Source organism: Jaculus jaculus, chromosome 9, assembly GCF_020740685.1.
Source record: "Jaculus jaculus isolate mJacJac1 chromosome 9, mJacJac1.mat.Y.cur, whole genome shotgun sequence".
NCBI lineage: Eukaryota > Metazoa > Chordata > Mammalia > Rodentia > Dipodidae > Jaculus > Jaculus jaculus.
Window position 1 is genome coordinate 30398483 of NC_059110.1, and position 126430 is coordinate 30524912.

General features: G+C 39.1%; 1 protein-coding gene across 3 annotated transcripts; it reads left to right on the forward strand.

Moving 5' to 3' along the window:
- Nucleotides 1–43050: 43050 nt before the first annotated feature.
- On the forward strand, nucleotides 43051–120720 carry Hbs1l (HBS1 like translational GTPase). 3 transcript variants are annotated; one of them, XM_045158471.1, is made up of 18 exons: nucleotides 43051–43206; nucleotides 46232–46297; nucleotides 51661–51774; nucleotides 54571–54765; nucleotides 87325–87433; nucleotides 89549–89811; nucleotides 90195–90360; nucleotides 94261–94378; nucleotides 96417–96563; nucleotides 98515–98589; nucleotides 99924–100041; nucleotides 100490–100558; nucleotides 102314–102418; nucleotides 107447–107537; nucleotides 107863–107971; nucleotides 115463–115563; nucleotides 118194–118338; nucleotides 120109–120720. In XM_045158471.1, the coding sequence occupies exons 1-18, from the start codon at nucleotides 43164–43166 to the stop codon at nucleotides 120118–120120; spliced, it is 2046 nt and encodes a 681-aa protein (XP_045014406.1). In that variant the 5' UTR covers nucleotides 43051–43163; the 3' UTR covers nucleotides 120121–120720. The 3 variants fall into 3 exon arrangements, with proteins under 3 accessions (XP_045014406.1, XP_045014407.1, XP_045014408.1); XM_045158472.1 differs by having other exon boundaries at nucleotides 87337–87433; XM_045158473.1 differs by lacking the exons at nucleotides 87325–87433; nucleotides 89549–89811; nucleotides 90195–90360; ... (9 more) ...; nucleotides 118194–118338; nucleotides 120109–120720 and adding an exon at nucleotides 56346–60965.
- Nucleotides 120721–126430: the final 5710 nt, after the last annotated feature.

The following is a 126430-nucleotide window of genomic DNA, read 5'->3' on the forward strand; positions in this document are numbered from 1 at the left end:
TAAATCACACACTTGGAGTTTAATTGCCACATGAGGCATCTTTTAAAAAAATGTGCAAACAATATATAAAAGAAAAAGTAAAGTGATTATAAAGAATGGCATGTAGGGCTGGAGCGGTGGCTTAGCAATTAAGGCGCTTGCCTGTGAAGCCTAAGGACCCAGGTTCTATTCCCCAGTACCCATGTAAAACCAGATGGTGCATATGTCTGGAGATCATTTGTGGTGGTCAGAGGCCTTTCTCTCTTTCAAATAAATAAATGAATGAATAAATAATAAAATGTTAAAAGATTTGCATGTAAACAAAACAAAGGGGACTGTATTCAATATTAGCTACAATGGTTTTCTATGGCTTCCACAACTGATTCACGTAAATTTTGAGGTTGAAAACACGTGTTCATTATCTTGCAGTTTTATAGGTCAGACATCTGACATTTTTTGCTAAGCTGAAATTAAGATATTTTTAGGGCTGTGTACCTTTCTGGAAGACTTGGGGGAGAATCTGTTTCCTTACCATTTCTAGCTAGTATCTACTTACATTCCTTGGCTCAAGTCCCCTTGTCCATCTTGAAATCAATCAATTGTAAACTAACTTCTCAATCCACATCTTCCTAACCCTTCTGCTGTATGCTCCCTCTGATTCTGACATTATCCTTGGAAAGTCCTCTGCTTTTTAGGACTCATGTAATTGGATTGGAACCACCTGGAAAGCCCAAGACACTTTTTGCACCCCAAAGTTCCTGACTTCCATCACATTGACAAAGTCCCCATTTCCACATAAATTAACATATTCTTAGGTTCAGAGATTAGAATTGAATATGTAGGGGGGACCATTACACCACTCAACATATTATAACCTTCCTTTGAGAAATAATCACAGCTGCATATTTTCTTACAAAGCAATGACCAATATTTTATGGAATCTCAAGAAAGAAGTTACCACAATGTGGAGGCAACTGTGTTAGATTTTATCAGAGACCTACATGAGAGACTTTGTGGTGGTAGGACTAGGTGAAGCCAAAATGGCAAAATCCCTGTGAAAAAAGACGAGGCATGTCACAATCAGGAGGCTCTTCTGACCAAGATACAGCACATCACGAGGCTAATGACTTCTGTCCTACTTTAAATCTGAGCCATATGCCTGGCCTTCATGCCCAAATGAGTCTGTTTTGCCCTCTTCATCATTAATGCATTTCATTTAGGCGCTCATGGATCTATATGTTGTCTTCTCTTTGCTTCTTGACCTCTTTTTATTATAAGACTACAAGAACATGACAGACTTTACAAGTGAGAGTGTGGGTTATTCCTGGGTAGGGGTATATTAGTGACACTTTCCAGTGTGGGTGGATCTGAGGTTGTGAAGGATGAATGAATATTTTCCAGTTCGCTTTTCTAGCAACATCAAAGACTGTCTTTTTTTTTTCACCTGCCTTATTCACTGCTGCAGCCTCGTGCCTGTTGTATATTAAGTTCTAAACACTCAGATCTTTCACGGAGGTTTTCTCTCATATATTTGTGTTATATATAGTTAATTAAAGGAAGGCTTTTTCAGTAACTTCCCATGCCAGAAGTGCACAAGAGGCTTCAATGTGTGCTGGCATAGTTCATGTAACACTCAGAGTGTTTCCGGGGGTGGGGGGGAATGATTCCCACTGCTGGGAGCTGGGCCTCATTTGTTCCAGTCATTCCCCCAGGGTATCACTCATCCACATTATAGTCAAAATTTGGCTCAACTCTTCACATGTTAAAGATTTTCCAACATGAAAGCACCAAGGGTGATGGTACACATAAGAAACATTAAAATGTTTATCGAGCCTTCCAAGGGCACTGTTTTTAAGTCAATAGGAATCATTTACATAATTGAGTTTTGTTACTTTTACTTAGCAAAATAAATAGTTATTTTTTAGTTCTACTTATGTAGAAATTATGACTAAAGTTAATCACTCTTTATGCCTAATTCTCTAGCCCTTTAAATTTCTCAAGAAATGTAAATGCTTCCTAAAGGGGCTATAAACACAGGACCTCAAAATAAGCTACAAAATACAACAGGCATTGAGAAAACCTAAAATAACTTGTTTTGTGGCACATAAAGCATATGATAGTAGTGGTGATTGTGTGTGTGTGCGCGCGTGCGTTTGGTATATGCATGCATGTGCTGAAGTCAAAAGAAAACATCAGATGTCCTTCCTCTATTGCTCTTCATCTGTGTATTTTTTGAAATGGAGCCTCTGTCTGAAGAAGGACCTAGCCAACGATTTCATAAGACCCAGTGATTCCCCTGTTTCTGTTCCCCATAGGAGTAAGGTTACAGATGTGCACGGTTATGCCCAGTTGTTTCCATGGTTTCTGGGGAATGGAACTCAGGTACCCTCAGGTCCTCATGCTCAAGGGAAGTGCTCTTACCTTCTGCACAAATGTGTATACCTATATGAACACACACACTACATACACATACATACTCACACATACATACATACAAACAAATACACACATCCCTACACAATACACACATATATACACATACACACATACATATGTACATACACACATAAACACACAAGCACACACACAGGCACACATGTATGCATACACACATACATACATGCACACACATCAGTAAAGAGATAAAATGAGTTCCTGAGGATGATACCTGCTGAAGTCCCCCCCTGGTCTCCACACACACACACATACATGTGTACCCACACATACGCAAATGCACATACACATCCATTTAAAAAAAAATCTAATTTTAATCCAAGGTAGATTTAAAAACTTAACATCCCAGTCCCGCAAAATCCTGTTGGGATCCCTAGTGACCTGCTGGCACGTGTCAGACAGAGGCACTGCAGGCTGCTCTGCGCCTGTGGTAATGACTGACGATGGCGGGGGTGCCATGTTGAAGAAAAGCCATGGGCATAACGCACTATCATGCCAGTGCCCGTCCAGGCTGGCTGGAGAGCTCTGATTCGGGGCCTTTCTTCACCATTCTTGGTCTGAGAGTTTGTGCTGGTCATTTGGAGTTGGACATCATAGGAGTATTTATACCGTGGAATTTGGCAAACAATACAAATCACCTTTACGAATTTAACTGCTCCCTCCCAAGGAAGAAACGCACAGTTTACTCCTCAATATTCACTCATTATCTCAGCAAACTCAGATGAGTTGCACTGTTACCTCCAGAAAATGTAAGACTAGAGGCAAAATCAGGACCAATGTTTGTAAACCAATACCCGAGCCCATTCCCATGCACTGGGGACAATGGAGAACCAAAGATGGGACACAGTTCTTGAATTTATGGAGCTTATAGATTAAAGCAGGAGACAGATGTTAATAAAAGAATCACATGAGGACTGGAGAGATGGCTTAGTGGTTAAAGTGCTTGCCTGAAGAGCCAAAGGACCCAGGTTTGATTCCTCAGGAACCATATAAGCCAGATGCACAAGGTGGCACATGCAGCTGGAGTTTGTTTGCAGCGGCTGAAGTCTCTGGTGGGCCCATTCTCTCTCTCTCTCTCTCTCAGCATCTCTCTTTCTTTCTCTCAAATAAATAAAATAAATTACAATTTAAAAAAGGAGTAACATGAATAGTATAAATCCAGCCCTGGTCAGGGGACAATGAAGGAGAGACATATAGTACCTGAATCTGTAAAAGGATTTGGCTTAGGCAAAGAAGGAAATATTCAAGAAAGTGACCCTTGCCTGAGATTGACAGGAGCAGTAAGATTTCAACAACAAAAACGTGGAGGTGCACTGTGTTTGGCACCCAGCAGGTGCTCCACGAAGATACACAGCAGGTAAATTCTGTTCTGCTTGCATACTGGAATCTCTATTGATGTTTGATGATAATTTCCTGGAAAACACAGAGTTCTTTTTCTTTCAAAAGCCTGTCAGTCTGGGATGACAGCTGGAGATGTCTCTCTGGCTCTTCCACGCTCTCTTTTAAGAGCTGGTTTCAGGGACCGTTAGCACCTGCTCACTGGAAGAGCTCCAACTCTGTGTGAGATCATGTGATAGCTACATACCAACCACACAAGTAGCTGCGGTTTGTCTAGTTCAGGAGGTTAAAAAAAAAATTATTCTACTTTAGCTGCCCAGAAACTGGCAGGCTCTGGAGTTGTGACACTGCTTTCATCTAGGTGTTTGTTCCCATGTGCTCTGTGACTCATGTTCCATCTTGTCCCTTTGACATAGGGTTTGCAAAGGTAAAATTTTCTTAATGAAAAAGAGACATAACAGAACTCATGCTCATGTTTAAAGTAGTAGAACTTGGGTTTTGAATGCAATGTTGGCACAATTTGTTTAGAACTATGAAACATAATCTTAATGTATATTAAGGGTGACTCTTTGGAAGGTGCTGAAGGTGCAGGGGGAGTGGCAAGGGAGGAAGGACAGAAATGTGCTTCTAGAGAGCTGTTCGGAGTGTACCAGCAGGGACCTGGAGTGAGACTATCAAGTGCCCTCTAACAGTTCTAGGATATATCTGTTGGAAAGGGGCAGGGACGGCTCTTCTTAATTATCTGGTACAATATAATCCAGCTGAGTGAATTCAGCCATCACTGCCCTCTTAAGTCTCTGCTTCCTTAGCTCTTCTTTATTCACTTTCACAAAGGGGTAGGATGTCTTGCTTTATTCAACAGATGGGGCTGGTAAAACTAGATAGCCACCTGACAAAGAATGACATTAGACCCACATCTTTCATCTTGCACAAAGATCAGTGTAAAATGTATCAAATACCTTAATGCAAAGCCAGAAATGCTAAAAACATAGGCAATATACTAGACATGATAGGTGTAGGTAAGGAGTCAATAGCATAAGAAATATTTCCAAGAATCAACAAATGGGACTAAATGAAATTGAAAGCTTTCTTCACATCAAAAGAATCTATTGGTTGAGTGAACAGGAAGCTTACCGATTGGGAGAAGATCTTTGCAAGCTATTCCTTAGACAGGAGAGTAATATTTAGAATGTATAAAGAACTATAAAAATTAAACATCAAAAATACTTCCAATTGGGCTGGTGAGATGGCTTAGCAGTTAAGGTGTTTGCCTGCAAAGCCAAAGGACCCATATTTGACTCTCCAGATCCCAAATAAGCTTGACACAGAAAGGTGAGGCAAGCACAAGGTCGCACATGCCCACTAGGTGGTGTAAGCATCTGGAGCTCGATTTCAGTGGCTGAGGTCTTGGCATGCCAATTCTCTCCCCCTTTCTCTTCCACTCTCTAAAAAATAAAAAATTTACTTCCAATCAATAAATAGGCTAATAAAATGAACAGAGTTCTCAAAAAAAAAGGAAACATAAATGGTTAAAAGGCATTTTTAGAATTGTTCAAATTTCTTAACCATCAGGGAAATGCAAATTAAAACCACTGAGAGCTCCTCTTTCCCCTGTCAGAATGGCTATAATCAAGAAAACCAATGGTGAGAAAAAAAAAAAAAATACTAGTGAGGTTGCGAAGAGAGGGGAACTCTTACTGTTGGTGGGAGTGTAAACTTGTATAGTCACTATGGAAATTAGTATGGAGATTTCTATAAAAGCTAAAAATTGAAATAGCATATGACCCAGCTCTACCACTCCTGAATGTATACCCAAGGGACTGTATGCCCTACCACAGAAATACTCACACATTCATGATCATTGATGTTATATTCACAATAGCTAGGAAATAGAATCAACTTAAATGTCCATCAACTGATGTGTAGATAATAAAAATGTTATACATATACACAATGAAGTTTTACTCAGCTGTAGAAAAAAATAGTTAGATAAAATGTGCAGAAAAAATTGGTAGAATTAGAACAAATTATACTGAGTGAGGTGTCCCAAGTCTATAAAGGCAAAACTCCACATATTCTCATGCATATGTGGATCCTAACCCTTAATGTTTTTATGTATGTAAAGGGATTTTTAGATTGAGTATGGACTTGCTGGAGATGACAGACTACAAGAAGGGAAGAAGCAGTGATGATAAAGGAGGGAAGGACAAAAGAAATCTTGTGGTATAAAAGCAGAAAGAAAGCTAAATTGAGGGAGGGCACAAGTAGAAAGGGGATTGAAAAATAAAAAGAAATTTACATGTCTTAATTATTATGACCATACCCTAGACACTAAAATATCTTTATGTAGTCATTGGCTGTATTCTGTATCATGACTGGCCCTCAAAGATTCATATGTTGAAGGCTTGGTCTCTGCCTCTGGAGCTACTGAGTGGTGGCAGAACATTTAGTGGGTGGAGCCTAGTGGAAGGGGATTAAGCCATTGGGGTGTGAGCTTCAAGGGATTATTGGGATCTCTGCTCTTTGCTGTGTCTGTCTGCTTCCTGGCTATCATGAGGTTAACAGCCTTCCTCTCTGAATGCTCCCACATGAGGTACTGGGCTACCACAGGTGCATATCAAAAACACCAAGCAACATGGACTAAGATCCCTAAACTGTAAATCAGAATAAACCTTTTTCATCTAAAGTTGGGTAGTTTGTCACAGCGACAGGAAGTTGACTTAGCAGATGATCAAAATACCCTGGCCTGATACCTAACCTCTCTACGTGAGCAGAAAAGTGCCTTCCTAGTGGTCCCTTTTACAAGTCATATGACTGGCCCAACATGTTGTAATCATCATGGCAATGTCATGAAGAAGATATATCTATTATATAGCTAAAGAAATGGAAGTGGGGCTGGAGAGATGGCTTAGTTGTTCAGGCACATGCCTGCGAAGCCTAAGGACCCAGGTTCGATTCCCCGGTACCCATGTAAGCCAGATGAACAAGATGGCACATGTGTCTAGAGTTCATTTTCAGTGGCTAGAGGCCCTGGCATGCCAATTCTCACTCTATATCTCTCTCACTCTCTCTGTCTCTAATAAAATAAAATAAAATAAAATAAAATAAAATAAAATAAAATAAAATAAAATAAAATAAAATAAAAGGAAGTAGAGCAGTATTAAGTAACTTCACACAATTCACTTACCAAATGGCAAGCCTGGAATTTATGTTGATGCCTCACTGCATTCTTTCTACTATACTAAAATAGTTTTATTCTTATTAGTTTTTGTTGTTTCATTGCATTCTTCTGTTCATAGTGTAGTCACTCTGGATAGGAATTTAGAAACAATATTATTTTGTTCCTGTTTTGTGTTTTAAAATGTTTTATTTATTTTATTTATTTGAGAGAGACAGTGAGAGAGACAAAGAGGTAGAGAGGGAGAGAGAGAGAGAATGGGCATGCCAGAGCCTTCAGCCACTGTAAATGAACTCCAGACACATGTGTCATCTTGTGCATTGGGCTTACATGGGTCATGGGAAATCGAACCTGGGTCCTTGGGATTCACAAGCAAATGCCTTCATAGCTAAGCCATCTCTCCAGCTCAGGAACAATATTATTTACTTGTGCCTTTCAAGTCTCAGACTAATTTATCCCAGTTTCAACAATGAATTAAACTCATTAATGAGATTCAGAATAAATATCTTTATCTTCCAAATGTAGTAAAAATGAAGCAAAAAGAAGTGCTATATTATTTTTTTAAATGAATTGCTTAAATATGAGGGTGTTTTTCATTTTGCAGATGACAGTGACTACTGGGGAGAACAAAAACTTGTCAAAATGTCTGTTATGGGGGACACCAACTGCTCTCTGGACTTGAGGCCCCACTCCATAGGAAGGAATCCATGATTTGTACTGAAAACCCCATCACAAACCTATGGCTGGGGGCTGGAAAGATGGCTTAGCAGTTAAGGACTTTGCCTACAAAGCCAAAGGATCCCGATTCAACTCTCCAGGACCCACGCAAGGCAGATGCACAAGTGGGTACATGCATCTGGAGTTCTTTTGCAGTGGTTGGAGGCCCTGGTGCACCCATTCTCTCTCTTTCTTAAGTAAATAAATAAATAAAATATTTTTTTAAAAAAAGCCTATGGGTGGTAAAGTCATAAGCCCTGTAGGAGAAACTAGTACAGTTGTCTGGACAAAATGGATGTATTATGCCCACCAAAGTGCACTCTAAATACTTATGTTTGTGTCCATAAGTTAATGATATTTTCACTTTTGGTTAGAGATGTTTCTCTTTTTGGATCATGGGAACCATTAGAGAGATTCAAAACTCACTAAAGTGCTGGGAAGAAATATAGTGGTTGGTTTAGCACTAAATGAGACATTTCTACCACACCCTCCAAGGTTCAAGGACAATTCTGGAAGAGGTGGAGGAAAGAATATAAGAGACGAAGGATGAAAAGAAGTACTTGGCAATATTGTCTTCCATACACAAAGTGGCCATGGTATTCATGACTTCACAGTGGCTGATGCTGCCTACACAAGATCTGCACAACAGGAGGAAAACAAATAACAGGAAGAAAACAAATGATGACATAAAAATGGAAGCAAGGGCTGGAGAAATGGCTGAGCCTAAGGACCCATGTTCCACTCTCCAGATCCCATGTAAGCCAAACACACAACAGTGAGTCAAGCGCAAGGTCACACATGCCCACTAGGTGGCAAAAGTGTCTGGAGTTTGAATTCAGTGGCTGAGGTCCTGACACACCAATTCTCTCTCTCTGTCTCAATCTCTTTCTCTAAAATAAAAATAAATGAAAGTGAGACTAGTTAGAAAGAAGGCATTTGGTGAAGGAGAGATTCAGGAGGAGGGAAAGGGAGATTGGGGAGGAGATTATGATCATGTTATATTGTCTATATGTATGGAATTTATCAACAGAATGTTTTAAAAAAAAAGCTGTCAAAATGTTGAGAATAAGCAACTATTGAGTAGTCAGCACTGAATAAGACATCTGTAACCCATTCTCCAAGATTCACGAATCAATGCAGAAGAAGGGATGGACAATGTAAGAGCCAGAGGATGGGGAAGCATGCTTGGTAACAAGCACTGTAAGTGACCACTACATTGATTGGCATCAACTAATTTACTTGCCCAAGACCTGCACAATATTTTGTCCATCAACATTCTGTCAAAGATGGTGGATGAGGGAGAAAGCATAAATAAATCAAAGTAGGAGACCAGTTAGAAAGAAGGAGTTCATTAGAAGGGGGTATGGAGGATGGGAGGGGATAACTGGTGGGGATTATGATGAAAATACATTATATACACATATGAAAATTTTCAATAAAAGAGCTTCTAAAAGACTGAGGAGATGGCTCAGTGGTTAAAGTTGACTGCTTACAAAGTCTGCAAGGCAGTGTTCAATTCTCCAGGCACCTACATAAAGCCAGATAAGTGTTCATCTGCAGCAGCAAAAGACCATGGCGCAGGGCTGGAGAGATGGCTCAGCCATTGAAGGTGCTGCTTGCAAAGGCCCAAGGGCTGGGTTTGATCCCTCAGTGCCCATGTAAAGCCAGATGCACAAAGTAACATATGTGTCGAGTTTGTTTGCAGTGGCAAGATGCTCTGTAATGTCCATACTAACTCACTGTCTCTCTGTCTCCATCTCAAATAAATAAAAATAGTTTTTAAATCTTATGGTATATACATGCATACACACAAATATATATAAAGCTGTAACTTTAGAAAAGCTTAATGAAGCCAGGTGTGGTGGCTCATGACTTTAATCCCAGCATTCAGGAGGCAGAGATAGGAGGATCACTGTGAGTTCAAGGCCACCTTGAGACTACTTACTGAATTCTGGGTCAGTCTAAGTAGGGTGAGACCCTACCTCGAAAAACTGAAAAGAAAAAAAAAAAGCTTAATGAATAAACTGTCTTTAGGGCACATGCTCTAAATTTGTATCATATGTAATTCCATTTTTAACAGGATTGACTTTCATAAAATGCCTACTTGTCTAACAATCACCTTTCTATGTATTTATCTTTCTACCTATCATCTATCTGTTTCTGCATCATCTGTCTGTGTATTTATCTGTCTTGTACATATCAGATCTCTACACTTTGTCTTTGTTTCCTGTGTGTTGCTAGTGCTATAGACAACACTTAGTTGTTTTCATGGCTGTTGTACTATTGACAAGATACAGTGATTTTCAGCAAATACTTATTGGGAGATTTCTTTTGAACCAACAAAGGATTTAGCAGTTCTAATAAAACCTATAATATATTTAAAGAAGTATTTATTTTTTTAAGAAATATTTATTTTTAAGCTATCACTCGTGTTGAAATTATCTGGCTGTATTAATGAAATAAAATACATGGGAAGAATCAGTAAAATTATTGATTTACTTCAGACTAGGAAACACATTTGTGTATATACAAATGCACACACTCTGAAGCTGAGCTGTTTCCTCAAGAGTATTTATTTGTTGATTTGTGTGTGTGAGAGAGAAAAAGATACGTAGAGAGGTAGAGAGAATGGGGACCCCAGGGCCTCCAGCCAGTGCAAATGACCTCTGGATGGATGCATGCACCACCATGTGTGTCTGGCTTATGTGGGTCCTGGGGAAATGAGCCTTGGTCCTTTGGCTTTGCAGGTAAGCACCTTAACAACTAAGCCATCTCTCCTCCAGCCCATCAGCAGTACTTTTGATGGTGGGTATTATCCCAGTAGGCATTTCTAAGAATTTTGAGCACTCGTAAGAGTACATTGTGGGCTGGGATGGCTGATGGATTAAAGTACCTGCATGAACTCTTACAGTTAAGGGGAAAGGAGTGGGGAACATAGAAGAAAACACTTCTGACAACCTAGTTCAACTGCGAAAGTCCAGGACACCAGCATGATAAGGACACTCTTGGGCAACTGAGTAATAGGTTCAAAAGTAAGCAAAAAGGCATTTTAATTATAGATTTGTTTAAAAAAAAGAAGAAAAAGAAATAAGTGACCAGCCTTCTCTCCGTGAGCAGTGTGATCCTCCCTCAGAGCCTGAAGATGTCAGCAGCAGCACCCTCTGATACTCCCTTCTCTTGGGGTTCCTTCTCTTCTGACTTGAGTAATTCCTTATGAGAACACAAGCCATGTTCTCTGCAGCTAGTGACTTTGCAAACTGGTTTTTAATTTATTTACTAAGGACACACTTAGTATGAATACATCATGTGTTTGTACCATCCTTTTCCTCATCCCTGCCCCCACTCCGTTGGGGTCCTCCGTTGGGGTTGCAGGTATTCTTCATGCATTTTCATGCATTGTGGGAGAAGCAGTCAGTTATGGGGGTGGGGGAGGCAATGCCTCTGGGCATGATGTCCCAACCTGTGGCTCTTACAATCTTCTGCAAAATTCCCTGAGCCCTGGTGGGTGAGTTTTAAGTCTACTTCAGTGACTTCTCTTAGGAGAGCCTGGATCTCTGCTTTGGTAGGTGTTGAGTATCCTCAGTGGCGAAGTGGTCTTTCTTTATAGTTTTCTTTCTCTAGTTCTCTCCTCAGTCCTCCACCAAGTATTTCTTCCAAGACCCCTCTGTAAATCATTCCTCTCATGTGCCAGGCTGTAGGATGATCACCATGGTACATGTCTGGGATGGCCTTGTACAAGACATAATCATAGCATCCCTTTACTCTTATTTTACTTTTTCTTTAAAGACAAAAGGATTCGTCCTTTTCTTTTAAATGCAATAAAGTTTAACTGAATACCAGCAAAATATGCATTTGTTATAATACAATGATAAAATAAATATTTTAGATGGTACCATCACTAAAAGTATACATAACATAAAAGAATGTGGGACAAGCCAAGCTGTAGAAATCATGGTAATCTTATCACCTCCCTCATAATAATAATGTTTTCCTTGTTTGGTGTGGGTGTTTTGTTTTTAAGGAAGTAATTATGAAGGAGAGATAAACATCATAATTTAATTTTTAAGTTACCAGAGTTAGGTGAATATATTATGGTATTTGTGTGGGTTTTGTTTAAGTAATAAATATCTCCATCAATTGAAAAAATTAAGTTACTATGGTTTTAAAGAACAAATGGACTGTGCATACCTTTTAATTCTCTTTAGTTTGTAAGAGTAGATACTTAAAATGAGATTAAGTATAAGAAAGAATAGAGGAGGTTCCACTGAGCAGACATAACTCTAAACTTCTACAGTTTTCAGCAGCTACATAATGAGTTCTGGAAATAAATATTATTGATATACCTCTCATTCCTTTTCTTTTTTCTTTTTAAGTTTTTATTAACATTTGCCATGATTATAAAAAAAATCCCATGGTAATTTCCTCCCTTCTCCCTCACACTTTCCCCTTTGAAATTCCATTCTCTATCATATCCCCTCCCCATCTCAATCATTGTACAATATCAGCCTATTAAGTACCCTCCTCCCTTCCTTTCTCTTCCCTTTATATCTTCTTTTTAACTTACTGGCCTCTGCTTCTCATGCAGAAGCCCAATCATCTGTAGCTAGGATCCACATATGAGGGAGAACATGTGGCGCTTGGCTTTCTGGGCCTGGGTTACCTCACTTAGTATAATCCTTTCCAGATCCATCCATTTTTCTGCAAATTTCATAACTTCATTTTTCTTTACCACTGAGTAGAACTCCATTGTATAAATGTGCCACATCTTTATTATCCACTCATCAGTTGAGGGACATCTAGGCTGGTTCCATTTCCCACCTATTATAAATTGAGCAGCAATAAACATGGTTGAGCACGTACTTCTAAGAAAATGAGATGATTCCTTTGGATATATGCCTAGGAGTGCTATAGCTGGATCATATGGTAGATCAATCTTTAGCTATTTTAGGAACCTCCATACTGATTTCCACAATGGCTGGAGCAGATTGCATTCCCACCAGCAGTGTAGAAGGGTTCCTCTTTATCCACATCCCTGCCAACATTTATGATCATTTGTTTTCATGATGGTGGCCAATCTGACAGGAGTGAGATGGAATCTCAACGTAGTTTTAATCTGCATTTCCCTGATGACTAGTGACGTAGAACATTTTTTTAGATGTTTATATGCCATTCGTATTTCTTCCTTTGAGAATGCTCTATTTAGCTCCATAGCCCATTTTTTGATTGGCTTGTTTGATTCCTTATTATTTAACTTTTTGAGTTCTTTGTATATCCTAGATATTAGTCCTCTATCAGATATATAGCTGGCGAAGATTTTTTTCCCATTCTGTAGGTTGCCTCTTTGCTTTTTTCACTGTGTCCTTTGCAGTGCAAAATCTTTGTAATTTCATGAGGTCCCAGTGATTAATCTGTGGCTTTATTGCCTGAGCAATTGGGGTTGTATTCAGAAAGTCTTTGCCAAGACCAGTATGTTGAAGGGTTTCCCCTACTTTTTCCTCTAGCAGTTTCAGAGTTTCAGGTCTGATGTGAAGGTCTTTAATCCATTTGGACTTAATTCTTGTGCATGGCAAGAGAGAAGAATCTATTTTCATCCTTCTGCAGATATATATCCAGTTTTCCCAACACCATTTGCTGAAGAGGCTGTCATTTCTCCAATGAGTATTTTTGGCATTTTTACCAAATATCAGGTGGCTATAGCTACTTGGGCGTACATCTGGGTCCTCTATTCTGTTCCACTGATCTACATGTCTGTTTTTGTGCCAGTACCACGCTGCTTTTGTTACTATGGCTCTGTAGTATAGGTTAAAATCAGGTATGGTGATACCACCAGCCTTATTTTTGTTGCTCAGTATTATTTTAGATATTCGAGGTTTTTTGTGATTCCAAATGAATTTGTGGATTGTTTTTTCTATTTCCATGAAGAATGCCTTTGGAATTTTGATAGGGTTTGCATTAAATATGTAGATTGCTTTTGGTAAGATTGCCATTTTCACAATATTGATTCTTCCAATCCAGGAACAAGGGATGTTTCTCCACTTTCTAGTGTCTTCTGCAATTTCTCACTTGAGTGTTTTAAAGTTCTCATTGTAGAGATTTTTTACTTCTTTTGTTAGGTTTATTCCAAGGTACTTTATTTTTTTTGATGCAATTGTGAATGGGACTGATTCTCTGATTTCATACTCTGTGTGTTTGTTGTTAGCATATATGAAGGCTACTGATTTCTGTGTATTTATTTCGTATCCTGATATATGGCTGTAGGTTTTGATCAGCTCTAACAGTTTGCTAGTAGAGTCTTTAGGGTCCTTTATGTATAGAATCATGTCATCTGCAAATAATGATAACTTGATCTCTTCCTTTCCAATTTGTATCCCTTTTATGTGTGTCTCTTGCCTTATTGCTATGGCTAAGACTTCCAAAACTATATTAAATAAAAGTGGGGACAGTGGACACCCTTGTCTTGTTCCTGATTTTAGTGGAAAAGCTTCCACTTTCTCCCCATTTAGTAATATGTTGGCTGTAGGCTTGTCATAAATAGCTTTTATTATATTGAGATATGTTCCTTCTATTCCCAGTCTCTGTAGGACTTTTATCATGAAGGTTCTCATTCCTTTTCTGAAATGAATTTTTCCTACTCATTTGAGAAATCCATTAAAGCTGACTTAAACAACAGTTATCACTTAACTGCTCAACTATTAGTGATCTTCCACTTTATTTTCAGGTTACTGCCATTGCAAATGAGGACTGTGTAGTCTACATCTTAACAAAAACGTTCTAAAAGTCTGGCTCTCAGAGTCCCAGAAGTGATATGTTGAGTCAGATGATAGGTAGGTAGGTAGGTAGGAAGATAGATAGATAGTTAGATAGATAGATAGATAGATAGATAGATAGATAGATAGATAGATAGATAGATAGATGTAGAGTGGATCATATAAATTTTATGCCACAAATCTTCTGTGTGTCAAACTAAAACTAAAATAAAATACCCTCTAAAACCATCTTAAACAAAATTTGAATATTGCTTCTCCCTAGTGTTGACATAATCTTTTATTTTTTCAATTGAAAAAAAGACTCTTATGATGCACAGACATGCAGAGTACCACATGGCAATGCTGACAAACAAACACCTCCTCTCTGCAGAACAACACTGCTGTTCACAGAGTAAATATTTCAGGCATACATTAGATGAGAGTGTAAATAATCGAGCTAGCAGAAATCATGAACAGATGGGCTGCTTAAATACCATGTCAGTGTAGAAAGATTACAGTGAAAGCACACTTCTAACAACTGACTACAAGATTGCAGGATGCCCTCCACTATATGAAGTGGCAGTCAATACTTCAGAGCATTTAAAAACATTCTGTTGCTTTCAATGTCATCTTGTATGTACCCCAAGGCATGATCAAACAATTAATTTTCTTCAGTATTAACCAACAAAACTTCTAAAGAAGACATATAACATGACCTTTAAGGCTCGGGGAGTATTGCAGAGGTGGGAGCAGGAAGTTTATAAAAGCCACATGGTAGGATGGCATTTTCTGAGACATCGTCCCTTCGTCACACACAGAGACTTATTGGTGTGTTCATGACCCCCACAGTGGGCCCTCGATGGATGGGGTGGGGGAAGGAAAGATACAAGTATAAGCCAATGGGAATGTGATCATTAGGCAATGTTTTCATACAATAAAGTTCTCAATTTTTTTTTTTTAAAAAAGGACTTCTAAAGATAGTAATTCAATGGAATGTCCATGAGGAATTTTTAATCTAATTAATTTAGAAGGTTTTTTTCTGCATATTTAGCATGGGTACATGCATATGCAGATGTGCACACCTGGAGATCAGAGGAGAATTTCCAATGTCCTTCCAATTTCTCATCCATAAATTTTCTTGAGAAGGCATCTCCCTGACTGTGGAGCACAGTTTTGGCATGCTCCAGCAACTCTCTGGTCTGTGCTATCTATGAAACTAGGGTTATAGGTGCCTATGGCTACACTTGGCTGTTTACATGGGTCCTGGAGAATTGAGCTCAAGTGGTCAGGTCCTCTCAGGCCCTCATGCTTATAGCAAGTGCCTTTACCTGCTGAGCCATCTCCCCAGCCTAGATAAATGGTTTTAAGGAAAACTCATGGGTACAATTTGGTGCCATGCTTTCTAACTTTCTCTTCAGACATCTCAGCATGTCTTGCTGACTTGCATAGTTCCCAGCCTGAGAGACTGAATGGGGGAACCATCTCCATGAAAGTAAGAGATTCTGTGAATATTTGTCTTCATTTTTGTGTTGTGTTTCCCATATTCACATCACAATGTCTAATTCAGTCAACACATTGTAATGAAACCAAAATTTCATACCAGGGGTATGTATTATTAATAAATACTTTCAAAGGCTTCTGAACCCTATTCAAAAGTTTATATTATAAACTGAAAGTATCAACAGCTAATTACTGCATATGTCATGGAGAAATCAAAATGCAACATTAAGGGCTAAGGATATAGCCTTGCCTAATATACACAAGGCCCTAGGTTCACACTCCTTAGTCCTGCCAAAAAATGAAACTTTGGAATCCATTTGTCCATTTGTAAAGAGTAATGAGACAGAGCCTAATGTCTGTGAAAGAATTTTTCTCCTAAGATATCTTTCACCTTGTTCCCTAGGTGACCCTTGCTTTATCTGAGGGTGGTTACTACACATTCACTTTATCTCCTTGTGTGTTGAGTATCAAGGCATGCAACTACGCAATTTAGCCTGGGGTACTTAGTCCTGCAGCTTGTCAGATGGGATCAAGAAATATCCCCAGTGCCTTAGGTTGTACAAAAAGCCTGTTTATACACTCTACTTCCTTCCTAAAAGGATTGGGATTTGTCAAAGAGACCAAGCTGGCAACTAAATGCCATGCAGTGTCCTTTACTCTCCATTCTTTCTCCTTCCCCAGGTATTTAGTCAACTCTTTCCATGTATTTTGAGCTAAAAGCAAAGAAAAACGAATAGACCAACAAGCAAACAACCAATGCAACAAATAAATGCATTAGATGCTGACTGTTCTTGGATCAAACACACAGGCCAGTCCTGGGCCACATTAGTGGGCACAGGTTAGGATGAAGCTGGCAGCCTTCTGGCCTTAAGGTCTGAATCCCAGCTCCATGAACCTGGGTTTTGAGCACAGTGGATCTGTACTTGTCAGGCAGGGCCCCTCCTCCAGGACTGAGTACCAACCATGCGAGGCAACGAGGTTCTAACAAGACCCATGTTTTACTTTCCTTTTTGCCTTTAGTTGGTAGATACTTCCTGGGGCTACTCGTCTCGTCTCTCTCATATGGGATCAATCTCTCATTCGTTGTATTAAGTGGTCCTCACTGCTGTACCTGCTAACACTCCTGTTGCCTGTCCTGGGTCCTCATGGTGCCAATGTGGAGCCACACCATGAAACTGACTGAGTTGGAGATGTGTGGAAAGGGCAGGAACAATTGTTTCAGCCAGTCTGAAAGAAGTTGCTGAAACCAACAATAAAATAAAATAAAATAAAATAAAATAAAATAAAATAAAATAAAATAAAATAAAATAAAATAAAATAAAATAAGTAGGTCCTTTATTCAGCCCTACCCTTCCTACCTCCCTCAGCTGTATTCCATTAGCTGAGCTTGCCAGGAATGGCATAGGAGAGCTGGGTTTTACAGTGTCAGCCCACCCCACAAAGGCTGGCTGTGGATCCGAAAGTGCATGTGTCAGCCAAGCTACCTCACTGTAGTCATGATGTAATCACAGTCTTATCTTTGTTACTATTTATTCATTTACAAAGAACTTACTGAACCATTGCAGAAGACGTGGCAGAAAGCAACAGCCCAAGGAAGTGGAGGAGGGCTTTGCCATATTGTTTTTCAGACACAAAGTGGCCTTGGTATTTGTGACCTCACAGTGGTTGACACTACTTATGCGATACCTACATAATAGAAGGGAAAAGAAGATGAAATCAAAACAGAAGACAGGCATTGGAAAGAAGGGATTCAGTGGAGAGGGGATTCAGGAAGGAGGAATGGGAGAGTGCCGGGAGGGAACCACGAGTATGGCAGATTGCCTATATGTGCAGAGGTTATCAGTGAAAAATTAAAAACATACAGTATACACTATGCCCTACTTCAAAAATGTATTAAGGATACAGTAGCAAATAAAATAAAATCAAGATGCTTCCTGCTTTTGAATCCCCAAAGATAGATAGTAAACAAGCAAGGTAGTAAAATTGTTGGGTGTTATTATATAGACAAGTTGCCAGATCTTGGCTAGTATATTCATACAAATCTCTGGAGTTGGAAAAGGTGCTCTTGAGTGAAGTTTAAGTAGAAACTTGAAAGAGGAACGGGAGTTAAGCAGCAGTGGGAAGTGGCCTGGGGGAGGAATGAGGATGGTGAGACAGTTGTGGGTGAGAACAAATTCAGAGGAAGTAGAGGGAAAATTATTCCATGTGGGGACCAATCATATACAAAGACAATCTTTCCTCTAAACTCCTATTGTACCATATATATATATATTTTTTTTACCATTTCTATATTCTTTTTCCTTTTGAAGCTTTGCATTTCTGATTTCTGAAAACAAGCATGTCATGCAATGGGTGTTCAGGAAATAGATTAAAAAATATGTTTTTTTTTCTTTTCCCAACTATCAAACCTTGTGGGAATTTTCCTGAAAATTGAGGTTCTAACTACTAAGTATCCATACACTTACTTAGGTGTAGACATTTTGGTTTCAGAAGTCTCAGCTTAAAATTCAAAGATTCTATTGGATTGAGATCCAGAGAAATATTGTAGTGAGTCATATGTGGTTAATATTTTAAAAGTTTGAGACATTAAGATTGTTAAGATTCATGAGGCATATGAAGTTCAGGACCTCCTCAGAAAAAATTAGATGTTATATTGTAGCTTTATGTAAGATACTCTGTGATAAAACTGCCCATATATATATATATATATATATATATATATATATATATATATTGGTTCTTTAAAGTGGAATGAAAAAATTTCATTGAATTTGTTTAATGCTTTAAAATACTTTATTTATTTATTTATTTGACAGAGAGAGAAAGAGGCAAATGGGGGGGGGGAGAGAATAGGTGTACTAGGGCCACTAGCCACCACAAATGATGTCCAGATGCATCCATCACTCTGGCTTTATGTGCACTGGGGAATCAAACCCAGGGCCTTAGGCTTTGCAGGTAAGTACCTTAACCAGTGAGCTATCTTTCTAGGTGCTGTTCAATACTTTTGTTCACCTGTTAACTGCTCAGAGAAATGGAAATCTATTTTTTAGAATATACATGAATTTTTCTAACAATTCTTGAAGAAGTAAGACAGGACATGCTATTCTTTGAAATAACAATATGGTAGCAAATAAAACAAGTATTTGGTCAAATTCCTAACATGATAGCCAATAAAATAAAAACTTTAAAAAAGCAAGTGTTTTAGATAAACTTCTAATTTTATTTACTAGTGTAAATGATGAGAAGGAAGGAAGACAGGATAAAAGAAAGGAGGGAGCGAAGGAGGAAAAGGATAAATTTATAAGCATTCATTTTTTTTTTCCCCTAAGCTTCTCTGCTGGGCATTAACAGACCTGACTAAAATAAGCACAGAGTTATTCAAGCTTAACTTCCACATCACCAACCTGTCCTTACAAGCTTCAGAGAAATCAGGATTAAAGATACAATAGGCAAAATTCCCAATCACCTATGAAACCCAGTATTTAGGTAGAGGAGACAAAAATCAAGTGTTCAAGATCAGCTGTAGCTGCATAGTAAGTTCAAAGACAGCCTCTGCTATGTAAAACACTGTTTCAAACAACAAAACCAAAATACCAAATAGTTGTAATAATGAGGTTCCCTGTATTTTAATCCTTATACAAAACAAGTAACCTAAAATTGACAAATCACTTATTTTCCTATTGTTTTCTCTCCTTTACCCGCTCTACAGTGTGTGTGTGTGTGTGTGTGTGTGTGTGTGTGTGTGTGTGTGTGTCTCTGATTTCTTTTGCTTGGCTCATTAGAAGACTTCTATCCTATAGAATAAAGTATTGCTTGTTCTGGGACTCAAGATAAAGCCAATGAAGATCCTCAAAGTACATTGTTATAATTCTGTTCTTTGACATCTTGGAGGAAGTGAGGCCTAGCTATTCTATCCCTACCAAGTGATATGAGGAGGGGGAAGTGAAGCCCAAGAGAGTAAGTAGATAAAGAAAAATTAACTGTCCAATTACAAAGTAAAAACAGAGACCCTAACTTAGTATAAGTAAAAATCATTTAAGTCCCATGAACCATCTATCAGATATGTTCCCAGGCCCGGATGGATTCACTGCTGAATTTTACCAGACTTTTAAGGAAGAGCTAACACCATTGCTTCTTAAGCTTTTCCAGGAAATAGAAAAAGAAGGAATTCTACCAAACTCCTTCTATGAGGCCAGCATCACCCTGATACCAAAACCAGGCAAAGATAGAACAAAAAAAGAAAATTACAGACCAATCTCCCTCATGAACATAGATGCAAAAATTCTCAACAAAATATTGGCAAACAGAATACAAGAGTATATCAAAAAGATCATTCACCCTGACCAAGTAGGCTTTATCCCAGAGATGCAGGGATGGTTCAACATACGCAAATCTATAAATGTAATACATTACATAAACAGGTTGAAGGACAAAAATCACATGATCATCTCATTAGATGCAGAGAAAGCATTTGACAAAATCCAACATCCCTTCATGATAAAAGTACTACAGAGACTGGGAATAGAAGGAACATATCTCAATATAATAAAGGCTATTTATGACAAGCCTACAGCCAACATATTACTAAATGGGAAAAAACTGGAAGCTTTTCCACTAAAATCAGGAACAAGACAAGGGTGTCCACTGTCCCCACTTTTATTTAATATAGTTTTGGAAGTCTTAGCCATAGCAATAAGGCAAGAGACACACATAAAAGGGATACAAATTGGAAAGGAAGAAATCAAGTTATCATTATTTGCAGATGACATGATTCTATACATAAAGGACCCTAGAGACTCTACTAGCAAGCTGTTAGAGCTGATCAAAACCTACAGCAATGTAGCAGGATACAAAATAAATACACAGAAATCAGTAGCCTTCATATATGCTAACAACAAATACACAGAGTATGAAATCAGAGAATCACTCCCATTCAAAATTGCATCAAAAAAAATAAAATACCTTGGAATAAACCTAACCAAGGAAGTAAAGAATCTATACAATGAGAACTTTAAAACACTCAAGCGAGAAATTGCAGAAGACACTAGAAAGTGGAGAAACATCCCTTGTTCCTGGATTGGAAGAATCAATATTGTGAAAATGGCAATCTTACCTAAAGCAATCTACACATTTAATGCAATCCCTATCAAAATTCCAAAGGCTTTCTTCATGGAAATAGAAAAAACAATCCAAAAATTCATTTGGAATCACAAAAAACCTCGAATATCTAAAATAATACTGAGCAACAAAACAGAGGCTGGTGGTATCACCATACCTGATTTTAACCTATACTACAGAGCCATAGTACAAAAACAGCATGGTACTGGCACAAAAACAGACATGTAGATCAGTGGAACAGAATAGAGGACCCAGATGTAAGCCCAAGTAGCTATAGCCACCTGATATTCGATAAAAATGCCAAAAATACTCATTGGAGAAGAGACAGCCTCTTCAGCAAATGGTGTTTTGAAAACTGGATAAATATCTGCAGAAGGATGAAAATAGATTCTTCTCTCTCGCCATGCACAAGAATTAAGTCCAAATGGATTAAAGACCTTAACATCAGACCGGAAACTTTGAAACTGCTAGAGGAAAAAGTAGGGGAAACCCTTCAACATATTGGTCTTGGCAAAGACTTTCTGAATACAACCCCAATTGCTCAGGCAATAAAACCACAGATTAACCACTGGGACCTAATGAAATTACAAAGATTTTGCACCGCAAAGGACACAGTGAAAAAAGCAAAGAGGCAACCTACAGAATGGGAAAAAATCTTCGCCAGCTATATATCTGATAGAGGATTAATATCTAGGATATACAAAGAACTCAAAAAGTTAAATAATAAGGAATCAAACAAGCCAATCAAAAAATGGGCTATGGAGCTAAATAGAGAGTTCTCAAAGGAAGAAATACGAATGGCATATAAACATCTAAAAAAATGTTCTACGTCACTAGTCATCAGGGAAATGCAGATTAAAACTACATTGAGATTCCATCTCACTCCTGTCAGATTGGCCACCATCATGAAAACAAATGATCATAAATGTTGGCGGGGATGTGGAAAAAAAGGAACCCTTCTTCACTGCTGGTGGGAATGCAATCTGGTCCAGCCATTGTGGAAAACAGTGTGGAGGTTCCTAAAACAGCTAGAGATTGATTTACCATATGACCCAGCTATAGCGCTCCTAGGCATATATCCAAAGGACTCATCTCATTTCCTTAGAAGTACATGCTCAACCATGTTTATTGCTGCTCAATTTATAATAGCTGGGAAATGGAACCAGCCTAGATGTCCCTCAACAGATGAGTGGATAATGAAGATGTGGTACATTTATACAATGGAGTTCTACTCAGCGGTAAAGAAAAATGAAGTTATGAAATTTGCAGAAAAATGGATGGACCTGGAAAGTATTATACTAAGTCAGGTAACCCAGGCCCAGAAAGCCAAGTGCCACATGTTCTCTCTCATATGTGGATCCTAGCTACAGATGACTGGGCTTCTGAGTGAGAATGAAAATACTTAGTAGCAGAGGCCAGTAAGTTGAAAAGGAGACATAAAGTGTGGAGAAAACTTTTCTGTTTGACTCTGAATACCTGGATCTGGATTCCGACACAGGTTAATTAATTAATTAGTTAGTTAATAGAGCCAGAGTCTCCAGACTATCCGTGGAACGGGAACTCTCCTGCTTTGGCTTCTTGGATGCTAGAATTACAGGCAGGTGCACTATGTCCACTTGAGGGATGGGCTAATTTTCTTTTAATGTGTTTTTTTTTTTTTTTTTTGTTGTTGTTTGTGTTTTGAGGTAGGGTCTCACTCTAGCCCAGGCTGACCTGGAATTCACTATGGAGTCTCAGGGTGGCCTTGAACTCATGGCAATCCTCCTACCTCTGCCTCCTGAGTGCTGGGATTAAAGGCGTGTGCCACCACGCCCGGGGTTAATGTGGCTTTTTAAAGACAGGACTTTTCACATTATTTAAATGTCCCTACTTTGGCATTGCTTGATTAGATTTCAGTGGAATGGTCTCATTTAAAATTGGACACAGTTTAAATACCTTCATAAAGTATTCAAGAATGTGTAAAAAAAATTACCTTCGGGCTGGAGAGATGGCTTAGCAGTTAAGCGCTTGCCTGTGAGCCCTAAGGACCCCGGTTCGAGGCTCAATTCCCCGGGACCCATGTTAGACAGATGCACAAGGGGCCACACGCATCTGGAATTCATTTGCAGTGGCTGGAGGCCCTGGCGTGCCCATTCTCTCTCTCTCTCTCTCTCTCTCTCTCTCTCTCTCTCTCTCTCTCTCTCTCTCTGCCTCTTTCTCTCTCTGTCACTCTCAAATAAATAAAAAATAAACAAAACTTTAAAAAAAATTACCTTCATTTTTGGTTAGAGACTAATTGAACTTGTCCAGTGGTTTCTACACTAAGGTCACATTACATATGTATCATATTCACCTATAATAGAAAGTTCTGGGACAATAGAAAAAAGGGGAGGTGGGAAACAGTGAGTAGATTGAATATAATTTCTGAAATGACACTGAAGAGCCAGCCCTCAGTTCTCATTACATGAAGCGAATACAATGCTAGAGCAAGGAAGAGCTTTATTTCCATTTTAGAAAGTTACATTACCAGCACCATTTGAGAATGTATCAGGACAATATGTTTAACCTCAATTTAGAAATAATGAGCATGAGCTGGGCGTGGTGGCGCACACCTTTAATCCCAGCACTCAGGAGGCAGAGGTAAGAGGATCATTGTGAGTTCGAGGCCACCCTGAGACTACATAGTGAATTCCAGGTCAGCTTGAGCTACAGTGAGACCCTACCTCAAAAATAAAAAAAAGCAAAATGATAATAATAATAATAATAATAATAAGAAGAAGAAGAAGAAGAAGAAGAAGAAGCAGCAGCAGCAGCAGCAGCAGCAGCAGCAGCAGCATGGCCAAAATAAATAAAAGCTTTCTTAAGATTCGCTAATTTTTTCAGGCAAGTTGCTAGCTTGTTTCTTTGTATTCATGTCAAAAGTCTAAACTAAATAACTCTATAGACATTTTTCTTTTTTAGCCTGGGCTCTTAGAAAGGTTTCTTTTTCTCTCTCTTTCTCTCTCTCTCTTCTTTTTTTTTTTTTTTTGTGGCTAATGTTTTTCTATTATCAAGACTATGCATGCTTTTAACACCCACCCACCCTGAGCACATTATTTATTTTCCTGGTTGAGGTCTGAGTGACAAGTACATTGATACAACTGAATCATCCTTCTGCAGGCCTGTCTTTGTTATCAGATTGGTTTTCAAGTAGATTCATACATTGTAAAAGAGTATCCGTTGGACAAGATTAGTCTTTGTGTGATATGACATTCATCCTAGCAAGGGGAGACAGAACTCGAGACTTTCAACATGGAAACTCAACTAGATAGTAAACTGACATGTTGCTAAGCAGTTCTTTTCTTCTTGCTTATCAGATTAAGCTGTCAGAATGAAGCTGAGTGTTATCATGAGAGGTCATTGGAGTAGAGCCAAGTTTCTACCTTTCTATGATAGTAGGATTTTCTAACAACCAAGCCAAGTTAGGTCTTGTCTCAATATAAAGCGAATATAGAAAAGCTGACACGTGAGAGGTGAAGTGAAGAAGTGAGCAGAAGCTAACATTCTCTCCCCACACTTTTTTTATTTTTTTGAGGCAGGGTATCATTATAGCCCAGGCTAATCTGGTACTTATTCTAGCCCAGGCTATCCTCAAACTGATGGCAATTTTCCTACCACAGCTTCCTGAATGCTGGGATTAAATGCATGTGCCACCATGCCCAGCTTTTCTTTTGTCTTTTTTTTTTTCTTTCCTCCTTCTTCCTCATCTTTTTCCTACCATTTCTCCACCTCTATTTGCCCCCACCTCTAAATATTTGAGTTAAGCATTATGTTGCCAAGGCTGGCCTGAGCCTTATTATATAATAACCTAGGACGTCCTTTAAACTAAAGGTCATCCTGCTTCCCCCTCCCAAGTACTGGGATTACAGGCATGTGTCACACTATACCCCATAGAGAACCACATAAAATATAATAAAAGTTGGAAAGATGCATTCCACTGATGTAACTTTATGAAAGATGCCGTATGTTATTCCCTAGTCATGACATCTCATAAATACTTTCAAAACTAAAGTAAATATACAAAGTGGTGTTGGTGGAGAAAAAAGCAGAGCCACAATTTTAAAAGTCTTTATTTAAGTGATATAAAGAATTTCGTGACTATTTAAAAATCTAAGAATCACATCATGCCTCACAGTATCATTATATAAACAACTCTAGACATGTTTTATTAGCTTTTAAGGAAGTGGGGTATGAGCGTCCTCCATCGTACAGCAAAGGATTTAGGAAGGTACAATGCAATTGTTTGACTTGGAATTTAACTGGGATATAGAGATACTAGCAGGCCTTCTCTTTGAATGAATGTGTAATCTTTAATGTGTAGAGATGTGCAGGGAGCTTAGATTTTTCATATTTCTAAGAGAGGCATTCCCTTTTGATTGATACAAAAGAAGCCACAAGAAAAAAAAAACAAAAAAAAAAACGGTGATCATTGAGGTTCTTTGGCAAAGCATTCTCCTTCACCCTTACACCATTCCTCACGTGTCATTTTCTACTCGCTTCTCTCAATTTCTCTGCTTTCTCTTCCTTCTCTCCTACATATCACATGAGTATCACTTACAAAACAAAAACAATAACATAAAACACAAGAAATGATCAGTGGTTCAGTCCACCATGTTTCGTCTTCCCCCATCCAAGTTCCTATAATATATTTTTTTAAGTTAACCTATTAATTTCTTGTTATATTTTGGATCAAGACCTCAAATCTTGCCTTGAAAGTCCAAATGTTATCTTTGTGTCTGTCCAAATGTCTTCACTGGCCGGGCATGGTGGCGCATGCCTTTAATCCCAGCACTCAGGAGGCAGAGGTGGGAGGATTGTGAGTTCAAGGCCACTCTGAGACTCCATAGTGAATTCCAGGTCAGCCTGGGCTACAGTGAGACCCTACCTCAAAAAACCAAAAAAACAAAACAAAACAACAACAACAAAAAAACAAATGTCTTCACTGATCTTGTCTTTTCCTATTGCTTTTTTTTTTGTTTTGTTTTGATTTTTGAGGTAGGGTCTCACTCTAGCTCAGGCTGACCTGGAATTCACTATGGAGTCTCAGGGTGGCCTTGAACTCATGGCAAACCTCCTACCTCTGCCTCCCAAGTGCTGGGATTAAAGGCGTGCGCCACCACACCCAGTGTGCATTTTTGTTTGTTTGTTTGTTTTTTGTTTTTCAAGGTAAGGCCTCACTGTAGCTCAGACCTAGATTACACTATGTAGTCTCAGGGTGGCCTTGAACTCATGATGATCCTCCTACCTCTGTCTCCTGAGTGCTGGGATTAAAGGTGTGTGTCATCACACATCTTTATGTATTTTTTGCTTGCACAGTGTTTCTGTGTTAGCTTACCATATAAAGATTGAATCAAAGACCATCCAGACTGAAGGGAGCTTTTCAAAGGACATCTGGTTCAATCCTTATTCAAGTAAAAATCCTCTTATATTTTTCTTAACAGAATGATCTTCACAATGGAAAGTCCACTGTCTCTTGATGCTTCATTCCATTGCTAGAAAGCTTGCTTTACGTGGTACTCATATTTGATGGCAATTTTCTTATTTCAGAATCAACCCTTCTGAGGTTAACACAAAATAAATGGATTTTATAATCTATAGGGAAGTTCTTAAAATACTCAATCCTGCACTCTTTGGCTTGTTCTTCTCTAGGTGGACTGCCTTCAAGGAATTCAGCATCTTTCCTACATGGTACTCATCATCTTGTGTTATCCTGGTTCCTGCTTGAGTCTCCATGCTTCCATTTATAATTATCTGATTTCTATGGTTTCTCGCCTTAGTCCAGGCTGCTATAACAACAAGCATTTCTTTCTCACTGTTCATGAGGCTGGGAAGAGCTCCAGATCAAGGTGCCAGCAGAGTTGGTGTGTGGTGCAGTCCTATTTCTGAGTTCATAGATGATCATCTTCCTCCCCTGTGTGTTCCAGAAAGCTCCAGAGCTCTCTGGGGTCTCCGTTAACAAGGGTCCTACCATGATTAGGCACCAAACTCTCCACACCTGTAGTAGTTCCTTTGCCATTGCTGGGATAAAACACTCTACTAGAAACAGGTTCTGAAAGGGATGGGATTATTTCCAGTTTATAGTTTTGAGAGAAAATTTCATCACGATGGGGAAATCACAGCAGGAACAGATGGCTGGGCAGCAAATCATCTCATATCAGCAGGGAAAAAACAGCAAGAGTGAGCTGTGAACACCCAGTGGTGCTGGATGAATGAGCCTCAAGGTAACACACATTTCATGCAGCCAGGCTACAGCAGCCGGTGATTAAGTATGAAGCTTAATGCTTAATGATGGACACATGAGGCTATATATGGGGGGGGGGGAGGGAGTGTCACACTCAAACCACCACAACATCCTAATGAAATTGTACTGGAAATTAGAATGTCAACATACCAACTCAGTGGAGACACAGACATTTAATGCATATCATTTCCTCTCATGAGCTTCCTAGTAATGCAATGCTAACATTTATTTGGTTGTTTAATCTATTTATTTTTTTTATTTTTGTTTTTTCAAGGTAGGGTCTTACTCCAGCCCAGGCTGACCTGGAATTCACTATGGAGTCTCAGGGTGGCCTCGAACTCACGGCAATCCTCCTACCTCAGCCTCCCGAGTGCTGGGATTAAAGGCATGTGCCACCACGCCCGGCTGGTTGTTTAATTTTAGATGTTCAAATGTTTGTATATTGATTATTAATAATTTTGGAACAGGGATTATAGTGCCTTTATAATTCATAATATAGTATATTAAAAATTTAGAATATGAGGAAGTATTTAACTTTGAAATAATTATCAAGATGAGACATTTCAAACATTTTTCTATGTATGGAAATCAACATTTATAGCAGTTTTTTATATACTATAAACTACATAAGGATTTGTATTTAGAGTGATGACTCTGCAAGATTCCTTTAAGCAATGAAATGAGAAACTTGATTATATTTTCAGACTTAGTGAAGAGCTCTCTATATGCATGTGTTAGTCAGCTTGTTGTTGGTGTGAGAAAAATACCTAAGAGAAGTCAGCTTTAAAGGAGTAAGGTTTATTTTGAGTCATGGTTTCAGAAGTGTCAGTCCAGTGTCAGCTCATTCCATCGCTTTGGCCTGAGAAGAAGCAGAATTTGGCAGGAGGATGTGGTGTGGCTAACCAGAGATGTTCATGTTGCCTGCGCGGCAGAAGGGAGGAGGTAGAGGAGGGGGGAGGGGCCATGACACATCCTTCGAGGTCATTCTCCTAGTGACCTACTTCCTCTTACTAGCTCCCACCTCCCAATTGTGTATTCATTTAGCAAGTCCTCAATGGATTTATCAATTAGTAAAGTTAGAGCCCTAAGCAGTTTGTTCCTTCTGAATACTGCTGTAGGAACACCCAATACATGGGCCTCAGGCTTTTCCTATCCAAACCATAAAGATGTCCTTCCTGCTTTACATGGTAGAAGCCAGTGACACCAATGTATGTGTACTGTTACGATCTGTGTATGGAGACGAAGTGATCTCAACTTTTGCTTATTCTTACACACCTGTAAGGGGATAATTCACTCTTTCATATTCTCCCCATGAGTTTGAAAACATTCTATCTGAGAATGCTCTGGGTTTATTCAATATGATCAGGACTATCACAGTGACATGACTAATCACATACTGTTTAATTTCCTGTGCCTTTTCTCAATCACTAATCAAAAAGTGGCTTAAGGAACAAACAGTACTTAGAATAAGCCTGAATCAATTATCAGAACAATTGAAATGCAGTACCCTTATAGTAATTTTTATTTTTTAAAATATTTTTGTTTTATTTTTATTTATTCATTTGAGAGTGACAGGCAGAGAGAGACAGAGAGAGAGAGAGAGACAGAGAGAGAGAGAGAGAGAGAGAAAAAGAGAGAGAGAGAGAGAGAGAGAGAAAGAGAGAGAGAGAGAGAGAGAGAGAGAGAGAATGGGTGTGCCAGGGCCTCTAGCCGCTGCAAATGAACTCCAGATGCATGCATCACCTTGTGCATCTGGCTTACGTGGGTCCTGGGGAATACAGCCTCGAGCTGGGCTCCTCAGGCTTCATAGGCAAGCGATTAACCGCTAAGCCATCTCTCAAGCCCAGCCCCTACACTAATTTTTAAAAAGTCATTAATGATTCACATTATAACTTGGGAAGGTAGCATTTTATCAAAAGTTTCATTGTTGAGCTATGGTTTTTTAAAGCATAATTTTGTTTCTTAAAACTTGGAGGCAATTAATGTGTTGGGTAACATATGAAAGAGTGGGGACCACAGAATTTCATAACATGAGTTTTTCATTAGAAAATCAAGTCCTTGTTACACTAACCTTCTTGAGTCATTTTAGTATAATATTTCAATAGTATGGAATAAAAAGATCTTTTATGAATACTCATGATATACCTAGGAGGCAGTTTTGAGAACTATAGCATACAACAGAAGGAAATCCCACATAAATCAGACTCTATAAACTCCAATTCTTATATAAATGATCACAGCCAATTGTATTTAACATTAACCATTTAACTATGAACATCTTTATGAATTATGAGAGTCTGTAGGCAGGAAGCTCTTTATTAAAGCATGGAGGTATTTATTACCACTTCCCATATAAAATGCTTTCTGGGGTTGATAATTATTCTAGTTATACATGTTACCACATAGCAAATCGATGTCAAAGTTGGTGACTTAAAATAAAGAACATGTTTTCTTCCTAAGTCTTCAATGGTGTGGGTAAGATTTGTAAGGACAGATGTCTTTATTCCAGTCAGCAGCAGCTGGAGTGTTTAGAAGGCTGGTGTAGTGGTCATTTGAAGCCTGGTCATGGATATGTCTGGTCATGGATGCTGACTGCCATCTGGGACCTTGTGGAGGGACTGGTGATGTACATGGGGTTCACATGTTTAGTCCCCTCATAATGTGGTAGCTGGTTCTCCAGGGTGAGCATCCCGAGAAGACCTGCTAGTACCACCTTTTATGGCTTAGCCTCAGCAGATTACTGCCACTGTAGTCACAGGTATAACCAATTTTAAGAGAAAGAGATGTCTTTTGGTTCATTTTAAATGGGTTATATTTAGCATCTTAACAATATATAATCTACCACAATGGTGACAGGACATCCATAGGACTAATTACAGCTCAGTGTTCCATTGCAAAAGGACCAATGCTTATTCTATTTATTTTTATTTTTTTAATAAATATATTTTAAAGCTGGGCGTGGTGGCGCATGCCTTTAATCCCAGCACTCGGGAGGCAGAGGGAGGAGGATCATAGTGAGTTCAAGGCTACTCTGAGACTCCATAGTGAATTCCAGGTCAGTCTGGGCCAGAGTGAGACCCTACCTCGAAAAACCAATAAATAAATAGATAGATAGATAGATAGATAGATAGATAGATAGATAGATAGATAGATAAATATATTTTACTTTTTTGAGAGCCAGAGAGAAAGAGGAAGATAGAGAGTATCAGCATTCCATAGCATCCTGCCACTGAAAAGAAGCCTTAGCTGCATGTGCCACCTTATGCATCTGGCTTTATGTGGGTACTGGGGAATTGAAACCAGGATATCAGGCTTTGCAAGCAAGTTTAACAGCTGGGCCATCTCTCTAGCCCTATTCATTTAGATTCTAATTTGCCCATAAACCTTATAGTTATATTAATGTGATATATATATATATATATATATATATATATATATATCACATACACACACACACACACACACACACACACACACACACATATATATGGTTTTTTTGACAACTTCCATGATTGTAAACAATATCCCATGGTAATTCCCTCCTTCCCCCTGCTTTCCCTTTTGTAACTCCACTCTCCATCCTATTCCCTCCCCCTCTCAATCAGTCTCTGTTTTATTTATTTATTGATTGATTGATTGATTGATTGATTGAGGTAGGGTCTCACTCTAGCTCAGGCTGACCTGGAATTTGCTATGTAGTCTCAGGGTGGCCTCCAACTCATGGTGATCCTCCTACCTCTGCCTCCCGAGTGCTGGAATTAAAGATGTGTGCTACCATGCCCAGCTAGTCTCTGTTTTATTTTGATGTCATCATCTTTTCCTCCTATTATAATGGTCTTTGTAGGTAGTGTCAGACACGATGAGGTCATGGATATCCAGGCCATTTTGTCTCTGGAGGAGCATATTGTAAGGAGTCCTACCCTTCCTTTGGCTCTTACATTCTTTCCACCTTGTCTTCCACAATGGCCCCTGAGCTTTGGAAGGTGTGATAGAGATATTTCAGTGCTGAGCACTCCTCTGTCACTTCTTTTCAGCACCATAGTGCCTTCTGAGTCATCCCAAGGTCACTGCCATCTGAACAGAGAAACTCTCTAGCCAAAAGTGAGAGTAGCATTAATATATGGGTATGAACATTAAGAGCAGTGCTTACTTGGCAATTTGGTGAGCATTTAGACAGATAGCAGCAGATGTTACACCCCTAGGGCTCGTTACTAACTCTGCTGTAGGTTTACAGTATCAGGTATGTATTCCCTCCCATGGAGCAGGCCTCCAGACAAATTAGAGGGTGGTTGGTTTCCCCATAACAGATGTGCCACTATTACACCTGTTGGCTCATTTGGCCTGGCTGGCCACATTTAAGGCTTGCAGTGTCCACTGTTGAGTATCTTCACTGGTAATTTCTCTCTCCCACTGAACAGCATGCAGCATGACTTTTTCCAGCTTTCTAGCAGCTGGTCTACATGGAGGAGGTTTTCAGCTCAGCTCCAGCAGAATTTCTCAGTGATCTTGTAGCCCAAATATATAGAGTCTTCAGAAACAGGCTCTTACCATCTATTCCTGGTGGGAAACCAAGGGTCTCGACAGTGGCCTGTAATGTTTTGGGAGCATCAGGAACCTCCCTGGCCAACAACTCACTGGAAGGTATCCCATCCCTGGCACTGAAAAATTTCAAGTAACAATCTATGCTCCTGTGTATTCCATTGTCCAAAATAGTAGGTTTCCATATGACTTTTTTTATATCCTCTTGGATTGTGATTAGCCCTCCCTCCACCTTTCCTTTACTCAACCTCTTCCCCTGACCTCACTTCGGCCTTTTCACCCCCATTAATCTGTACTTCTACTTACATATACACAATACCATCCTATTAAGTGCCCCCTCCCTTTCTATTACCTTTATATCTCCTTTCTAGCTTTCTGGCCTCTACTACTGAGTTTTCTTCCTACTCACACAGAAGTCCAATCATTTGTAGCAAGTTCCACATATGAGAGAGATCATGTGTCATTTGGCTTTCTAGGTCTGAGTTACCTCACTTAGTATAATCCTTCCCAGCTCAATGTGATTATATTATAACCACAGTCAAAAATAATTCTTGAGGCTGAGAATATGGCTTGCAAGGCCTGGTTATCTGGGTTCAGTTTCCAAGTTTCCCAGGTAAGCCAGATGCAAAAGGTAGCACAGGCATCTACCAGCAAGAGGCATGCTCATATATACACACATGTGCACATGCACACACATGAAAATAAATAAATAATTCAAAAAGTAATTTCTGCCTGGCTAAGAGTCAAGTTCATGAAATAAGAAGTGAGTAAAAAGGAACAAAAATGATGTGTCTAATTTCATTGAACCCTGTCTTGAGAGATACAGACACTAGAAGTCAAAGTCTTCAAACTGGTTGATGGTCAAATGGATAAACATCAGTATCAGGTGGCCTATTTTCAGTTTGACTGTTTGGGGGTAGTTTGAAAAATCCTCGGTCAGAGTGCAGGCAGCACTGCTGTGTGACTGACCTATGTCCTATTTTTGACATGAGCAGTATCCCCAAACCCTCTACTCATACTGTGATGAGGAGGGAAGATATAGTCCCTTCTCATCTTTCCTTCTCCCAACTTGGCCCTGTTAAAGATCTACTAAGAACTAGTAGCTTAAGTGGCTTTGATTTAAGGTTTCTTTTCCTTGCCTTCCCAGAGTGTCTCTAGATTTGGGTTCCTAAACAATAGGCAGACATTATGCCTCATCTGCTTTTCAAAGTAACAGAGCATGACAGGGCAAGGGAGGGAAATTACTCTAGCAGCTCAGTATTACATGACTTCTAATGAGAGCCTCTTTTGCCTTTTTAAACCCTACCTTTTGTAGTTTAAATTCGATTTACAAATTTGATTTTTATTTATTTTTTTGCTTTGCTCTTTGATTTTTTTTTTCCTTCTTCATTAATGATGCCTTGGAGCAAGTTTCACTGTGATGTATCTTTTTCCTCCATGGCTAAAGGGTCACGTGGGTGCCTAAGTGATACGCACCCAGGAAGCTCTCAAGATGACACCCAGAGTAACAGATTATACATCTTTGTTCTGCCTACATAAACAAGGGATGTTCAGCAAGTGTGCATTCAGACCAAGTATTTCACTAAGGTATTTATTTCAAAGTAACTTTCTTTTCTAAGAGCCTCATGTTCATAAAGGACAGTTCTCTCCAGCCAGAGTGGCAGTTGTTAAAGCCTCCAGAGGACTTGGATACTGGGCTCTGATTTCCTGTGCAGAGTGTGGACAGGCTGAACGTCCTTCAGGAAAGCCCTTGTTTATAAGGGTGAAGAGGCTGATGTTAAGGGGTGGGGCAGGAAGGTAGTCTGGTGATTCTTGGCCAGGGGCTGGGAGCAATGAGGGAGCACAGGTCTCTTGTCACACATTGCCCATAGAGCTATCATCAGTAGTACATGGTTCAGGGGCCTCGGTGCAGATGTCCACACCAAGGCTCCGAACCAGAGTCCCCTCATCTCATTACACTCAAGGACCAGATGTGAGCCATGTCAATGCAGTGGAAATTATAGGGTGAGGGCTAGGGAGATGGCTTAGCGGTTAAGCACTTGCCTGTGAAGGCTGAGGACCCGGTTCGAGGCTCGATTCCCCAGGACCCACGTTAGCCAGATGCACAGGGGGCGCACACGTCTGGAGTTCGTTTGCAGTGGCTGGAAGCGCTGGCACGCCCATTCTTTCTCTTTCTCTATCTGCCTCTTTCTCTCTGTCTGTTGTTCTCAAATAATAAATAAAATAATAAATAACAACAAATAAGAAATTATGGGGTGGGAGGCTGGGGAGGACGACAAGGGACAACAGCATTGCTGAGACACTTTCAGTGTGTTGTGAGCTGCTTAGAGGCTACCATGGATCAAACCCTCATTCCTAAGGGTTTCCTTTCTGTTCATCCCCCAGTGAGAGGGATGATGATGGCTCTGAGCAGAGCAGCAACTGGCCCAAGACTATACTGTTGGGGAGAGCAGAGCTTTGGCTTAAGTTTCTTGGAACCACTGTTGTCAATGGCTACCATGCCATGGTCCCCTTCTGCCGCCAAGTTCCAGAAGGTTCTTATTGGACTCATGTAGGTGGCAGAAACTCTCTGCTTCAAATTGACTATCTATTAAGCAACCATTAAAATATTTTTTAAGAAAAATTGTTTTTGCATGTGTGTATGAGTGTGTGTATGTGTGCACATGCACCAGAGTCTCTTGCTGCTGCAAACAAATGCCAGGTGCCTTTTTCTTTTTGAAAAAAATCTTTTATTATTATTGACAACATATTTCATATGGATACATTATGTGTTGGTATCCTCTTTTCCCTCATCCCCCCCTCCATTCCATTGGGGACCCTCTTCAGTGGGGTTACAGGTATTCCCTATGGGGGTTGTGGTTTTTGTATTGTGTACCACTTTTTGAGTCTTGCTTGGGTGGCTTGGGATTGAACCCCAAAGCCTTTAATAGCTGAGCCATCTTCACAGCCAGTAAGGACTTTTTGTTTTACACACATACACATACTCATGGAACATTTCTTTTTTATTATTTATTTATTTTTATTTATTTAAGAGAAGGGGGGGAGAGAAAATGGGCACGCCAGGGCCTCCAGCCACTGAAAACGAACTTCAGACACAGGCGCCACCTTGTGCATCTGGCTTATGTGCGTCCTGGGGAATCGAACCTGGGTCCTTTGGCTTTGCAGGCATGTGCCTTAACTGCTAAGCCATCCCTCCAGCCCATCATGGAACATTTCTATCATCCTGCTGCCCATTAGCTGTCACTCTGCATTCCCCTCAGCCTCCTTGTCCCTAGGAAACCACTAGTTTTCTAACTTTACAGATTTATCCACATTGAACATTTTCTATATAAAAAAAAGTCCTGGGGCTGGAGATATGGCTTAGCAGTTAAGCGCTTGCCCATGAAGCCTAAGGACCCTGGTTTGAGGATCGCTTCCCTAGGACCTACGTAAGCCAGATGTACTAGGTGGCACATGCATCTGGAGTTCATTTGCAGGGGCTGGAGGCCCTGGTGCACCCATTCTCTCTCTCCCTGTCTCTTTCTGTCTGTTGCTCTGAAATAAATAAAAACAAACAAAAAATATATTTTAAAATCCTATAGTATGTTATATCTGGCTTCCTTTACTTAATATAATGTTTACTATATTTGTCAACATTGTAATTATCAGAACTTCATTCCTTTTCATTGCCTAATCATATTCTACTGTATGAATACTCCATATTTTAGTTGTCTATTCATCAGCTACTGGAGACTTCAGACCTACTTTTAAATTTAAATTTTATTGGAAAAACATTTTTAGATTCTCTCTCTCTCTCTCTCTCTCTGTGTGTGTGTGTGTGTGTGTGCATGGGTGTGCCAGGGTATCCTGGCTGTCAGTTATTTTGGTCACTTTTTGCATCTGGCTTTACATGGGTGCTGGGGAATCAAAGCCAGTCCAGCAGGCTTAGGAAGCAAGTGCCTTGAACTGCTGAGTCTTCCCCCCAGGACCAGGCCAACTTTGGGCTATTGTAATGCATATATGAATATCCAAGTACAATGTTTTATATAAACATACATGTCCATTACTTTGGGTTCTATTTAAAAGAATTTTTGATCAAGGGAGCAAGAGAGAGAGAGAGGGAGAAAATTGATGCACCAGGGCTTCTAGTCACTGCAATAGAACTCCAGAAATGTGTGCCCCCTTGTGAGCATGTGCAACCTTGCATGCTTGCATCACTATGTGTCTGGCTTATGTAGGACCTGGAGAGTCAAACATAAGTCTGTAGGTTTGTGGGCAAGCTCCTTAACAACTAAGCCATCTCTCCAGCATATGTAAAAGATTTTTTTAAAATTTTTATCTATTTATTTGAGAGCGACAGACACAGAGAGAAAGACAGATTGAGGGAGAGAGAGCGAATGGGCGCGCCAGGGCTTCCAGCCTCTGCAAACGAACTCCAGACGCGTGCGCCCCCTTGTGCATGTGGCTAACGTGGGACCTGGGAAACCGAGCCTCGAACCAGGGTCCTTAGGCTTCACAGGCAAGCGCTTAACTGCTACGCCATCTCTCCAGCCCTTAAAAGAATTTTAATCAAGAAATTTCTATCCAAAGCCTCTACTTCCATATTATTCACTTTCTCATTTCTTGCAATTTTTATATTATTATTTATTTATTTGAGAGAGAGATAATGGGTGGACCAGAATTTCTGGCTACTGCAATCTCCAGATGTATGCACCTTCATGTGCATCTGGCTTATATGGGTTCTGCAGAATTGAACTGGAGTCCTTAGGCTTCACAGGCAAGCCCTTTAACCTTTAGCCATCTCTCCAGCCCTCTTGCAACTTATTTTTCCAGAATCCTACTCGTATTGATGTCTCTGAGTCATAAGCCTTTTATATCTAGAAAGGGCATTTATTTTACACGTTACATATTTATTTGAGTCACTCAATAAAATTCATTTTATCTAGTTCAGTTTTGTGACAGCTCCTGTGCTGCTTGCTGAAGAGTCAAAAACCTATGCTACATCCTTGACTCTAAGGAACTCATCTCTATTTAGTGAGGTGGGTATGGGCAGACACAAACATAGACAATTAGAATATTATTTATAAGTGTCCTAGCAAAGACAAAGGGCTTTTGAGGGCACAGTGAAAGTGTCTTTATTTCCAAGGAACATGTCATAGCAAGAATGGTGCTAATGAGCCTGTCCCGAGCAAGCAGAGGACAGGGTGGCTGGACATTGTAGACTATAGGAATAGCATGGCCAAATGTCCCGAGGCAGGAAGAGCATGGCTGGCTTGAAAGCGTGAAAGTAGGAGCTAGGGCACAGAGTTCCACTGGAGAGGTGGCAGAGTGGTGGCAGGGGAGGTGAGAAACGGAGTGATGAAATCACCACAGAACTTCTGTCTTCCTAGGGGTTTGGACTTAGCAATCTCTCTATTGAAAGATTTTTAAAGCGGGGGATTAATTATTACTAAGGCATTCAGAACAACATGAACTTTTGAAAAAGTGGATCTTGCAAAGAAATAGCTTGATTATTATATTTCATGACAGCTAGAGAGCCTGGGCTTGAGGGCTGAAAGAACGACCTGGAGAGAAAGGTTTGGCCCAGGTGTCTTTGTTTGGCTGGCATTCCCCCTTTACTAGTTCAGAACTCAGAGTTCTGTTTTGTTCTTACCCGGATCACTCACTGTGCCTGATAAGTTCATGACCCACCATTACCTCTCCAAGGTTCTCATACATCACCGACGGCGTCTTCTTTGAAGCTCAATTTCGGCTTCCATCGACACCACCTTGTTTGTTTAGTGATGCTCTCAGCATTTCTGCCAAACATGAGTCTCTGGATGGTTGTGTGGGGAAGAACTTGGCCTTGGTAGAAAGACTTGTTCATAGAATCTTGACAATTTCTTAAGAGGGCAATTTGATACTTATTTACTTATTAGCAAGCAGAGAGAGAAAGAGAGAGAGTGTGTGAGAGAGGGAGAGAGACAGACAGAGAGAAAGAGAATGGGCACACCAGGGCCTCATGCCACTGCAAACAAATTCCACATGCATGTGCCACTTTGGGAAGTAGGGAATCAAACCTGGACCATCAGGCCTTGCAAGGAACTGCCTTTAACCATTGAGCCATCTCTCCAGTCCCCCAGCTAGATTTCTGTCTTTAAGAAAGAGTGAGGGAAAACAGAAAAACAGAAGAAGGACTACTTGGAAAAAGGAGAGAACCTACAATATGAGGGGAGACAGAGACAGGAGAGTTTCCCCAAAGCTGGTGAATGAGGGGGAAAGGTGAGGACCAACCTGAAACCAGCCCTCTGATCTCCCCACATACACACACATACACACAAAATGTTTCTACATTTTTCATCTACATCTTTAAAAGTGGACGTTATGGATCATAAGAAAACATTTCAAATTTATGTAACCTAATGTGGTGGCTAGGATCTATGTCCCCAAGTAGACTCAAGTGTCCTTAAAATTGAGTTTACAGACTCCCGGCTAAGGAGCTGGGGCGCCTGTCACTAGGGATGGATCTGAATTCCAGCCTGAGGTATGCAGAGTGTTTAGGCTCTGCCTGTGGTTACAGTGTACTTGCTTATTTGTGGTGCTGCTGGTGGTTTTCCTTTCTGTGTGGGCCTGTGAAAGGGGGCCAGCTTCTTGTACCATTACGGAACTTCCCCTAGATCTGTAAGCCTGAAATAAATCCCATTCCTCCCATAAACTATGTCTGGATTGGAGGTTCATCCCAGCAGAGTGGAGCTGACTACAATACCAAACTATATAACATACATGTGTATATTCATATCTAAGAAATGGAAATTGCACTTAAGGGGTTTAGATTTGCATTTTTCTCATTTTGAGGCAGAGGCTATATATTATACGATTCATAAATATTAAATGTATGTAATTATAAAATTTCATATCTGTATAAAGCCTCTTTAAACTCACTCAGATCAATATAGATATGGCATGTCCTGTACACCACATAACTACATATTTATGCTTTACTTATTTGGCTATGGTTTCTATGTAGCTCAGGTTGGCTTACAATTTGTGACCCTCCTTCTTCAGAGTCCCAAGGACTAGAGTTACAGAAATGTGTCACCAATTCTGCCCTCATAGAATTAGCTCCTTTTAGTTCTCTCTCAACCCTGCTAACATTCACCATGAAAGTCAGCAAAATCCTGTTTTCTGTCACCCCACAATGGTTTTGCTTGTTCTAGAATTTTCTCTAAATGGAACCTAACAGCACACACTCATTAGATGTGGCTCGTTTTGCTCTACTGTGCCTCCCCGGTTCTTTCAGAGTCGCTGTGGTTACTTATCTGCTAGATAATAAGTCCTTCAACCTGATTTTTTATCTAGATTGTCTTGGATGTTCTAGAAACTTTGCATCTAAATGTCATTTAATTTCCAATATTTAAGTTTAGACTTTGATTGCTTGGCTGGATATGTAGCTAAGAGGTAGAACACTTGTCTAGTATGTACTAGGCTGTGAGTTGAATCCCCAGGACTGTAAAATAAAGTGCAGAATCTGATGGTTAATTTTTACCACAAAACCTTGCTAAGATTTTGATTGGAATGACAGGGAATATAGCTAATTGTGGGGAAATATAGCTAATTGTGACATCTTTCTTGTTGAAAAAGATAATACTGACTTTTAAGCTATCAACACGGTATCTTTTCATTGAATGTAATTTATTTCTCTCAGTATTTTCTGTAAGTTTTAGTTTAATTCTTTTATAATTTTTATTTATCCAAGGGTTATATAATGTAGCTAATTTATTTTTAAATTTAAAATCCCCATTTGTCCTTACTATATATAAATGGTGAAATGTGTAAAGTATATAACTTTGGTATGTTGGTAGTTCAAATTAATTTATAAAGCTGAATTGTTTGCCTACTTTTATCTTGAAAAGTTCAAATATTACTTACAATTGTACTACACACACACACACACACACACACACACACATATGTGGACCACTTAGAATTAAATCAACAAAACTTTTGTAAAAGCAATCATTGAAAACTAGAAAACATTACTGAGAGAAATTAGTGGAAAATGTGATATGCATGTGTTGATTCCAAATTGATGTATAGAGGCGGTAAAATGTTAGCCAAAATCTCAGAATAAAACTTTGTAGTAGTAATCAAAACCTCTTTAAATATTAATCTGTAGGGCTGAAGATTGGCTCAGTGGCTAAAGGCACTTGCTGACAAAGCCTGCCAACCTGGGTTTAATTCCCTAATATACACAATAATCCAGATGCACAAAGTGGAGCATGCATCTGGAGTTTATTTACAGTGGCCAGAGGTCTTAGTGCACCCATACTCATACACCCCCTCTCTATTTCTGTCTTACAAGTAAATAAGCAAAAATATTTTTAAATAAAAAATTAATGTAGAAATGCATCAGCTCTGCCACAGCAGATGAAAAACAGCAACAAGAGAGTGAGCCATGTTCTGGCAAAGAGGAGCTGTCTATAATATCCCTTAAGTCCATCCCTAACAACACACCTCCTCCAGAAAGGATCCACCTCCCACACTGCCACCAGCTTGGGACCAAGCATTCAGAACCCATGAGTTTATGGGGGACATCTGATTCAAACCATTACAATGTTCATGCAAATATTTGTACAAAGGTGCTCCTAACAGTCTTATTCATAGTAGTTAATATTATAAACAACCCAAATTTTATACACACACATACACACACACACATATTTGATAGACTAATGTAAAAGCAAATAGTGGCGTATCCATATTATGGAATTCTTTTGGAAATAAAAAGAAATAAACTATTGATTCAAGTACCTACATGGTTGAAACTCAGAATAATTGCACTGAGTAAATGAAGACACACACACACACACAAAGAACACATACTTCCAGACAACACCTACATGAACTTTTAGAAAATGCAAAAGAATATATAATGACAGAAAAATGATCAGCTGCTACCATATGCCATGGTGAGGAGGTCATGAAGGCAGAAAGGATTCCTGGGTACTTGGGTATTTTCCTATGTTGGATATAAACTCTTGAGAATCTGGTATATTCATTGTCTTATCTGGGTTAATGGTTTTGTTGGTGTATACTTATGTCCAAGCATACAAGACTTCACACTTCAAATATGTAGTTTGTTTTCAATCCTACTTTGGTAACACTGTCAAAAGTTTCTCAGTAACATAGTTTTTCTAAGTTCATTTATGTTTTTTCACAAATCAATACAACATCAATTGTTTGTATACTTGTGATTTTTTTAAAAAAATTACCCATGAGAAAAGACATACATTTCTCTTCATTTACTCATTAATTCATTCAATAAACATTCAAAATGGCAGACATTAAGGTACTGGGGAAGCGAACGCAAAGCTCTCCAGCTACTAAAGTAGAGAAATAGCATTACTGAGTATCTAATATGTAAGCTACTGTTTATACACTTATCACTTCACTTACTATGATTAAACAGACACACACACACACATACACACACACACACATTTTCACATGTATTTTACAGGTGAAAAAATTAAGCCCAAAGAAGTTTCACAGAAAGCTATACAACTAGGGTGGAAATTCAAGTTTGTAAGAGTCAGTGATGGTATTTGACATCAAACCACATTGATACCTCAGTCAGTGGCTAAAATACCTAATGATTTCTGAGGAAGTTGTTATTGTGGCCTTGCCACTTTACATGCATTGAATCTCAAGTACTTAGTAGCTAGGGGAGTACATTATCAATGACACTGAGCCAAATTACATACCACCTCTTAAGCAGGAGCATTGTTTTCTTCTTTGGTGCTCCCGCACCATTTTATGTGATCAGTTTAAATTCATTTACTTCTGAAAGTTAAATCACTAAGATGTGTTCAACAGTAGGTGACAATTACAGTGAAGTGGAAGCTGCTATTTGTATTTAAATAACATTGATTTTTTTTTTTTCCCCAGACAATATGGGCTGTAGGGTAGGCTGGCCTGTAACTCACCTCCCAAATGCTGGGATTATAAAGTATGAGCCTTTGTTACTCTTGACACATTTAATATTTTAAAGCACATTTATGCTGTGTGCTAAATCTTCTTTCATATGGATAAATTATTGCTTTATGAGTTAGATAATAATACTATCTTCATTTACAAAGAGACAGGCTGCAATAGAAAAATTATTTAGGTGTAAAATAAAACACTTAAAAGGCATATAAAATTAGCATCGATATTTTTGCATAAAATTTTGTCTTGGAATCCTAGTAAACAACACTGATAGTTAAGAGCAACCCTTTGGTAGTCAGAATTCAAATGCATTCCAAGCCATTTACAAACACGAACTTAATTTGTCTTAGTCTCATTTGTGGATCATAAAGAGTAAGGGAATCCATTTTTGGAATTTGACATTTGCCTTTGATACTTCACAGTACCATCATTCAGAAAACAAGCTACAACAAAGTGGTTTGTTCAGTGTGATAATGAGGTTGGCGTTCTGTACATAACATTATTAAGCTTTATGTTTTAAGAAATGAAGGCATTTAATAATAGGCTGTAGATTTATGTATCCATAACATCCACCAGTACCACCTCAGGGCAGTGCTATGTTAAAAAGCTGTATTAACAGGCAAGCTACACATGTTTACCTATGCAATGACCCTCTAATGAGTACTTCTGTATGGTGTCCATGAGGATGGTTTACGGAGCAAAGCGCAGATAGTTAATGACCAGTTTATTAATGCTGGATGGAGACCATACCAGAAGCTGGGCATTACCGCAAAGCATGGCGAACTCTTGTAGCTCAATTCTAACTTTGATCCTAACATATTCAAAGCGTTCTTCTCCTCAAAATTATTATACTATGTTTTTTCTACTTATTACACAACATTTGTGCACTTTTGTTGACTGCCTGTTGTGAGCCTAATGTGGCCGAAACAAGAAAGACTAAAACAAGTCCCCACTCTTGTTGAGCAAAGGGACAGCATGTCCGACGATCAGAGACGGAATCTGCAAAACAGTGCGGAATGCTGGATGCAGGTCAAAGATTCCCCTCTTGTAATATTTATTTACTCCGAACCTAGACCTTGTACGTGGCGGAACTTCCGGGCTTGGAACTCCACGTCAGTCGACCCGCGTGTGCGCGCGGCCAGGCCTTCCCAGTGCCAGGCCCGGCGCGAGAGTGCGCATGCGTGCAGCCGGCAACAGTGACCCCAATCGCTTGCCGTAGCCGAGTAGTACGCATTACGACGTCGCGCATGCGCGGGACCTACGCGCAGCGCCGAGGGCTGCCGGAAGCCAAGATGGCGTGTGAGTGGTCTACGGGCCGCGCTTGGCGCCGTATCCGTGTGTGAGCCGAGTGTTGGGGACGGGGTCAGGGCGAAGGCCGAACCCTGCGGCCATGGCCCGACACCGCAATGTCCGAGGTTACAACTACGATGAAGGTAGGTGGCCGCGCCACGGCGCTGCGTCCTCGCGGCCGTGCCAGCTGGGATCCTCGCCGGTTGGCATCCCCTTCCACTGGAGCTCGTCATGGGCGCGCGCCCGCCAGGAGTGCCTTGTTTTTACTATTTACGTGTTTACTGCCTGCTGGCACTGAGCTTCTTTAGGGAGCGGAGATGGCCCTTAGCATCCCGTGAGAGGGGTACCCTGCTCGAGGTTGGGACCCTTTCGTTATAGGTACTGGGGCGCGGTGCTCCTCCCACTGTTTCCTCCCCTCCAGGCATTCACGTGCTGGCGTCTAACCTGTCTCCCAGCCCCCTCCCCCCTTCACGAGTGCCCACGAGACTGTTTACTTGTCAGCAGATGGTAGTGTTCACGTTCAGCCCTGTGTCAGATCCACACAGGGCGACTTTTGCGTATGCTCATCCGTTTTAAGGGTGCAGAACCTAGCTTGAGTCGATTCCTCCCCCCCCCCCCGACGAATTTCAAAATTAGGAACAAAAGAAAGAGTTGGAAAGATACCTATTTTCAAAGACGCAAGAGATGAGCCCGCCAGCTGTTCTTGAGGCAGAGAATCTCGGTTCTTGGCTGATAATAATGCTTGATCCAAATGTATTTTTGAAACGAAAACAGAAAGCACTAGAGGAAAAGCCAAAGAATAGGGCTGGTTTGTAAAAAAAAAAAAAATGTTCTCTAGGAGTTGAAAGTATTAGGAGGAGCACACCATATGGTGAGTGGATAGTGATCGCATCCTAAGTTTCATGCAAACTCAAAACAACTGTGAACTAATATGAAAGGAGTAATGGCGTATTGCTTTGGAAAATGGCAGAGCACGTAGGATTTAGTATGTTGGTGGTTATTCTTGGCATCTCCAGTATTGTTTCAGAACTTCAGTGTAATCTGATAGGGCAGGACAGCAAGCATCTTGAGCTCCGTTTGGAGACTTTGATCCAATCTGTGTTAATTTTTGAAGTCCTTCTAAATAAGTATTTAGTGGCTGAATGGACGACCAAGAGACAAGAAATAAAGAACAGCAATAGACTTTATTATTACTGATTTCTTTAGCAATAAGTTGTTTCCTGAACCAATGATAATTGGGTACTTTTAAGGTTGTGGAATTGAGGATGTTTAAAGGAAAAAAAAACCATAAAATAACAGGTGGTTGAAGCATGAGTGATGCTACAGAAAGGGATGAGAGTGCTACAGAGCTGTGGAAGAGAGGGAGGATCTTAAACAGTGGAATGGATATGTACCTGAAGGCTTCTGGAAGGAGAGCTGCTTGTCTTCTGGGAGTCGTTCCTTTTCGTCTTGGGCACCTGAGGTCAGGTTATCGGCTTTTTGGTAACAATTAGTGACATTATAACCAAGCTGTTCCTGTCTGTGGAGATTAATCCTTTTGTTTTATAAGTTAACTCATCTTCAGTGTGCACTTGTTTTTCTTTCCAGTTAAGCTGTGCTTTGGAGTCCTGGAATAATAATTTAAAAATTCTTAGAAGTAATCACACTTCAGTAGAGTCTGTGGTCTACAACCTACTGGTTTCTCTGTTTAAGTTCCTTTGTTTGTAGGTTAGGAATACTCTGCATGACCGCTTCCACTACTCCTATGAATAGTCCTCCTTTTAACTTGTCTAGTCCAGAAGCTGACTTAATGAGCTTAATGTAGTAAGAACCCCAACATTTTACTGAAGAAATGAACTACTTCACAAAGATTGCAAGCAAGAATTTTCTTTGTTGTTTTTAATACTGTAACACTTTAGGATCAATTGTATTAATCAGCTGACCTAGTAAAAACGATTCTTGTCTTAATAGGTAAGTATATGTTTTTGTGGTGAATGACTTTTTTGTTTGCCAATTGTTATTTATTGATTTGCGATTGCCATGTAGTAATTTGTTGATTGTTAAATATTGTTACCTAGTAGCATTCATGAAATTTTTCCTTGTCACAGCATTTGGTCTCAGACTTTTAAGCATTCTGTTCCTGCTGCATGAATATCCTAGGTGGCTGGCTAGCTCTATCCTTTGCAGTTGGTTTTCATACTAAATTCCTAGCTGTCTTTTCCTGGCCTCTGTACTGTTAAATCTAGTTTTGCTCATATGTGTGTTCCCAAATTGCTTATGGTTTTATCCTTATCTGGTTTTTTGGTGTAGAAAGAGAGGGGATTATGCTCATTTTTTTTTCTATGTCAAGTGCGGCATAGTGTTAACATTTGTTGAATCATTGAAGGGATATAGTTATGTAAATGTTTTTGTTTCTTGATTCACTAACTTACAATACAGCATATGACTAATGTAGTGCCACATGGATGCTAGTTCTGCTTTGACGATGCTGATACTCTCATGACGTGAAACAGGTCTGGTGCTTCAAAGATGAGGACTAGGGGACGACTCAGGTGGAAGTAGTAGAGGCTTGCTGCATTAGCTAAAAGATTCAAGGAATCTTCTGGAAAGACGTGGCATTTAAGCTGGAACCTTACCTAGGAGAAACAGCTTTAGGAAAATTTGGACAAAGAGCATATTCCAGGCCAGTTAAATCCCTACAAAAGAAACAAGGAGAGAGGGGGAAGGATCGATAGGTAACTGGCTCATGCAGGGGTTATCTGGCTCCATATGAGCTACTTTCATATTGATAGATACATTGGATGCATGGCATTTCAGATTTGGTCAGCAGTGGAAAGGCTATTCAGGTATATTGTCTGTATATCTCTTCCCAAGTTTACTTCATGTAGTACTTACATGAAAGTAAGTACTACATGAAGTAAACTTGGGAAGAGATATATAACTCAATTCGCTTAAAAACAAAAGAACTGTGTATGTCTGATCGATCTATACACACACACACACACACACACACACACACACCCCAGTCACCCACCCACCAGTGAATTCTCTGTGGGTAAAACTCTTTGTGAAAAAGTCATTCCAGGTTCTTTGAATTTTGACAAACTACCTTATTTTGAAAAGAATTCAGATATTTCCTTGTGAATTTGAAGAGAACTTGTATATGAATTTCTATATGTTTGTTTTTAGATTTTGAAGATGATGATCTCTATGGCCAGTCTGTAGAGGATGACTATTGTATTTCACCATCAACAGGTAAGTTTAGAAAATCATTTTATTTCTTGACTTGGATGTTCCAAAACGTCAAGTAAGTAGAATTGTCATTCTGGATCAGAGTGTTCTGTAAGCCTATAACATGTAATGTTTATGTGATGTATATGATATAGATCCATGTCATTATGTCATGTATAATATATGTTAAAGTGTTGTAAGTTTTTTTGTTTGAAGAGAAAACACACTAAAAAACTTACATTGTCCAGGCTGGCCTAGAACTCACGGTGATCTTGCTTTGGTCTCCTGTTTTCTGTCTGTTTTATTTTTATTTATTTATTTGCAAGGAGAGAGAGGGCGGGGAGAAGACAAACAGAGAATGGGCATACCAGGGCCTGTAGCCACTGCAAATGAACTGCAGATGCATGTGCCCCTTGTACATCTATCTGGTTTATGTGGGTCCTGGGGAATCGAACCTGGGTCCTTTGGCTTTGCAGGCAAATGCCTTAACTACTAAGGCATCTCTCCATCCCTGTTTTCTGTTTCTTTATGGATGGGTGCCACCAAGTTCAGCTATAATAACTTTTTAAAAAAATACCTATTTGTTATTATTTGAGAGAGAGGAGAATGAGAGAGTTGGGTGCACCAGGGTCTCCTGCCACTGCAAATGAATTCCAGATGCATACGTCATTTTTTAATGTTATAGATACTGAGGAATCAAACCCAAGCTTTGTAAGCACGTGCCTTTAACCATTGATCAGTCTCCCCAGCCATTACATTTTTGTTGTTATTATTTGGAGATGTATGTGTGTAGTGTGGGTTTGAATGAGTGTTGTTGCATGTGTATGTGCATATGTGTGGATGCCAGCCAGAGGACACTGTTGGATGCTGTTCTCTAGGTGTTCCGTCTACCTCTTTTTAGATAGGCCTCATGTGGGTTGGAGCTCATCAGTTAGGCTAGAACAGCTGGCCAGTGAGTCCCAGGGATTTGCCTGTCTCCACCTCTCTAGTGCTGGGATTATACAAGTGTATACCACCATGTTCAGCATTTTTATGTTTCTCAGGTAGGTACTGTGGGTGGAGCTCAGATCCCCAGTCATTGGTGTAGGCTTCTCTAGATAGATAACATTTAAACCTAAATGATGAGCTAATAGTACTAAAGTTATACTGCATAAAGTGATTGTTCAGATATTTACATTTATTGTCTTGTTTTCTTGCGGACTGGATCAGAATGTGTCCGCATGTCTCTCATAGCTTGGTGTGCAGCTGTCACATGTTGTATTCTGGATACCCTGACCGTAGAAGTTTCACATCAGGAAGTCAACTGAAGTTATCAAAGCATGACTTTGTTAATTATTTGGTAAACTGTTACTTTTAGCAAACATTTGTAAATTGGGATTAAAAAAAATTGCAGTGCTGAGGACGTAGCATAGTGGGCATGCAGTATGCATGAGGCTTTGAATTTGTTACCTAGCACCTTGCAGTAAGAAACAGCAGTAACAGCAGGGTTATTATTAAAAAGAAGCCAAAAACAAAATAATAATATAAGGCTAGGAACTTAGTTTCCTCTTTTACGAGAGAGAGTCCAGGTTTTTAGTGTGCTTCCTTGACATTTACCTTGTGGCATAGGCTTGCCTTAACCATTGCAGGCTTCCTGCTTCAGTTTTCTGAATGCTAGAATTAGAAGCTTGTGCCATCATGTCCATCGCTGAGGTTCCTCTTCAGTGGTATATTTTCTAATAATGTCTTCTTCTTTTTCTTTCTTTCTTTCATTTTTTTGAGGTAGGATCTTGCTCTGGCCTAGGCTGATCTGGAATTTACTATGTAGCCTCAGGCTGGCCTCAAACTCATGGCAATCCTCCTGCCTTTGCCTCTTGAGTACTGGGATTAAATCTAGCAGTTTCCAATCAAAAATAAATAAACAAATGAAGAGGCTGGAGAGATGGCTTAGTGGTTAAGGCACTTGCCTGCAGAGCCAAAGGACCCAGGTTTGATTCCCCAAGTCCACATAAACCAGAAGATGCACAAGGTGGCACATGCATCTGGAGTTCATTTGCAGTGGCGGGAGGCCCTCATCCATTCTCTTCTCCTCTGTCTCTTTCTGCCTCTTTCTGTATCACAAATAATTAAAAAATATATTAAAAAATTTTTTTAAATTAATATATTTTAGAATAATCTCTGTCCTTGAAGATGCATCTTACTATGGCAGTAGCAGTAGCAGTTGCTGTAATGGGTCCATATCCCTGCATCAGTGGGGTCATTGGTGGTGCTGAACACTTTTTGTAAGAGAGTTTTTCAACTTGGTGATAAATGAACAAGCTTGAAAAGTTCAGGAAGTGAAAATATGCCTTTATATATTTTTAAAAAATATTTAATTTAATTTTTTGATGTAGTGAGACAGAGAGAGAGAGAAAGAGAGAGAATGAATGGGTGCCCCAGGGCCTGTAGTCACTGCAGATGAACTGCATGTGCCATCTAGTACATCAGCTTTATTTGGGTACTGAGAAATCAAACCTGGGTTCTTTGGCCTTGCTGGCAAGTGCCTTAACTGCTAAGCCATCCCTCCTGCTCTTGTTCCTTTTCTTCTAAGATATTTTCTATTTCTAAATGAGTTTCAAAATTAAAGAGATAAATATACTCAAGGCCTAATTAATTCTGATAATTGTATTACTTTGCAAATTAATAAAATTTCCAAAATTTATTAATGTTTATATATTTTGACTTGTAAGCATCCTTTTTTTTTGATGGAAAGATGATTTTTTTTTAAGAGCAGCTTTTGATTTCCTTTAAAAAGATACATTTTGATTTTTATTGTTGGATATCAGAGTGGTGGTAGCAAGCAAGCTATGTATCAAGTAGCTTGAGTGGTATGTGTTGTGTTTCGACTCATGTGACTGGATGTACTCCTTACTTCAGAACTTTGTTGAGCATCGTTGTATGTGTGAGACAAATCCTATCCTGGTAAACTTGTGAATCAATGTGGAATAACTGCTCCAGTAATGGGTGGAGAGCATAAGCCTCGCTTGAGGGGTCCAGAAATATCTCTGGCATGTGGTGGGATTGGGACTTGGAATTTGGGAACGAGAATGATCTAGTTAGAGCCACTCTAGTCTTCAGTGATGAAATCCTGTGTTTTCACAGCTTTTTAATAGTTTTCTTCTTTATCTTTTCTGCTAATCTATATGGCCGTTGGCCTGTGGCCTTCTGATGTGTAAATATTAAACACAGTGCATAGCTTTGTATTCTGTGTATTATCTATATTTAGGAGGTATTTCCTTTTTCATCAGTAATACCTTACTGAAAATGTACAAAAATCAAATGTGTGGAGAATGGAATTTCAAATGGGAAAGTGTGGGGGTGGGGAGGGAGGGAATTACCATGGGGTATATTTTATAATCATGGAAAATGTTAATAAAAATTAAAAAATAAAATCAAATGTGTACAGCAGATTTAATGTGGTCTTACTTAAAGCTTTCAAATACTGTATTTATGTTTCTTTCCTTCCTGACATTGGCTTCAGTTGAACAGTCTTCAATGATCATCCAGTTGGTTATCCATACTTTGGGCTTTATGATCATTTTTCTCCTTTGTGCACTTGTATTTTATGTCTCTTGGGCGTATATTGGAATTTTAACAGTCTGTTGGTCTTCCTTTTTTTGGGGGCGGTGTTTTTCTTTTTCAAGGTAGGGTTTGCTCTAGCCCAGGCTGACCTGGAATTTACTATGTAGTCTCAGGTTGGTCTTGAACTCATGGCAATCCTCCTATCTCTGCCTTCCAGGTACTGGGATTAAAGGCGTGTGCCACCACTCTTTCTTCCTTTTACTTGTGATACCCAATTGTACTTTGAATGAGTACATGGCCAATATTTCAGAGTACTGCAGACTAGTTAGTGAAGTTAGATGTATGTCACTTTATATAGTGTCCATGATACGACTTCAAAATTTTTTTAATTTTATTTTAGAGAGAGAGAGAACAGTTCAAAATCTTAAGGCCTGTATTTTTGGTAAACTTTTAGATTCTGGAAAAGTTACTGTTTCTTAGGGAGTGAAAGTAAAACCAGTTTTTAATTAATTATGCAGATATATCTGAGTGTTTATTTATTTATTACATTTATTTGAGACAGGGAAAGAGAATGGATGGGCCAGGGCCGCTAGCCACTGCAAACGAACTCCAGATGTATGTTCTACCTTGTGCATCTAGCTTATGTGGGACCTGGAGAATGGAACCTGGGTCCTTAGGCTTTTTAGGCAAGTGCCTTAACTGCTAAGCCATCTCTCTAGCCTTCCAAGTGTTTACTTAAGCAAATAAGTAGGCTTATTTGCTTTAAAATATCTGTATCAGGTGTGGGTTATAGTTCATGTTCAGATTCTATCTCCTGTACCATGTGAGCCAGGGTTGTGGTGTTAGCCCATAATCCCAGTTCTTAGGAGATAGAGGTAGGAGGATCAGAAGTCAACCTTAGATTCCTGAGACTGTATCACCAAAAAAAAAACAAAACAAAAAAACAAACAAAAAAAACATGTACCAAAGAAGAAAATTTAAGGGAATACAATAGTAAGTGAGGATAAAACATTAGAAAGAGTGGATTTTGAAACCAGAGAGAAAATAGACCAGTGGAGTGGCAGAATGTCCTTGGAAAAAAGGAAGAATAAACATAAGAGATTAATAAATAGTTAAAGGACATTTGAGCAGGACTGGTGTATCTGTTTTGTCATGACATGGTTCTGTTTACATTCATTGCTACAGGTTGAAGGTGGTTGGCTGTTAAGTGGTGGATCAGAAGTTCTCATTTTTACCTTAACTTTTTTTTTTTTTTTTTTTCTGGTGGGGCCAGTGCTGAGGATTTAATTCAGGGCCTCATACATACTAGGGCAAGTGCTCTACCACTGAATTATACTCCCACTACTAGCTTTAGTTCTGTTAAAAAAAAAAAAGAAAAAAGAAAAGAGAAACTGGCTTTAGGGATTGTTCAGTGCTTAAGGGGCTTGCTTTCAAAGCTGGGTGCCTGGGTTGGATTCCTCAGTACAGTACAGTAAAGCAAAATGGCACAGGCATGTGGAGTTTGGTGGCAGTGGCAGTGGCAGGTGGCCCTGGCATGCCCAGTCTCTTTCTCCTGTCTCCCCCTTATCTCTCTTTGCAAATAAGTTAAAAAAAATTTTTTTTTAAAGACAAGGAACAAGCCAGGCATAGTGGTGTATGCCTTTAATCCCAGTACTCGGGAGGCAGAGGTAGGAGGATTGCCATGAGTTCAAGGCCACCCTGAGACATAGTGAATTCCAGGTCAGCCTGGGCTAGAGACCCTACCTAGAAAAACAAAACAAACAAAAAAGACAAAAAAAAAAAAAAAGCCAAACAAACCAGTTAATGGGAAATGACTACATTATAGCATTCTTCATTTTATATTCTAGCTGCTCAGTTTATTTACTCTCGACGAGACAGACCTGTAGAAGAATATGATTATGAAGAGCTGAAAGATTCTCCCAATTCTCTCTTGAATCATCAGCTAAGTGAAATTGATCAAGGTACGGCAAAAATTAAAATAAAATAAAATAAAATAAAAGCCTGTCTTTATTTCCTGGCTGAAAGGATCAATCAGATTTATCAGGATTTGTTAACTTCGTTGTGATTGTAGAAAAGCAGTTTTGTAAACTCAGTAGTACTTAGTTGTATCTTTAAAGCAAATGTTATAGTCAGCTTTGTGGGGTGAAAGGACAGATGGAGTAAGTCTTGTCCTTTTCCTGTTGTGTGCTTCAGTAGACAGGAAGGGATTATATTTGGAAAAGTTAATCTTCCATCCTGACATATGTAACTAACTATATGAAGGCAGTAATAGTTGTGACTCACCTTTACTACATGCTCTTCAGGTACCATTCTAAGTTTTGCTTGTGTGTTAGCATATCTAGTCTTCACAGTAATGAGATCGGGCCCAGGATGGTTACTGTCCTGATTGGGACAGTATAGGGACACGAATAAAATCTGGGTTAGGTCAGCCTAACTTGATATCCTCTATTTCTAATCCCTTCAATACACTTTCTCTATGTATCTGTAGAAAAGAGCTTCTGTAATTAAGTTTTGATTACCTCTGCTGAGTATTTCATTCCAATTTCAGTAATTATTGTGTTTGAATAGGTACTATTTTTCTAGTGTTGTCAATTAGCTTTTTAAATTTTTCCTTGAAGCAAAGCAGAATTGGTCATATATTTGATGAACTATTTTTTGTTAATAAATTAATAATGCAGCTAAACATCCAGTAACTGTTTTAAAGAAATGGAAGATGTTGCCAGTATATTCCTTGTTCAGCATGTGAAGTGTAACAGGAATTACATTTTGTGAAATGTTTCTAGCACACACTCAGGGGTTTTAGTAGGTATATCTTTGTCTATAAGCATTGTGAACATTGCCGAGTGCTGTATACTGACAGTGAGAGTATGCGTTCTGTCAAATGTTTCCAGTGCACACTCAGGTTACAGAAGGTGTGTCTTTGTTTATAAGTGTTACGAACATTGTCAAGTGCTCTATATAATGAGCGTTTGCATTTCTATTCATTAGCTTCTAGGTACCAGGTCCTGTTTTAGCTCCTAGGGTCTCATGGATTGCTACATTAATGTGTTACTAATAATGACTTTTCATAGTAATGCATAATGTAGTCATAAAAAAATTAGATTCCTAAATTAAAATGAAGTCAATTCCAGTTTAATTCTTTAAAAATTTTTAGTTATTTATGTGTGTGTGTTTATGTATGTGCACACACATGCTTGTATGACAGAACATGTGGAGGTCAGAAGACAGCCTCTAGTTGTCTGTGCTTCACCTTCTCTGGGACAGGGGTCTCTTGCCACTGCAAATGAGCTGCTGATTCTCCTGTTTTCCATTGCTGTAGGCATGCTGGGATCACAGACACATGGACTATTGTGTGTCCTGTGTATGTGGGTGCTAGGCCATGAAACCTGGGCCAGCAGGCTTTGCAAACAAGTGCCTCGGCCCACTGAGCGGTCTCCCCAGCCCAGGATTTAAATACTTAGAAGAGAGACAGAATGGTTGTACCAAGGGCCCCCAGCTGCTGTGGACGAACTCCATATGTATGCACCACTGTGCATCTCGCTTTACGTGGGTACTGGGGAATTGAAACCAGTCGTTAGACTTTTCAGGCAATCACATTAACCACTGAGCCATCTCTTGAGCCCACATTTTTAGTTTTCAAAATGAATGTTAATGTTCACTTCTTAACTTTTTGGACTTGTTTATTTTTGTTAGATTATTTTGCTCACTCTTTAGTTGATTTTATTTGGCTGGGAAAAATGAAGATAGCTTAAAAGAAAACTTAAAATGGAAATTAAAAAAATGTAAGATGAGTACTTAGTGGGGATGGAGAGATGACTTAGCAGTTAAGGAGCTTGCCTGTGAAGTCTAAGGGCCTAGGGTTTGATTCCCTAGTTATGCATGTGAGTCAGCTGTACATGGTCATGCATACATCTGGAGTTCTTTGCAGTTGCTAGAGGCCCTGGCATGTCCATATTCATTCATGTGTTCTCATTCTTTCTCCCTCCCTCCCCCCCGCCTCTTTTTCTCAAATAAGTGAAAATTATTTTTTAAAAAGGAAAAGAAATATACTTAGTGATTACCTGGGTTCACCCACAAGTTAGAAATAGTCCTCCACAGTCCTCTGTCTTTCTACACATGCTATGCATAGATTCTGTTGTTCTCACATGGTCTTGACAGTATACTCCATCTCTCTGTGTTTAAGCAATTGTCAATATTATTCTGGGAACGTTAATCCTCATGATGGACTGAAAATAGGTGCTACTGTAAACAATTTATGGTTTTTTCAAACATTCAGGAATATTTATCACATTGGTTTCATAACTAACAAAATTGTTTCTCTGACAAGGGAATATGACAGATAAAATATCATTATAAGTTATTTGGGGGGGCAAGCTCAACAGACTGTTCCCCCCTGTTTTTTGTTTTTGTTTTTTTACAAGAGATCAAGAGTGAAAGCAAGAGTGAGAGAGAGAATTGTCATACCAGGGCCTCCAGCCACTGCAGTCAAACTCCAGGCCCATTTTCCCCCTTGTGCACATGTATGGCCTTGTGCACTTGTGTCACTTTGTGCGTCTGGCTCATGTGGGATCTGGCTTCACAGGCAAGCGTCTTAACTACTAAGCCATCTCTCCAGCCCTCGTATAAGTAATTTTTGCCAGAAAAAAATGAGGCTTACATATCTTAGTATTGCTTTCAATACTTTCATCAATTCTGAAGACTCAGGGCTCATTCATGACTGCATGTTGTATATCTCTTTAATCACTTGTCTGCTCTAGCTCGTCTTCATTCCTGCCTTGACCACATGAGAGAGGTGCTGGGAGATGCTCTGTCAGACGAAGTCATGATTGAAGCCGTCCTGAAGAATAAGTTTGACGTGCAGAAGGCTTTGTCGGTGGTTCTGGAACAAGATAACGTGCAGAGTTTGAAGGGCAAGAGTGAAAGGGCAGCACCTGCAGGGAAGACAGTGAAAGGTATGCCTTTACTTCTTCTCTGAGGTTGTGCACTTGGTTGATGGAGATGATGCTGTCCATTCTAATTTGCTCAGGTGCTAAGGAATATTTAATTTGCTTGAACTGTTAAGATTTTTCACACTGCATTTAGCTTGGGTACTATAAGTTGGTTTTCTTCATTATAAAATTTCAAGCTGTGTATCATGTTCCCTTTTTGTTACTGCCTATTAACTCTTTGGCAAAACTAGCAACATGGGAAATCAAATCAGATAAAGGACTTTTTCTTGTTAGTTTCTTAGCAAACTTTCAAAAAAAATCCTTTGAGTTAATAACTGGATATCTCATGTTCAAATTTCTACTTCAGTTATAAATATTACTTTAGTTAAATATAAAATATTAGTATCAAAATTATACTAATGCTTCATCTCTTGATTAATGTTTCAGAAAAGCAAGAGTAGAGGTTTAGTCAGTTTCACATTGCTGAACAAACACCTGACCGAAAGCAGTTTACAGGAGAAAAGAGGTTTACTTTAGGCTTACAGATTCCAGGGAGCACCACCAGTGCTGGAAGAAGCTGGTTTTCTTTCATAGATCCAAGGAGAGAAACACCACCAACAGCTAGCATCACAGAACAGCCAGTTCCACCAGTTCTCCGTACACCTTAAGGCTGCACTCAGTGACATTCCTTTTCCCCAGTAGGGCTCTGCCCACTGGAGACTAAAGATTCAAGCCCCATGTCTATGAGGCCATACATTTAAACGCTATATGCCGATTTTTAAAATTTGTTGGATTTGCAGTTAACTTAAATTTGTTGGTCACAATAACTGGGGTACAGTTGTATTAGTTGGCATAATTTCTGTTAAGAGCATAATCATTTGTTAACTGGATTGCTCGGTTCTGTAATCTGTGGGCTAGACTTTTACAAAGTTGGACACAATCTGTTACCATGAAATAACTGTGTATATTTATAGGAAATGGGCTTTTAGTTGATAGATACAGGTCAATAATATGTCCTTTGTATTCATAACATATCCCTAGAAGAAATTGCGGGATTTTGTTTGCATTTGATGTGTTATAATAATGAACAGGAACCTAGCTCTTTATAGTATTTTTAAAGAAGTTTTGAATTTGAGGTAATCATGACTATAATTTTTCTTTTGGTTTTTCAAAGTAGGGTTTCACTCTAGCTCAGGCTGACCTGGAATTCACTAAGTAGTCTCAGGGTGGCCTTGATGATCCTCCTACTTCTGCCTCCCCAGTGCTGGGATTAAAGGCATGCACCACCACGCCCGGTGATTATAATTTAAGTATGGTAGAATTTCACTTTGTAATCCATGAAAACTAGAACATTGCTTACCTCTAGATGTACCTGTGAAAGTATGAAGGTAACTTTAGGTTGTTAGAGGAAGTTAATATCCCTTTATTAGTGTTTTTCATCATGTTTACATGTTATTAAATAATAACAAGTATTGCTTTATGTCATAATCAGAAGAAGCAGTTAGTAATTAATGCCTCATTTCATGTTTCCTTTTGGTTGCTGTGACTGTCTTCTGCAAATGTCTGCTTACTTATTTGAAAATGAATGGCTCTTGTAAGGTAAGGAGTCTTATTTTCTTCCTTTGACGTTTCAGATGATAGTGTTCAGAGTTCTGACCCTCAGTCCAATGATCATTTGTACTGCAGTGGCAAATCCTTTGACTTTTGTAGCTTGGTAGCAAAATGTGGATCACATAATTCTACACTTGTGCCAAGTCACTGTTTACATCATAGGAAAAAGAAACTTGACAGACCTAAAAGTGAAAAGAAACTAGAGTCATGTAAGTCCACCAAAGAGCTTTCACTAGCTGACCTGATTCATGATCTGCCCAGAGATTCTTGTTCCAGTCAACCTTCAGTCGGGTTACCACCCCCAGACAGTCTGGGAAGTCTACTCTCAAAGACTCAAAATGCTGAGTTTTTAAGTCCTCCTGCATTTGAAGGTGTTTCCAAAGATGATTTGGCTTTCAAAGGAATACCAGATTTAAAGTCTTTAATGAGAGAGAACACAGCATCAAATGATTCTTTATTTATTAAGAACAGTTCACTACCTGATTTCCAAAACATTCCAGTGCAAAGTACCTTGGGAAACTTAAGTAGTTTTTTGCACTTACCTAGCTCATTGGAAAATACATCTCTTGATAATTTAAATCCTAGTATAAACACTGAAGTTGGAAACATTTCTTTAGTTGAACAAAGTGCCAGGAATAACATCTTAAGAAGTGACAGGTTTCCACTTTCCCAGTGTGAGCATCCGTCCCTAACAGAACTGCTTCAGGAGCATAAAGGAAGCAGTCCAGGCCAACACACTGCTTCAGCTGACATGTGCATCCAGTCGTCTGCCAGCCTGGGGTCTGTTCCCCTATCACAACTATCCACTCGCTGCCAGTCTTCTAATGGAATATCAGAATTAACAGGGTCTCTGTCATCTCTGGCATTCTGTAAAACTTCTCCCACAAGAGACCTAGAAAATTTGTCACTGTCTGATTTAATTGGAGAAATGATTGATCTAGACCACTCCAAGATTGAGAAAGATTCTTTTGAGTCCAGTTTATCTGAAATGAGGAATCCTGGAATAGATTCAAATATTGATCTTAGTGTCCTGATAAGAACTCCAGCTTTCGATCCACAGCCTATAGTTAACTCATCAGTTGCTCCAACTCCAGGAACTAAAGTTCTGTGTTCAAAGTTAGGGAATAATGCTAACTCCACTAAGGATAGTAAGAAAAATAAGAAAGGCTCTCTTAGTAGGAAACCGCCTTTGTCTGTGTCATGGACCAAAGCCCTTGAAGCTAGGCCATCGGCTTTTGCTTCAACATTATGTCTTCGTTACCCACTGAAGAGCTGCAAGCGGCGTACCCTTGACCTCTACAAGACTTTCCTTTATAGTAGACAAGTTCAAGATGTGAAGGACAAAGAAATAAGTCCTCTTGTAACAATAACACCATTTGACTTCAAATCAGCATCCCCTGATGACATTGTAAAAGCAAATCAAAAGAAAGCATTTGCCAGAGAATAGTAACAAAGAAATTCAGTTACTAATGTAGAGCTTTTTATTTTAATATAAAGTCTTTTTAGTGTAATTTCTGTGTTATGGCATTCAAATTGTGATTTTTATTCAAAGTGTCCTAAGTCAGTGGATCGCAGCTTAGGTTAATAAGTATTTTTGCACTGAAATGGGTTTCTATCTTCTTATGGCAGTGCCTAGCTTTATTTGAGTTGGGTGCCCATAAGGAGCAGATGTTTACAAAGCATTCATGGGGACTTGATGTTGTGAAGCTGAACCTCAGATAGATGCAATAAGATGTTTTCTGGTATAAAATATTTTTGTGCTTTTTTTGTAAATGAAAATGTAATTGCTTGGGATTGTTGTGTAAGGATTATTCTTATGATATTTAGCATAGCTTAGACAAGGTTATATTTTAAAATAGTTTGGTAATCATTCCTAGTTTTATTATTTTTTTTAGGTGAATACTAACACTTTTCTAGAAAATCTTAAAATTCCTGACTTTTCAGAACACTGTGAATAGGTTGAGGTGCATTTTTGATGACAATAAAATGAAATTCTTTTAGGGGACCGTGTAAATATTGAAGTTGGATTAGTACATAATTATTTTTATACATTTTCAAAGCCATGTGCCCAAATTTAAAATAAACATACAGAAGTGTTTTGACCTGAGGCTGCATGTCATTTCAGTAGACAGCTTTATCAACTCTCTTCCCTTTTCCTTACAGTAAATAAAGAGGTGTGGAGCTTCCATTGTGCTCCTGCTGGCTGTGTGCCCAATAGTGACAAGGGGTCAGCAAAGGCAGGTCCAGGAGAACTCTCCTGGTCAGTAGGATGGTTTGCGAAATCCCATGCAGCAGCACCCAGAGCCACTGGGAGTGGTGCTGGTGATGGTGGGGGGAGTAGAGATCAGGATGCTGGTTTCACTCCTCACTTGCTGAGCCAGTCTTTGCGGGCCGGCCTTTGGGAATATGTGTTCCCAGTGACCTCCAGGTGATGATGATGCCTGCTTCTACTTGAGGGTCACAGTATAGCTCTCTGACCAACTTGATTTCTAAAAGTCAGGCATCCCAAGGAAAATTGCTAATTGGGAATCGTGGTCTTTTACATAAAATGAACAAGGTAGTCACTACTGGTTCTTGTATAAACAATGTAGTCGTATTTTCAGTCTTGTTTCTTAATGAAAATAATTGCCCTTTTCCTAGGAAAAATATTTTTCACTGGCAGCTGCTTCACTGTACCCTTGATAATTTTTTTTTGTTTTTGGTATTCTTGTTTATTTTGAGAATGACAATCCAACATTTTTAGCTTGGTGTGGGATAATATTCCAATATTTTAGGGCAGTGTGATGTCATGTCCAGTATTTTGGTGGGAAAAGTTAATAACGTTGTTGACCAAATGCTTCTTGAATTAGTGTGGTTCCTCCAAGTTTTTGTTTGCCCTGGGGATGGAGTCCATACCTTATGTATGGTAGAAAATGCTTTTTTTTTCAGTGATGCTTAGGAGATGATAAGATTCACAAGGTTGATGATTAGTATTAAAGTTAGAAGTACCTTAGGCTGATCTGGTCTCTAGTCTTGAGCCTTCCATTAGTTTGCAAGCGTCATCGTGTGACTTGCCAACTAGATTTGTGTGTAGGCCATGTCCAGCTTAGAATTCACATGGATTTTAAGAATTCATATCTGGTAAGCATTCCTGATAGATTAAGCCCTCCCTCTATGAGTGATTTGCTTTGCACACGTAGCCACACATTCTTTCTTAACCCACATTGAAGATAAATGGTGATACTGTTTTAATTCCATTCCAGACAAACTCATTTTCAAGTGGAAGTATGGGATTGATAAGCCATATAGCTGACTTTGTGAACTGTGTGCCTGTTGTTGACCGACTAGCATTGAAACTATCACTTAGGGAATACATTTTGTGGAGAAAAGTTCAGTACTCATGCACATGCAAGCACACATGTGTATACCACACACTTTTTTTTAGGTAAAGTCCCAGTCTTTCTATTTTTCTTGTCTTGGCTGCTGGCTGCTGGCAAGTACCTGACAAGCAGTGCCCTTTTGACTACGGGAATGTCATAATGTCTGCAATTCAGAGGGTAAACCTAGACATCTCCCTCCTGCCATCCTGGGCACTGGCCCTGATGAAGAGAGGAGTGAGTGCCTGCTTATTCTCGGATGAGCCCTTTGATGATGATTGCTTGCACTAAGTGCATGTTATTTGGGAGCTCAGGGTTGATTAGTGTGTAGGGTTTACTCTCATTTTTAGTTCATGTACCAATTTTGAGATGCAAAGCATTTTTTCCTGTATTAGATCAAATGCAGTAACTTATTTTAGGGGATGGAACTTTATAATTGTAGCCTGAAGAATATAAAAGACAGTCAAAGTGATCGTGTGCACTCCTCTTCTTTGCCCTTTGCCTTCTGAAGTCATGGTTCTTACAGGTAACTGACAAGATTCAGTGCTTCGTTGTTCTGCATAGCACACTTGACCTTCCTTTTGTTTTACTTTTTCTTTCTTTACTACTTAGGGGCCTTCTGGCCTGTTTCCCTCCACTTACCTTTGAATCCTTCTTTCTTGAATTTTGGCCCTTTTCTTCGCATAAAAATAGTGATAACTATCCTCATTGTTTTAGAATTCAGTGAGGTATCATGTAGCTGATTTTCATAGAAGAGATACAACTAGTCAGGTGCTCTGCATGTATAAGGCAGCTTTAAGGGAAAACAGTGAAGAGGAACTAATGAATTCTTAAATGACTATTTATGGTTTATAGTGACCTTGACTACATTTAAATTAAATTATATATTGAAAAAGAACTATGTCAGCAAGTTTTGTGTTTTATGATCATGAAAATATGTATTTGGTTATGAAATTAGTATTCTAGTAGTTTTGAGATTGTTCAATGCCATTTTTCAATAATGGAATGTTTATGAGCAAAGATGATAATTGTTAGAAAGGGAGGGGTAAATGCTTGTTTCTACACCATTTTTTGTCTTGTTTTGTTTTTTTAACTCTTTGTATATATAATTACATAAGACTCGTTGTAATTGTATATTTTTAGTTTTTAGACTGTGAAAGACTTGTCATATTTTGAGTCTGTGTACACACTTCTATAAAACTACTTTGAAAGAAATTATGATTTGGAGATTTTCTTAAATCAAGAGTGAAAACTATACTTACCCATTAGAGATTTCCATGTAAACTTGGAATTTCAGAATGTTATTTGGGAAATGTATGCAGAAGGTATTGCTTTGTTTCTATAAACAAACTGAAAAACAAGTCTAGTTGTGAAGACTTTCTTCTAAGATACTTGTCATTTAGAATTCTTATTTTCTATACTGTAAAATCCCCCCCCCCCCACACACACAGTGAATTACATGGAAACACTGCTCATTCTCACATAGGTTATGATAAATATTGGGAATGTGATTGCCAAGGTGACTGGTAGCTGAAAGAATGAGCATTGCCCATTTCTGATGTTCTCTTGCTAGGATTATATTAATCCACTTCAAGAACATTTTAGGTGCAGAAGACATACCAAGATGAAGAAAGTGAGGATTCTTTTCCCTCACAGGGGAGGGTGTTCAGTGTTGGAGCATATATAACATACTTTTCAAAGCTGCTTTCTTTGTATCTTCATCCAAACTGCCAACTCCTCTTTCCTGTCTTTATTATTAGTGTCACCATCTCCAGGTGCCCAGATCAGAAACTTAGTGTCATCCTTAGTTCCTTTCTCCCTTGCCTGTTCTAATTGATTACCACTCTTTTATTTTATTTCTAACTTGTAAATAAGTGTTTATTCATATACATGTATCTCTAAATGGTGTCAGTGTGTGTCATGTGCAGTAAATACATTTTACAGAGTTACTGTATATGCCGAACAGTAAATACTGAAACATTGTTCTTACTAAAAATAGACAGTTAGGTAGGTTTCTTTTGAGCCCCTGGTCACATCTCCATTACCCAGTCACTGTAGAACCTTGTGTTGAATGTGGCTCTGCTGAAGATATTACTCAGTATATATTACTATATCTTATTCATATTGAACTCACAGAAATGTGAGCTAGATGAGGCATTAAGTCATGTGCTATTTTTATTTGGAATGTACATCACAGCCTTCTTGTGCTTCAAGATACTGGCCAAGTATGTCAGTACAATTCTTGCAAGCCATTTTAAACAGCAGTTGTCAACAAAAAGCAAAGAAAAAGGAAACTGTGATTCTTAATCAGGTGTGTCCATGGGTCACACACATGGCTGTGTGAGGTCCATGGGCTGCATGCATCCCTGGACAGCTATGAATGTGGCCTTTCATGTTTGTAGATGACATCATATTGCAGTGGCAAAAGGTTGGATAGATATCCGTGCACCAAGTGAACCATGACAAGTACACCTGTATTTCAGAGCGGAACAGGAAAACATTGTCTCTGTAGTTGACCTCATCTCTAGTTAACTTTGTCTGGGAACTTGCATGATGGTGACTCAGGTTGTTCATGCTGTGCACATGTGTGCAGTTGATGGCCACAGTGCTGCACATAGTGATTTGGGGGTTACAAATATGTGTTAGTGGCCATGTGAATTGAGGGGTTTGGAATCCATAAATATTGAAGACTGTATATTGTTTTGCCTACCACTTTCCATTTTCTATTCTTTGAACATGTTTGTTTTTGAGAGAATTACTACTGAAGCATATTGACATTTCTTTTCAGTTTATTTCCTTCCAAAATACATTTCACACTATGGCTATAGTAGTTTCTCTTAGAGTAAGTTATTTTATTTCCAAACCCCTTTTATGAACTCACACCTCTTCGCTTATCTCGCTGGGCTTCCTCGTTCTCTTTTCCCTTTTCCCCCTTCCGCTTCTCTCCATTTGGAGTTCAGATGTCACTTCATTCCCAAGCTGGGGGAGGGGACTGTGTATGCACCTACTTGTACACTGTATTTGTCATCTTACCTTGTGAAATATCACTCCCTTCACCCTTGCATTTATGCAGACACTCTCTGCTGTAACTCTCTCTTCCTCACAGCACTCTGTCCTCTGACATCGTGTGTGCGCGCACACACACATTTCATACAGGTATCATATACATGTTGCATATTGTTCTCCCCAAAGTGTGCATGTGTATTGTACATACATGAATACAAATACACTTGTGCATATGGGTACTGTTAATGGTTCTCTCCAATCTGAACTTCTAATAAAGTATTTTCTGATAAACAGATTGATCTCAATCACTTAAAAAGCTGCACAGAGCCGGGTGTGGCAGCACATGCCTTTAATCCCAGCTATTGGGAGTTTGAGGCCATTCTGAGACCAAACAGTGAATTCCAGGTCAGCCTGGACTAGATGAGAGCCTACCTCAAAAACAAAACAAATAAATAAATAAGAAGCTGCCTAGAGTTCTATAATATGATTATGTCATAAACTGCCAGCCCTTGTTGAGCATTTTAAGTGTCTCCACTTCCTATTACTAATGATACCAATGTGAGCATCCTGCATTTCTTAACACTAAAGTTTTAAGCCAAAAAAGTATACTTTAAAATTTGATAAATATTGCCTAATTAATAAAGGTTCTACTAGTTTTCTTTTCACTAGATTATTAAATGTTTATGCCCCAATTTTTTTTTCTTTTTATTTTTTTGAGGTACGGTCTCACTTTAGCTCAGGCTGACTTGGAATTGACTGTGGAGGCTTAGGGTGGCCTTGAAGTCATGGTGATCCTCTGCTTTGCAAATGCTGGGATTAAAGGTGTGTGCCACCATACATGGCTTATGGTCCAGTTTTTACAGTTAGTGATATTACTTATTTGTAAGTAATTTGTAAGTAACCCAAGCTATTATCAGAACCTATTTTTGGTTTCTTTTTTCTTTCATTAATGAATGAGACTGCTTGTCTTTTTATATATTTAAAGCCATTTATATTTTTCTCAGCATTGTCAACTCTTGAACTTTACCCATTTTTTCTAGTTTCATTTTCATAAGTTTTAGGGATATATGTATAGATGTGTTTGTTACATGTATCTGTATGTACATATTCATATATTAACAAAATTAGTCTTTGGAATAATTGTTATTTCTGATTTCTATCTGTTGTTTTTTAGGATTTCTGCTTATTTTTTGGACAGTGTTCACTTTAGCACAAGATAGCTTAGAATTCATTCTGTAGCCCAGGTTACTTGTAATGAAGGCTTCAAAGCTCTGAGACAACAGAACAGCACCATCATGCTTATGCTTATACATTTTCAGGTTTTACATGTTCAGATTTACCTGCTAGGAGGCATTGTCTGGAAGTTCTGCTTATAATGCTTAGAACTAATAATGATAAATTAATTTAAAAGTAAAATCATTCATTGTTCTGATACCTTTGGCATATTCTTTATTTTTCATCTTTATAGAAAGGTAGGTTTATCATTAGATCTTATATTGAATTTTAAATTCTTTCTTTTGAAATACCAGCTGTGACTTACACTAACTTCTTTGTCTGTGTTGGGACTCTACTAATAAAATTTAAGTTATAGCTTTTTATTTTGTTTTCCATACTTTGTTCCTTTTTCATGATTTTCCTTAGTTATTTCAAATAGCTTTTTTACTTTTCCCATTTAAGCTTTAATGAGTGGATATTAATACTACAAAACATTAATTTTTATTTATTTATTTGAGTGTGGCAGAGAGAGAAAGAGGCACACACAGAGAGAAAATGGGCCTGCCAGGGCCTCCAGCCACTGTAAACTAACTCCTGATGTGTATACCTCTTGTGCATCTGGCTAACTTGGGTCCTGGGGAATTGAGCCTCGCACTGGGGTCCTTAGGCTTCACAGGCAAGTGCTTAACTGCTAAGTCATCTCTACAGCCCACAAAACATTTTTTTGAGAAACAAAAACACTGTAGCTATCAAAGACTCTCGATAATCTTAAGCATTACCTCCTGTTTCCCTTACGGATGTTCTCGTCTCTCTTTGTGATGGTAGGTTTCTCCTTAGAGTGTTGGAGTCTGTTTGCTACCATTTTATGTAAGGTGATACCATCTGTTGGTAAAGTTAGGTTACAGTTGTTGGTCAAGAATCCTTATGTAGCCCAGTCTCGTTCCAACCCACAATCCTTCCTCAGTATTCTGAATACTAGATTTATAAGTGTCTGCCTCCACACCCAGCTCCCATAGTTATTTTCAAATTCATTGGCTTGTCATACATTATTAGGCCTCTATTTGTGTGATTTTGATTGAATTCTGTTCTTTTCCTTCTAAAATATACATGTCAAAATATTTCTTGAGTTATTAAGAATTTGAAAGTGCTTTAGATTTTCATGACGAATAATAATAAATAGATTGGGTTCTCTTCTTAGAGTCTTCCTTTCATGTCAGTCTACTAATGCCGTGTGTGACTAGTGTGTTGCTTTCTAATGGCTATGGCCAAATAACCTGGCAAAAAGCAACATAAGGGAGGGTTTTTTGAGGGTATAGCCCATTACTGTGGGGAAAGTATGGCCCACTTCAAGGTGGAAGCAGTGTGTAGCTGGGGCTCCTTATATCCGGTAGGCCAGGAAGCAGAGAGAGAGATGGATTAGGCCAAAAGTAGGGCTGGACAAATACCCCCAAGACTTGCTCCGCAGTGACCCACTTCCTAAGCCCCACCTCCTGCATATAGCTTCTCAAAACAGTGCTTCCTGCTGGGAACCAAGTGTTCCAACACGCAAACCTATGGGGGCATTTCATACCTAGCATAATTAGCTAGCTTGATTCGGTTTTTTGTGTCTAGAGTGACTTATTTCAGCAGCAGTTTTTTACTCCTATTTCCGTGTTTAGTGCTGGCTTTCTTTCCAGCTCTTACTCTTATTTTTATCAGTTTTTTCATCCTTTGTATCTTTGTTTAAGTTCCTCTCAGAGATAGTAACTTTGCTATATTTCATGTAATAGAATGTAAAACTGCTTGTTTTCCTCATTCATATATTGTGCATTTCTTATCTTTTAACTTATTTTTATTGTTTAGAGGCCTAGAGTAACTTCCTATACCTTTATGTCCATCTTGTTGGAATATTTCTCATATTTGAGAGAGATTTTTTTTTTTTTTTTTGACAGTGTCACAGTACGTTTGAAGGATAATGTGGGGAGGATGAGCCTGGGCTGTCTTTCACTCTTGAACTAGTTGCATTCTTTTCAACATTTCTTTTTCTTCCTTAGAGGCAAGGCATGAACCCGAAAAGGTTTTTATGACCTCCTTGTTTGTCCTTGTTGATAGTCTTGTCACCTGAAACCTATGAAAGTGAGAAGAAAACATCCCCTGAAGTATAAAACTAACCCTACTTTTTTTCCCCCCTTGGGAAACCTAGAAGTTGCATACAAACAGTATTATCGATTCAAAGGAAGTTTTTGGCAGAATAGCCTTCCTTTTTATAGATTAAAATTTTGTAAACTGTGGGCTAACTCCACAATGCACGACCCATTTACATCAACAAGGAGGGTCCATTGGTAGGGGGTAGATCATGGATGAGCCTAAACAATGGTACCAAACTGCCTGTATTTGCTGAAAAGAAAACTAATAAAATAAATTTAAAAAAATTTTTGTAAACAAACTAACTAGAAGATGAATACTTTACCAGAATGGATATAATTTGCATTGTGTAAACTTAGGCTTACCCTTTTATGCATGTTTTTCTAACTGGGCTTATTTTGAATCTTTTGTAAAAGAACGTGACATTAAGAAAAATGTATTGATAAAAAGAAAAAATAAAAAATAAAAAATAAAGGGGCTGGAGAGATGGTTTAGTGGTTAAGCGCTTGCCTGTGAAGCCTAAGGACCCCGGTTCAAGGCTCGGTTCCCCAGGTCCCACGTTAGCCAGATGCACATGGAGTTCGTTTGCAGAGGCTGGAAGCCCTGGCGCGCCCATTCTCTCTCTCTCCCTCTATCTGTCTTTCTCTCTGTGTCTGTCGCTCTCAAACAAATAAATAAAAAATGAACAAAAAATTAAAAAAACAGAAAAATGTATTGAGGGAAAGTGGGGGGTGTCTATAAATCTGGAAGAAGAAGAGTCAGATATAGTTTAAATTTTACATTTTTTATAGTAAGCATCTGGCATTATATGGGTATTGAGGAATCAGATGCAGGCCAGTAGGCTTTGCAAGTAAGCACCTTTAACTGCTGAGCCATCTTCCCAGCCCATTCTTTTTTTTTTTTTTTTTGGTCCCCAGCCCATTCTTAAAAAATATTTTTAACATTTATTTCAGAGAGAGACAGACAGACTGGTTGTTCCTTTGAAATCAGATAGATAATTAAGACAGTTTGTTGTTTAAAAGTGTTGCAGACTTTGGAGAGACAGACTTCAGGGTATTTCGGTTATTATTTTAAAACAAAGCTACTAGTTTTTGTTAAATTTTCTTTACATAAATACTTGCTTGCCCATATTGGTTGGTCTCTTATACATCATTTCCCTTTCCTTTTGAATTTCATCTAGTTTTCTCCTCAAAAGCATTCAGTTTAAAATGAAGGCCTAAATTTATGATAAGGACAGGATTATTCTTTTGTAGTAGTAGTAGTATTTTTCAAAATATTTTATTCCCTATTTATTTATTTGAGAGAGTGAGAATGAGCATGCCAGGCTTCTAGGCAGTGCTGACATACTCCAGACATGTGCCCCGCCATGTATGTGTATGTGGCTTATGTGGGTACTGGAGAATCAAGCCTGAGTCCATAGGCTTTGCAGGCAAGTGCCTTAACTGCTAAGCCATCTCTCCAGCCCAGCAGTATTATTTTTGTAGTAACGATCTATTAAACATCTCTGTTTCTTGGTTAGTGGTTTTTTTACTTATGTGGTGTGCACAAGTGTGTATTTCTGTGTGTGCAGGTGTTGTGCATGTGGGTGTGGGGGCCAGAGGACAACCCTCCACTAACATTCCTTAGGTACTGCTCACTGTTTTTGAGACAAGGTCTCTCACTGGCCTGGAACTCCTAGAGTAAGCTAGACTAGACCTGCTGCCAGTGAGCCCCAGGAGTCCACCACTCTGTACCCAGTGCTGGGATTAGAAGCGTGCACCACCTTTGCTGGCCTTTTTTATATGGGTTCTGGGGCTTGAACTAATGTAATATCCTTATCTTGCAAGGCACACAGTTTATTGACTGAGCTATCACCTTACTGCTTAAACAAACCTTATATATAGCCTGTGCTTTGAATATGTTTACCGTGTTATTTGTAATTATACTGAGGTCATGACTACCAGATCTTTGAGGTCTTTACAGCAGATTCTCCTCAGATCATTAAGAGAAGACAACCATAAGCATTTGCACTGAGATCCTTTTATCCTGCCGTGTTCACTGATCTGCGCTTGTCTTCAGACATCACCAGAATGAATGGGAAAGATGGTCAGAATTTTATGAGGAGGTGCAGTTTGTTCCCTTCTCAGGTCAAATATATCCATTTTATAAAACTCATTTTTATTTTTATTTATTTATTTGAGAGAGAAGGACAGAGAGAGAATGGGTGTGCCAGGGCCTCCATCTGCTGCAATCGAACTTGATGCATGTTGCGTCACCTTATGCATCTGACTTACATGGGTCCTAGAGTATCGAACATGGGTCATTTGGCTTTGCAGGCAAGCGCCTTAACCACTAAGCCATCTTTCCAGACTGTGTCCATCATTAATTTTTTATAAATTTATGTGTGAGAGAGAGCAGACATGGGTATGCTAGGGCCTCTTGCCACTACAAATGAACTTCAGCTCTATGCATCACATCATGCATCTGGCATTATGTGGGTATTGAGGAATCAAATCCAGGCCAGCAGGCTTTGCAAGTACATGCCTTTAACTGCTGAGCCATCTTCCCAGCCTTTTTTTTTTTTTTTTTTTTTTCTGAGGTAAGGTCTCACTCCAGCTCAGGCTGACCTGGAATTCACTATGTAGTCTCAGGGTGGCCTCAAACTCTCACCAATCCTCCTACCTCTGCTTCCCGAGTACTGGGATTAAAGGCATTGCGCCACCATGCTCGGCTTTCCAGCCCATTTTTTAAAAATATTTTAACAATTTATTTCAGAGAGAGATGGACAGACTGGCTGTTCCTTTGAAATATATTTTCTTTGAAAAGTTATTATCTATTACTGAGTATTTTAATTCAGTCAATAAGAGGAGTTTCATATACTTTTGTACAGATAACTTCAAAAATTAATTGGCTTTCTACTTAAAATTATGTAGGCATTTTGAAAGGAAGTGGTTGATTTCAGTGAAGAAACATAATAAGTTCGTAGTGTTCTGAGATGTTAAGATTCTTGCTGTGTACACACCTACACTGGAAGAACTGAAACACTAATTCCTTAATGTGAAAAGAATTTTGCTTCTTAGAGCAGTTTTCTTCATGAATGTTTAGTAAAATATATGAATTGTGTGAATGGTACATAGTATTTTTTAATCCTAATTACTTTGCTTTATAAAGCTATAAAGCTTACAGATTATTTATATATCCTTATATCTATGTGTTGGTCATGTGCCTTGTAATAATTTTTCTAAGTTTATCTTTTAGTTTTCTTTACTTAGGATCTTTTTTTTTTTCCCAAGTAAGATAATTTAAAGCTCTGTTTTCATTATGCTTGTCTTGTAATACTCAAGTTTCCTGCATGAATTAAAAAAAAATCCTCATCTGTTAGGTTAACATATTCTAAATTTTCTTGAGGGAATTGCTGTTTTAATTTTTTGTGCAAAAAAAGTAGAACTTTAGTTTTGTTCAGATTTTCATTATGCTCTTAATGCATCACCTTGTATGCTGGTGGCTGGTGTTGTGAAGTAAAGGGGGGGGGCTAGCTCTGGAACGGTGTCAGTAAGAATGCCGGCTCTGTAGGAACCCATGTGCTGCTGCGTTTCTCTGAGGGGTGGTCTCTTCTTTAAATGGTGACAATTATTATCTGGGTAACATATAATCATACTTAGAGTATAAATAATATTATCTAATATTAGATTAATTTATCCTTTAACCCAACAGGACCTACTACATAATAGTTCCTGAAAACAATTTTATTTTCTCTTTCCTTACTAATTGCTTTAAAATCCTTAGAGAGTTTATTCTGGATATTGGCGCCATTACCAAATCTTCTCAAGCCATCTAGGAATGAGTCTTGGCTCCACAGATTTCAGCCATGTGCACTGTAAGATTTTTATTTCTCCATACTTTATTCAAATGTTAATATTTTTTCTGAATTTATTTTGTAACCCAAAATTATTGATTCTCATTGCTCATTTTCATAGTGCACAATTAGGTTAGATTACTTGGATTTAGATTCTTGCTGAACAAAATATCTGCTGTGACATTTAGCAAATTACTTACTAAGTCACAGTTCCCTTATATGGAGTTGTGGGGTTAAATTTCCTAACTTTGAAGCCATTATAGCATTTTTTAAAAACTTTTTTTGTTCATTATTTATTTATTTATTTGAGAGTGACAGACACAGGGAGAAAGACAGAGGGAGAGAGAGAGAGGATGGGTGCGCCAGGGCTTCCAGCCACTGCAAACGAACTCCAGACGCATGCGCCCCCTTGTGCATCTGGCTAACGTGGGACCTGGGGAACCAAGCCTCGAACCGGGGTCCTTAGGCTTCACAGGCAAGCGCTTAACTGCTAAGCCATCTCTCCAGCCCAACCATTTTAGCATTTTTGACATACAAGAGAAACTCATGGCATTTATCAAATATGCTGTCTTTACCTTGTTCATAGTTAATATTCCTAAGGTTAAAGTAGACTGGATTAACATGACTTTTTAGGGAGAGGTTCATAGTAGATATCTGAGGATACATAGGTGATCTCTCAGTTTAGAGTCAGTGAAGTCAAAAGCCTAGGAAAGAACAGTGAAGAACACTGGAGGGTTTATATTATTTCATTCTATAAAGTTTAAAGACTTTTTTGGCTGTTATTTCTCTGGTCTAACAAAATTTTCCATCATGAAAATATATTTACAATAAATTATATTTTTAATGGAATGTTGTTAGTACCACATTAATACCTTTATTTCATTAGTCTTTTAAGTAGGAGTACCTTTAAAATACATATTTTTATTTGTTTATTTGAGAGAGAGAGAAAGAACGAGAGCAAGCAAGTATGGGTGCACCAGGGCCTCCTGCCACTGAAAACAAACTAGACACATAAACCACTTTGTGCATCAGGCTTTATTAGGGTACTAGGAAATTGAACCAGAGTGGGCAGGCTTTACAAGCAAGCATTTTTAACCACTAAATCATCTTTCCAGGCCTCGAATTTCTTAAAAGAATTTTTTTTAAGTATTTTTATTTAATAGAATGAGACTATGTCATGCCAGGGCCTCATTTTTTTATTATTTATTTGTAAGCTGAGAGAGTGCCAGTGTCCTTTGCCACTGCAAACAAACTGCAGAGGCATGTGCTGTTTTGTGCATCTGTCTTTTCTTGGGGACTGGGTGATTGAACCTGGACCATTAATTAGGCTTTGTAAGCAGGTACTATTGACCACTGAGTCATCTCTTCAGCCCAAGTAGAAAAATTCCTTTTGCTATAATGGTCATAATATCATAACAAATTTATTATGTATACTAGGTTTTGTTTCTGTCTCAAGATATATAATGCAATAATCTAATACAGGTTGAAAATTATTTTAAGGTTTATATTTTTTAAAATTGGTTAGTTTGATGATGTTTCCATAAAATTGAAGTGGATGTTAGTGTTTTCTCCTTTAGCATAGTAAGTGATGGATACTGCATTTATGCTACAAGGGTATATTAAAGTGAATGATTCAGACAGATAAATCACATTGTCAAATGTACCATTGAAGGAAGTGGTTTAGTCTCTAGCTTAGTTGGGGTGCTTTGTCAGGGTTCATCTGATACCTAGAAATTTAATGTTTAGTTAGATTCAGTGACATTATTTATTGGAAGTAGTTTTTCTCTTGAAATTTTGAAAAATCAGTTTCTTTGAAATTTTATTAATCTTAAATCTTTGTGGATGTGAATGTATGTGTTGGTATATCAAAATCTATTAATAGAAAAATGATAGCAAAATGGGTACTTATCTGGAAAAGCATTTTTTTCTTCAGTGTTTTTTCAAAAAAACTTTAAAAATTTTATTTATTAGAGACAGAGAGAAGGAGGGACAGAGAGGTTAAGAGAGGGAGAGAGAATGGGTGCGCCAGGGCCTCCAGCCACTGCAAACCAACTCCAGATGCATGCACCACCTTGGGCATCTGGCTTATATGGGACCTGAAGAATAGAACCTGGGTCCTTAGTCTTCACAGGCAAATGCCTTAACCATTAAGCCATCTCTCCAGCCCCCTTCAGTTTTTTTTTTTTTTTTTTTTTTGAGGTAGTGTTTCACTCTAGCCCAGGCTGACCTGGAATTCACTATGTAGTCTCAGGGTGGCCTCGAACTCATGGCGATCCTCCTACCTCTGCCTCCCAAGTGCTGGAATTAAAGGCGTGTGTGCCACCATGCCCGGCTCTTCAGTGTTTTTTAAATTTAAGTTGTTTTGATCTGAATGACTTCAAGTTGAGAATTTGCCTTACATTGTAGGAATTTATTGTGGATTTATTATCAATGTTTTTAAACTGCACAAACATAAAAAACCTCTTGAAATGTCTCAAATTACCCTTCTGCAGTATAAAAGTAATGCATTTTTAATGTAGAAAATGGAGGGCAACTGGGTGTAGCGGCACATGCCTGTAGATCCTGGCACTCTGGAAGCAGAAGCAGGAGGACCTCGAGTTCACAGCATGCCTGGGTTGCACGAGTAAGACCCTGTTTCAAAAAAGAAAACTAAATTAAAAAGCTGTGTGAGAAGGGTAAGTGAATCGTTCATGACATCCTTATCCAAAGAAAATAGTGCTTTGTATATTTTCTTTTAGGTTTCCTTTTTTTTTTTTTTTTTTAAATTTTGCTTTTTCAAGGTGTAGAGTCTTGTTCTAGCCCAGGCTGATCTGGAATTCCCTTGGTAGTCTCAGGGTGGCCTCGAACTCTTGGCAGTCCTCCTACCTCTGCCTCCCAGGTGCTGGGATTAAAGGTGTGTGCTACCACGCCCAGCTTTTTTTCTATTTTTGTCCTTTCTATTATAGTCTTAGAGTGCATAACTCCCTTCATGCAGGGTTTCATGCATTCTAGGCAAGTGCTATACCGTTTAATATTTTTTGCATTTACTTTCAGATTTTATATAAAGAAGCAGCACCTTGTTTTGATTTGGTTTGAGAACATTTTTCCTAGGTAACCATTTTTATGTAGTACTCTATGTTGATAGTATGGACTTGTGCACACACTGTGCAGTTGATGCCATTTAGAGATTCGTGGTCTGTGTGTGGGAGAGAGAGTCGCACTGATCGGCTGAAGTGTTATTTTTTAAAACGACCATGAGGCAAAAGCCTTAAAAGGTCACGTTACTAGTTTCCTGACTTCAGGTAGGTAGCTCTTAAGATCTCCTTCCGTTACAAACACCACTCAACATTAGGTAGGTGGTTACAGTTTGCAAAGAATTTTAAGCTGGCCTGGAAAACTGCAAATTAGCTGAGCCGCACTTCTTCATCTATAATAAATGTTTTATGCCAGATAAATACTTCTGCCCATGACCTCTGACCTTGTCAGCCTCACTTGGTGTCTCTCAGAGATAGTGATTTTTAAATGGGGAAGGAGAATGTCCATGGTTTTTTTTGGTCTGTTTCTCCCAAGGTAAGAATCACTAAATGAGAAGATAGGCTGCCTTTTCCTTATATAATACCATATATTTTATTAAATATTCCAATGCCTAGTATTACTGTGCACTGGGCTGTTTTAAACCACACAAACATAAAAAACACCTTCTGAAATACCTTTTTAAAAAAAATTCTATTTATTTATTAGAAAGAAAGATACAGAAATAGGCAGGTACAAGAGAGAGGGAGAGAATGGGCATGCCAGGGCCTCCCACTGCAAACGAACTCCAGATGCGTGTGTCCACTTGTGCATCTGGCTAATGGGGTTCCTGGAGAATCGAACCTGGGTCCTTTGGCTTTGCAGGCAAACGCCTTAACCGCTAAGCTGTCTCTCCAGCCCCTTCTGAAATAATCTTAAATTAGATTTGAGAAGTTAGTTTTGAAGAAAGTAGCTTTGAGCTCGTAGGTCATTGGAGAGGTAAGACACATACTATGTTTTAGTATTTTTGTAGTACAGACAGAAAACTGTATGTATTGCGTGATATACAGCAAAGGTCTTTCAGACTGAAATCACCATAGTTTTGGTCTAAGGCTTTCATTTTTGTATGTGGCCTAAAATTGAGAGCATACACTGAGTACCCTAGGACCTGAATATGCCTGTTCTTCCTCCTGAAGATCAGCTTGAATGTGGTAAGACAGTATCCAGGTGTTTGTTATTAGAAGAGTAATTAATAGCCTAGCCTCATACTTTTCCCACTACAAATTAAGATTGCATTAGACTGCATGTTTCTTCATCAAGTAGAGAATTGTCTGATTGTTAGTCTCTGTGTACATCCAGCATATCCTTAGGTGATTTAGAAATGCAAGCATTAAACCTAATCCAAATAATTGGTTTTAGAATGAGTGTTTTAGAACTATCTGAGTACAATACTTAGTGCAATTGGGCCTCATTAAACCCACAGAATTGGGATCTGGACGAAGAATCTTCATTTGCTAGTTCTTGAGTCTCAGTTTTTCTGTGAATTAAATTTAGCTTTAAAAATGACCTTAAGTCGTCTTGTGACTGTGACCTCCAAATGTCCTGAGGGGGTGCATCCCGAAGTCACAGCAAGTGGAGAGGGGAAGACTCCTTGGAAGCCAGCTGGAGAAAAGAAGAGCAAAAGTTTCATTGATCTACGTGGGAATCCAGTCAAATGTTCCTGTTTTAAAGTTCTCAATAAAATATGTTAAAAGTAAACCACATGAAACCAAAGTTCCATTAATCATCCATGTGATCTTAGCTGTGTAATCGTCCTCTGTAAACGATGGGTTCCAGCAAATGGCGTCTGAAAACAAGGACCCCGGATTGCTTATGTATGTGTCTTGATTCCATTCAAGGACTCAGTCCTTCCATGTACAGAAAAAAACAATACTTATTCTCCACCTCCTTGTCCATTGACATCTTCCATTAGCTGTGTGAACTTTGAGTGCCTTCAAGTGTTCCAACAGCATGCACATTTCTTCATTCTCTCAACCTCATGGTCTGTGGCCATCCATTCTGAATGTGCCTCATCCCATCTGTGGACCTGAAAACCTCTTGAATCTCTTTCCTGTGAAGTTTTATGCATATGTCCTAAGGGAATCTTGGCCCCAATATTCATTAACAGCATTTGAATTTCAAGTCATATTCTCTTGGGTTTTTTATTTTAAATTTTGTCTAAATTTTAATTCATCACCATGTTCTATTGTGTTTTCTTTTGTGCCAAAGTTTTCACTCAGCTGGAATCAAGTGTTTGTGGCCTTTCCTAAAATTCTCTTCGTTTTCTTTTAATCTTGTTCATCTTGTCATTGATCCCATCTATTGGAATGAAGGTTACGTGAAAATAGAGTATTGCTCATTTTTGTCTCAGGACCATGTAATCATTTAGCCTGAAAAACTCTGGAATGAGGAGCCAAAATATTATCTGAATAGTGTCTAGCAAAGTCTTTGGTTAGTATTCAGTGTGTGATTTGGAGAAGGAAGTATACTTCCCTGTGAGTGAGAGGGAAAATGTATAAGGACTCTGAGTGAGAAGACTCAGAAGATCCTCACAGACTTCTGAAGGTACCTCACATGTGTAAGTAGCACCATTTACCCTTTCTTTCTCGGCAGAAACTCCTGGGACTTTTCCCCCATCCTGAATCCAGTCAGGTATCGAGGTGCCTGATTTTATCCAGTAATACCTTTTTGAATCTTGTCTTCATTATTCCCAAGTCAGTCCACAGAAGTTCTTACATGTATTTGTTTAACAGTCCTCTAATTGTATGTGTTCAGTCTTGTGTACCTAGAACACATTTTCCATTCTAGTTAGAGTCCAAGTACACATTACAAGTCATAGCTTAAGGATTTTTAGTCTGTTGTATTTCAGAATCAAATTCTTTAAATGGATTTTTATTTATTTATTTATTTGAGAGCGACAGACACAGAGAGAAAGACAGGTAGAGGGAGAGAGAGAGAATGGGCGCGCCAGGGCCTCCAGCCACTGCAAACGAACTCCAGACGCGTGCGCCCCCTTGTGCATCTGGCTAACGTGGGACCTGGGGAACCGAGCCTCGAACCGGGGTCCTTAGGCTTCACAGGCAAGCGCTTAACTGCTAAGCCATCTCTCCAGCCCCAAGAATCAAATTCTTTAATGTTATATACGGTCCTAAATGAATCACGTTGTTGTGGGAGTCGGAGCAGGGCCTGGCATACAGTGTACAAATGCTCTACCACGCAAGTATGTCTTCAGACTAGGTTACCTGCTGGTCTTCTGTTATGTCTAAACCACCGACCTCTCCCTTCATGCCACTTGTACTGATTTCCTGGCAAATGTAAGCTTGTGTCATGTTCTCTGATCCCCCTTCCCTTTTATTTTTCTAATTCCAGGATCAAGTGGGAATCTTTTGATGGACACCTTACTCTCGTCAGCTCTCCTTTATTACAGTTTACATTGTAATGCTGAAGTGTGTTCACATGATAGCCTTTTAGACTTCTTGCATTTCCTTTTTTTTTTTAAATTAAATATGTTGTTTGTTTATTTGAGAGAGAGAGAGAGAGAGAGAGACATCGCGAGCCAAATAGAAGGCAGGGCCTCTAGCCACTACAAACAAACTCCAGACACTTGTACCACCTTGTGTATCTTGCTTTACGTGGGTACTAGGGAATTGAACTTGGGTCCTTTGGTTTTGTAAAGCCAGTACATTCACTCTGCTATGCCATCTTTCCAGCCCAGGCTCTTGCATTTCTTTACAATCAGAATCATGCCTTACTTTTTGGTGTACTTATCCCAGAACCTACTACCGTGCCACATAGGTGGCACATCCCTTCTTCCCATCTTGAATAGCTGTGTGATTGTTAGAGAGTGAGCGTGTGTGTACTGTTCTGGTAGACTGAGAAAAAGTTGATACGTTGGTGGTACCAGAGACCCATTGATGAAGTGCTCTTTGGTGGTGGTGGACATATCACTTATGCAAATGTATCCAAACATCCACAGTAGGTGGATTGCTAGATTTATCTATGGCCATGTAGTAGCAATGCCTGACATCAAGGTCTGTGGTGGCAGAGGTCATATTTTATTGACTTTTCTAATTGACCCATGACTTGGAACCTTTTGCCTTGGAGTGGTCATTTGTACACTATCCTGTTGTATCATAAAAGTATGCATGTAAACTTCTGTACCATGTTCTGTTTCCACTTATCCAGAGGAAACAATTCTGTGGCCTTAAGAGGTCAAATTTTTTACAAAGTCTCCAAGACTGTTTGATCATACAGTGATTAACTTAGCCTCTAGATTCCTACATTATCAAGAAGCATTGGCTCTTTTGCATTAAAACCCACCAATCTTTTAAACAGTAAAAGTAAAATACTGACAGTAATGGTGTTTGCATAGAACATAGAACTAGTATGATGCATAGCCAGGCACACAAGGTTAGAGTGTTAGGGTAGAGAGCCTCATTCTGCATGGGAATAACAAGGAAGAGATCAGTCTTACTACAAAGGACTGTGTGTAGTAGGTTTATGATACCAGAGCCACCAGAGCCATTAGGTATGTTCTAGCAGGTGAATGAAATGAGGAAGGAGATGGTTGATGAGTCAGGGCTGGAAAGCAGGGCCACCATATCAGACACTGCAGGCATGTTGTAGTAAGGACCTTTACTAGCTCCTCTCCTTGCTGGGGCTAAATACTTGACTACAGGTCAAGGTTGATGTCAGCTTCTGATTCCAGGACGAGTCTGAGGGAGGGAAAGCATGTCAGTGGGAGCAGGAAGCCAGCTGGTCATGTATCCACAGTCAGGAAGAGAACACAGTCCTATGAACCTCGAGGCCTACCCCTAGTCTACAAGATGGGGACTGTGTTCAAACACAGCCTGTGGGGACACTGCACATTCAAACCACAACGGGGCCTACTAGGAAGGTGACAGAGAGTGAGCAGTGTATATAAGGAGTTGGAGAGACAGCTTTTGGTTAAAAGAAAAAAATACAAATAAGTGACAATGTTTCATGCTTGGCTATCTAGGAAAATATTAGTGATTGCTGTTTGTGGGGAAGCAGCTGAGTTTAGAAGCTGCATATTGGTGAGATGATGTTTTGATGTGCTGCATGGACTGGGTATTTAATTCTTTTGCTAATTACTCCTAAGAGCTGTGGCTCTGAACTGGAGGCAGTTTTACCCCGTAAGGTACTTTTGGCACTGTCTGGAGTCATTTGAGGGATGCTGCTAAACACCTCACAATGTAGAGGTCAGCCCCTACCAACTCCATTATCTCGGAAAATCTCAGTAGTGATAGTTAACAGAATTTGATGAGTTAGGACAGGCTTATTGCATGAAGCCTGGTGCACATTTACAATCTGTTCCACCTCGACTCAGCAGTGAGGAAGCTTACAGATGTATATCTGTACCTAGTTTATTCATTGGGAGCTTCAGAATCTGTTAAAAATTCCTTTGGTGTCCTTCCATTTTTTTTTTTTTTTTTTGCCATTGTAGATAGCAAGCACTAAGTGAACAATTTTATTCATGTATTGTTGCCCAGTGTTGCTCATATTTTTGTAGCCCGCATTCTCAGAAGTATAGTGAAATTTTACCAGTTCTTCTCCACTGCAGTGTACCAGGCTATGCTTGTGACAACATAGCACCCTCCCCGCGCTTCCCCTTGGCAACGTTCATTAAAGAATAGAAATATTTCTACTTCTACTGTCCCTCTTGCCTCTTCTGTCCTCTCTGTTCCATCTCTTTTTTTATTCACTTTATTCCCCGCCTCCATGCCATCATTTTCCTCTCTTCCTTTCCCACACTTTCTTTGATTTGTTTGTTGATCTATTTATTCTCACTGTCTTTTTCAGAATTTTTTTTCCAACTGATTTTCAGGAACTCTCTTGTATTTATTAATCCCTTATATTTTTATCACATCCTTTCTGTTTACTTGTGATGTCTTCAATCATTTCAATTAGCTAAACTGATACTAAGCTTGTCAATCTTTCATTCTTGAAGACTAAGTTTATTTTTGTTTTTCTTTTTTCTTCATACCCTTTATCAGTAAAGACTTTATGATGTCCCATTTTTCAGATGACATGTCAGTGTTCCCTGTATATGTTGAATAATCCATCTTTCCCCACTGACTGGAAATACTTCACACATAGTATTGTATTTATAAGAATATACATGTGATGTGTATATTTATACTCCCGTATATTTTTCATATACTCAGCTCCTTTATAATTTTAAATTTTTTTCTTTTATTTGAGAAAGAGAAAGAACATGCCAAGGCATCCAACCACATGTATGTGTCACACACAGTAAAACCACGTTCCTTCACCTTGGCTTGAGCCATGCAGGAGTGTTGTTCATTTCCTTGAATGTCACACAAATAACTTTCAAGAACATGGAACAAAACCAGAATGACCTGCTATAAAAACAGTGATACTGTTTTGGGAGGAAACAAGTTGATGTTGAAATTCATCTGGAAAGAAAATATGAGAAAATAGCAAATTATATTTTTTAATTGGGAATAATAAAAGAAGCCTGAACTTAAAGATATCAAGTCCTCCTAGAAAGCTGGAATAAATTAAAACCTGGCAATGGTATATAGACTCAATCAAACATAAGCATCTGAAATTATACCAATTAGTAGGAACCCATTTATATGTACATTATATACAAGAATAAAAATTGAGTATATGAGGGTTGGAAAGATGGCTTAGCAGTTAAGGCATTTGCCTGCAAAGCCAAAGGACTCAGGTTCCATTCCCCAGGACCTACATAAGCCAGATGCAAAAGGTGGCACATACATCTGGAGCTCGTTTGCAGTGGCTGGATGCCTTGGCCTAAAATGATTTAAAAGCTAAAAAAGGGTTAGAAATGTGTAGCCTAAGAATAATTGTGTTAAAGATGTACTTGACTGGCCACAACCTAGCAATTGTTTCTGATTTCAGAGTTTTCTTCTGAGAATATTACAGTATAAACAATGATAACTGGGGAGTGATGGTCTGACATCCTGGTTTCATTTGTAAAATTTATTCGAGTGCTCTTGCAAACATAATGTGCATTCCAGCCATATCCTGAGGTTGGTGGTACATTTTGAAGCTGTGATGCACCCAGTCCCTGGAATGTTTGATAGCATTCATGTTCTGTGAATTTTCTGATGGATGGTAGAGCCTTAGATTTCTAACTATATGAGACCAATTCATATTCATTGCTACTGGATAGAGGTACATCAAGTGTAAATGGGATCCTGTGGCCTAAACTTGGAAGTGCTTTTATCAAACATCTTGCAGAAAGTAAATGAATTCTAGAATAAGACATCATGTGTAGTTTCGCTTACCTTGTCTCAATTTGGCCTGCCCCATTTTTAAACTGTTTAGTAATTGCCCTTCTATTTGTTTTACATTCTACTTATTTAAATAAGGAGTTCTTAGACGTAAATCCATAAAAGATTTTTTTTTTTTTTTTTGTTTTTCGAGGTAGGGTCTCTGGCTCAGGCTGACCTGGAATTTACTATGTAATCTCAGGGTGGCCTCGAACTCTTGGCGATCCTCCTACATCTGCCTCCCGAGTGCTGGGATTAAAGGCGTGCGCCACCACGCCCGGCCTATAAAAGATTTTTTTAAAGATCTTTTAAATCATATTTAAGAGTATTGATCATTATTTAAACCTTTTCAGAGTTTTTTACCTTTTTGGTCCTTTTTGTTTGTGTACTATTTATTTATTTTGGTCAGATCAGATGTCATTCTGCTTATTAAGCTTTCCAAAATTGCTGAGGTACATGGTATGGATTTCGTTTTATCTCTAATTTTTCTCCACTGTTTTATAATTTGTGCTTCAGAACAGTCTGTAAGCTCTTTGTGAATACCCATGAGTACACACGAAAATACATGTCACTTGTATCTTTTTTTCTTTTTAATAGAGGCCAAGATTGTATGGCTTCTGGCAAATCAACCAGATTTTGAACATTATTTTACCTAAAACAACATAGGGAGGATCATGTGTGTTTTTTGTAGTTACTATGAAAGTAAAAGACCATGTAAATTACCTAGCAGAGGGAGTATAAGTTCCCTATAGCGAACATCAGGTTGGTGTGTAGAATTCGTCTTTCAGCATTAGGAGGTGTTGGTATTACATGCAGGAAGTAAAGAGTATGGATTGAGGAAGTGATTACCTGAAGATGAAACCTAAGATAACTTGTAAGGACAATAGAGGTCAACTTGAAGCTTCAGAATTTAAGCTGATAAGTTACTCATTGAACTATTTATTGAGTGCTTATTATAGGCAGAGAACTAGAACTTGTGGTAGACTATGAACATATGTTTGAGGTGCTTCCTGTCCTCAAAGAGCAAGTAGTCTCATACTGAATTTGTTTGGAGACTAAAGGAATGAGTCAGTAAGCCATGTGGCTATGCAAAGAGCTTTACATTTAATTTAGCAAGAATCAGTAATAATTGTGATGCTACAGAGGTTTAGCTTTGTGTATTTACAAGGAAGCTACTCTGAAGAAGACTCCTGAGGACAAGAGCCCTAGGTTTGAGCCAGAGAGAAAACTGGAGGATCCCTGCAGGAAGCAGTGTAATACTAGGGACTGAAAGATATTTCTTAGTAATGCTTACTGCGAGATGGCTGGAGTTGGAGACAGTGAACTGGACAGGCAGATAGGTCATTTGGTTCAGTGCAGGCCTCACGTGAAACCACTTAGTCTGTTGTTCTTTATTTCTCTATAAACCGAGCACACTAGGCTCAGTCAACCAAATAACTAATTTGTGGCTGAATGAAATAATCAGAAGTGTGCAGTTCACTATTCTACTAAAGGTCAAACACTGGTCATTAAGTATAGATCTTTAGAATCTTCTGGTGTACTACAGGTCAACACTGGTCACTAATGAATTTTCAGAATGTCTGTCTTTGTGTGATGATTTGTAGGTGAATTTTGCATGGCTTGGGGAAGGACCTTGATGACCATTTGAAATGGGACCTTTTCCTTTTCCTTTATAAGGGTTGGACTTATAGACACCTTAGTCTCTTAGGAATCACATACATACTTTCACATTTAATTGTATGAAGTGGAGGCTTGACGTGCTTACTGTCAAGATGCCAGAGAAGCGCTGGCGAAAGTGTGGTACCAGCACAGGGCTTCAGGTTTAATCTCTAGCACTGTAACCAAACCCTAAAAATTTCAGAAGAAATTCAAATTAGTGAAGATATAAGTAACAGCTCATTAATGGCATGGCAGGGTTGAGACTCCAAGTTCTGTTTCCCATCCAGTACTCAGTTCTTGCTGCCATACTTTGAGAATTACAGAAAATGAAATGGTCAGATTCTTGGGATTGTTACACAGTGAATGAAATACCAGTTGGTTGGGAAGGATGGGAGAACACAAAAAAACATGCTTTTTTTGGAATACTTAAATTATATCTCTTGCTGACCCATAATTAGTTGTACTAGTTGTGAGTTTATTTCAACCTGTACCGGTAGTTTGCCTTCCATCCAGAATGGTGCTGGTTATGAAGACAACTTCGTAATGTGTTACATAACTGAAGTAGTATGTCATATCTGTTTACACAGGTGGCCACTATTAATTTGATCTAACATTTTTAAAATACAGCCTCAACTTAAAGGGAGGGTTCTAGAATTAAACTTACTGAACTGCTTGAAACACCATGCAAAAAATCATGTGTATAGTACATTTTCCATGCAAGAATGTCCTCTGGCTTTGGTTAGCTTCTTAAAGGGATACCTGACTTTCACACAGTGGTTGAAGAACTGCTGCTTACTGGGTGTATTCAGAGCTGAATGCTGACCTCTTTCTACTTCGATTTGATCCAATTTAGAAATGTTGTATCTTGAGTCACACACACAAAAGCTATACACATACTGCAGCTCTAGAAATACTGCAAGATCACATTGATTTCCTAATGCCTAGAGACCTTTAAAAGTCACAACTACCAAGTTTCTGTCTACTAACTGTTCGCATGTGTCATAGTTTTGCTGTGAAAATGACTGGAGGATACTAAGAATGAGTCTGAATGGGAAGAGCCTCAATTGATATGCTTTCATCCTTGATTTTGTTTTGATCTTTTTCCTGTTCTTATGACAAGCCAGAATCTACCATGCCTCCTTTTCTTGTGCTCAGTATTTCTTCCCCTCCTTACGAACACACATGCCACACCCACCACCATCACTGTGTACTAGCACCCTTGCCATCCTCTCGCCCCTTCCCCTTTCCTGTAACTTTAGGACCTGCTTTTTTCACTAAAGCTTGCCTTCGTTCAGAGCTTATTTTCTTTCCTTCCCTTCCTTTGCTGTTCTCTTGAGCTCTGCTCCTTTATGGATCCTGGTACCTGAGTCCGGCCTTTTGTCAGGCTTCCTGCAGTCATCTACTGACAAAGCTCCTGGCTTACAGTTCTCTGCTCCACCCAGAGCTCTTCGTTGTCGAGGCTGACCAGTACATCACCAAGTCCAGTGAAAACAAGGACCTAGCTCCTTGGCTGTCCCTATTGTGGTGGCATTAACTTCTCAGCCACAGTTCACCCCATTCTGCCATCACTTCTAGTGGTGCTTTTCTCTCGACCACACACCCTTCTACTTTCACCTGGTGCATCAGTATTCTTTGCTCATTTTGCTTACACAGTTCAGATTTTACAGGCTTAATTTAAATTTCGGTACCTTTTTTAAGCCTGTGTATTCAGTTGTCAGTTGCCTTTTTGCTTTCTCCTTGCACCTGTTGGGTAGAAACTAAACTTTACACAAAGCAGTTAATGTTCTGTTGATGCCTTATTCGTTGTCATAAATCTTGAATGGGCTATCAGAATTAAGATGGACCCCATTTTTTCCATGTTTGTCCTCCTTTTTCTTTGAAAACCTTATATACTTCTCGAGTTTACTGTTTTTGTCCAGCTTCAGTCTCAGCAGATTAGCAGCTGCAATGCTAAAAAAAAAAAAAAAAAAAAAAATAGAAGCAATCCACTAGGAATTTTCATCCTTTATTACCTAAGCATACAAACCTGACCTCTTTGATAACACAGGAGCCCCTTTTTCTAATCTTAGGCTAGTCTCTACCTGTGCTTTGGATCCCTTATTCTACTTCCTCAGAAACTGAAATTATGACAATATAATTAATATATAATATATATTAATATAGTCTGCAAGACCTTCCCAATTTTCTTCATTGTACCACACCTCCCTTTCCAGCCAGACATTGTTATATTAATTTGTATTTTATATTAATTATAACAGGTTATTCTCTCTTATTCTCTTGCCTCAACTCCTATTACCCTGAAGGCCCTCCTCAGGGTGATAATGGTATTCATGATAGGGTCATGAAAGCCTCATCAGTCCCTGTGAGTAGGTGGAGGACCATGCCTTAGAATATTCCTACCCACTCTGTGGCTCTTAACATCTTCCCACCCCAACTTTGCAATGTTCCCTGAGCCATATCAGCTCTGTTGACTGTCTGATATAGTGTTGCATTCTCTGTGGCCTCTGGATTTCTGTTGTGATAGGATTTGATTGACCACCGTGTTTGTCACCATCAGAGGGGCTCGTCATCAGGCTAGCAGTAAGAGCAGCATTCATGTCATCACTTCCCATATAATTTCTCCTGGGTGGTTCCAGCCAGACATTTTAAGTCATTTTACATATTAAATGCCACATCTAAAGCCCTTTAGGCCACACTTGATTCCAAATTTCCACTCTTGTATTTAGGAAAGCATTTATGTGTGCATAGCATGTGTCGTCAGTAGGCCCTGGGTTGAAGAGTGGGACTCTAATCAAGATGCTGCTGTTTCTCCCTTGAAAAGAGTAGCTTGCCACTTTGATGTAAGTGAGGACTGTAAATAGCTCCACATTAGTTCATGTTAGGTTTTGCTTCCAAATGACTTAATTCAAAAAAAGTATGATAGTTCAGTGATGGTAGACTAAAGTTGTGGCTTAAAGATGGTGGACACATGCTTCTGTTTTCTCACCTTCTGCTTTTCAACCCATTCTGGCTTTTACTTCCCTCACTACTTTTATATGGCACTTGCTATCAGTGCCTTTCTTTATCTCAGTTGTCACTTTACTGGTAAGTTATCAGCCTGGTGTTAGTTATCATCAACCCCAGATCCTGCAGATACCAACTCCATCCAACACACTCTGCTCTTTCTTGGCACCTCCATTCACTGGCTGTCCTTCACCTTGTAGGTGCACCATCCTCTGATGCTTATGTGCCGAGTTCTTCAAGGCTTCATCCAGGACCTTTTCTTATTCTTATACTCCATATTCTCCCTTGGTGTGCGCTGTTTGTCTTCAGCTACCAAAGACGTGCTTACCAATCACACACTCATGTTCCTGCTCAGACGACCAACTTGGTGAACCACCTCCCTCCATCCAGTACTCTCAGATGGTCTGATTTCCTAACACATCCTAATACCATGATTTTCTCATCCCCCAAAAGATGAGATATTTTTTATTTTTATTTTTTTTTAATTTTTATTTATTTATTTGAGAGCGACAGACACAGACAGAAAGACAGATAGAGGAAGAGAGAGAGAATGTGCGTGCCAGGGCTTCCAGCCTCTGCAAACGAACTCCAGACACGTGTGCCCCCTTGTGCATCTGGCTAATGTGGGACCTGGGGAACCGAGCCTCGAACCGGGGTCCTTAGGCTTCACAGGCAAGCGCTTAACCGCTAAGCCATCTCTCCAGCCCAAAGATAAGATATTTTTGGATAGTGTCCCTTTATCTTCTATAGTTTTTTTCTTCTTTCTGTTACTTGCTTACCCCATTTTGGTGGTGGCATCTGCTTGTGTAGAGCAATTAGAGTCCCTGGTTTGCTGTGATGGTCCTGTGTGGTCCACCTCTTCATCTTCACTTAGCGTACCACTGCCACTTGTTCCAGAGGGCATGGGCGCCGCAGGCCAGTGTGCAGGTGCCACTCTGGAATGTGCTTCCCTCTTGTGCTAGTCAGCTTCTACTTTTTTACCATTTTAGTTCCATTTCTCATGTTCCTAGAGATATGTCTAATTTATTTCCTCTCTCAGATCCTATGACAACATATATGAATTCTTTGTAATAGTAACAATTACTATTAACTTTTTAGTTTTAAAATCATTTCATGTTTTCCCAGTAGACTGTAGGTGCTCTGAGCACAAGCATTTCATCTGTTCTTTTTCAGTATTGTATTTCTTTCAAAACAGTAAGCATTTTGAGTGAATTTGTACACTAATGTCTTTCCTGACTTATTGAATAGTTTGTGTGAATTTACTAATGTAGCATATTAGCTTCCAGTTGTTTTCTTTTTTGTGGATCTAATTATTTTGGGTGCTCTTTAAAAACTATGAAAACACATTTTTAAAAAAATTCAACTAGGGCTGGAGAGATGGCTTAGCGGTTAAGCACTTACCTGTGAAGCCTAAAGACCCCGGTTTGAGGCTCGATTTCCCAGGACCCACATTAGCCAGATGCACAAGGGGGCGCACGTGTCTGGAGTTCGTTTGCAGTGGCTGGTAGCCCTGGCATGCCCATTCTTTCTCTCTCTCTCTCTCTCTGTCTGTCACTCTCAAATAAATAAACAAAAATAAAAAAAATTCAACTATATATCAGGGCTTGAGAGATGGCTTAGCGGTTAAGCGCTGGCCTGTGAAGCCTAAGGACACCGGTTCAAGGCTCAATTCCCCAGGACCCACGTTAGCCAGATGCACAAGGGGGCGCATGCATCTGGAGTTCGTTTGTAGTGGCTGGAAGCCCTGGCGCGCCCACTGTCTCTCTCTCTCTATCTGCCTCTTTCTCTCTCTGTCACTCTCAAATAAATAAAAATTTAAAAAATTCAACTATATAAGTATATATATATAATCAAATGCATACATCTCACCTTGATCTAACTCATTATCCTTCATGTTTTTATTTGTTTTTGTACATCAACCTCTTTCCCCATAGTCTTATGGATCTTATTGAGTCTTGTATCATGTTCAAATAAATATACGCAGTGTTCTAGCAAAATTCAGCAGACTCTCAACTTGCTCAAGAGATTAGAAGTCTCATGGGATTAAAAATAGTTTAGCCATCTGCTAACTGACCAACCAATTTTAGTATTGTGAAAGGGTGTGGCAAGCGAGGTAGGTAGAGGGTCCAGGTATAGTGCCAGAACAGGGCTTTGCAGAAACCACCCGCAGACCTCTTAATACTGAAACTTAATAGTCACTTCAAAATTAGGAAGAGATTTGGTGGAGGTTAAGCATAGAAGAGTCCAGACATCAGGGGATTTCCCAGAATAGGTGATAGGATGTTATTTAGCATTTATAGCTCACTGTGTTTTAGAGAAAGAAAATGCGAAAAGACATGTATTATGTACAAATTAATCATAATCTCTTTTAGGTTGTATGTTTGTATTTAAATTTTTTTAATTAAATATTTTCTACAAGTTAACTTTTAATTATCTTTTTATTTTACTTCTTAATTAGGAAAATCAATAGGATCTCAGTCATCTCGAAGTGAATCTGAAATTGTGCCAAAAGTTGCTAAAATGACTGTATCTGGAAAGAAGCCAACTATGGGATTTGAAGTGCCTGGGTAAGGTTTTAGACTCTTCCCCCTTTGGAGTCTGCATTGTCTAGTAGTTTATAAGGATGGCTTTTTTTAAAAGATTTATTTTTTACTCATATATTTATTAGAGACAGAGGTGGAGAGAGAAAGGCAAGGACTGAGACCAACTGGCTATTTTTTAGTTTATATAATAAATGATTAGCATTGAAGTATCACATGTCCTCAGTATGACAAAGTGCTAAGAGAGGTGGATGAGAAAATAGTCTTGATTCTCACCTTATTTGTGCTTTACTTACTTCGTCTCACTGTCAGTCTTTTCACATAAATGATTGATAGCTACATTAATATTTAAAAAAATCACCTGTGATTTGTACTATCTAGTATTGTAAGGTAGGGAATTCTTACACCACCAGGTGGTGTAGATGAGCGGGGTTTGGTTTGTCATTAAATTTTTAGTAACTAAAACGTTACCTAGAAAATATTAATTTACATGCTTAGTAAAATGGTTCATTGTAGCAGTGACACATAAAATTAACCATACCTAGAATTTTGATAGCTATAGAAAGCAGGGCAGTAACTCAAAGTTAGTGGTACTTGCTCTGTGTATCAGTCTCTAGAGTTCTAGATTTTATGAAGTAGGGAAATGACTTATGTGAGTTTTGCCTGCTCTGATTTAAAGCATTAATATTTAGCTTTAGCTTAAGATTTTTTAAGTGTTTCATTCCATAAATGTCTCATGCTGAGCTTGGTGACACATGCTTGCAATCCTAGCTCTTGAGAGAGAGAAGCAGGAGGATCAGGAGTTCAAGGTCATCCTCACCTATATCATGAAGCTGAGGCTGGCCTCGGCTGTGTGATACTCTGTTAGTCAGTCTACTACCCCAACTCGTACTTACAAGTTCTGAGTATATCTTCAGAAGAATAGAGGAAGCTTTTCCAGATATGAGCAATATCTTGTCATATCTAGTCAGGTATGAACAATGAAGTAATATTCTTTAACTTCAAGAAGTGTAATCTGGTGCTAGAGAGATGACTCAACAGTTAAAGGCACTTGCTTGCAAAGCCTGGTGGCCCAGGTTCTGTTCTCCAGTACCCTTGTAAAGCCAGATGCACAAAGTGGTGCATGCATCTAGAGTTCATATGCACTGACCAGAGGCCCTGGGGTACCCACATTCACTTTCTTTCCGTTTGCCTCTTTCTGTCTGTCTGTCTCTCAAATAAATGAATATAACTGTTTTTTCAAAAAAGAATTGTAATCCCAGAAACCTTGTTGTTTCTTCTTTCCAAAAAATTTTTACTCAAGTTAATGGGTATATCATGAATAAGGGTAGATATTTTGAGGTTTTATGAAAACAAAACTTAATTTGCTTGACTTTATATAAAACAAAGAGCTCATAAAAGACTGTTGAATCACTTTGAATTGCACCCAGTCCTGGCTGAGCTTGGAAGCTATACTTGAGTGAGAGTGTGGAATGTCTTTCAACATAAAATATGCACTGAAGATCTACATTTGTGTGCATGTATATATAATGCTTGGAAGGATTTGCTCTTTTGTTCACTAGCTTAAAAATAGTGTGTATCTCGAAAATGTAAAAGTAGAAATGATCAGAGCATTCCATGTGTAACAGATACTGTGTCCTTAACACTTAAATATAAATTCATTTCTAAATGTGTAACTCAAGAAGATTTCAACCTTTAGACTTCTAAATTGATGAAGTCAGTTTGGGAAAGGTGATGTAGACAAATAGTCATTGTATGATGCTAGATTGTACAATCTTATGAGAAAGCACCTGAAAAATTTAGCCAACTTTTTCTTTCATTCATACCAGTCAATATACATATGAACTCAGAATGGTCATCTTTAGATCTTAGCTTAAAGATTTTTTTTTTTCATATTTTAAAACCTTGAGTTTTATTTCAGAATCTGAAGTTTTACTCATTCAGACTTACAGGTGTCCACCCTCATACTCAGCTTCTCCTTACTTGTTGGAGGATTTTTTTTTCTCCTGGATCTCCAAGTGTGCATTTGTGTGGATTGGGTCTGGCTGCTTTTTTCCACCTTCACAGACCCCAGCCACTTAGCAGAGATCACTTTGGTGAGGGTTTAAAGGGTTAAGAAACATCTCTGTCTTCTTCTTGTAGAGTAACTGCTGAAGAAAATGGTGATAGCTTTCACACTCCGCACAAGGGACCTTCTGGAGAAGATGCCAACATTGCTTCTTCTAGTGTTTTTGAATCCGTTTCTAAAGTACCTCTTGCAGCCCCCACCATTCCAGCAGCAGAAGAGCAGAATTTAACGCCGACACCAGGGAAGAAATCGAGCAAGCTGCGGCCACAGATGGATATCAGAGCAGAGCTGGAGAAACGGCAAGGCGGGAAGCAGCTCCTCAACCTGGTGGTCATTGGTATGCCCTTTGTGCAGCAGGGTGCCCCTCAGCCCTGCTGTAGCCTGGCTGCCTCAGGGGGCAGCCATAAAGTAAGGAGGCATAGCATCACAGTGCTTCCTCATCACCCTGGTGAGGTGAAATAACACTGTGTTACTAATGGGGGTCATTAGACTTGGCTTGTGACATTTTCATTTTGTGATCATGTTGAACATAGCATGTATTTCCCTAACAAGGAAAATTTCCTTCACTCTAAAGAGATGTCTTCCTTCCCCATCAGATATTTTAACTGTCATTTGATAAAAATTACTATTTATTATTCTAAACACTGCCCTGAATGACACATTCAATGGACCAGCATCAGGAAGTGTACCTGGCATTAATCCTGGATCACTTTTCCCTAGGTCATGTTGACGCTGGGAAAAGCACCCTGATGGGTCATATGCTTTACCTCCTGGGTCACGTGAACAAAAGAACCATGCACAAGTATGAGCAGGAGTCCAAGAAGGCCGGCAAGGCTTCCTTTGCATACGCGTGGGTCTTGGATGAGACTGGTGAAGAAAGGGAAAGGTAGTCACTATATTTCAAAATTTTCAGCTTGAAATGATAAGTCCTTCAAAATATTACATAATGGGTGATATGTAAAACATGAAATGCTTTAGGAAAATAAACTTTTGATTATCAGAGAAATTTGTTTTGTTTTATTCATTGTTCATGCTCTTATTCTGTGGGAGTAAGTTAAGAGAATTTTTAGCCAAAATAAAACAAACAACAGAAACAAAAACTACTACATAAAAGAAAGAGGCACCACATATCCAAAGCTTCTACAGGGGAAGTTTTATTTTTCACTTCCCTTCACATGTGCCAATTGTCTTGATTTTGAGTTCAAGTTGTGAATACAACTCTTAATTGTATATCAGGTTATAAAGGAAAGGTGATGAGTAATAAACCCCCCTATCTGAATTCAGAATGACCAGTGTTCTTTTCATATATTTTATAATCTGGGTTTATAAGACAGAATCCAAAAATGTAAAGCATACTCTACAGAGATACTCTAGCCATTACTCTTTCTCTTTTTTCAAAATATAATGCTAATTTTGGGTGGATTCTGGCAGGAGAATGAAGATATTCACATACCTCTGACCAAAGAATAGTGTATCTTTTCAAGTAAACATGTGGTATTAGCACTGGCACAGACAAGGAAACAAGGAACACCTTGATAACGTGAAATGGCAGACCTACCAGTTTTGTCAGAATGAAGTCCATCTTCATCTGCACTGCAGTGTATAAGGCAGTTCTCAGTGCAGCAGCCTGTTGTGATCTGGAGTGACCATGGGGACTTATTTCACAGTGCTCCATTTTTCCTTGTAGGTGTCTGTAACTGTGTAGTATCACAGGCCAGTTTTTACCCCAGTAAGAAAAACTTACCTGCATAGTTACCTTCCTCAGGAAAATAGTTAACTGTGTATGATGTCAGTATTAGAAATCTAAATAGTCTTCCCTAACAGCTTGGTGTGTGTGTAATCTATACATATAAGTTAAGAGACTGAGAAGAGTGCAATGTAACTTAGAAGGGCTTAGCTCAATTTTTTTTCTTTGTGAATTGAGCTGGCAAGTGAGTTAATAATTTGTTCCTGGGTTGGAGAGATGGCTTAGCAGTTAAGGGGTTTGCCTGTGAAGCCTAAGGACCCAGGTTCGATCTCTATCCAGATCCCACGTATGCCAGGCGCATGAAGGTGACACAAATGCAAGGTTGCACGTGCGCAGTAGGCGGCACAAGCGTCTGGAGTTCCATTGTGGTGGCTGAGGCCCTGGTGCCCCAATTCTTTCTCCCACTCCTGCTCTCGCTCGCTGTTTCTAAAAAAATACAATTGTTCCTATACTCACTTATTTTTGTTTTTTGGATGCTGTATTTGCTTGCTGGTTGCCATATATTTGCTGCTGTTAGCTAATTACTAACTGTGATACTTAGACTCTTTATTCAGTAGGCAGCAGAAGCTTTTTAGATACATAGTCAAAGTTTTAGCTCACCCCACTTTATGTCCCTAAATAGCATGTTAAAACATACGTTGGGGCTGAGAGAGATGGCTCAGTGGGTAACACACTTGTGCTAGCATGGCGACTGGAACTCAGACTCTTGGCACCTGGGAGGTGGACGTAGAAGGAGCACTAGGGTGTACTGGTTAGCTAGTCTAGCTGAATTGGGACTCTCTAGGTTCAGTGTGAAACCCTGCCTCAAAAGGTAAGAGGGAGGGCTGGAGAGATGGCTTAGCAGTTAAGCACTTGCCTGTGAAGCCTAAGGACCCCGGTTCGAGGCTCGGTTCCCCAGGTCCCACGTTAGCCAGATGCACAAGGGGGCGCACGCGTCTGGAGTTCGTTTGCAGAGGCTGGAAGCCCTGGCGCGCCCGTTCTCTCTCTCTCCCTCTATCTGTCTTTCTCTCTCTGGCTGTTGCTCTCAAATAAATAAATAATTAAAAAAAAAAAAAGTAAGAGGGAGAGTGACTGAGGAAGGTACCTTGACATTGACCTCTGACCTCCATTTGGATGAGCATCCACATACACATGCACCCACACACAGAACATACACCACGCACATACACAAGCACTCATACCATTATCACATGTGAACACTCAAAAAAGTACAGTGCTTACCCAACCTCAGCTGTCAAAGAACAGAAATTAGTACACTGAGTGACATTTTTATATCCTTAGGGTTGCAAGTGCAGATAACCAAGAAAGAATGTACTGTGTCAAATATCCTAGGGAGGAGCTCAGAGCAGTCTTGATTCATAACTGTTCTGAAGGCCTGTTTGCTCCCTAGATTAAGCTGGTTTAGGCATTACTCACATCTCAAATGGCGTGATTAAGGAGACCCACCTACCTTACTGCTAGGGAGTACCTATAGCTTATTATAACATGGGGAGTAATAGAAGAAATGCACTTTGTAGTAATAGAAGAAATGCTCATTAATTCCTTGGATGGTCTGGAGGATAACCTCATTTCCTGTCTATATGATTCCCCCTGGGGCACCTTTAGACTTTTCCTAGGACTTTTTTTTTAATAGATGAAATATTGATTATTGTGGCTGAGAAGAGGTTCTGTGTTGTTCCCCAAAAAAGAATGAAATGGGATAGGAAACAAATTGGAATTCTTTTCTTAATTGTGTTAATAATTGGGCATCTTGGGGCTGGAGAGATGGCTTAGCTGTTAAGTCATTTGCCTACAAAGTCTAGCAACTAAGGATCCATTCCCCAGTAACCATGTAAGGCCAGATGCACAAAGTAAAGTGATATATGCATCTGGAGTTCGATTGCAGAGGCGGGAAGCCCTAGTGTGCCCATGCCTTCCCACCCTCTCCTTCTCTCTCCCTCCCTCCTTCTTTCTCTATCCTTGTACCTTGTAAATAAGTTAAAAAAAAATTGTTTTTAATGGGAATCTCTAGGCTGGGGAAATGGTTTAGTCAGTAAAGTGCTTACTCAGAAAGCATGAGGACCTGAATTTGGATCCCCAGCATCCTGATAAACGTGAGATGTGGTGGTATATGCCTGTAATCCCAGTGGTTAGGAGGCAGGAGCAGGAGGGTCTCCAGGGTTTACTGGCTAACAATCTAGCCCAGTTAGTAAGCTGTAGGTCTAGTGAAAGAGAATTTTTCTTAGAAAATAAGGTAGAAAATAATTGAAAAAGACACTGTTGCTGGGCGTGGTGTTGCACGCCTTTAATTCTAGCACTTGGGAGGCAGAGGTAGGAAGGAGGATCACCGCGAGTTCAAGGCCACCCTGAGACTCCATAGTGAATTCCAGGTCAGTCTGGGCTACAGTGAGACCCTATCTTAAAAAAAAAAAAAAAAAAAGACATTATTTTTGCCCTTTGGTATCCACACACATTCACCCACACCCATGTGTGTGCACACACGTGCCTTCATACCACACATACATCATGGACATGCAAAATAGTAATAAACTTAAAGAATGGGCATTTTTGATCCCTATTGTATTTTAAATTGTAATATATTGACCAGCTTTGCAAATAAACATGTTGTAAGCCTATCTGTCACTAGTGAAGCATAAACATATGTGAAGATGATTTCTTAGTTCATGGTTATTTTCCATTTCCTTTTTCAAGGGCTGTATTTGTTTTTCTTCCATCTGTACAAGTTTCTTTATATCTTCATTTGTTCACAGGGTACATTTTTATTTTAATAAAACACTTAGGAAGTGGCAAATACCTACAATATGGTTGAGCTACTGCTGCATACACAGCCTTGCTTTAAAAACATGCAGATGTGATCATTTTAACAGGAGTTCCAGGCCCAATGCATTGCTTACTTACTTAAGATAAATGTGTAATAAAGGTCTTATTATTGCTTAGAATTTAAATTGTGATTTTGCCTATTATTATGTGGCTTAGTCCTTATAACTGAGTTTACATACTACATTCTAACTTTTTTTTGTTGTTTTTGCTTTGTTTAAGGGGAGTGACAATGGATGTTGGTATGACAAAATTTGAAACCAAAACCAAAGTGATTACCTTAATGGATGCCCCGGGCCATAAGGATTTCATTCCAAACATGATTACAGGAGCAGCCCAGGTACCCAGTACTTCTCAACTATATATGTACAGCACACTGCTTGTATAAACAATTCTTGATACTAAGGTTAGAATTCTAGGACATTAACTCTTAAGATATTAAGATTAAAATTTTGAACTTTTACTAGGAAAAAATTGAGACACATTGAATTTTTCATTATTTTATTTATTTGAGAGAAAGAGGCAAGTAGAGTTGAGAGAGAATGGACACGCCATGGCCTCCAGCCTTTGCAAACAAAGTCCAGATGCATATGCCACTTTGTGTATCTGGGTTATATGGGTACTGGGCAATCAAACCGGGGTCTTTGGCAGGCAAGTGCCTTAATCTTTAAGCCATCTTTCCAGCCCACCCATTGTTATTTTTTATGATCTCTTCATCTGTAATTTATGATTCTCTTTCTAGTGTATTACAAAGAAGCAAATGTATCTCAGATGTGAATTTCTTGGTAGTTAGAAAGTATAACTTTATTGATTTTTATTTCATTGATTGGTAAGGTTGAATATTTAAGTACTGCTCTTTGACTTTATATAGTCACATCTTTATTTTTAAAAATATTAACTTGAATAAGCACTTACTTATTCATAAAACACAAGTAAAACCAGATGTGAAAAGTGTTGCAAGCATTTGGCATTTGTTTGCAATGGCAAGAGATCCTGGTGCACCCATATATACACATGTACCTATATACTTATATACATACATAAAAATTTTAAACATATTAAAAAATAGAAAAGCATATTTCTTTGAGAGAATGTATCACTTGCAGCAAATACTCTAGAAGGGAAGATGAACATTCCTCAAAATAATTGTCTGTACAATGCATGGACAGAAATAATTGGTAAGAATGGAAATGAAAAGACATCTCTGCTATACAGACAGTTCATTACAAAAAGCCATAGGTAGCCTGCAGCCAGCAGATGGAAGCAGAGTCACATAGAGAATAGTGACAGCAAGGAGTAGAGCCTGCAAAACAAGTTCCAGTAGGTACCTAGGACAATGAGCTAACCGGCCTCTGTTCCTTAGACACTGTCTGTTGTGTGAGATTCTTTTCAGTAGCAGGAGATGATAAGCATGCTAATGTGTTTAGTCATCCATTTATTCATAACTTTGATCACTAAAGTAATACTGCAATGAAGATCTTTGTAGATCAATAATTATTTTTGTAAGATAAATTCCTAGAGATGAAAACACTGGGAAGTAAAATTTAATGCATAATTTTAGGGCTCTTGATACTGTCTGTGAAAATGCCTCCCAGAATATATGCTTACAGGTTGTTTGCATTTAAGAATGTCCAACTGCCTACAGAAAGTCATTTGTCTTTTTGAATCACTAACATTGTAACTTGTAAAACCGGGGTGGGTGGGGGTTTGTCAATGTAGTTTTAATTGCCTTTCTCCTGTGTGCAGGGTCAGGGTTCTGGGGAAGTTGAACTTTCATATTCATCTGTTTGTATCACCTTAGCAAATTGCAGATTTGTATCTTGACGAGTTTCTTACTGGACTGTCTTTTTTTTTTCTTTCTTAAAAATGATGATCTTGAGATTATAACTTTTATATGTTGAAAATATTTGTTCTTTAATTTTTATATTTGACCCCTTTGCATAGATACTTTGTTTTATAACCAGATACAGACTTTCTAACTGATCTTTGTGTTATTATTTGTAGTGTCACGAAAGATATATCTGTAGTATTTTTTCATTGTCTTGGTGTTTGTTTTCAGGTTGGGGTCAAGTTAGGGTCAGTCTTTAAAATCTGACCCAGTGTGGGGCTGGAGAGATGGCTTAGCAGTTAAGGTGCTTGCCTGCGAAGCCAAAGGACCCAGGTTCAATTCCCCAGGACCCACGAAAGCCAGATGCACAAGGGGGCACATGCATCTGGAATTCGTTTGCAGTGGCTATGAGGCCCTGGTGTGCCCATTCTCTCTCTGTCTCCTCTTTATCTCTGCTTGCAAATAAATAAAATCTGACCCAGTGGTCAGTTAAATAACTGGCCTTCTGACTGCAAGTTGACTTCTAATTGTAACTGTCTTTCCAAAACAGGCAGATGTAGCTGTTTTAGTGGTGGATGCTAGCAGAGGAGAGTTTGAAGCTGGGTTTGAGACTGGAGGACAGACGCGGGAGCATGGCCTCTTGGTCAGATCTCTTGGAGTGACACAGCTTGCCGTTGCTATCAATAAAATGGATCAGGTATCTAAGGCTATATGGAAATTGTTCAGATTGTTTCAGATGCTGACTAAGATTGTTTTGCCCATAAATTTTGCCTGTAGCATATATTTTATAAGTCTAGTAGCGCACGCACTCTGCCTCTTTCTCTCTGTTGCTTTAAAAAAAAAAAAAATATATATATATATATATATATATATATATAGAGAGAGAGAGAGAGAGAGAGAGAGAGAGAGAGAGAGAGATTGAGAGAGAGAAATTAGGTGTGCCAGGGCCTCCAGCCACTGCAAATGAACTCCAGATTCATGTGCCCCCTTGTGCATCTGGCTAATGCGGGTCCTGGAGAATCAAGCCTCAAACTGGGGTCCTTAGGCTTCACAGGCAAGCACTTAACTACTAAGCCATCTCTCCAGCCCTGGTCTATATTTTTAAAAATAAATTTGCCATCCTTTTCTTAAATAAATGGGATACTAGTACTTTTTTAGGCAAGAATGTCTTCTTATAATTACTTTTTGGAACTTAAAACTATTTTTAGTTACAATTAATGTGTATTATTATAGAATGAAAATGAACTTTTGTTGGAACTTACAACTATTTTTATTTATAAATAATATGTATTGTTATAGAATGAAAATAAGCTTTCATTTTACACATCTGTCCAATGTATTTTAATTGACATGAATCTTTCTTTTCAAGATTGGGTTATGATATATGGCTATCTCCTTTTTAAAAAATTGACAGTATTTTCCTGCATGTTTCTAAGTAGTTTATAAGTCTTGAATACAGAGATTATTTTCATAGCTTCATTAAGGTTTCAGGTTTTTTTGTGTTTATTTTTGAGTGTGTATTTAGAAATGCTTGTTCTGTGGAAATTTCTGGACCTATGGGCATATACATTGTAAGATCTTCTGAGCACGATGCAAATGCTTTTGAAAAATGTTCTTGTTATTGTATTTATATTATATTCTTAAGTTATTAGCCAGACTGTTATTTTAAATAATTGTTTTGAATTAATTATATAAAGTAGGTTAATTTTTATAAGTGCACTATTAATATTAATGATTATATGATATATTATAAGTAACATATTAATATAAATTTTAGCTGCAAATATTAATAAGATTTGAGCATATCTCCTTTGAAAATTGTATAGTTTGCTTATTGTGTAGATTATTTGGACATGTAACCAAATATGTGTATTTCCTTTGACTTCTTTTTATGTTTAAGTATTTTTTCAACCTGAAATTTAATAATTATTTGCATATTACTTTTATATTCCATTATAATATGCAATTTTAATTTTTTCTTAGCATATTTATATGAAAAATTTCAAATATAAGGAGTTGACTCTTAGTCAGCACTCATCATTGTATAAGAGTCCATGTTTCTGTGATCACATGTTCTTTTCCCACTCCATTTATTAGTCTATATTACTCTAGATAGGTTATTGTGCACACAGACCTAAGTACTGCCTGTCACTATCTAGAATTTAGATTGCTACACATTTTAGTCTGTTAGCTGGGGTGGATGTCAGCTGTTTTATTCTAATAGTTTGTCTAAGTACAGTTCTTACTTTATTTCCAAATAAGTAACAAATTCCAAATATACTGATGTACTGGAGGTCGTTTACAGGTTTTCTGTTTTAGAAAAAATGTAATTTTAGGTCATATTAATGGTAGGGCCATATATTCTGAACTTTTTTTTGTTTTTCAAGGTAGGGTCTCACTCTAGCCGAGACTGACCTGGAACTCACTCTGTAGTTTCAGGGTATCCTTAAAAACCTGTGATTCCAGGTGCTAGGATTAAAGGCATGACCCACCAAGCCTGGCTATTTTGAGTTTTAATTTTAATAGATTTTATATTTAATTGATTCTAAATTTACCTTTTATATAGCCTTTATCATTTATGTTTTTTATAGAATTTAAAATTTTATATAATCTGAAGCATAACTTTTCCTATGTTGGGTCTTTATCAGGTTAATTGGCAACAGGAAAGATTTCAAGAGATCACTGGAAAACTTGGGCAGTTTCTTAAGCAAGCAGGTTTTAAGGTAGGACAATTAAAACAATTTTTCTTGTTATTTCTGTAAGTCATCTTACCAGCATGAGATTATAGGTAATGCATTGATATTCTTGTCTTCTGAAGTATGTTTAATTCTACTTGTCTTTTTTGTTATACATACACACGATGCATTCTTTGGATTTATTTACCTTCAGATTGTATGTTTTGAATATTTGGCTTGGAAGTTATCTCAATAAAAGAGTTTCCACTTATCATTTTAGATAGTATAGGTTTAGGAAGGTCACATGAATGTTGCTAGAGAAGAATTTCTTCAGCAAAAATCTGTGATATGTGGGGGAAATAATGCCTCAGAGACCAACTTGTGCCTTCTGTACCTTGTTGATTATCAACAGTCCTTAAGTGCAGTCAGGGTGGCAGGCAGGGAATATAAGAATATAACTTGATGGGAATATGACCATGATGCGATATGTTCATATGTTAAAAGTTTTTAGTTTTTAAAAAAAAATCTGTCATATGGCCAGGTGTGGTGGTGGTACACAACTTTTTCCCAGCATTTGCGAGGCAGATGTAAGAGAATCCCGGTAAGTTCAAGGCTACATAGTGAATTCCAGGTCAACCTGGCTAGAGTGAGACTCTACCTTAAAAAAAAAGTCAGTGGAAGAGCCTTGCCTACTAAGTGCAAAACCCTGGCTTCCAACCTCAGCCCTGGGGGGAAAATTAATCATAAAAATCTGAACTGCTTATGTTAGCAAATACCATTGCTTGAGGGTTTTTTTTTTTTCCTCCCAAGGTGGGATCTTGCTGTAGCCCAAGCTGACATGGAATTCACTATATAGTCTTAGGGTGGCCTTGAACTCATGGCACTCCTCATACCTCTACCTCCCAAGTGCTGGGATTAAAAGTATGTTCCATCATGCCCAGTTTGCTTGAGTGTTTTGAGGTAAATTTTCAAATTTCTCACAATTTTATTTTAAAAAACAATCGGATTAGATAATTTCAGGGCTATAGTTCTATGATTTTTGTTACCGCTTTAAAATTTTTAAAAATATTTTATTGTTATTTACTTACTTGTGAGAGAGAATAAAAGAATGAAAGTGGGCACACCAGGGCCTTTAGTCACTGCAAATGAACTCTAAGACTCATGTGCCACTATGTGCTTTAAGTGAGTACTGGGGAATTGAACCTGGGTCCTTAGGCTTCGCAGGCAAGCTCGTTAACTGCTAAGCCATCACTCCAGCCCATCTTTTTGAGAAGTCCATTGCTACTAACTCTTAGACTTGATTTAGTTATGGTAACCATCAGTTTTCTGGTGTATTGCTAAAGTAGTGCAGTGATTAAGTTTGTACGTTTAATCTTTTTTAGGAGAGTGATGTAGCTTTTATCCCTACAAGTGGTCTTAGTGGTGAAAACCTAGTCACGAGATCTCAGTCCAGTGACCTCACCAAATGGTATAAAGGGTTGTGTTTATTAGAACAAATTGGTAAGTATACTGCCATTCAATTTTAGTGCATTTAAAACTTGATGTTAAGTAGTAGAGTACTGTGTATAAAAAAATTTGAGGATTTGTAATCAGAGGAACTAAGTTCAAGTTTTCTAATCATGTGTGATATTTAAAGTGAGACAGCTTTTCCCACTTCCATGCGACTAGAGCCTGCTTTACTTATCTCAGACTGTTATTCTGTGGGAAACATTTTATAAATGCAAAGTATATGAGTGACATTCATTCACTATTAGTGTTTATAAAATGTAATTATTTTCTAGTAGAAGACTCTTAAGGGGTTCATTGTTGAAAGTGGAAAAAAACAATAAGTTTTTGGGGATGGGATGCTGTTATTCTAACCAAGGGCCTTGTGCAAGCCAAGCATGGGCTCTGCCACTGAGCAACATGCACTTGCTCATTGAGCTTTGCTTTCTCTGTTCTCTCCCAGATTCCTTCAAGCCTCCTCAGCGCTGTATTGACAAGCCCTTTAGATTATGTGTGTCTGATGTCTTCAAAGGTGAGCACCGCTTTGCAGGCCTTCTTGATCTCGGCTGCCTCCTCTGTGTTTAGTAACTAAAGTACACAATCAAGAAAGACACTTGATGTCAGCCCTCCACTTCCGCACACACGCCCACAGATATGCATGTGCACATGCACATATGTGAACATGCATGCACACATACACACAAAAAAAAAACACAAGAAAATAATTATTAACTATAAGAAGAGAGTAGTCATAAGATATCAGGAAACCCTGTGTAGTATCCTAGAGCTGAGGAATAACACACTTGTCAGTGGTTAAGATCCCACTAAAGAAAGTGTTGTACTACATACCTAAGAATATGTTCACTTAATGTGTAGAAGACTTTACCCTAGAACACTATAAAATGGAAATACAATAAGAGATCTCAGTAAAGAGAAGGATGTAACATTGACAACTGGAGTAATTGATTTTGCCAGGAAGTCAGTTGTCCTCTAAATCTCCTACATCACAGCAGGCAAGGAAGAGTCGATTTGGAAGTGAACAACAATGCATTGATAATGGTTGCTTACCCACTCACTGTGTTCTATGTACCCATCATTGTATTGTTCATACAGTATTAAAGTTGCTGCTGTTTCTTTTGTGAATTCACTAAAACAAGTGGTATTCCTTTGGTACCTGCGGGACCGCACCTGGCACATAACAAATGTATAATAAGTCAATAAGGAATGAGTGAATGAAGATGCAAAAGCTCTGCATTAAAACTGAAATGTGTCCTTGTCATCATTAGCCTCTAGTGTTCTGGTGGTAGGGGGCCTATAGTAATGACTCCCCAGTGTCCATTATATTAAAAGTAGAAGAGGTAGTTGCCTTTTTAGCTAGTGTTTGGTGACTCTGCCCTCTGCCTTCCTGAGCTTCTGCCTTTTCCCTTCCTTCAGTGTGTCCAGGCAAGGTCACTAGATATCTCCAGTTTGCCAAAGTGAGCACATTCCAGTTCTCTGTTACTTCTGTCTTACTTGAATTGGACTCTACTTCCGATACTAGTAGTGAGATTCGTATGAAACTTTTCTCCCTGGGTTTTGCTGTGCACTTTTCCTTGCTACCCTATTTCTCTGACCCACCTCTCTCTTTATGGGCTCCTCACTCTCTGATTCTGAAATGGTGTCTTGATGCCTCTATTCTCTCATGACTCTACATACTTCTTATGAACTAATGTTCCTCTGTTGCTCACATTTTAATGCTTCCCAGGTCTGTATCACCAACCCAAGCCTCCTCTCCTGTCTTCCATGGAGTATGGAATGCAGCTTGACCACCTGAATTTTATAGACACTTGAAATTCTCCAAGCTGAAATAGTCTTCATCCTTAGTCATCCCCTCCATACACACACACACCCACACATACATCCAGGTCTTGCACATGCTATACCCACAACCTGCATTGTGCATTCTTAGATGGACATTATTTTTTTCTCTTTGCTGATGTCAGTGTTTTATAAGTAGTAATTTTGATTCCATGTCTTATCCCCAGAGGTTAATGGAGTGTCTGATACTTAGTAACCCCTGAATAAATATTTGAAAAGGGAATAAGCCTTCACTTTTTACAATTATTTTGTTTGAAAGAAAAGTCTGTGTATGTCATATTTAGTAGAGGTATTAAGAAGTCTGAAAGGACCATTGCTTACTATTCGCTTAACTGCAGATGTTATGTAACTGTGTAATAAGTAAACATCACAGTATTAGTCATAACATTGAATTACTTTTTGTATCTTAAGATTTTGCTATGTTTTGCAGATCAAGGATCTGGATTTTGTGTGACTGGTAAAATTGAAGCTGGCTATGTTCAAACTGGTGACCGACTATTAGCAATGCCTCCTAATGAAACTTGTACTGCAAAAGGTATTTGTCTGCAGTTCATTTTGTTACAGAAGTCTTTATACAGCAGGTTTTGTTGTTGTTTTTTAAAGCAGTTCAGGTACAAATACAAATTACATAACTCCCTGCTGAAATTGTAACTGATAGCCAAAATGATAACAACTGTTGAAGGTTAAATTGTGGAAATATTAAATGATTTTTTTCTGTGTGTGTGACTGTATATATGCACATGTAACAATGTAACTATGGTAGCATTCTGTTTGCTGCGCTGAGTCAAGAAGCCTGGTTTAGGTTGAACCAGATGTTGTAAACACCTGATAGGTACTTTGGAAATCATATTGTATAGAAGCAATGAACTATAAACCCAATTTGATCCTAGCCAGTTTGTGGCAAACTGTCATTTTAAAATTTCTATTTCAGAATACATGACACCTTTGATCATGTGTGTTTTGTGTAAGGTAAATATAGATACCAACACAGAAATTATACTGAAGAGAAATAGAGCAGGTTGAATGTGCATGGCCTCTGTACTTGCACGGAGATCCACATGTGTATTCTTTGGGCATGGTTTTCGCTGTTTCTGTCTTCTGATACTTAGCCATGGTTTTTTTCTTACTTTGGTTTATTTTATTTTTATTTACCTTTTTTTTTTTTTTCGAGGTAGGGGCTCACTGTAGCCCAGGCTGAGCTGGAATTCACTATGGAGTCTCAGGGTGCCCTCGAACTCATGGTGATCCTCCCTACATCTGCCTCCCGAGTGCTGGGACTAAAGGCATGTACCACCTCACCTGGCTTTATTTACTTATTTATGAGAGAAAGAGAGAATAGGTATACCAGGGCCTCTAGCCACTATAACTGAACTCCAGACACACGTGACACTATGTGCATCTGGCTTACATGGATACTGGGGAATTGAACCTAGGTCCTTAGGCTTCACAGGCAAGTACTTAACTGCTAAGCCATTTCTCTGAGTCCTTACTTGGTTTAAAAGATTCATAGTTCCTTCCTTTCCTTAATCTAACTTCAACTAACCTGTAACTTAAATGTAAACTGGAAGATTTTTATATGAGAAAGTATAACAAGTTCGTGGTGAAATATTGCCAATTGAGAATATTAAAATTTGGCTGTATTCCTCTGTTGCTCCTAATTTAGTTGATACCTATAGTTGTACTTGACTAGTTTATTAATTTGTGTGTTCACTTTAAAAATTTTATTTACCTTAACCTCCCTGTAACCCTACTTCCTCTCTTCCCCTCTCTCTGGAGATCAAATCCAGAATCTTGTGCATACTAAGCCACTGAGCTACATCTCCACCCCTTGATTCTTGAGGACATAGTTTTGGTATGTAATTCAGGGTAGCCTTTAGCTCACTTTGTAATTCATTCTGGTCTCGATTTCTCCATTACCCTCCTGCCTCAGCTTTTCAAAGTGCTAGGATTATACTTCTGAGCCACCACAATTATAAGAAATTGATGAATATCTGTTTAGGTAACATGTTCAACCTATATTTAAAGATTAGCAAGGAAATGAAAACAAACATTTCTAATTAGCTTTTTTTTTTCGTTCTGCCAGGACCATGTCACATGCACTTTAAGGATAGCCATTATCCATAGACAGACCTGTTGCATGCTGGCCAGCTCGCTGCTTTAGTTTTCAGCTATGATTAAGAAATGCAGTGCCTTGGAGATACTAGCCTCTTTGTATTGTTAATGAGCACTTTTGAGAACAAGATTTGTTAAAAATAATCAGCAGCTGGGCTAGAGAGATGGCTTATCAGTTAAGGCATTTGCCTGCAAAGCCAGAGGACGCAGGTTCGATTTCCCAGGACCCTCTAAGCCAGATGCATAAGGTGGCATATGTGTCTGGAGTTTATTTGCAGTAGGTTGAGGCCCTGGCGTGCCCATTCTCTCTCTCTATATATATATCTGCCCCCCCAATAAAAACAAATTTAAAAATGACAAAAAAGAGTATAACCTTAAAAAACTAAAATTAAAAAAAAAAATGAACAGCTCCAATTAAGACTGTAATCCTAAAATGCCACAGACCTTAAGACTTCGTGACTTCTAGAATTCTTATTTGGCCACCCCTAAAAGCCCCGCCTTCTGCTTCTCTCTCCTTTCGCCACAGAAACCCTGTAAGCGGGCCGTGCTGCCCGTGCTGTTGCTTCCTGGGCTCTGAGCACATGAGGTCCTACTGTGCCATCTCCAAAGTCGAAATACAAGTCACTGTTTCACTTTATTATGGTATCATGCCAAGCATGGTGGCTCATGCCTATAATCTCAGCATTTGGAAGGCTGAGGAAGGAGGATTGCAGTGAGTTCAGGGCCAGCTTGGACTGCATAGCGAGTTTGTGGCCAGCCTGCATACAAGGTCAAACTCTTGTCTCAAAAAAAAAAAAAAAAATAAGAGACATGTCAAGCACCTGGAGACTTGGAGTGATTTTCCTTTTTTAAAGCCTCTTTTTGTAATATCTGGCCAATATGAAAAGTCTGTAGGAAAACAAATATAGGAGTTAAATGACTGAGAAAAAAAAGAAAGTAAATATAATTATCTTTGGACATTTTATTAATGCCATATAAAAAGCTTTTAAGTCTTAAGCCAGTGGAAGTCTCATATATGCATAGCTAGCTCCTGTTTTTAATCCCATATTTCCTGACAAATATCACATGTGGTCATTTTAAATTATACTTTAGTTGATATTTAACAAATAATTGTTTTTTAAAAAATACTTTATTTATTTGAGAGACACACACAGAGAGAGAGAGAGTATCCTAGGGCCTCTAGCCAGTGCAAATGAACTCCAGTTGCATGCACTACCTGTGCATCTTGCTTTATGTAGGTTTTAGAGAATCAAACTCTGTTCTAAAGCTTTGTAGGCAAGCACCTTAGCTACTGAGCAGTGTCTCCAGTCCAACAACAACAAAAAAATTTCTTAATATCAGAATTGTTAAAGTTTTGAAGTCATCAGTCTCTAATTTTTTTCTTTCTTTCTTTCTTTTTTTTGGTTTTTCGAGGTAGGGTCTCACTCTGGTCCAGGCTGACCTGGAATTAACTCTGTCATCTCAGGGTGACCTTGAACTCATGGCAATCCTCCTACCTCTGCCTCCCGAGTGCTAGGATTAAAGGCGTGCGCCACCACGCCCAGCTCAGTCTCTAATTTTTGATGAAAATTTTGCCCCCTCCTTTCAAAATAACGCTTATGTATACATGCATAAAATTTTTGCATAATAATGGAAGTAGTTCCTGTGCTCTTAAAAATCAGAAATTTCTGGACATGATGACACATGTCTGTAATTTCAGCACTAGTAAGGTAGAGGTAGGTATATCAGGATCAAGGTCATCCTTGACTACATAGTCAGTTCAAGGCCAGCCTGTGTCCAAATAACAAAAATGGGGCTGGAAAGATGGCTTAGTGGTTAAAGAACTTTCCTGTGAAGCCTAAGGACCCATGTTCGACTTTCCAGGTCCCATATAAGCCAGATGCACAAGATGGCTCAAGTACATGAGGTTACACATGCACACAAGGTGGTGCATACATCTGGAGTTCAGTTGCAGTGGCTAGAGGCCCTGGCGTGCTAATTCTCTCTCTCGCTTTCTCATGAAATAAAAATTAAATAAAAAGCTTATAGAAATGAAAACAAATCAGATTGTCCCTTAGGAGATGTATGAGGAAAAAGTACAATTTTATAAGGAAATGTAGGGATTATAATTTATTAAAAATATCTTAGGAGTGCTGGAGAGATGGCTTAGCGGTTAAGCGCTTGCCTATGAAGCCTAAGGACCCTGGTTCAAGGCTCGCTTCCCCAGGACCCACGTTAGCCAGATGCACAAGGGGCGCACACATCGGGAATTCGTCTGTAGTAGCTGGAAGCCCTGGTGCGCCTATTCATTCTCTCTCTGCCTCTTTCTCTGTCTGTCACTCTCAAATAAATAAAATAAGCCAAAAAAAAATTTAAAAAATATCTTAGGAGGGTTGGGTATTGTGGTGTATGCCTTTAATCCCAGCACTTGGGAGGCAGAGGTAGGAGAATCACAGTGAGTTCAAGGCTACATAGTGAGTTGAGACTACATTCCAGGTCAGCCTGGGCTAGAGTAAGACCCTACCTTGAAAAACCAAGAACAATTCTATGTCAGAAGGCCCAAGTTTTAGAGGAAAGGAACCTAACTAATAAATTTTAATGGTAAAATGGAAAAAAATATATATGGGATTTTTTTTCAAAGCCTTGGAATAAGTCTAGTAAAATACTTCTCTGAAGAACTGCTTTTCAGGACTGTTTGAGGTAAATAGATGAATGTCTTTAGGAATGTAGTGATATGGGATCATGTTAAGATAAATTTTTATCACTTTTTCTTTAATTGCTTTCCTCATATCTTTCTGGGAAGAGATTCTTCTTAAGCCAGGAATATTTAAGATGGTCTTTAGGTGGACATTTAAAATTGTGACTGGGCACTATTGCTGTATGGATGTTCTTGGAGTACAAGGCAATTTAAGTGATTCTCTAATTAAAAACTGAGCTTCCTAGGCATGGTGGTACACTCCTGTAACGTCAGCACTGAGGAGGTAGAGACAGGAGGATCAAGTATTTAAGGACAGCCAAGGCTACATATTGAGACCCAGTTGGAAAGAAAGAAAGATAAAGGAGGAAAAGATAGAAGGAAGATAAAGGACTATCAAACACCTTTTACTAGTCATTAGGAATAATTGGATGATTTGATCTCTTACTATGCCTGAATCCATTAATGTAACAGCAGTGTGTGGATGGTACCTATTTAATGATTAGATTCATTGTGTGAAAGTTGACAAATCTTGGTGAAATAAGCAGGTGTCAGACTCTCATGGGCAAATACAAGTCACTGTGTTTAGGGTAGATCAAGAAGAGTCACATGTAGAGGAAGTGTGGTTCCTCAACGTTCACAGCCACACTTCTCACTCTCATTTCACTCAAATTGAGAATGATGAGTAGTGATGAAGCCCGAGGCTGTGGGACTCCTGCTTGTCGCGGCTTGGTATGGAGGATTCTCACTGCAGCCTCTGTGTTTTACTCATTCCAGGAATCACTCTACATGATGAACCTGTTGATTGGGCAGCAGCAGGCGATCATGTTAGTCTCACTCTGGTTGGAATGGATATCATCAAAATCAAGTAAGAAGAAAAGTTTAAGCAATCTTGGTTTTGTATAAGGAACATCAAAGCATATAAATTTCACAGTCCACTAGCTCAGTTTTGAATCTTATTCATCCAAAAATAGTTTTAAAAATGATACCTGAAATGGAATTAATGCTGTTGCCTGTCAGCACCACATGCTTGCATGCTCTTTAAATTAACGTACAACACATAACGCTACACCTTCATTCTGGAACCTTGAAAAAGTATTCCTGGTTTGCTTAATTGTTTGAGCTGGTTTAGTATTCCTATTGGATATAAATTTATGTGTTCCTCTCTCTTTCCTCCCTCCTCATTGTTACAGTGTTGGCTGTATATTTTGTGGCCCCAAAGAACCCATTAAAGCTTGCACTCGTTTCAGAGCTCGGATCCTCATCTTTAATATTGAAATTCCTATCACTAAAGGATTTCCTGTAAGTTTCAAAGTGTTTTAGTCTTGTTTTTATAAATTCAAAGTAATTTTACCCCCCCCCAAAAACCTTTCTTTATAAGATACTATTTTAAATTCATCTAGAAAACATAATGTTAGAATTTTAAAATTATGCTTGTTTTAAAATTTTGATTCTTGAGCCTGACAGCTTTTCCAAGAGGATTTCATAGTTTTATTAAAACTAATGATAATCATAACATTTATTTGTGGAAAATGCAGTTAGGCTTTTCCTGAATTGGTAAAATTTCCTTATATTTTTCAGTTTGGCTGTTTTGGTTTTTTTTGTTTGTTTGCTTGCTTGTTTAATATGTTTATTTTCAGTAATGTTTTATAAAAGTGATAAGTTATTTTTAAAAATTGGAGAGCAAAAATATAAGACAGAATGTACTATGATTTTATAATACTTAGTTATTATTTACCCTTTACATTTCAGTGAATTATTTGGATATATCTGCCCAGCATGTGTGGATATTGATGTTTTTGGGTGTCTCTGGGGACCCCGTAACCTGTGGTAACGATGACGCTGTATGATGTGGTACTGGTTTGCAGGTCGTCATTGCCAGCTTCATTGGAACATGTATGAGATAGTGTTACTTATCCAAGAAAGATATTGTATGAGTTTCTTGTTTCATGTGTAATTTTTTTCATAGCTTTAAGGTCATATCCTAGTATCTTGGTTTTGTAACTTAACAGGCAAGACAAGCATTTTTTGATTAGACCTTTCTTCCCTTACCAGCCAGCTCATATAGTATAGATTATCCATAAAAACAACAACAAAAGAAGCTTCTCACTGAGATTAAATACTTTACCTTTGAAAGTATAAGTAAATTGGCTTCAGCATTTGATGAATCTTTTTTATTGACAACTTCTGTCATTATAGACAATACACTATGATAATCCCTCCCCACACTTTCCCCTTCACAAATCACTCTTCATCATGACCCCAACCTCCCAGTTAATCTCTCTTTTATTTTTATGTCATCATCTTTTCCTCCTATTGTGTGGATCTTGTGTAGGAAGTTGATGAGTCTTTTAAATGACATAAGTACTGGTAATTGTCCTTTCAGCGTTTTAAAGTTGCTGGTAGTGTTTTAGAAATTGGAAATGTATCTATTTAGGTCATTTAAATACATTTTATAATCATACATTTATATTTCATAGGATTATGTATTTATAATTATTTCTCTATATATTTGATCACTGTAAGACTGTTTAAATAATTTATGTTTCATTCCTTGTGTGCATTTTTTTCCTAAAAAGAAATATATCTCACCAAAACAATTGTTATAGTTGAAAATATTTAACTTTTAACTATTAAGAATTCATATATAAGTCAGGAATTGGCTACAAGTTGATCTTTTTTTCTCATTTTTTTTTAAATTAAGAGCATACTTTGTATGGCTACGTCACGTGTTGGTACCATCTTTTCTCTTCTCCTTGCCCCCGCTCTTCTGGGGGCCCTCAGTGGGGTTGCTGATACTCGCCGTGGGGTTGTGGGTTATGCGCTGTGGGGGCAGCAGTCGCTCATTGGTGAGGAGGCAATGCCTCTTTGTATGACATTCCAATCTGTGTCTTTCCACCCCTTCTGCAAAATCCCCTGAGCCGTGGTGGATGAGTTTGAAGTCTACTTCAGTGATGATCTCTCAGGAGTCTCTGGATCTCTGCTTTGGTGTGTGTTGAAGTGTCTTCAGCATCTGTCTCCTTTACCTTGGCACTGATTATCAGGTTCACCATGGAAACAGCACTCATGCTTGTCTCCTCAATTACTCTGTGGTTTCACCTGGGCCATGGCTGAAGTGTGAGGTGGTTTATCTCCACAGGTCTTGCTACCTTCTGAAAAAGAAAACCACATTTCTAGTGGACAGTGAAAACAGCATAGGATAAGTGTTATTAATTTAGGGAGGTTTTGATGGTTGTAACCTCTTTTAGCCAAAGACTAGTGGGAGCTTGACATTGGAGAACATAATCTTTGCCTCCATATCATTCAGACCTGTTTCCTAGTTCCTGATATGAGTTCCTTTCTACTGAGCAGATCTCTTAGCAAATCAGAAAACTACTGATTACCTGCCAAGGCTGTGTGCCACCATTGCACTGGTGTGTACATCCGATCAGGCTGGTTGCTTCTGAGTAGCTTACACCCCTGCCTGCTCACACCAGTGTTGGCCACTTTCCCCCAGTAGCTCCTGTAGCTCTTTCTAGCATGAGACGGGCTAGGAAGTTGATCATTGAGCAGATGGAAATAATTCTTAGAGAGCAGCGTGTTCTGTAGACAGAGTGGAGAGACTGCCTGCTGCCTGCTTTGACTCATGCAGTAATGCATTAGTGAGGTCAAGAGGGTAGTAGCTACTTTGAATAGCAATACTGTCTTCCTGTCTACAGTAGTTTCTTAAAAATAAGCAAGAATTGAAAGTTTTTCAGCTGGTTATTGGACTCAACCACATATATAAATTGGCAAAGACTAGGGTAAAACTTGTTCAGTTTAAAATCAGTTATATTTTGTCAATCAGCCCACTCCCTGTGGAAGCAAACTAATTTCAATTAGAAAAGGCTTCCTAAACAATTAAAATTTTATCGTTTAGCAACTAATTTTGCAATGCTACATAAAAAGTTTATATAGTAAGCTTTGTATTTGTAAAGAGGAAATAATAGAAGAATTGACTATATTTCAATCATTTTTTATTTTTATTGTCACTACACATAGGAAATTTTATCCTTTTAATGGAATTCAGTGGCATTCGTTACTTTCCCAGTCTTGCATAGCCAACACCTCTACCCATCTCCAGCATGTGATCTCGTGAACTGAGTCTGTTCCCATTCAACCGTGGCTTCCATACTATCTCCCCAGCCCATCGTGACTGCCGTGCTGTTGCCCTCTTGAGGTCTCATATATGGGAGTTGTTAGGAGTTGTTATTTTGTTACCAGCCTATTTTACTTTGCATAATATTTTCAAGCCTCATCCATGTTGTAGTAAGAAGAACTTCATCCTTTTTGAAGGCTAAATAACCTGCTGTTTTGTCAAATATTCCACATTTTGTTTATATAATCATTTATTGATGGATATTTGAGTTGCTTCTGTCTTTTGTAAATTATGAATAATGATGACAAGAATGTGGGACCTTGCCTTTTTTTTTTTTTTTTTCCTCTTGGTTTTTCAAAGTAAGGTCTTGCTCTAGCCCAGCTCAGGCCTGGAATTCACTGTGTAATCTCAAGGTGGCTTCAAATTCACAGTGATCCTCTTATGTCTGCCTCCCGAGTGTTGGGATTAAAGGCATGAACCACCATGCCTGGCTTTCCTTGCTGTTTTGATATAAATACACAGTGGAATTGTTGCTTCATGTGTGTGGCAGTTTGAATAGATGGCCTCTAATATATTCAGTGTTTTATTAGTTTGTAGTTTGCATCTGCAGCCACCTGGCTGGAGGTGTAGTCACTGAGCGGATCTTAAGGTGTGGTGGTGGGTTTGAGATTCCAATCTAAAGATACACAAGGTGTGCGCCTAGCTGAAGTTCCTGAAGTGTGCTGTATGGATTTTGGCTTTTTGACTTGTGCTTCTCTCTCTGTGTTTGGCTTCCTCTGCCAGTATGAGACTTCCCCTGGATCTGTAAGCTTTAACAAATCCCTTTCTCCATAATTGTACCTGATGTGTAAGTTTATCTCAGGGAACCTGAAACTGTCTGCTACAATGTGTTAACTCTGTTTTAACTTTTTGAGAAGTTGCTAAGTTATCTTACTCAGTGGTGTACCATTTTACGTTCCTACCAGTTGTGCACAAAAGATCCATTTTCTCCACTTTTTTTGTTTCTTGTCAACACTGATTTTCCATTTTTCCAGGGCCAGAGATCTAATTTAAAAAATAATAGCCAAATTTGTAAAACAGTATTTCATGGTGCTTATACTTGTATTTCTGTAACAGTCAGTGATATTATGCTTGTTGGCCATTTGGATGTCTGTAGAGGAATGTAAGCCCTTGCCCATTTTGAAATTAGAATTAGTTATTGTTAAATTATAAGAATTTGTTTTGTGTTCTCAGTGTGACATACGATTCTTAAATACCTTCTGTGGCTTGTCTTCTCATTCCCTTTATCATGTCTTATGATGTAATAAGTTTTGAAATTTTGAAGAAATCCACTTTGTATTTTCTTTGGTTGCTTTTGTTTTTGGTGTCCTGTCCAAGAACTCATTGCCAAAGCCAGTGTCAGGAAGCGCCCACCCTGCGTTGTCTAAGCGACTTACAGGTTAATTGGAGGCGTCCCCACCATTGGCTCATGGAGCTGATTTCCATGTACAGTGTTAGGGGATCTTCACCTTCACTCTCTTACATGCACATGCCCAGTTTTCCCATAAACACGTGACTAGGCAGCTGCCTTCCCCTGGTGAACAGTGTTGGCACCTTTATTGATTATCAGATGATCTTATATTTGTTGATACTTTTAAAATGTAGAGTATCTGTTTAAAAAAATCACTTATTTTGTCACTTTCCATTTTCTGCCCATGATAGTTTATGAAACACTAGATAATTTGATTCTTATAGTGACCATGAAACTCTGGTCCACCCTTGATGCCCTTTAGTCCAGTGTATTTCAGTGTCCACAGATGTTGGGATTTTAGGGACAGCAATGCATGCAGGTTGCATAGAGCCATACTTAGTGTTAGCACTGCCTGGGGTACACAGGACTGTGACCTCACTGCCAGGTCCAGTTTTGTTACTGAAATAGGTTAATAACATTTTAGAAAACTACTTGCAGTTTTCAGATTTGGGGATCTTGGAATTGTAGGTAAGAGATTGTAGACTTGTTGTTACTACTGCCAGTGTTTATAGACAAAGAAATGGAGAATCTCATGAGATTGTGGCTATGTGTATAGAAATTATTGAGGCAAGACCCAATTATTTATCACTTAATTATTTCACTCGGAAATACAATATGTTCTCCTGTTACAGTATGCTACAGATTACTTTGAAATATATAGGATGTTAATTATATGCAGTATTTATGAAAATGTCAAAATATTCTGTAATCACTTCTCTTTACAGGTAGAATATTTCATGTGTTTCTGCAAGTGTTTTGTTTTAATTTGTATTTCTAAGATGCTGTGGAGAAAAGAAATGAGATCTATCTCCACATTGTTACAACCCACTCTTGGAGCATCCTGATTTTATCTTAGAATCTACATGTAGCTCAGCAGAAGGCAGTGGAAAGTTCATTGGGCTCAGTACCTCTTTCCTTTGCAAGCTGCGCAAACCTAGTTGCTTGGAGCTGCTGTGGGTGGTGGAGCGTGTTCATCTGAGCATGAAGGAGGGCTCTCGGGCTCTGTGTCACGGTGCTGCTGCTGGAGGTCTGCATGCGTTGAACGCAGCGCTCTGTCACCACTTCCTCCTGTGCTGTGGGGTCGTCCCCCCAAACAGGAGGAGTTATTTTGGAATGTTTTTATTTCTATTACCTGCCATCTTATTTTATTTTATTTATTTTTTTAGTTTTTTGAGGTAGGGACTCACTCTAGCCTAGGCTGAACTGGAATTCACTATGTAGTCTCAGGGTGGCCTCGAACTCATGGCGATCCTCCTACCTCTGCCTCCCGAGTGCTGGGATTAAAGGCGTGCACCACCACGCCCGGCCATTACCTGCCATTTTAAAAGAAACCAGTTTACCCTTTATTTTTTTTTATCTGACCTTTTTTTTTTTTTTTTAGTCAGGGTCTTACTCTAGCCCAGGCTGACTTGAAACTTATTCTGTATCCCAGCCTGGCTTCAGACTCATGGTGACCCAACTATCTGAGCCTCCCAAATGCTTGGATTAAAGGAGTATGCCACCAGTCACTGTTGACCTGACTTTTTTAAAGTTTCCAAAGTCTAGAATCCAGTCTCCCTTGTATCATTTTTCTTCTGACTATTTGTCTAACTTGCTCCTCTCTGTCCTGGCCCATTTCCCTTGTCTCCTCTCTTTTCTTCTCTCCTGACCACTCCCCTCTCCTTTCTCTTCTCTTTGCCCAGCCCCTTCCCCTTTCTCCTGTCTTCTTTTTCCCTCATCTTCCTGATCCTCTATTCTGTCTCTCAGTGCTGGAAATAGAACTGAAGACCTTACCCACATTTCTTTTTAATGAATGTGCAAACTATTTTGACTAGAATATTCCAGGCTTGAAGTGTCTGTGTTTTTATAGCCAGATAACCTAAAATAGTGCTTACAAGCCAATAAAATTTGACAATATTACTACTTGAGAACTTGGTCATTCTGCTAGTATGCAAACTTGATGTACTGAAAACTTAAGGCTTATTATTTGAATGCAGACAGTCTGTTCTGGTTGGATTTGGGCCTGTCTAAAATTGATCATAAAAGAAAAAGATTATAAAACAAAAGATTCTATTCATGAATCCTACAGGCCTGTCAGGTCAGTAAGCTGACTTTCAGAAGAGCTAGGAAATAAGTTTAAAATTCAACTCTGGCATATAACACCCATGCTCAAGTAAATTATATAACTTTTCTGAGATTAATGTTCCTTACATGTAAGACATGGACAACAGCTAGTTTTAATGTATTGGGTCATCCACTGCTTTATCATAACCATTTTCCAGGTACTACATTTCAATAAGATGATCTGGTTTTCTGCATTTCAGTATAAGAAACCCCAGGCAGGGCCTTTGTCAGCCGAGGATTGTTAGACTTTACTCCAAATGAAAGTAATTTGAATCCATACCTATCAAACTACAAAGCCTATTTAAACTCGCATGTGAACAAAACTAAATACTACAAACAAATCCTGTCACACGATGCAATGTACTCAGGAGATTGCAAATGTTATGGTCTTACTTTTCCCTGTGTTATGTATAATAGTTTGTCCTCATTGCCCAGGAATGAACACATTAGTCACTGCTGAATACAGCATCACCCCTTCCCTCACTTGGATGATGAAGCAGCTCATTTGTGGAAAATCTGTTCAGCCACTGCATCCATCCTCTGTAATTCCCATCACAGTGTCGTAGAGGCCTCCCTGCTCTGCACTGGGGGAAACTGAGTGCATCCCATCCTCCATAATTCCCATCACAGTGCTGTACACACCTCTCTGTTTCACCCTGGAGGAAATTGACCTACAGACAGGTTGAATTGAAAGCCTCCAGATTCAATTCCGGGTTCTTTCTCTTAGAACAACAACAATGCAACAGTGATAATTGTTCTAAACGATAACTTCTTTTCAGTGGCCAGCTGTCTAAGATGTTGTCATCACCTTTACAAATTAGAAAGGCAGACAGGAAAGCCATGCATCCCACTAAAGTTTGCACAGTGGCTACAGGCTAGAAATGTGAGCTACCTCTCAGGAAGAAACATGGCTACTGCTCCTGAGTGCTCACGCCTGTCGACCATTGTGCACAGTTGAGTATAACTGAATGCAAGTGTCAGGAGAGAAGGCTGGGACTGCTGTTTACCATCACAGCTTTTCTGTTTTAACATTTTTGGTGTTTTTTTAAAATGTTTTTTTTAGGTACTGTTACACTACCAAACTGTAAGTGAGCCTGCTGTTATTAAACGACTGATCAGCGTCTTACACAAAAGCACTGGTGAAGTCACAAAGAAAAAGCCTAAGTGAGTGTTTTAGTGCAGAAATCATAAACATAACAATTTAAGCAAATTCCTTACCAATAAGCTCATGTACACAGTATTTGAGGTAAGTCAAAGGCATTTTTACTTGTTCTAGGAATTATTTTTTACTTTTTAAAAATTTTTTTGGTTTATTATTTATTTATTTATTTGAGAGCAACAGACAGAGAGAAAGAGGTAAAGAGAGAAAGATAATGGGTGCACCAGGGCTTTTAGCCACTGGAAATGATCTCCAGATGCGTGTGCTCCCTTGTGCATCTGGCTAACATGGGTCCTGGGAAATCAAGCCTCGAACCGGGGTCCTTAGGCTTCATAGGCAAGCGCTTAACTGCTAAGCCATCTCTCCAGCCTGTAAGAATTATTTTTTAATAGCTAGATTAAAAGAAACATCTGAACTCCTCTGTAAGTATATTAGATATGATTCATGTTATATGTGGTGTCTGGGGTATGAATTACAAATAAAAATATACAATTCTACATATGGATGACTAAGCTGAATACTGGTGATGAAAAAAATCAAAGACATTTCAAAACTAGTCCTGAGTTGGAGATGGATCAGTGGCTAAAGGCACTTGCTTGCAAAGTCTGGTAGCTCAGGCTCAGTGCCTCAGCACCCATGTAAAGCCAGACACAAAAAATAGCGCAACCTGGGGTTATTTGTACCAGCAAACCACAGAACAGAAGGATAAAAAATTGGCATCATCTAGTGCATACGCATGTAGGCATGCAAGTAAATAAATTATTTAAAAATATAGTCCTACATTTGTAAAGATGAATTTGAATTTTTTTTCTTTCCACTTGTTTGAGCTTTCCCTAGCTTTCTTGTCACCTGCTTGATGAGTTTTCCCATGATAAGTCATCTATTTGCACACTGTGTGGGACCTTCCTTTGCCCCACCTGTAAAGTAGCATTTGCTCCAGTCCACATGTAGCCTTAAGCTGCAGTGGGCACCACCAATTTGTTCCTCTGATGACCAGTTAGTGTCCTGACCTACCTGTGAACAGATTCCCTTTAGGAAAGTCTAGAGACAGATGTTACAAGATACAGATTTCTTATTTGATTCATGTTGAAGGCTATCACAGTTTGTCTTGGCCAGCTCCCCTTTGGGGTTTTCCTCAACTTTAGCCCTGTGGGAAATCCCACCCAAAATCCCCCCTTTTGCCCTTTGGTGTTCCTCACCTCATGCACCTGGTGGGGCCTGCAGTGGTTAGGAGGTTAGTGGTTCACTGCAGTGGAAGACAGCCATTCCTCTGCTCTAAAGGCAGCCTGCCCTCAGGAAGGAGAGTCTGCTCTACCTCTCCCTCTTCTAATCTTTAGAATGTCTTCTGAGAAATAGGATAGAACTATAAGAATACCATTCTCACAAGCTATTTCATGAGTGGTTCCACATCATTGATATTCTCAGCAGTCCTATGAAGAAGCTAATGAGGTGGCTAAGGCAGGATTTGAACCCATGTAGTTGGCTTACTGGAAATCTTTTGTGCAGGATCTGGTTATTTGAGCCACTTGGTTTAGAGACTTTTCAATCTGAAATTGGTTTATCATGTCTGTCTTGAGTTTTCCCTTCCCTGTACTGTTGCAGGATCCTAGCTCAGTGATGCTGGATTAATGTATTCCCATGGAAGTGTCCCTTGTCATTTAGTTACAGCTCTCTCCTTTTTTTTTTTTTTTGGTTTTATACCATTACCACAGGGTCTTTTCCCTTGATCCAATTTCACAACATGTATACTTGACTGCTTTATGTAGAATGAAATTAAACCTCATAAAAACTAAATTAAGCTGAAATCATGGATTTGCTAAATTATCTTTTCTGAAAATTGGGCTGAAATCATCCAAAGCAAATATTGGAAAATTTTAGTGTAGTTTCTTTTTAGGATCTTGTCTGAGTTGCTCTGTCTGTATGTCCCTGAGGTAATCTTAATCTCACAGGAGAGTTTGTGTTTTCTGTATTCTAGCTACATCAGATGAGAGTAGATGTCAGTTCTAGCAAGTGCCTTTAACCCCTGAGCCATCTCCCTAGCTGAGTAGACGGCGTTTCTAAAATGTTCCCTTTTGGGTTCTGCTGCTTCCAGTCAGCTTAGATAGAGCCCATGTGCAAGGTTTTGTCGGTGTAAGTATGTTTGGGGAACCATATGATGTGACTCAGAACCAGATCCCATCCCCTCACTTCTGTAAGGACAGAACCATCCCTTCACTTCCTGCAGGGACAGAACTTGTCCCTTTACTTCCTGCAAAGACAGAACCGTCCCCTCACTTCTGCAAGGACAGAATCTGTCTCTTTCCATTGATCAGAGTGGCTGTTGAGTGATTTAGGTCATAAGAAGCCCTAAGGGATAGACTCCTATTTGGAAGATTGGTTAAAAATGTTTGTGTGTGTGTGTGTGCGCGCGCGCATGTGCGCACGCTACCTAATGTTTTATAAGTCTAGCATTAATTTTCACATTTCCCAGGAAATTTCAAAGGCATATATTTACATTTTAAAACACAAGCTCTTGTGGGGGTAATGGAAGACCAGGTTGATTTGTTGATTGGATGAAATATTCCTTTTCAGAGTACATGGGCTCATCTCTCGCGTATTCATTTATTCTATTTCTGTTGTCATTCCTTTCCAACAGGCTGCTGACCAAAGGCCAGAATGCACTGGTGGAGCTGCAGACACAACGGCCTGTGGCTCTTGAGCTCTACAAAGACTTCAGAGAGCTGGGAAGGTTCATGCTGCGCTATGGTGGCTCCACGGTAGCTGCTGGTGTCGTCACTGAGGTATTGGGAAGTGACTGTCATCTGTCCACAGTTGTGTTGTCTTTTCACTTCTTACTGTTTAAGAATGACTACTAAGGTGGGAGGATCCCTGTGATGTAAAGCCCATCCTGGGCGACAGAGTGAGTTTCAGGTCAGCTTGGGCTAGAGCGAGAAAATCCCTGCCTTGAAAAACAAAGAATGCTTACTCAGATTTTGTCTTAAGGAAAACCCAGGAAAGACGTTGGAACAAAAAATTTAAAATTTATATTAAAATGTTTTTTAAAATGATAGGAATAATAGTGTTAGGCTTTCTCATAGTGAGACTTCCAAACTATATTTTCCACTGGTGATATTGGGTGTAATTAAAGAAAATTTGTTGAACAATCTGTCTGTAAGAATGTGATCCAGCTGAGCATGGTGGTGCACACCCTTAATCCCAGCACTCTGGAGGCACATGTAGGAACGAGGATTGCTGTGAGTTTGAGGCCAGCTGGGACAGCCAAGTTACTTTCAGATCAGCCTGGGCTAGAATGAGACCCTACCTCAAAAACAAGAAACAAAACAAAAACAGCAACAACAAAAAGAATGTGATCCAAATTGTGAAAGTATGGAGACTGGGAATTGAGTGAATTTGGAGTAGTGATTTTATATAACAGAATGCTCCTTGTTATTCTTTAGATTACTAGCTTTTAAATATTTTTTAAAAAATTTATTTATTTGGAAGAGAGAGAGAGAGAGAGAGAGAGAATGGGCACATCAGAGCCTGTAGCCACTGCAAATGAATTCCAGATGCATGCACCACTTGTGTATCTGGCTTTATGTGGGTACTGGGGGATCAAACTCAGGCCATTATGCTTTGCAGGCAAGTGCCTTAACCACTGAGCCATCTTTCTAGCCCAGATTACTAGCTTTTAGTACTTTTCAAATAAATCATTCAAAAAGTTGAATTAATGTATTAGTAAACATTTTCTGAAATACACCTACTATAGAATGTGAGGGAAAGTTGAATTTTAGAGAAAATAGGCAGAAATGAACCAGGATTTTTCAGTTTAAATTTCTTTCACATTACCATAACGAATATAAATACTATATATTAAAGGTAACTTAATTAGTTTATATGATTGTTTTATGCATAAAACTACTATGTTCATTTTATTGCATGTATACTTCAAATGTAGAGCATTGAGTTAGACCAAAATTTAATTGCATGTGTATCATGTAATAATCTATTGTTAAGATGCTTTTGTACAACATGTGTGTAAAACATAAATGTGGAAAGGAGTACAAGGTGAAGTAAAAATAAGCCCCAGACTAGAACTGTCCATTTATATTCTGCTCCCCTGCTCCTAGCACTACGGTTCCTTTCTCCTGCAGTGCATTCCTTAATAAGAATGGGCGGACAGAATCTCCCCCTAGAGTTATAGCAAATCAGTGAGCCACACGAAGGACTTGACACAGTATTTAGCACCACATTCCACAGATGTTAACCTGCCAACATTGTCATCAGTATTGCATTTATATGTCAAGGCATTTTTTTTGTTGTTGTAGCCCAGGCTGCCCTGCACTCATTCTGTAGCTCAGGCTGGCCTTTACTTGGTCTGTAGCCCAAAGTCAGCTTCATAAAGGCATTCTGAAGCTGGAGTTTCTTGTGGACAGTAATGGAGAAATTATAGTGCATCTTAGAAACAGCATGAAAGTTTCCTTTTTACATAACAAGTTCTCATTGTGTTGTTACTTTTCTCTGTGTAGGATTAAACTAGAGCTGACATTTTTTCCCCCTTTTCTTTGCAGATCAAAGAATGAAGGATCAGAATGTCTGCGATGTTTTCTAAGGCAGCGAGGCAGCCAGCCAGTCATGACATCCAGTCATGCACGTAAGGCTACAAGGTGCAATTGATTTTCTTTAGATGAGAGTGGAGAACTAAAGCTATCATTAGCTGCCAAGAAGTATTAGTAATCACTCCTGAAAAAAAATTCAAGCTGCACTCGCAAGAAAACTAATATTGACCTTACATTAATTTTTTTCTTTGGAATTATAATAAATGGATTTATTTTGCTGAAACTTGTGGAAAGTGTCAGAAATATATTAGAAGGTATTTAAATCATCATGAAGTGGACTCTACTTTCAGGCAGATCCACAAAATATGAGTCTTCCTTTTTCAATGAGCTGCTCTGCACGTGTTCTGAAGAAGAGTAAGAAAACCAACCAGGCCTCTGAAGCGGCCAGTCTTCACCTAGGCGCCCTTTCCAGTTAGCACTGAAGGTTCAGCACGAAAATGCTCTTCATGTCCAGCGAGTCTCCTGTTGAAAACATTTGGAATTTGTGAAAACTGTTCCTTTGATAACTGAGATACTATTTAAGTTGAAAACCCAGCTAATAAAATGCCTTAGTTTGAACATGAACCAAAATGTGTTTTATTCCTTAAACATTAATGAGATAGAGTCTTTGCTCCTATCAGCAAATATGCCTTGGAAATTTTGTGAGATCTTTTTCACCTACAAATTTCAGACTCACATGAATTCTTGCCCACCCCATTTTGTTGGCATGTGTGTGTCTGTGTGCAATGTGTGTGGTATGGTATGTGTATATATCATGTATACGTGTGTAAGCAGATGCATGTGCCTTGTGCAAATGTGTGTCTATGTAGTATATGTGGTGTGGTAAATGAATATATCATGTGTATGTAAGTGTGTGTGTAGTGTATGTGGTGTGGTGTGTGTATATATATTGCATATACATGTGTGTCTAGTATGTGTGATATATGTATATATCATATACACATGTGTGTGTGGTGTGCTATGTGTATATATTGAGTATACATGTGTGCCTGTGTAGTATGTGTGGTATGGTATATGCATATATCGTGTGTACATGTGTCTATAGTATGTGCAGTGTGGTATGTGTATGTCCTGCATACATGATTGTAAGCAGACGCATGTGCCTTGTGCATGTATATGCAAAGGCCAGAGAAGGATGTCAAGTGCCCTTTGTGGTCACTCTTCCATGTTATGTCCTGAAACAGTCTCTCCCTGAACCTGGAGCTACCATTTTAGTCAGACTGGTAGGTCAGTGAGCCCTAGTGTTTCTCTTGTCTCTGTCCTCACAGGGGTGGGGTTACAGATGTGCATGGCCATGCCCTGCCCAGCTTTTTATGTGGCTGCTGGGGATTAAACACAAGCAATTGTGCATGTGGCAAGCTCACCTGCTATCTCCTAGCCAAATTCTTGCCCCCTCCCCCATTGTTTTTTTTTTTTTTTTTTGAGAGAGAGAATGGGTGCACCAGGGCCTTCAGCTATGAACGAACTTCAGACGCGTGCACCCCCTTGTGGTGCATGTGCAACGTTGCGTGCTTGCATCACTGTGCGTCTGACTATGGGGACCTGGAGCTTTGAACATGAGTGCTTAGGCTTTGCAGCCAAGGGCCTTAATTGCTAAGCCATCTCTCCAGCCCAATTGTTGCATTTTAACATAATGATAAATTTTAGTTGGACAATTTCCAACTATATGTAGCTTTACTATTTATTTTAGAATTATGTATTTATTGACTATAGCTGTTGTGTTTTATAGACAGTACTCTACTAGAATAAGGGAGTTTTTTTTTTCCCCCTTAATATTCTAAGGCTTACCTGTTTTAAGTATGTGTTGGTCCCTCTGGGTTAAGGTGTTTAGATTACTGTCCTCAGCTGAGCTTGGGACTCTGACTTTAGGGACTGTCTATTGTAAACTTTTTCTAAAATAGGAAACAGTGTGGTTTTATAGATTGATGGTTTACCATATATAACAGTCCGTCTTCCTTTCTTTTTCCTTTTTGAAACAGGCATTTGCTACATAGCCCAGGTAATCCTCCAGCCTCATGCTCAAGTCTTGGATTTCTCAATGTGTACCACCGGGTCTAGTTACTGCTTCTCAATTTCAGAGTATATTCTCATGGTCAAGTGCACAGATCACAAATGCTCTGCTTGGTGAATAGTCACAAGGTGATCATGTTCATCTGCACAGTTCATTGGTAGAAAGCATTTATGTGCTTCTGAGAGTCAACTTACGCAAGCAAGACAGTGTTTCACTGTGTCCTGGAGATTTGAAAATGAAGTCAAAGTGACTTAAGCAATGCAAAAAAGAGTTTTGACTCGCATAACAAGCAGGTAATCCTAGTTTTGAATCCACCTAGGACAATTTTTCAGTGTCTACAAGATCCCAGCTCTGGTGTTGGTTCTCAGACTCATGCAGAATCGCCTGCAGAGCAGCTACAGGCAGAATGTAATGATTCCACATGGCCTCAGACCCTCGCTGCAGGGCAAGGAAGAGCAGAAGAGAGTGTTTCTTTTTTTCTTTCTAGAAGTCCTAGAATCATCCAGTCATTAATTATGATTGGGTTTTTATTTCTTTTCCTGAGGAATCTTCATAGTGTGATGTGAAATGGATAAAATCCAGACCACAACACTGAGAGTGATGGGACAGTTGAAATCCAGGAGCCTATTAAGGAATGGATGAATCCGCAGTGTATACATTCTATAGGACCATGATAGAGTTAAGTTTAAGAATTTAGCATAAGCAGTTCGTGGTAATAGAAGTGTACTTTCCCACCTCAAACTGTGATGAAGTCTGATCTCAGTGTGCATTGAGTTTACGGTTGCTTGCTGTTGAAAGAAGTAGTGACATTAATGAAAAGACCACTGTGGGAGAAGAGCTGTTGGCAGTTGAAAGTTAGGGTTCATCAGTGACAGAGAGGTACAGCAAGGATGCCCATGCCTGGCTGTATTCTGGTTTCCTTGCCTTGGTACTTGCTGTTGGAAAGTGTGGGCCGTTTGGTTTTGGGGTGCCTTAGTTGGTGGTGAATAATGGAAAGAAGCAGCAGGCACTTTCAGCCACAAGAGGGAGCTACGTAGTCGCTTTTGTCATTGCTGCAGAGACTATGACCTGCTCAGCCATGATTACGGAGCTCACATTCTCAGCACCACGGGAGCCCACATCTAATAGCAGGGATTCAAGAAGGATAATGTTCAACAGGACAGCACCATGGCCTAGCGGGGAGGGCCCGGCCAGTTTACTGTAAGAAGCTGCATTTCCTTTCTCCTAGCCACAAAAAAGTTAACAAAGGTAGCAGTTGTAATACTAAATGAAAAGAACAGGTGTTTCTAATAGAAAGGTAGGCTGAGACCATAAAATTAATGAATTATGTGCAGTTTACAAAATACAACTCTAAAACAACCACAGTTGCAGTGAAAAAGTACATACTGTACTGGATATCTATAAAGGGTTAGGCAATTTGCAAAGTAGTACATCTATTTTCTTTAATCTTTTCTTTGACCAGACTTGCATTGTAGCCACGGCTGCCCTCGTACTTGCTGTCTATTCCAGGTTAGCCTGGAACCTGTGGTCATCCTATTGCGTCAGCCTCTTCAGTGCTAGGACCACAGGCTTGTGCCGACATACCTGGCTACGGTAGTTCATTTAATACGGCATTTCTACAGTGGAATGAGACGGGCATTAGCAATCTCCTGTAGAGAGAACCTGCGCTCACAGGGGTTGATAAAAAGGAGTGAATATTTTGAGTGGAATTACATTGGCTGTATTGTATTAATAACTTGGATAGAATTTACAGATTAGCAATGTTAAGGAGTCAAAATATCTTTAGGGTTTTCCTTAAGTTTTCTAAGCAATAAAATTTTTCAGTCTGTAAAAAAAAAAAAGAGTGAATAAGGGCTGAGGAGACGACATCCACCTCTGCCCTCCACACATGCACACACACAAAAAGAAGAAAAAGAAAAAGAAAAAAATGTCAATGTAGTCAGTCGACTTCAAAGTAATTCATCTCTGCTCAGGTTCTCAGGTATTATGTGACATTTTTTCCCTGAGGAGAGACAGACATGCATCTGTTCCCAGAGAGGGCACAGAGGACACACCAAGGCATTATCGCAACAGAATCAGCTTTGGTGACCCAGTGAGTTGATTGGGGTTGCTTACAGCACAAGGCGAAGGGCTGCTCTCAGCCACGGATGACTCACAGGCAGCTGCATCACCAAGAAGGCCCCAGCATGGGTCATGGCTCGCAGAGCTGCACCCCTCGACCTCTGCACCGAGCTTGCTGTGCAACTGCAGGCTGCTCGGCTGCTCAGTCTCGTCTTGCAACCATTTTTTTTTGTTGTTGTTGTTAAGTTTAGAAGGTTGCTATACAACACTGTTACTACTACTCAGTGTGGTCCTGTGATGGGAAGTTTCAGATCACTTAGATTTGTTGATCCGTCTTTCCTCTTCCCCCCAGGAGGGAGTAGATCAGGTCAGTGGGAGGAATTTGCTATGCAACATCAGGACACGGCTGGACAGCACACACATTTCATGTAACCCGTTTCTCAACAGTCCTCGTTCTGAAATTGATGCCGATGCCGGATATAGGTTAGCTTTTCCTACAAACCCCAAACTACCAGATGTGGACTTGTAAGATGGCCTTACTGCTGGCTTGACATTCCACACAGCATTGCTTCTAAGGAAGGAACTCCCTTCACAGCCAAAGAGCGGCGTTACACTCTTACTCATGGGATCCACTGGTGCTTCTGTGTTCCCCACTGTCCTGAAACAGCTGGCTTGATACAGTGGCCTTTTAAGGAGATAGTTACAGCACCAACTTAGTGGCAGTAGCCTTGGGGGAGCGGGCAGGGTTCTCCAGAAGGTTATATATGTACTCGGAATCAGTGACAAATACATGGTACTGTCTCTCCTAAATGCAGTACTTGTAAGTCCAGGAATCAAAAGGATGACAGTGGGAATGGTACCAATCCTCGTCACCCCAGTGACCCAGTAGCCAAATTGTTGCTTTCTCGGCTCATCTAAAAGATTTTGTTCCAGATGTGGGGTTGCTTCCACCAGGAGACAAAAACCATTCCATTGAACTGGAAGCTAACCCTCCCCCCTGGCCATTTTGGGCTCCTGATGCCCTTGAGTGAACAGGCTAAGGCAGAACTTAGAGCTAGCAGGGGTGATCGATCCAGACTACCACGGGGAGCTCGGACTGCTGTCCACAATGGCGGAAGGAAGAGTATGTCTGGAGTGCAGGGCATACATTAGGTTGCTTCTTAATATTACCATATCCTGCAATTGAGGTCAATAGAAAACTGTAACAGTCCCATCAATGCCGGATGATAAAGCGCTCAGACCCTTTAGGAATGAAGGTGTGGGTCACCCCTCCAGGTAAAGAACCAATCTGTTGAGATTCCTTCTGGGGACTGGACATACAGAGCTGGTAGTAGGAGAAGGTGGTTACAAATAACTAGCAAGGCGTGACCCAATACAGAAATGAGGATTCTAATTGCCTTGAGTGCTTCTGTCTTGTTTTGTTAAGAGTGTGCATATGTACACAAATATTAAGATGCCATTATTTGTCTACTATGTAATTATATCACGATAATATCAGTAGTGAAGTGTTTAGGTTATTGGAACACTCTCAAGGGGCTTTGCCATGTGTTTGGGAGGGTGCATTGCCATTTGTATGTTAGAAGGAATTAGGGATTAGTAATATCTTAATTTGACATCAAGCATAAGGAGAAGTGGTTTGGTGTCAAGTTGACAGAGGGTGGCCTTGTGATAGTTTAACTTCTGTTGTCACCTTGATCAGATCAGGAATCAAGTAAGAGACAAGCCTCTTTGGCAGGTCTGTGAGGGGCTTTCCAGGAAGGACGAACTGATGGAGGAAGTCCTTCCTCTAGAGTGGGTTAGTCCTTCCAGTAGTAGGCCATATGTAAGGAAGCCCTGTGAGAACACAGTGCCCTGGGCCCAGCTGTCCATATTCCCCAGTGGTGCCTGGCTGCCTTGATACTCATGGATGCCTCTACCTTGTTTTCAGCTATCCTTCGTGAACATTGGAGCTGAGCTTCATGAGCATCCCACCCTGGTCTAAAGACCATCAACTCTGCAGGAAGCCTCCAGGTCTTCAGTGTCATATTGGGAATACTTAGTCACCCAGCCTTGTGGACTGGTCAGCTCCTGGGCTGTCCAGCTCTCCAGTCTGCGATCAGTTTTGTGGACTGAGCAGCTACCAGGTTCCTCAATGTTCAGGCCTGCAGACAGCTGCTGTTGGACTGCACAGCTTGCATTCTAACCCACTAATCACTTTAATTA

Coding starts and splice junctions, on each gene's coding strand:
- Hbs1l (XM_045158471.1), top strand. CDS start 43,164: ATGGCCCGACACCGCAATGTCCGAGGTTACAACTACGATGAAG. Junction 54,766..87,324: donor TGCAGGGAAGACAGTGAAAG/GTATGCCTTTAC, acceptor CTTCTTAATTAG/GAAAATCAATAGGATCTCAG. Junction 107,972..115,462: donor CTATCACTAAAGGATTTCCT/GTAAGTTTCAAA, acceptor TGTTTTTTTTAG/GTACTGTTACACTACCAAAC.